Source organism: Salmo salar, chromosome 14, assembly GCF_965601325.2.
Source record: "Salmo salar chromosome 14, fSalSal1, whole genome shotgun sequence".
In the NCBI taxonomy this organism is placed as follows: domain Eukaryota; kingdom Metazoa; phylum Chordata; class Actinopteri; order Salmoniformes; family Salmonidae; genus Salmo; species Salmo salar.
The window spans coordinates 85946280-86090458 of NC_138304.1; the positions used below are offsets into that span (position 1 = coordinate 85946280).

A 144179-nucleotide genomic window follows, 5' to 3' on the forward strand; every position below is an offset into this window, starting at 1 on the left:
TAGAAGCATGTCAAACGCTGTTTAAAATCAATTTTTATGGTATTTTTAACGTAAAATTGTGATAATATTCCAACCGGACAATAGTGTATTCATTCAAGGAGGAAAATAAAAAACAGCGTGCTCGCGGGAACACGCATATCCAATCTCTTTGTCCTCAGGCAGACCACTCAGTAACTGAGCTCCTATACTCTGCCCAGAGACAGGAGAAGGCTCAATCCACTTTCTGAAGACTTTAGACAGCCAACGGAAGCCTTAGAAAGTGCAACGTAACAGCACAGATACTGTAGTTTTGAAAGGGACTAGAAAGAAGAACTACATTTCTCAGATCCTACACTTCCTGGTTGAAATTTTCTCTGGTTTTTGCCTGCCATATGAGTTCTGTTATACTCACAGACACCATTCAAACAGTTTTAGAAACTTCTGAGTGTTTTCTATCCAGATCTACTAATAATATGCATATTCTCGTTTCTGGGCAAGAGTAGTAACCACTTTAAGTCGGGTACGTTTTTTCATCCGGCCGTGAAAATACTGCCCCCTATCCATATCAGGTTAAGATGAATGCACTAACTCTAAGTCGCTCTGGATAAGAGTGTCTACTGCAGTGCATTGGGAAGTATTCAGACCGCATGACTTTTTCCACATTTTGTTACGTTACAGCCTTATTCAAAAATGTATTATAGGTACCTGCGGAGACTCAATTAGCAGGAATTGGATCGTCTCACTGTGGTTTCATGACACACGTAGGTTGGTTGGTGACCCGGCCTAAAGTGCGCCCGTCCAGCGCTCTAACATTCATGGAAATGGAGTGGGGTTGAGTAGGGATGCCCAGCTCGGATGCCAGTGTAGCGTCCATAAGACTCATATCGGCTCCCGAGTCGATGAGTATCTGGAGACTTGGACTAGTCGCCCCACCGCAGGGGGGCATGGAGAGGGGGGCGAGTAGGGGGAGAAGCAAAATTATCCTTAGGACCCAGCAGAATACTCATTCCTACCAATGATCTAGGTCGCTTGAAGGGACAGGTAGACACCTAATAACCGGCAGTACCCCAATACAGACAACTCTGGGTGTTAAGTCTGCGTAAGTGTTCGGCTGGAGACAGCCTAGCCCTGCCGAGCTGCATCGGCTCTGGAAGAGGCAAATTGGCAATCTTCGGAGGCTCATGGAGGACTGGAAGGTTCTGGAAGGTTCTCCCATCTCCATAGAGGAACTCTAGAGCTCTGTCACAGTGGCCACCGGGTTCTTGGTCACCTTCCTGACCCAGGCACTTCCCTCCCGATTGCTCAGTTTGGCTGGGCGGCCAGCTCTAGGAAGAGTCTTGGTGGTTCAAAACTTATTCCATTTAAGAATGATGGAGGCAACTGTGTTCTTGGGGACCTTCATCAATGCTGCAGAAATGTTTTGGTACCCTTCACCAGATCTGTGCCTCGACACAATCCTGTCTCAAGGCTCTATGGACAATTCCTTCAACCTCAGGGCTTGGTTTTTGCTCTGACATGCACTTTCAACTGTGGGACCTTATATAGACAGATGTGTGAATTTCCAAATCATGTCTAACCAATTAAATTGACCACAGGTGGACTCCAATTAAGTTGTAGAAACATCTCAAGGATGATCAATGGAAACAGGATGCACCTGAGCTCAATTTCGAGTCTCATAGCAAAGGGTCTGAATACTTATGTAAATATGGTATTTCTGTTTTCACTTTGTTATTATGGGGTATTGTGTATAGATTGCTTCAGGTTTCTTTTTATTTAGTCCATTTTAGAATAAGGCTGTAACGTAAAAAAATGTGGGAAAAGTAAAGAGGTCTGAATACTTTCCGAATGCACTGTACAATGCTGTAATATATGTAATTTAGCAGACGTATCCAAAGAAACTTACAGTTATGCATGGATACATTTTTTATGTATGGATGGTCCCGGGAATCAAACCCACTATCTTGGCGTTGCAAGCACCATGCTCTACCAACTGAGCTACAGGGCCCAAATTGTTTGTTTGTTTGTAAAAAAATTATCAAATTAATACCATCAGCTTCCAAGCAAATTCACATTGAAAATTCAAAAATGCCATTTTCATAATGCATATTGTATCATTCTGGCTATGGAATTTAAAAAACAAGTGTTGATATTGAAATGTATTTGTAAAGAGCTGGCACAGGCTGGCAGGTTTGTGTCTAGCAGTGCATTCATGTGGTCAGAGATTCGGATGTAGAATATCTCAAACAAATATGAGCTGATGTAAGAAAGGATGTTGTGTAGACATGGCCAACATACTCTCTCCACACATGCATCTACATACACTGAGTATACAACACCTTCCTAACATTGAGTTGCACCCCCTTTTGCCCTCGGAACAGCCTCAATTCATCGGGGAATGGACTCTATAAGGTGTTGAAAGTGTTCCACAGGGATGCTGGCCCATTTTTCTCCAATTCTTCCCACACTTGTGTCAAGTTGGCTGCATGTCCTTTGGGTGGTGGACCATTGTTGATACACGGGAAACTGTTGAGAGTGAAAAATCCAGTAGCGTTGCAGCACTTGACACTCAAAACGTTCAAAGGCTCTTAAGTATTTTGTCTTGCCCATTCACCCTCTGAATGGCACACATACACAATCCATGTCTCAAGGCTTAGAAATCCTTCTTTAACCTGTCTCCTCCCTTTCATCTACACTGATTGAAGTGGATTTAACAGGTGACATGAATAAGGGATCATAGCTTTCACCTGGATTCACCTGGTTAGTCTATGTCATGAATAGAGCAGGTGTTCCTAATGTTTTGTACACTCAGTGTATGCAATCCAGAATTTGACGTTAATACAATGTATTTGATATTTTGATGAACTCCAGTGATATATTACTATATATTTGCAGCTTGAATCTGCACTAACAACCAATAGCACCTTTGACTCAAATATTGACAGTGAGAGATCACATTACATCACATACACATTGGCATCAGGGTTTGTATTCATGAAGAGTCTCAGATAGGAGTGCTGATCCAGGATCAGTTTCCCCTTGCCCATTCATTGCAGTCTAAAAGGCAAAACCACTCCTAGATCAGCAGCCCTACTCTGTGACACTTTATCAATATTGGCACTGGTTTAAGTACAGTTAGGGGCTGATCATCAAGAGATAAATATTTAGACATTCTCTTAGCTCTTTTCTGAGGAGTGGTTTTATTGAACCCATAGGAAGAGTTCCATTCAAAGGGCATTGGGTCAGATTCTAACCCATGTCGACTTTGGCACTAATTGCAGGACCACATATGCCACCTCTTGGATCTTTGAAAGACCTGTCCAATCCACAGTTTGTACATGCACCTGTCAAAACCAGGAAATGTCATCCTCAGTCAACCAAGAGTAGCTGGTAAAGTAAATGGTGGCTGTAGATATGGCTGAAGAGGTCACTGGAAAACCTTGACCTGACCTCAACCTCTAGCTTAAAGTTCCTTGTCTACAGACAGATAGAGAATGCCCTTACAATAATATTTTATGAGACACTATAGAACTATAAAACCTAAGTTTATCCAGTGTATACGGCAGAAGCAATTGTCTAAGATCTCCTTATCACGTCTCAAACATGATACTTGGCATACCACGTTACCACTGGTCATAAACAATAATTGTTAGAAAATAAAGAAAAATCCATTCTGATTCCAGTCTGGTTCATTGTGAGATAATCTCAGTTAACCCATAACTAAAATCTCCCGTAATTTAGTCAAATGCTCATTTACGTAGTCTTTCCACAAGAGATTAGTTGTGAGATCACCTTTGAAAATTAAAGGTAGAGTTTCTCTTATCCTGATTGAACCGTGTCCTAGCTTGCCACCCAGGTTTCTAAGCCTAAAATAGTGTCCGAAATGACACCCTATTTCCTATACAGTGCACTATTTTTGACCAGGGCCACGAGGGCTCTGGTCAAATGTAGTGCACAAATGTAGTGCACTAGGAAATAGGGTGTCATTTGGGACACAAGCATAGCCTCTGTAGGACCGGGAAGAGATGACCTGCTGGGTATGAAAGGTGTGTGGGGGGGGGGGGGGTCAGGATGACACCCTGCCAGTACTGTGGAAAGACAATGGACATTATAACTGGAGAGGACCCAAAACCGGACTCTGCAAGAAGCCTACAACACATAAAAACAGGTAACTTCCTTATTCCTTCCAGCTCCTAGTAGAGCAGAGGGCCTCAACAGTGCATCTCCAGCAGACTCTGTTCTAGGCGAGGTACAGTAAAGACACATACAAATTCTGAGGAGATGGGAGAGATTCAGCAACTTTACTTCTCTAGTAATTCACAGTAGTTCTGACTGTGTTCCTGTGTGGGAAAAGGTTAAGTCACAATCATCAAGCTTGCTGTTGCTAGCTAATTTGTCCTTGGATATAAACATTGGATTGTTATTTTACCTGAAATGCACAAGGTCCTCTACTCCAACAATCAATCCACAGATAAAACGGTAAACCGAATTCGTTTCTCATCATCTCTCCTTCTTCCTTCAGGCTTCTTTTTCTTCTTTGGACTTTATATGGCGGTTGGCAACCAACTTTACAGCATTTCTACAACCGACTGGAGTGTGGACCTCAGTTCATCTTTCAATCACCCACGTGGGTATATGCTCCTAAAAACCAATGAGGAGATGGGAGAGGCAGGACTTGCAGTGCTATGAACGTCACAAATAGAACCAAGTTCTATTTTAGCACCCAGCTACGCAGACGCTCGCTGGCGTGCGTGAGCATTGCAAGTGCAATGATTGAATAACATGTATGTGTACATTTATTTTGAAACGCGACGCGAGCGACGTGGGTGGTGTGTTCAGCATGTAAGGTGCTGGAGAATAACAAATACTCCATACAAAAGGATTGAAATACATGTTTTGATTCAGTATGTTATGTCATGCTCCTACTGTTAGTGTGCATACAGTACATATTTTGTTTATTTACATGTTTCATAAAAACCCAAATGTTAGGGTCAGCATGTCTCAAGTCAATTCCATGCTATACTAACATATTAAGGACTTGATGATTAACTGACAAGTTGAATCAAGTGTGCTAGCTCTGGGACAGATCAAACACATGGAACGGCTGGGGGTCCCCGAGGAGAGGTTTGAGAACCCCTGGGTTAGGTTACTGGGTCTGGGCTTCCTATATCAAGGACTCTAGTGACATCGTAAATCGAGTAAATGACAAATCAGTGATTTGTTCTGATCCGAAACACCTGGAAAACAGTGGCAATTGTTACTGCATTGACTATCCTGGCTAAACACACATTCAACAGGTACAAATGGGGCGTCACAGAATGAGCCTAAACATTTGACCATACAGACTCAATCTGGTTCATGTTTTAGTTGAACAAATAAAACAATGTCCTTTTCATCCTTTACCACGTCAAAATGTAGGTCTCTAAATGCGTTCAATTGTTTTACAGGGCCGAAGGTTGCTGCCATCGTGTGTGGCGGCCATATTTCTCTGGGTGAAATATGAAGGCTGGGCCATATGGACACAAAACAAGGGGGAGAAGGAAAAAAATGACCTCATCGGCCACCGTCCCTCCCCTCTGTCTCCCTCTGAGGAATGCGTCCCAAATGGCAACCTATTCCCTATATAGTGCACTGCATTTGACCAGGACCCCCTATGAAGTGCACCATATAAGCAATAGGGTGTCATTTTGGATGCAGCCAAGGACCCCCCCCCCCAGAAGGAAGGTCACTATGGCATGAATGGCATCCTAAATAGCCCCCCTCATAAAAGGCTTGTTCAGGGCCCCTGAATGGAGCAGGTTAGGTACATGGCCTGCACTTGAAAGCAGCAATGAGAGGGGTGAGGGAGAGAGACCTTTGTGTGTATGTGCTCTGGAGGCATTCTTCCTTTCTATCAGTCAGACCCCCGGAACAAAGAAAACAGGTGGCCATACTGTCGTTTTCCGCTTAATTTCACAGCCAAACACTAACAGGAGGGTGGAGAGAGGGAAGAAAAGCCTCCAGTTCCTTCTCTCTCTCTCTCTCTCTCTATATATATATATATATATATATATATATATATATATATATATATATATATATATATATATATATTATATATACCCTGGTGATCTATGCTCTGGTCCTCTCTGCTCTTTATCTCCAAACCTTCAAAGTGTTAGAAAGGCTCAAATGAAGTAATATGCTCTCACTTATGTACTCACCTATACATTCAGACATACACATAGAGATTTTGTATAATGCAACACCACAAGTTAACTTAATTTGCAAGTTCTTTAGGGTTATGGTGTTCCTGTTAGTTGTTTGGGTTAGTTGTGTGACTGAGACAGAGAGACTTATTCATCATTTGACCCATATGCTGTTGACAAAGTGCGCTCTTTATTTTAGGACTTTAATTCAACGTACACAACTACATAGTGCAAGTGCAGACAATATTGTTTAAATTCTGCAGCCAGATAGTTTCTCTGAAACCAGTGTGGGGAGATTCAAATGTACCTGTAACAATACATGCAGACACAGTGGGATTCTCTTACTAGACTTTTATTGTACATGGAGGAATTACAGTTATGTATTGCATAAAATGGTTTGAGCCTTATTACTGCATTAATCATACAATTGACGACAAATGTAAAAATAAACGAAATGACACAAGGATTTGAAACTGGAGGTATTCATGTTAGAGGACAGCGAAATAGTGAATCCCAGAAGAACCAAATGAAACATGTCGTCTTTTTTTGTTTTCTGTGTGTCTGTGAGCATGGTATGCAGTGTCAAGTGGGGGACCGGGGGCCTTAGGTTGAGACTGGCAGCTAGGTTTGAAAAAGCTGCACCGCCCTGAAAAAAAAACACAGCCAGGAATGTGTAACCTGTCATTTGGAAAATACCATTACTCCTTCTCAGGTATCACCCAGAGAGAGACAGAGACAGAGGGAGCGGGAGAAAGTGTGTGTGTGTATGTCAGAGAGAGGAGAGAGAGAGACTGTACCAAAGCCACCCCAGCAAAGCTAATAAGTAGACACTATGTCCTCTAATGTCATCATAATAGTTTCCTAATATGAAACCAGGTGTGGAGACATACACAGGGGTTTCCTACCAGGTTTGAAGTGTAGTTTCCCTTTGTTTTGGATGGCTCACCCCCCATTAGTATTGTTAGTGCCTGACATACCTGGGTTCAAATAGTATTTGAGTACAAGTTATTGTTTGTCCTCTATATTGAACTCTTTTGACAATTGTATTGCAGTGTGATATGCTGCTTGTTGTGTGAATGTACATGTATTTTGTTACCTTAATCATCTGAAACCTGTAAGTAATGTGTGACCTAGAAGCATTAAATAAAACAATTAAAATAAACACAATCTAAAAAAATCCAATACCACACAGTAGCTGTGCCTGATTGGCCTCTTGAAATGGAACCAATAGAAACGTTCCAAAAGTGTAAGCCCCCACCGACATGGGTTGAGGAACTTCTGTTAAAGTTAGCCTTGTCTGAAGGTTAATGGGTCAGTTCTAGTGCATTAAGGATCATTGCTGCACCCTATGTAGCCCAAGGGTGTGTTGTATGCAGCACCGGATCCCACTGACAAACCAAGGGTAGAGAAACCAGAAGTTAGATGAAAGGTGAGCCACAGGTGAAGCTATTTAAAGCCTCTTTCTTTAATCGGCTCTGATGGAAATGATGAATAATAGGCATGGATTCAAAATGTGATGTCAAAACCAAGTGTTAATGCTCATTGAGTTTTCCAATCGATTTGCTGAGGGATAGAGGGTGACTCGTCGGAGATGAATAAGGATTAGGATTAGGGCATTCCTCCTGGGATAGGTAGGTCTGCTCCACAACAACATCAAGAGGTTCATCCAAAAGTGTGCGGCACCAATTCTGATCACTTACGCAGCACACCAACTGGCATCACTCCAGTGTTTATTAGTAGTAGGGGTGTGTGTGTGTGTGTGTGTGTGTGTGCGTGTGTGTGTGTGCACATGTGTATCACCTGTCATTGAGACACAGGGTCACCGGAGTGCCCAGGGGCCTTCTCTTTGCGTGACAGGTTTAGAACTATCATTCTGTGCCAGAACTCTAGTTTTCCACACAAGGACGCTTGAAGCGGAGAGGCAATAGTACATCAATAGACCTAAATAGAACATCACCATGGAAAAAAATCTAATGTTAAGCATGTTTTTCATGGCTGTCGTCAACGTATTGTTCATCTTTAGGCAACTAAACACCAGTTTCCCATACAAAGATCCTTGAGCTGCAGAGGCAGTAAGTAGCATATCATCTACAGAACATCACCAAGGATACAATCTTCATAAGCTGTCGTCAACAAAATATTCATCCATAGAAAACTAGCTAAACCCTTTCTAGGCTTTGCACTTCTTTGTACAGACCTGTAGTAAAAGGCCTGCAGAGCTTACATCTTTGACCTAGGCCTGCACAAATCAGATCAAAGCAGTTTGATGTTTACATCCCGGGTGCATCTTCTTTGTAGCAGTGCATACATGTCAACACACCCATCATTCCTGGAAGGATCCAGTATTTATAGATCCCATTTCCAACCCAGCACCCGTATTGTTGTTACTCCCATATTTCCTTTCCCTGGCTCCCTCTGGATCTGAGTGTCACAAACTTGTGACCTTCCTCTGAACCCAATCTCATTGAGTGTTACAGGACCAAGCTTATTATTAGGCCTACCCTATTAATTTTCAATCTATCTAATGAATTACCTCATTGACATTCTCTTGCTACGTCTCTGTACCTTTCTGCTCCAAATTTAACAGCTATCTCTGCTCCAATATCTGAATTAATCAGAGGAACTGACACATTTCTCAGTGGGTCTATTCAGAGTCAGTGACAAATTCCTATTTAATACAGTATTCCACTGATACAGGCCTAAATGCATCACCAGACAAAGTCATTTGATTGGCTGAGATTAAATGTCAAATACGGCAGCAGGTAGCCCTTAAGCAGGGCACTAACCCCTAGCTGCTCTGGATAAGTGTTGACTAAAATGTTAAGATTGTTTGATTTATGGTAAAATAATGTTCCAGTTTCATCATGTTCCTTTTTCACAATGTTGGCACAAAAGATGAGTCACAAAATGAACATGATAATCCAAAAATACTGCCTGAATGCTGCCTTAAACTACTGACTGTATACGTAGAAATTCTAGTGAGGCACCGACAGCAATATTACTAAATCATGAATAATGTCAGATCAAACCACAACTTGTTTGTGGGACAATGGAAGGGCAACACCACCTGGCCAGGGCTGTGAACTCAAACCCTACCATTAACAATCACTTTATTTGTGTTCCAAATGGCACCATATTCCCTATATAGTGCACTACATTGACCAGGGCCCATAGGGCACTATATAGGGAATACGGTGGAATTTGGGACACAGTCCTTGGCATAAACCAAAACAATGAAAGGCCACTAACACAAAAGAACACAGAGGAGAGAAAGAACGAACCCTGAGCAGCAGAGTACACAATGAGTCTAACCCACTAGTTTATCACTTGGCAGTAGTCCTGTCATAACAACTACCCATGGTTCTTAGTGTTGTTGTCCCAGGCCGCCCGCCATTGGCAGCGTGATAGAGGAGACTCTGAGCTTGTGCCCCGTCCATGCCCTGATTAAAAGCCTATGGCTGTGTTCCAAAGGCACCCCATTCTGTATATAGGTCATTACTTGGAAACGGAGCCCAGCACCCTATTCCCAGGGCTCAATAGGGCTTTGGTCAAAAGTAGTGCACTATATAGGGAATAGGGTGCCGTTTGGGACGCATCTTAGGTATGTGTTGGGTCAATATTGCATCCTCTCCGGCCTGGTACTTTGGCGCAGATGGCACAATTGCTGTTGCTGCCTTGTTTAACTACTGCTGTTTTGTGGACATTTATCGATTGGTAGCTGTGAGAAATCAATGAGGAGAAGCATGAAGAAGTCCTGATTGTCACCAGATCTTTAGGTGAGACTGTACTTCGTGAGGTCATAACAGAGCATGTTGATCCCCCCCCCCCCCCCCCCCCATTTGGTATTATAACAGGTGCTCAACTTTGCCCTAATTAATAGGCTACTGACTTTCATAACAGGTGGTGACATAGCAGATTTATCATGCACTGTGATTCATCTGTGTAATTAACCTGATATTGATATCATTCCTGCATGCATCATCTACCTACTAATCTGGTCCAACGAGCCAACTACTGTCTCTCTTTCTCTCAGTCGCAATTGAGCCAGAGGACGAGGTTATCCACCTATACTTGTAGTATGAATAATGCAGCACACAGGAGTCGAAAGTAAACTAATTAATTACACGTCACAGCTACTAGTTGCTCGTCAATGTAGGGTGTGTATCTAGTATTTCAAGTAATTCTTTATAACGAGCAGCTCTACGGTAAACAGTAATTGTCCTGGCTCTCAGTATAAAGATTGAACCCTTGCCGTAACTACAGCATTTTGAATACATTTGCTGTGGAGCTACTGAGAGAGAGAGAGAGAGAGCTTAACCGGCACCTCTATAGTGATGTACACAAAGGATGGCAAAGCCAACAGCAACACTGTAGGTTTCACCACCAAGTTTTACCATCATTTGGGACGCATCACATCACAAGTGTTACAATGCGTGCTAAATTATTCTTGGAAACGTAATCCCGAAATTATATCTATTTGCTTGCAAGGGTGATTTACTGTAAAAATGCACACTTCATTCCAATACGCTTATCAGACTCAATGTTGCGAGAGAAAAGCAGGATTACAGCTCCACCCGGGAGAAGCATCCGGGTGCGGATGATGCGTGCTGACGCCACCTGGTCGGTATGTGCGCACGCAACCTGAACTCGCGATGTGTTCCAAGGCCTCGGAGTGCTACGCACTTACCAGCCGGCGCACTAGCTCTGATCCAGAGTGTTATATTAGTACGTTAGTATAGTAGTGGTCGAAGTTGGGAGAGCAGTTCTTTACATATGAAGTGGGAGAGCTAGCTAGCTATGTGTTCAGGATGAATTTAGTTTTATAATTTTTTCATATAATGTTAATACCAAAAATCACAACAACCAAGCAACCACTGTTGCTTGTACGTTAACTGTCTATCACCTTAAAAAAATTGCTAGACTGGCTAGCTAGCTAGTAGCTTAGCTAACTAGCTAGCAAAGATACTGGTAACTATCCCCTGTCGTCTGTGCTACTAGCTAGCTAGTAGTGTCTAATTCTAAAAGTAATTTCACCACACCTGCTGTTGGTAGCAGTAATGCACCATCCTCTCTGGCACCATTCCACATCCTGTCTCATCTCGCATGTCTGACAGCATCTGTGGTGTGAGAAGGTACAGTATCTGCTGGAGCCAGACCCAATTGCCACTGGGAGCAATTTATGATCCTGAAAATAATCTAACATTAAACTGCACAGGGAACTACACTTCACCTGTGGTTTTGGCAAAGGTATTCCTGCTCTACACGGTATTAACATTCTATAGCGTGACGCTCCTGATCCAAAAATACGACTACCTGCAGCTAATTCCTCTGGTTGGGGCTGTTGTTGTGAGAAGACAGGCAGGTAGGGCAGGCAGGCGTTGCTCTCTCTGGATAACAGGCCTTGAGGCATTCTCTTGTCTGACGTTGATTAACTTTACAGATGATAAATAATTAAATCTGTAACCTTTCATGAGTAATGCCTGTCGTTATGTATGACCTATGTAAAACTTGTAAAGTAAAAATGCGAAGAGATATTGTACATTTAGTGACGGTTTCCCAGACACAGTTTAAGCAAGCTCAATGAAGAATCTCCATCGAAAATATTTTTTTGGTCCAGGACTAGGCTTTATCTGTGGCCGGGCCACCGCCGCTCAAAGTACAGAGTACTGTACATGAAGTCGCCTATTTCAAACATTTCCAAAGATTGCATGTTAAAACATAGAATGCTTGAACAAGATAACATTGCCCTATTGTTGATCTCACAGAACCACCATTAGAGTACTGTGGCTGTTTATGAACTATTCTGAAAATGTTTTAGGGATATTCCATAGAACTGCTCCTCAGTTGTGCTCCTAGCTGAAATGACTGGAAACAGCTAGAGAGTGACTGGGCTTGGCAGAGCTGAGAGAGAGAGAGAGAGAGAGAGAGAGCAGGATTACTGCAGCATTCAGACAGACTGACTGACTGACAGAGTGCTGAATGATAGCTGCAAATTCCCATAATCACGTCTGAGAAGTGTGCACCAGGGCACATAGAGGATCAGTAAGGTTAGTCCCTGTGGTCGAGCAGGGTTTTGTGAGATCCGTTGGCACTGGCGGGGCTGGGAGTTGGATAACAGGGTGTGTGGAGGTAGCGAGCAGCTGGGGCAGGGCGGCTGAGACTAAGGTCTGGCCACTCCTCCCTGACATATCTAGCACACAATCCCATTGTTTGCCTCATAGACTCGCAAATTCCTGTCGAGTCGAGGAGATTCTTTGCGGTGTAATGGGCTATTATGTTAGAAGCTGGAACTATTCAAAAGCCTAATGAGTTACACCAAAGCTAATGTCTCTGGGGAGTCCCATGCAGAGAGGCTGCATAGCTCAGAAGGTGAGGACCATTGTTGCAAGGGCTGCTAGGGGCTCGGGGCCTGTCCACGAGTTGTTAACCTTTTTTAAGCATCCAGGTACACTGATGAACTAACTGCTATCCACCACAACACAGCAACACTTTAGAGAAAGGATTAGGGGGTTAACATAACCTCTGCATACTGACGTCATGAAAGGTCATCTTCTCTGTCTTGGGTGAACAGATCCACAGTTTTGAACCTGAATGGAAAAGTACAAAGACCCAGTGAGTCTTTTGAAATTAGTTATCAGGGTTTAGGGGCTGGAGGGCTTTTGGAAAGTTTAAATGGTGATAATGCAATTATAAAGGGCACCACCACCATCATTACTGTTGTCATTATCATCACTACTGACCACTGATGCAATAAACGTAACAGTTATCAAACATCTGATCAGTTCATCTATATCAAGTTAATTTGTGTTCCCCAAGAGAGTGTAAATATCAGCAGATTGATCTCTGATAAATCTTTCCCCTGTAGTCAACAGGAAATCCTGTAAAAACACCATCAAAGTAGAGACAGTTCTTCGGAACAGGCCAGAGGCACAATGTTTGCTGTTGATTTGTTATTTGGCTAAATAAGGTGGTAAGGAAATGTAGACTTTTCTTCTTCTATTTGCGTGGAGTGTCTCTAGCACCTGTTGTAGCCGGCATCTGATTGACAGCTACAAACTGGAGAGGAGGGATCGAATAGTTTGGAAGTAAAGGACTTTAAGAAATGCTGAAGATTTTGTTAAAACATAAAACAGGGTTATACATAAAACGTCTATTTTTTGTAACTCAGCACAAACACATGTTGTGTAACATGCATCGAGTGCAAGGCTGAGATTTAAGAGGGGCAAATCGGACAGTTTGAAGCAAAGCAATTTCAGCACAGTAATCTCGGCTTTGCAAACGATGCAGAAAGTGCCCGAGGTGCTGAAAATGCCATCAAAGAGCTGTCCAGTTTTACTCTCCAGGCTCTAGGCTATTATAGGCTGGCATGTGGCATAACCTCTTCAGTTCCTAATGGCCTGAAAACCACAGTAAGTGATCTCTGCAATGCAGTGAGGAGTCATGTAGTGATAATTTCACAGTGTAACGAGCATAGTATTACCCGATTAGCTAAGATGTTTTGACATGTCAATAGACTTCTACAGGGTCTGTTGAAGTTGAACCCTGAGATAAGCCAACAGAGTATACCACTCAATACAGAACATACACTGAGTGTACAAAACATTTGCACTCAGAACAGCCTCAATTTGTCGGGGCATGGACTCTACAAGGTATCGAAAGCGTTCCACAGGAATGCTGGCCCATGTTCTCCAATGCTTCCCACAGTTGTGTCAAGTTAGCTGGATGTCCTTTGGGTGGTGGACCATTCTTGATACACACGGGAAACTGAATGGCACACATAAACAATCCATGTCTCAATTGTTTCAAGGTTTAAAACTCCTTCATTAACCTGTCTCCTCCCCTTCATCTACACTGATTGAAATGCATTTAACAAGTTGCATCAATAAGAAATCAAAGCCTTCATCTGGATTCACCTGGTCAGTCCATATCACGCAGAGAACAGGTGTTCATAATGTTTTGTACACTTAGTGTAGGCCACTGGTAAAATGTCACATATTATGTTCTAGTGTTGTAACTTACATATAACCCACACACATGTATGTTACAAAACTAAAGAACAGTCATTACATTCAGTGAGCTAACTCTATCCTTCTCATCTGTAAGTGCATCTTTACAGAGCTGCCCCTGATTGTCAATCAGCCAGTAAAAAACACCACAGAGTATAGAGGACAGTTTGAATTTAGTCCCGGGTCACACTCACACACTGGCCCCAATCACTGCTCTTATTGAGTTCTATGGGCCGGTAGTGAATCTGCGTCACAAATGGCACCCAATTCCCCACATAATGCCGATAGGGCTCTGGTCAAAAGTATTACACTATATAGGGAATAAGGTGCCATTTAGGATAGGGCAGTCAGTGGAGGGGATAATAGCAGGGCTGATTAGAATGAAAAGAAAAGGAATGCAAGGGGTATCTGCTGTGGTGTCAGGAGTTTGGGGTGTATTGTGAAGGAGGAACAAGGACACTAAGGCCCTTCAGGCTTGGTAAAGGCTGATTAAGAGATGCCAGCTGTAAATAATGGCTTTTATGTCTCAACAGCGAGACTGGAGGAAGGTGGGTCTCTAAGGCCAGGGCTGGTGTTAGAGAATGGCTTCAGAGTGACTAAGGCTTTATTAAGCTGTTTATGTGTACATTTTGCTGAGTCACGAGTCACTTGTCTCATAAAATGGGTGTCAGATAGCCTAAAGATTAAGAGCGTTTGGCCAGTAACTAAAAGGTTGCTGGTTTGAATCCCGAGGCTGGCTAGGTGAAAGGATCTGTAGATATGCACTTGAGCAAGTCACTTAACCCTAATTTTTCTCCTGTAAATCAATCTGGATAGGAGTATCTGTAAAATGAAAGCAATGCTTGAATATTCATAAGAAGGACTTCAATGTACAGTTAATTGTCCTAAAATTGACATATTTCTTGATTGAAATGGAGATGAAAAGCACCTCTGACTAGCTAAAATGATGCAGAAAGCTAAGTAATGCATGTAACTTTTGTCCTGGTATTCACACAAGAGATTCTCCCTTGCAGCTGTTTGACAAATTGTAAAGTTTGCATCGGTTTAGCACACTGATAAAAGGTTGAGGTTAGCCTTATTTTTCATATCACGCTTTGGTAAGCTTCCATATAATCGCTTTTTATTTAACACTTTCTCTCTCATTATCCCAGGTCTCCCAACAGTCTCAGAGTGCGTCACAAATGGCACAGTATTCCCTTAAGAGTGCACTACTTGGTGCTGGTCAACAGTAGTGAACTATTTAGGGAGTAGGGTACCATTTGGGATGCACATTGGGGTTCAAAGGACTTCTGTTTATTCCTGTTATTTATGGATCTCATTATTCACTGTTGACTCAATGCTAATATGCATCCCAAATGGCACCCTGTTTCCTATATAGTGCACTGCTTTTGACCAGAGCCCCATCAAAAGTAGTGCACTACATAGAGAACAGGAAACCATTTGGGATGCAAGTCCTAGTCTTCAGAGGCTGCCTGTGGTTGGTATTACCTGGCTGTGTGTGGCAGTGAAGGGGAGTGCATGTTAAAACAGCTTTGTGAGTACAGATCCCAGGTTTCTCTGCTGCTCCGTAATTCAGATGATTAACAAAGAGGCAAGAGCTCAGACTCGGTGAAAGGTCACTGATCTGAAATCAATCGTTCTAAGGATTATTCATAAATCTGAGATTATCACCTTTTTTTTATCACTAACCACTTTGATGCATCTTTATAACTACTTGAATTGAACCATCTCATTTGGTGTTTTTGAGAATCCAAACATGTTGTGAGTGTAACAGAAGGAATACCAGGAGAGATTTTGTGATTTTAAATAAGTGTGACAATTTATTTCCCTAGGTTTTGCCAAATGTATCTTGGCGACAAAAGCATTTCTCAGAAATGACATACAATTATCACATGGATGGGTCCAATATGGCTATAAATAAATGTAATAAATAAAACATATGGACAGAACAATGTGCATTAATTATTAATTATTATATTATTAGTATAGAGAAATCTCAGACAGCAATAAATAGAACCAAATATCATCAGAAAATGCTAAAGTTCTAATGGATAACCATAAGATCATTTGGAAAGGTCTGTTGTCAAAAGTAGTGAAACTTAGTCAGACTGTGATAACGCCTAAAATCAATCAGTTGTGTTTCTTATGCCAGGTCATAGAGTCAATTCAATAAGACTATGAGATGGTGATCTTCTATGAATCCAATGTTTTCTTGAGAGAGCAGACACAAGAACTTTGGACAGGATACACTGTAGCAGCAACAGTGCTTCTGATGCTGTTGTGTAGCTGTCCCTCAAATCCAGTGATAATCAGAGGCATGCATAGAGTAAAGTTTCAGCCATGCAAGTTATTAGCTATGATCTGAAGTTCTGTTTGAGGGTTGCTGCTGAAGTCCAAAGGAGTGTCAACAGTACACAGGAGGACCATCAAGTGTCCGTTTTTGTCTTAGGATGTGGTGTCAATAAAGTTGACTCAAGTTCATTGCATTTCTCCTGCAAGTGTCTCCAACCATCTGCATCTCTCTGATGAAGAGGGACAAGTCCAGTGGAGACGTTATGACACTGCACCCACCATCACTGCCATTCACCCCCTTTAATGACCCACACCATGACTGAGCCAACATGGGGTCCAGTAGCAGGCTTCCTGTGGAGTATCCAATGCATCTCGAGGGACCAAAGCATATGACTCCCCAATGACAGGTGGATAGAGAGAGATAGATGAATCTCTGCCCTCTCTGTGTATGAGACAGAGTATGTGGACATCTCCCTTCTCATCTCTCTTCTCTTGCCCTGTGTTGTTGTCCCACCATCCATTTCTCCAGCAGCAAGCGAGCTTTGACTGTGGCCCAAAGAGCTGAGGGGCCCACTGCTTTTTGGTCTCTGTATTTCACCCTAGAGAGAAATAGGAGAGACCCATTAGACACCAATGATTAGACTTAACTCAATTCAATACAACTGTATTTATCCCCTGAAGGGCCATAAAGACTGTTGAATTCAGGTGATGTTTATTTGCACACTAAAACCACAAGGTTGGCCTGGCCTGTAGGATCTTAATTTGGTCACCCCGTTGCAGGAGAACTTTCTTGCAATGCAATAAATGTAAACGTGCAGTGTATTTGAGGTTTAAAAAGGCTTCTGAAGTTTGTAATTTCCACTTTGAAAAATGTATCAACCCCTTACAAAAATGTATATTTATTATAATCCACATAGAGTAATTCACATTTCATGTTGTTGCAGGATTATTTTCCTGCTGTAACAAACTGGCTCAAATTAAGATCCTACATCTGTATCGCCTGCAGGTTTCTTTTGACACATCAAACCTAAATGCTCAGCAATTTGCCATATATGTTTCCATTTTATGAATGTGTCAAACAGAGCAGACACTGGCGCCTGACTGGGGGGGGGGGGGGGGGGGGGGGGTAGTTTTCCAACCCTGATGCCACATGAGAAGAGCTGTGCCAGGTGAAGGCTCCATTACAGGGATCACTATGACATTTATGCAAGGGAAAGTGATACATGCCCTCCTAGTCTGAGTGGGGAAATTCCATAAATAAATTAGAGAAAGAAAACTGTTTCTTTGTTGTTTCTAAACTTTCGTATTCTTACATTTCATATTTCAGTGAGACTCTCTCCCATAATATAATATACTATGCTTGAGGGCCAGCACTCTCTCAAATAACGTCTTTATATCCCCTTTGACTATACAATGCGTGCCGCCTGAGCTTGACAGCCGCACTGATCCTTTTACAGTTTTACCCACGGAGAAAGTATGCACTCTGCTAGATTGCGTCTATCTTTCGTGAGGTTATAATTACAATGTCCATTTATTTTGCAAATAGACCTGTGGTATTCTCTTCTTACCTTTTAATCCTACTCGTCTTGGCTGCCAACTTGTGTTTGCACTGATGCCTCTCAGCACAGTCAGCGCCCACGGCGGGGTGGATCGCCGTGTCTGGCGTTACTGCTGCTGCTGCAGCGTATCTGAAGAAGAGCGAAAGTACACAATACATGAACATAGAGTCAGTCGGGTTTCCATTAATCATATCGTTTCGAAAGATTTAGGGGGGGGGGGGGATAACAAGACGACGTGTAAACTTGTTCACACAGGTTACGGTGATTTGCATTGTTGGCAGGTCAAATGAGAATCGAATTGAATAGATTGCCAAGATAAATAGAGAAGGCGTTTTGAAATACCAAGCACAGGTGATTTATTTATCATACGGTGTATAAGCTACAATGTTGCAACATCCAGATAGCAGTAGCAGAATGGAACGCGCGTAATTACCCCAAATATTAGGCTAATAACATTATGTAAGAAGTTTTTGATAAGTTTTAACTAAAGTTATTGGGCTAATATTATATAACATGTTGTACCTCAGGTAAATTTCAAGCTGACAGAAGTTTGTACATGTGCTGTCATCTTCATGGACGCACTTGCAGCGAGGGTCCTGCTTGGAGATGGCGGGATCCTTGATGGCGCGCTTCTTTCTAGAAGCGTTGCCCAGACCGTAGGAAACCACGCGCCTAAAGAAATGAACGAAATTATTAGCCCACTGTAACCAAGCCAGTTACATTACATATAACAATAGAATATAATAAATATAATCAATTGTCTGTCGGAAAAGTGACTTACTCAGGCGTGTTGACCCATATGATGTCCAGGTGACAGAAGTAAACGCACTCCTTGTCCAGGAACGTTGCGCAGGAGCATCGCTTGTTCCTGATGTGGCGCACTGGCACCGGGGTGGCTGTGGTGGAAGCCGCTGTATCCTCTTCCATAAGAGCGGATGAGACTGTGAGGGAGAAAGTATGTTAATTACCTACATTTAATACTATTATATTGAAAAACCTATGACAGAAATTCTAACATAAGATGCTATTGCATAGGATATTGTTATTTATCGACTACGATTGCGCAGTTATTGTGTTGGATTCATTATGCTGCTTCAGGATTAAAGAGTGTAAAATATATGTATTGTTACCTAGCCTATTGTGGCCATTCATGTTAAAAAAGTGAATCAAATAATACTGAAAACACAAGATATTCAATAGTTGCTAAAACATGTGGCTCGTTTTGGAAGATCTTACCTGCATGTAAAATTCCAGAGTACATCATTGACAACATGGAGCAAAGTATTCTAAAATCCATTTTTTTATATTTCTTTAGTACAGTTAGAATAATCTTGTTCACAAAATGGAATATTCCCTTTTTAATGAAAAGGCTTCAAAAAGCCAGCAAAAAGCGACACGGTGCCAACTGCGTACGTTCGCCTACAAGGTACGTTCACAAAGGAGTGCAAAAGCATTCCACTTGCACTGTTCTGTCAGTGGCTCCACATGTGCACCTTCTGCCCTTTATATACTAAACTTACCACCTCCCCCCTCGCCCCCTGCAGTCGCGTGTAAACAGTTTTGTCCTTTGACTTATTCGTAGACAATGCTGTTTGTTAATAATCACCGACAAGCAACGTGCAGCCCAAGATAAGAACTGTGGATGGAGACGCCGGGAGGCGGGCGGCGACGCGAGCCAAGTTTTGAATAGGGAGATTCTGAAGACGTAAATGCACACATTTTACAGTAGATGGCGACCAAGTATCAATGTATTAGATTTACAATCGCATCAGCCCTCTAAAACGTTTTAATTTCCATAGAATGTATAGTCAGGTCCATAATTTTTGGCACCCTTGATAAAGATGGGCGCCCCTGTTTTTAATACTCTAGCACTCTCCCCTTACTCTCTCCTTAACTACACAGGCTTGATTGGAGAACTGGACTGACCTCTTCAAATCAAACCACAGGTTTTGAATTGGGGTTCAAGTCCGGTGACTGAGATGGACATTGCAAAATGTTGATTTTGTTGTAAAATAACATTTGTGTGTGAGTGTGGATTTTGATTAGTGCTTCGGGTTATCGTCTTGCTGGAAGATCCACTTGTGGAAAGGCATAGGCAACCAGGTTTTTGGCTAAAATGGTCAAGTAGGACCTTTTACGGCTAGGGGTTCCGCTAGCGTGAAATTGCAGAGCGCGAAATTCTATTTTTTTTATTAGAAATATTTAACTTTCATACAATCACAAGTGCAATACACCAAAATACAGCTTAACAAGGGCCCAGGACCAATGGAAGTAAAATACCCCCATAACATCAAACATCCACCACCATATTTTACCTTAGGTATGAGGTAGGCCTACTTTTCTGAATATGCTTCTGTTTTTCAACGCCAAACCCACCACTGCTGTGGGTGACCAAAGAGCTCTATTTTCATGTCATCTGACGATAGCACCGGTTCCAATCCAAGTGCCAATGCCGTTTATCAAACTCCAGGCGGTGCAATGGGCAGATTACATGAAAATAGATATCTTCAGCCATGAACACATGTGGTGAGTTTGACTTTGAAAATAAGACTTCCAGTGAGACAATAACCCAGGCACAAGGCCTAATCAAAATCCACAAAGAAATGGTTAATTGACCACAAAGTACTTTTTTTGCAATGGCCATTTCAGTCTCCGGACTTGAACCATGTTGAAACCCTGTGGTTTGAATTGAAAAGGGCAGTCCATAAGAGCAGATGAAGGATATCAAGGATCTGAAAAGATTGTGTATGGAAGTATTGTGTAACACTTTCCCTGGCTGCCACTGATCTTGCTCAACAAAAATGTCCTGTGTGTCATCACAACTTTTGGAGATATTTTAACAAAACCATTTTGTGGTAAATTGATAATTTAATTTTTATTTTTTATTTTTTAAGTTGTAGGTATATTCCAATTAAGTTAGATTTATAATTGTTTTTTTTAAATATACATGTAGGAAGGCCTTAAGATATATAATCCACTTGTTTTTTTTTTAAATATACACGTAGGAAGGCCTTAAAATATATAATCCACTTGTTTAGAGAGAAAAATGTAGCACATTTTTGAGTAAAGTAGTAATATGTTGGATGAGTGTGTTGGATGCAAGTAGTTACCCCTTTATGGTTATGAATATACACTGCTCCAAAAAATAAAGGGAACACTAAAATAACACATCCTAGATCTGAATGAATGAAATAATCTTATTAATTACTTTTTTCTTTACATATTTGAATGTGCTGACAACAAAATCACACAATAATAATCAATGGAAATCCAATTTATCAACCCATGGAGGTCTGGATTTGGAGTCACACTCAAAATTAAAGTGGAAAACCACACTACAGGCTGATCCAACTTTGATGTAATGTCCTTAAAATAAGTCAAAATGAGGCTCAGTAGTGTGTGTGGCCTCCACGTGCCTGTATGACCTCCCTACAACGCCTGGGCATGCTCCTGATGAGGTGGCGGATGGTCTCCTGAGGGACCTCCTCCCAGACCTGGACCAAAGCATCTGCCAACTCCTGGACAGTCTGTGGTGCAAAGTGCCGTTGGTGGATGGAGCGAGACATGATGTCCCAGATGTGCTCAATTGGATTCAGGTCTGGGGAACGGGCGGGCCAGTCCATAGCATCAATGCCTTCCTCTTGCAGGAACTGCTGACACACTCCAGCCACATGAGGTCTAGCATTGTCTTGCATTAGGAGGAACCCAGGGCCAACCGCACCAGCATATGGTCTCACAAGGGGTCTGAGGATCTCATCTCGGTACCTAATGGCAGTCAGGCTACCTCTGGCGAGCACATGGAGGGCTGTGCGGCCCCCCAAAGAAATGCCACCCCACACCATGACTGACCCACCGCCAAACCGGTCATGCTGGAGGATGTTGCAGGCAGCAGAACGTTCTCCACGGCGTCTGGGCGCCAGTGGCGAATTTGCCAATCTTGGTGTTCTCTGGCAAATGCCAAACGTCCTGCACGGTGTTGGGCTGTAAGCACAACCCCCACCTGTGGACGTCGGGCCCTCATACCACCCTCATGGAGTCTGTTTCTATCCGTTTGAGCAGACACATGCACATTTGTGGCCTGCTGGAGGTCATTTTGCAGGGCTCTGGCAGTGCTCCTCCTGCTCCTCCTTGCACAAAGGCGGAGGTAGCGGTCGTGCTACTGGGTTGTTGCCCTCCTACGGCCTCCTCCACGTCTCCTGATGTACTGGCCTGTCTCCTGGTAGCGCCTCCATGCTCTGGACACTATGCTGACAGACACAGCAAATCTTCTTGCCACAGCTCGCATTGATGTGCCATCCTGGATGAGCTGCACTACCTGAGCCACTTGTGTGGGTTGTAGACTCCGTCTCATGCTACCACTAGAGTGAAAGCACCGCCAGCATTCAAAAGTGACCACAACATCAGCCAGGAAGCATAGGAACTGAGAAGTGGTCTGTGGTCACCACCTGCAGAACCACTCCTTTATTGGGGGTGGCTTGCTAATTGCCTATAATTTCCACCTGTTGTCTATTCCATTTGCACAACAGCATGTGACATTTATTGTCAATCAGTGTTGCTTCCTAAGTGGACAGTTTGATTTCACAGAAGTGTGATTGACTTGGAGTTACATTGTGTTGTTTAAGTGTTCCCTTTATTTTTTGGAGCAGTATATTTCTACCTGTCATTTAGACAATGACTAGCCCAGTTAGCGCTAGTTTATGCTAACATAGTAGCAACCTTACCACCAGATCATCTGAGGTAAAATACATTTAAAAGATAATGTAACTTAATTGCAGTTGTGAATGTTTCCAATAGTGACTGATAGCTTTACAGTTAATGTTACTTTATAGCCTTTTAGCTATTTTACACAGCATTTTGTGTAAATTGTAACCGTTTATAGTTTATTCGCCTAAGCATGACCTTCATTCACATCCACATTTTTTTCCAATATAGATTTTTATGTGTCAGAAATTAGACATTGTTCTTATGGGGGCTAGTTACCCCATAGTACCCTATATGTAGCCCAAAACACTCGGCTATGTATACAGACAAAAAACTATTTTGTCTGACTGGAGAACTGTAATGAGCCTAGACTCATTCCTCAACATGTTAACACAAAATAGACAAAAGTTGATGTAAATGTGCGTCAATGAAAAAACATTGACGGATGGAGGAGTAAATTGGGTCTAGGCCCCAGTCCATCAGGGATTTCTGTATAGACCTATTTAATCTATACATATATTTCGAACCAAAGTAGCTTGCCTTCTGCATAAAGACCCCAAACTGCAAAGAGAATGTAATATAAATAATGAGCCAACTTGACGCTATGTATTTGAAATACAGTATTACGCATGCATTACACACAACATGTCACAAAAAGTTACCTCTGATACATGGTTTGGCCCAAATGGCGCCAAGTGCATTTTCCCTCTGCCAAACTAAAGATGGTGTGAAAAGGTAGAGAGAGGCCCCACCACTGCTGGGGAGTGCTCTGCCATCACTTTATTCTGGCTATACTGCCATAGTGGAAAACAGTGTTCATGGAAAGTGCTCTTGACACCCCTGTACACTTTATCATGCTTTCATTCATCCTTGTCCGGTCTGATTGTAGGCCTACTTTGCATACATTTATAAAGGTTAGCAATAGGATATTTGTAGTATGCCAACCTGTTTCTCCATGCTCATTTGAGTGTGGAAATTAAGGCAGTTAAAATGGCAATCTATTAGCAACAGTTAGGCCAAATAAAAATAGATACATTAAAGGAATGATCAAAGAATGCAATTAATCTCAAGTGCTCTTTTGTAACCTTAGGCAAAGGCTGGTCCTAAAGTTGATGTTTAATGATGACATCATCACTGATTATCTATGCCATTTAGTTGACGCATTTATGCAAAGCAACTTAGTCATGCATGCATACATTTTTTACGTATGAGTGGTCGTGGGAATTGAACCCACTATCCACGCATTGCAAGATCCATGCTCTACCAACTGAGCTCCGTTTAATCCCAATTTGAACAGCCCTATGGAAGACTTTGGTGGCAAATTTGACTGTTGTAACCTATTTGATGGGGGATCAAGCTACACATTTACTAATGATGGAAAGTGACGGGGGTACAAAGTGGTGCAATGTGGAAAAACTTCAAGTTAAACATCCTGAGTCAAACAGTTCTGACAGGCCTAATCAAGGGCCTGGTGTTAGACAGTTTCCATTGGCCAAGGAACAGCTTGTGCTAATGGCTGCAGGACAGGACAGGACAGCCTGTCTGGCTCCTTTCCAGTCAAGACATCAGCCTATGATGCAGGGAGCAGAGCCTCAGTTTCCTATTCATAAGAGCCCTATAAAGCAGCTTCTTTCAGCCTTATTATATGCGCCATCTCAAAGAACTTTGGAGTGGACCTGGCATAACAGAGCATGAAGCTGCTTTGGTGTTGCACAAACAAGGCAGGCTCTGAAAGGAAAAAGGCTACGGATAAACCTCACTCTCTCCGTGTCTCTGATTTGGTGGATATTCTAACTTGGCAACATTCTCCCCACCCGCTTCACTACACTACACCCACGGCTCTAACAGGGAGGGCTATTGCCCTCTAGGCGTCTCTGTTGCCTCATCCCAGGATCCAGGATCCTCCTCAGGCCCCAACAACTACTAACTAACTGAATAACAGAGGCAGACTCTCTCTCAAACCCTGATAGGCAGATAAGTCACCATCTACATCCCAAACGACACCCTATTCTCTACATCGGGCCCATTGGGCTCTGGTCAAAAGTAGTGCACTATGTAGGGAATAGGGTGCCATTTGGGACGCATACACAGTTTAACTAGAGTAATGAGGAGTCTTACTGTAAAACCTCGAGATGAGCAATACGTTCTCTTCCTCACTGACGTTCCCTCTCTCTCTGGTCTGGTGTGTGATAGAGGTCTGATTGCATTTGTTTGGTCAGTGCCCTCCGAGAGCATTCCTGATGAAAATGGCTCTTTCCCACAGAATATGAAACCACTATAAGGCTGATTGTGAAATTATGTAGAGCATTGGGGAACCGTGGCGTTGAAAAAGCTAATGTTGAACTGTTACCATATGATTGAGTGTTGAATTACACATTGATGCTAACATCTGGATGGATGTAGACATTTTGTTTTTAATCCGTGAACTTTTGCTGCATGTGAGATAAAATGTTGTACATAAGATCAAGAAAAAGGCTTTTGTCATATGTGGTCCAGAACTCTTGTCCATCTTCTAAACAGTATGACATTTTATTAAATGTTAAAACTTAGGTGCGTCTGAGACAAAAAACATGAATACCATTTGTACATTTGTAAACAAAGTTTTACTGATACAGTTGATAATAATATTGATACCGCAATGTAAAGCTACCATATTACACATACCTATGGATTTATGAATCATCATGGGCACTAAATGGAATATAATAAATAGTTGAACACATCATCTGTACACAGAAACATTGCCCCAAATCCATAGAAATGTACATATACCAGTACAACACATGTATTTTTCCATAAATTTACGATTGACATAAAACCTTCCAAAATAAGATGGTTATCCTCCATTTTCACTTCCATGTCATCGAAATAAACACAAGCAACTGCTGAATTTTTAAGGTATTATTTACAGGTTCCTAAAAGAAGTAACTCCAAAAAGGCACAATTGTCTATACAACATGTACAAAAAAAAAAATTGTCTGGAGCTGACAAAAAAAGTAAAAAGAAAAACAATTGGTCATCATTATCATCATCATCATAATAATAATCATTTATGATTGCACATACAATATGAATGTCAGAAACTGTGCTTTGAAAGGTGATTTGCAGAGAAACAAACCCACCCTGAAGTGTTTTCAGTCTTAGAAAGTGACAAGCATTACAAAAAGAGAACAAAGAAAGAGCTTTTCAATAGGTAGCCTGGTAACCCAGATTGAACGCTGCAATCACCATTGTAAGCTCAGCATTCGGTTTGATTTGACCAGGCTATTCGACTGGGGGTTTCAGGTGGCGATGACCAGTCTGTCCTCATCGTCGCTGGATGCTGAGTCATCGATAAAGTCTTCCGTCACCTGCTGCCGTGACAGCATCGACTGCCTCTGAGGCGTGACAGGCTCACTGGATCCCCCTGCCCGCTCAACACCCCCCCCAGGAGCTGGAGCCGTGGAGGGCTGTGGTAGAGATGTTGTAACCCTCCCTTCCTTCCCTGGAGTCTGCGTGTGATCAGAGCCTCCGGAGCTCCTGTGCCCAGAGCTGCTGGGTCTGCTGCCTGATGATGTCACTTCCTGGGTGGGACTTCCTCTCAGGGTGGCAGTGGGAGAGGATGATGCAGCAGACGGACAGCTGACCAAGGGTCCTAGTTCAGTCTGAGAGGAGAGTCGGGTGGCCCCTTGTGCCTCAGGGCTGCCCTGCCTCTCAGAGGGTCCAGGGAGGGGACTGAGGGCGGAGAGAGGGCTGAGCGAGGGGATGAGGGCGGGCAGGGCAATGTTGAGGATCTGCAGGCCGGGGATGGGTGTGTGGTGGGTGTGGTGATGGTGAGGGCCCGTGCTGCTCTGGGAGCTGGGGCTGGCAGTCAGGGCCTGCAGGCACAGGGTGGTGTTGAGTGTCAGGCCTCCTGAGCTGGTCAGTCCCATGATGTTGAGGGTCTCCAGACCCATGGACTGCAGCGTCTGCTGGGAGGTACCAAGGGCCTGCAAGCCGGTGACCTGCCCCAGGGGGAAGCAGGGCATGATACTGCTGATGGGCTCCTGAACCACCAGGGGCTGGTTGGTGGGGGTCAAGGGAGAGCCCTCAGGCTGGGGGGAGTTATGGAGTGGGAGTGGACTGGTATTCCGGTGGATGACACTCACTGCGGGGATGGTGAGCTGGACAGTGCCGGCCTGGATAGGCACAAAGGTGGAGTAGGCTGGCAGGCCAGCAGGCACCAGCTGGATGCCCCCCACGGGGACCATGCTGTAGGAGGAGCAAGAGGGCTGCTGGGAGTGCAGAGGCAGGTGGCTGAAGAGGTGGGTGTGTGTCCCCTGTGTGGCCCCTGATCCTTGGGTCGAGCCCTGGGAGGGAAAGTGCAAGGGGCTGTAGGAGGAGGTCTGGGGGGTGAAAGAGGTGGTCTGAGTGCTGACGTCTGTCCCGATAGGGACACCTGGCTCACTCGTTGGCAGGGTGGGAGGAGCCAAAGAGCCATCCTGGGATTGAGTAAACATTTATAAAAATGAGTAATTTTGACCTTTACATACTCTACATGTCTTATCACTGGAAACATGACAAACACTGAACAATTTCCCCTATACTTTTTCACAGGAAAAACCCAGTGAAGACATGAGATGATAATCTGTTACTAAAAAACAAGCCTTCTAACAAGCTGCCCATCAGAAATGCATTCACCTTTTCAAGCATTCAGAGCAACTTTGCTAAAGTGTCTCACATGCGGGATTCAAGGCAAAGAGTTTGGGTATGAAAGTGCGGAGAGACAGGGACAGAGGGATGGAGAGAGAGAGGATGGGATGAGGAGAACATGGTGGGTCTCACCTGGCCAAGTTTGGAGCAGCCCTTGCCTGGTGCTGGAGGACTAGGGGGCACTTCAAAGTCGGGGTAGTCGATGGACATCTGCCTGCACGGCGAGACAGGGCTCATCATGTGCACCGACTCAGTGTCGGAGGTGTGGGGGGGTGGGGAGTAGGGCGGGGGGCCAGGGCTTGAACACCCTCCGGAGATTGACATCTGCTTGACCAGGGAGACGGGGCTCAGCATGGGCACAGACTCTGTGTCTGAGGCGTCGTGGGTGTGGGAGTCGGAGCCGGGGAGTTGGGGGAGGGACAGGGGAGCTTGGCGGTGGTGGTGGATGGACATCTGAGCAAGGAGGGAGCTGGGAGGGAGCTCAGCCTGGAGGGAGGAGGGTATGTGCTGGGGGCTGGCCGAGACCGAGGGGTTGGTGGACAGGCCCGACTCAGCCTGGCTGTCCTCTTCCTCTTCTTCGTTGTCATCATCGTTGTCATCGTCAGCGCCCTCCGAGTCCTCTCCGTCTGAATCTGGGCGGTCTGCAGTGCCCACCTGGCTATGGTCTCCTAGGGTAGAGAGATAGAGGGCACTTAGTATACGAGACAGCCGTGTCAATATGTACAACTATTAACCAACATTGACACAGTCATATGGGGGCTTTGGAAATCCTATATCTGGCACTGTTTCTATATCCCACTCCTAAAGTAAGAAAACTTGGCAATGAATAGCATTAAGATTGAGTACACAATGAGTACATCTGAAAGGGTATAGGTCCCTGGTCAAAAGTAGAGCACTATATAGGGAGCCATTTGGGATGCAACCTAGCATTGAAGGAGGCAGAAGACGAAAAACAAATATCCTATTGGCCTGGGACCATAGAAAGTGCGCATCTCTCTCTCTCTCTCTCTCTCTCTCTCTCTCTCTGCATGCTGGGAGTTTTTTGGAGTTTGAGTGTTTGGTGCGGAGGACTCTGTCCTAACTAACTTTCTAGACTCTTTTCTTGATCTTTTTCTTACATTTTTTTTTTTTCTATGGTGGAGGGTTAATGCAATATTTGTTTTAGCGGTATCCACCGTTTTTTTTCAGAGTTAGGGTGGAAGAAGACAGAGTAAGGTTTCTGGGGTTTGCAAGGTGTGGTATGCGCGATGGCTTCTCAGCCTAGCGCGGAGGAGACGCTGTCGATACGGCATGGATTCAGGTGTGTTCCTGAGAATGGAGTTAAGGTGGAGGAGGTTCTGCTCGCGGTCAGCGAACAGGTAGGAGCTGAATTTATACATTCTGCTTCTAGAATGAACAAAGCGGTGGTGGTGTTCATGAAAAGAGAAAATTTGGTTGGTAGGCTAATTGCTAGCGGAATATTTGTAAGGGATGTGTTGGTGCCAGTTTTACCTCTTTCTACCCCTTCGACAAGAGTAGTTGTTGCAAATTTACCTCCGTTTATTACGGACGATCAAATCAGGAAAGAGCTGAGTCGTTTTGGTAAGTTTGCTAGCGGGTTTCGTGTACTGTCGGCAGGTTTTCAGGCAGCTGCTGTTAAGCACGTTGTTTCGTTCCGGAGGCAAGTGTTTATGTTCCTGAACAACAATGAGCAACAGCTAAATGTGCATTTTAAAGTGAGGCATGGGGAGGGGCTCTATGCAGGGTTTGCCAGCACAGACAGTCTACGGTGTTTTGAGTGTGGGGATTTGGGGCATAAGAGCTTTGCGTGCCCACATAAAGGCCGTAGACAAAGTGAGGGTACAAGCGCCGGTGGGGGAAATCGAGGTCAAAGTGCAGGGGGAAATGAGATGCAGACAGCAGAGGCTGGGCCTAGTCATACCAGGGATGGTGGGGTAGCTGAGGCTGGGTCTAGTCAGACTAGAGATGGTGGGGTAGAGGAGGCTGGGTCTAGTCAGACTAGAGATGGTGGTGTAGTGGAGGCTGGGTCTAGTCAGGCTAGAGATGGTGGTGTAGCGGAGGCTGGGTCTAGTCAGGCTAGAGATGGTGGGGTAGTGGAGGCTAAGCCTAGTCAGGCTAGAGATGGTGGGGTAGCTGAGGCTGGGCTTAGCTATGATATGGAGGATGGTGTAAATGATGCTGGGCCTAGTCATGCTATGGAGGGTGGTGTAGAGGATGCTAGGTCTAGTCAGGTTATGCTAGTGGATGAGGAGAGTATAGTGGGGAAGTGTAAGAGACTAGGGGGGGAGGAGGAGGGTGCCAAGCGGAAAAGGAAAAAGGGTGTGGTTAAAGGCACAATGGAAATTTTGCCTGTTGCTGTGGGAGATGCCATGACCAGAGAGGAAGAGCAGGTGGTCAGGGTGGGAGATAGAGATGAGGAGGAAAGTGAGTCTGAGGAAGAGGATGAGGAGATATTTTTTTCAGACTCCTCTTCAATAGGCCCGGAGCTGACAGCCAGTCAAGCAGAGGGGTCTAAGTACACATTGAGAGAACTGACAAGGTTCCTGAATGAGACCAAGGGAAAAAAAAGTTAATCTTGAGGCTTTCTTCCCTGATTCAAGAAAGTTTGTACGATCAGTACAACATGCTGTGAAAAATGAGGGGCATGGTGTCCTCTCACCCAGGAAACGGTTTAGGTTGAGGAAGTGGGTCACAACAGTGCGTAAGGGTTTACCTTCGGACACTGTTTAGATGTATACTTTCTTTCTGACACTGGGACTTTTGAGCTTTGCTATTGGTCTTTTTTCTCTGCTGGCTTTTCTCCCACTTCTTATGGAGACTCTACGGGTAGGCTCGCTCAATATAAATGGCGCCAGAGATGCGGGAAAGATGAGTGTGTTGGGTGAATATGTAAAACAAAAAAAAGTACAGGTGTTGTTTCTGCAGGAGACACATAGTGATGTGTTGAATGAAGTCGATTGGGGGCTCTGGTGGAAAGGGGCAAGTGTGTTGAGCCATGGGACAAATCTTAGTGCAGGAGTGGCAGTCCTTTTTGCACCGGGTCTGTCTGTAAAAATGTGCTCCTCAAAGGAGGTGTGTAGGGGTAGGCTCCTTGTTGTTAAAGCAGAAATTAACAACATGGGTTTTGTCTTTATAAATGTGTATGCGCCTAACACAGGGAGAGAAAGAAGGGTTCTATTTGGGAGTCTTAGACAGGAACTCTCACAGGTAGCGCCTGAGGAGACACTGGTGGTCGGAGGGGACTGGAACTGCACAATGGATTTTACAAAAGACAGAAATGGGGAAGAGCCTCATTCAGTGTCAGTGGGAGTGTTAAGGGACATTATTAATCAGTTCGACTTAGTGGATGTTTGGAGAACTAAACATCCGAACACAAGACAGTACACATGGGTGAAGGTTTTTGGGGCTAGGGTGAGTGCAGCCCGACTTGATCGGTTTTATATGTCTAGGAATCGGAGCAATAGGCTGTTGGGCGCTACCATTCTCCCGGTGGGGTTTTCCGATCATCACATAACCATGGCTCGGCTGTCTATTTCACCAGGGCCCCGGCAGGCATCCTATTGGAAATTCAATGTAAAGCTCTTACAAGATGCCACTTTTTGCGCAGGTTTCCAGACCTTCTGGGAAAGGTGGAGGCAGCAAATAGAGGAGTATGAGTCTCTGAGCCAATGGTGGGATGTGGGGAAAATCCAAATTCGGCTTTTCTGTCAACAATACACAGCTCTCTCATCCTCAGAGGCTAGGAGAGTATTGGGGGAACTAGAGCGGTGTATTAGTGAGATGGAGGTAGAGATGGTGGGGCAAGGCAATGTAGGCCTCCAGGCTAATTTAGCTGAATTACGCAGGGACCTGGGCAGTTTTTTCCAGGTTAAAGCAAAGGGAGCACTTGTAAGAGCTAGATTCTCCATGCTCAAGGAGATGGATGCTCCCAGCTCCTTCTTCTTTGGTTTGGAAAGACAGAGCAGTGAAGCCAAGGGTATGCATTGTCTACGGCTGTCTGATGGGCGGGTGACCTCTGTGGTGGGTGAGATGCGGGAGCGGACTGTGGAGTTTTATACTGAATTGTATAGGGCAGAAGAGTGTGATCCTTTGTGTGCTCAGGTCTTGTTCACAGAACTCCCTAAACTCTCTCTGGCACAGAGGGACGATTTGGACGTTCCTCTGTTGTCCCATGAACTGGCAGAGGCCGTAACCCAGATGTCCCCCGGTCGTGCACCGGGGGTCGATGGACTCCCAGTGGAGTTTTATAAAAAATTCTGGGGAATAATTGGACAGGACTTCTTTTGCGTGTTGCGTGAATGCATCGGGGTAGGAGAGTTGCCGATGAGCTGCCGTCGGGCGGCTCTGACTCTCCTGCCCAAAAAAGGGGACTTGTGTGAACTTAAGAACTGGAGGCCTGTGGCATTGCTCTGTGCGGACTACAAGATATTTGCCAAGGTCCTCTCTAACAGACTGAAGTCCCACTTGGACTCGATAGTACATAAGGACCAAACATATTGTGTACCGGGACGCTCAATCACGGACAACCTGTTCTTAATTAGGGACATGTTGGACTTGTCGAGAGGTTCTAATGTGAACTTTGGACTGGTCTCTTTAGATCAAGAGAAGGCTTTTGACAGAGTGGACCATGAATATCTGTTTAATGTGATGTCTGTGTTTGGGTTTGGGAGGAGTTTTTTGACCTGTGTGAAGCTGTTGTATGCTGGGGCATCATGTATGGTTAAGGTGGGAGGGGGGGCTCAGTAGGCCAGTCTGGGTGAGACGGGGCATTAGACAAGGATGCCCTCTATCTGGGCAGTTATACACATTAGCCATTGAGCCTTTTTTAGGCCTGCTACGCAGGAGACTGCAGGGAGTGTGCTGGACAGGTATGGGTGTGGTGACAGGCATAGCAGTGTCAGCATATGCAGATGATGTCTCTGTGATGGTCAGGGATGGTCAAGATATGCAGGCACTGGAGACCAGTCTGAAGGTGTACGAGGGAGCTTCATCAGCTAAGGTAAACTGGGGCAAGAGCAAAGCTCTGTTATGTGGGGCATGGGGGGATAGGGCTCCTCCTCTGCTTCCAGGGGGTTTGCAGTGGGGTTGTGAAGGGCTTAAAGTGTTGGGGGTGTACCTGGGCTCGGAGAGGTGGGTCAGGAAGAACTGGGAGGGGCTGTCACAGGCAGTGGTGTCAAGACTGGCCAGGTGGAGGTGGCTCCTGTCCCAAGTGTCATATAGAGGGAGGGTGCTGATAATTAACAACCTGGTGGCATCCTCCCTGTGGCATAAACTGGCTGTCCTCTACCCCCCCGCCGGTCTGCTCGCAGACCTGCAACGCAAGCTGGTGGACTTCTTCTGGTCGGGCCATCACTGGCTGAGGGCGGCGGTGTTGTATATGACCGTCCACGAAGGAGGACAGGGCCTGGTGGAACTGGAGAGCAGGATGGCTGCTTTCCGGCTAAAGGCGGCACAGAGACTGCTGTACCATACTGATGTTGGCTGGAGGGAACCAGCATGCGCGCTGCTGAGGAGAGCTGGAGATTTAGGGTTGGACCGGCAGCTGTTCCTCATGAAGCTGGAGAGGCTGAGTACAGCAGGTCTCTCCGATTTTTACTCTGCGGTGCTGAGGGCCTGGCAGCTGCTAAGGCACACACGAGAAGGGGGTGTGGAGCCTGGGCTGTGGGTGGAGCCTATCTTCCACAACCCAGCCATCCCTTTGAGATCGGTCCAGTCGGCCACCCTGCAGAGGCAACTGATGGCAGGGGGTGTAAAAAGGCTGGGTGACTTGAGACTCCTGGGAGAGGAGGGGTGGAAAAGCCCGGAAGTCTTGGCACAGCAAACAGGAATAACGTCTCTTAGGCTGCTGGAGAGATTCCTGGAGGAGGTCCAGGAGGCACTGTCTGAGCCGGTAAGGGGGATGTTTGAGCAGCCAAAGGGAGAGGGGCCACCAATGTTTCCGCCACTGCAGGTGACGGCAGAGACTGGAGACTGGCAAGGGGGTCTGGAGGACTTGTTAGATTTTAACACTCCGAGCCTGGGGGAGTTTGAAGGGGTGGGAGGTAAAGCCCTCTACAACCTCTGTGTTAAGGTGAGGAACATTAGGAGCCTAACAGGAGTGAAGGCACATCAGTGGCAGGGGGTATGTGGGGTGGAGAGTATGGTGGGTTTTAGATGGAGGGGGCTCTACAAACCCACAGTACCAAAGAGGTCAGGGGACCTCCAGTGGAGGGTTCTACATGGAGCCCTGGCCACTAACAGCTGGTTGGCACGGGTTGAACCGGGAGTCGGGCAGGAGTGTCATTTCTGTAAAATGAAAGAAACTGTGATTCATGTGTTTTCTGTGTGCACCAGATTAATGCCATTAATGTCTCTGTTGGAATGTCTGTGTGAGAGGTTGGGGGTGGTCTTTACTGTTGGGGTGTTCATAATGGGATACAGGTATTCAAGTAAGGAGAAGGAAAAATGTGTTTTGTTGAATTTTCTGTTTGCTCAGGCAAAGTTAGCTATTTGGCTAACAAGGAGGAACAGGGTCAAAGGTGGGGGGATAACAGAGCCTTTATTATTGTTTAATGGGATGGTCTCTGCGCGCCTTAGGGTTGAGTTTGAGTTCTATAAAATGATAAAAAGTGTGGAGATGTTTCAGGAGATATGGTGTGTTGGGGGGGCTGTCTGTATAGCTGGGGAAGATGTCTTGGATATACGGTTGTAGGAGTGGGTATTGTATTGAGATGTTGGCTTGTATCATGTGGTTGCTGGAAAGGCGAGTATGGTACATGTATGCATTACAGGATGTATTTTTAAGGGGGAGGTTGGGTGGTGAGTTTTAAATGAAATGAGAATGTTTCAGTAAAAAAAAGTCTCTCTCTCTCTCTCTCTCTCTCTCTCTCTCTCTCTCTCTCTCTCTCTCTCTCTCTCTCTCTCTCTCTCTCTCTCTCTCTCTCTCTCTCTCTCTCTCTCTCTCTCTCTCTCTCTCTCTCTCTCTCTCTCTCTCTCTCTCTCTCTCTCTCTCTCTCTCTCTCTCTCTCTCTCTCTCTCTCTCTCTCTCTCTCTCTCTCTCTCTCTCTCTCTCTCTCTCTCTCTCTCCCTCTCTCCCTCTCTCTCCCTTCTAAACGCTGCCTGTGCATGCCGCCCACGTGTACTCCCAGTTAACTGATAAAGAAGCGGCATTTAGAATGTCTAATTAGAAACCTAGCAGTGGCATCATGGCTATTGATTGGCATGGCTACACAACGCAGACAGGGAATCGGCATTTCATAGCTGTGTGAAATCATTTTCGGGAACTAAAGGAAAGGGTGATTCTGTTGTTAGAATCCATATGAGATTGGTGTAAACCTTCCTAATCAAATTCACATTTTGTTATAAACACAGGCTTAAATCTGAATGTTAGTGCATCCCAGTTTAGCTAGGGGATCTGTGTGGATTAAGAGTTCTGATACTGAAAGTGAAAAAAACACAAATATTACTACAAATCTGTAATATCCCTTTGAACTAAGAGGAAGTTAATTCCTGTTGGTTTATGATCTCTTTCAAACCTGTGATGAACTGACTTTATAACAGCCATCCTATCACATACGTCAGTACGCCTGTGTGCAGATATGGGCAGAATTTCTGAAATATGTATTTAAATTACTTCAGAGTATTTTGTCATTTATATTACAATGGGCTGAACTACACTCCAATTTATTTTGTAACAAGATAATTTTGGGGGCTGTCATTTGTATTTTCTAAATACAAAATACTTTTCTATAGTATTTTTTATAGCGGTTCACCATATTGTGACCCCCTTTCACCCTGCATTGTTATCAGAAGTCTGATGACACTATGGTGTGATAAGAGTGTCTGCTAAATGAACTAAATATAAATGTATATGTAAAAATGAACAATTGCAAAGCATTCTGAGTATTATTCTAATGGCCTCTGCCCCAAAACAAGGCCAATAATAATACCCAGTGTGCTTTGCATTTAATTTTGGTATGTTAATTTTCACATGTACATTTGCATTTTGGTCATTTAGCAGACACTCTTATCCAGAGTGACTTATAGTCAGTACATTCAACTAAGGTAGATGAACAACAACATATCACAGTCATAGCAAGTAAAACATTTCTGTAACCGTTACAGTGAATGTTGTTGCTGTTCGGGCCGCCTAATTGCAAATGTATTTCTGTATTTTAAAATGCAAAATACATGTATTTTAATTAAAGTACGATGTAGTTTATTTTGATACATTGATATTTATGGTATTTTGTAAATGTATTTTGACATTTTTGCCCATCATTGCCTGTGTGTATTACAGATCTGTGGTGAATTCACTTTTTAAATAGCCAGCACATAGAGGCCCTATGACAGTGGGTTGATGCTGAAATGTGAAGTACCTGAGTCCTCTGTATCATGGTCCTCGAGGCCTGCAGACACCCCCATCTCCATGCACTTCTTACTGTGGGCCTTGGACTTCATATGCTTGGTCAGATTCCCTGTAAGAAGAGATTTAAGTTTTAAATGGAAACATCATTGCATAGCAGCAATATAAAAATGAGATGCTCTTTACAAGTGGAGGACCATTCTGAAATAAAAACCAAACACCACATTTCTTTTTTTGAGGAATAAGGCCACAAGGTGGGACAAGCTTACACGCCACAGGAGGAGCTTACGTAAGTCTGAGAGCACTGTCTGTGCCCCAAATGACAGCCTATTCCCTACATAGTGCACTACTTTTAACTAGGGCCGATAGGGTCTGGTCAAAACTGGTGCACTACATAAGGAATAGGGTGCCATTTGAGATTGCGCCACTATCTCTAGGCAGGCTGCATGTAATGGGTGAGTAATTCATAAATAAATGTTTTTAAAGGAACGTGGGATGATGCTCTGACACCGAGTACTGTTCTGCAGTGTCGAGTGGGTAGACAGGTTCGAGAATGGTGAATCATCCTGCCTCTTTTAGAAGACAGAGAGAGAGACAAAGTCTTCAAAACCATCAAGGCTTCTAACAGTAAAAAGATTAGAGCGAAACTCAGTTGTGTGCTATTGAAAGTAAAAAGGGCCTTAAAAAGTAGAAACAAAGGAATTAAGTGCAATATCTGGCAGGCAATTAATGTCTGCCCACACATGTAACTTAAGATTTATTATACTGTCATTTGATTGAACATTGCATTATTGGCCTCACAATTCTTGTTTTCTTGCCCAAAGAAATATGACAATATGACTGTTTTCTGTGCATATCCCTTATGACACCAAAGCCTGCCACAGCCAGCAGCTACTGTTAGGCATTATTTGTAACTCAAGATAGCTATTTGCTTATCTACAGGGCTGGAGTTAATTCAGATTGAAGGCAGTCAATTCAGGAAGTACACTACGGGTCCAAAGTTTTAGAAGTACTACTCATTCAACGTTTTTTCTTTAATTTGTACTATTTTCTACATTGTAGAATAATTGTGAAGACATCAAAACCATAAAATAAACAAATATGGAATCATGTAGTAACCAAAAAAGTGTTAAACAAATCAAAATATATTTGATTTGTTAAATAGCCACCTTGATGACAGAATGCTCTCTTGGCATTCTCTCAACCAGCTTCACCTGGAATGCTTTTCCAACAGTCTTGGAGTTCCCACATACGCTGAGCACTTGTTGGCTGCTTTTTCCTCACTCTGCGGTCCGACTCATCCCAAACCATCTCAATTTGGTTGAGGTCGGGTGATTGTGGAGGCGAGGTCGGGTGATGTAGCACTCCACCACTCTCCTTCTTGGTAAAATAGCCCTTACACAGCCTGGAGTTGTGTTGGGTCATTGTCCTGTTGAAAAACAAATGATAGTCCCACTAACCCCAAACCAGATGGGATGGCGTATCGCTGCAGAATGCTGTGGTAACCATGCTGGTTAACTGTGCCTTGAAATTTAAATAAATCACAGACAGTGTCACCAGCAAAGCACCCCCACACCATAACACCTCATCCTCCAGGCTTTATGGTGGGAAATACACACATCTGTTCACCCAAGACACGGCGGTTGGAACCAAAAATCGCCAATTTGGACTCCAGACCAAAGGACAGATTTCCACCGGTCCAATGTCCATTGCTCGTGTTTCTTGGCCCAAGCAATTCTCTTCTTCTTTTTGGTGTCCTTTAGTAGCGGTTTCCTTGCAGCAATTCGACCATGAAGGCCTGATTCACACAGTCTCCTCTGAACAGTTGATGTTGAGATCCGTCTGTTACTTGAACTCTGTGAAGCATTTATTTGGGCTGCAACCTGAGGTGCAGTTAACTCTAAAGAACTTTCCTCTGAACTTTCCTCTGGGTCTTCCATTCCTGTGGCGGTCCTCATGAGAGCCAGTTTCATCACAGCGCTTGATGGTTTTTGAGACTACACTTGAAGAAACGTTCAAAGTTCTTGAAATGTTCCTGGATTGACTGACCTTCATGTCTTAAAGTAATGATGGACTGTCATTTCTCTTTGCTTATTTGAGCTGTTCTTGCCATAATATGGACTTGGTCTATCTTCTGTATACCCCCTACCTTGTCAGAACACAACTGATTGGCTCAAACGCATTAAAAAGGAAATAAATTCCACAAATTAACAAGGCACACCTGTTAATTGAAATTAATTCCAGGTGATTACCTCATGAAGCTGGTTGAGAGAATGCCAAGAGTGAGCAAAGCTGTCATCAAGGCAAAGGGTGGTGATTTGAAGAATCTCAAATATAAAATATATTTTGATTTGTTTTACACTTTTTAGTTACTACATGATTCCATATGTGTTATTTCATAGTTTTGATGTCTTCACTATTATTCTACAATGTAGAAAATAGTAAAAATAAATAAAAACCCTTGAATGAGTAGGTGTTTGAAAATGTTTGACCGGTAGTCAATGAGCATCAATGACTTCCCAATAAACTGAGGAGTAGAATATATTTATTGAAAAAGTTTTTCAATTTTTGAATATTAAATTAAACTGCCTTCAATTTGTAGATAAGCAAATAGCTATCTTGACTTACAAATAATGTTAACACTTTAAGATATATATTATACCTTATAATCATTCGTTTTAAGATTACAGATTTATAAATCTGTAATAAACAGCTGTAACCCATTGGTTAATTTATTGTAAACCAAAGGTATATAAGGTGTACCTTATATATTAAGATACACCTGCTATACATAAAAAAGGGGTTTTATGTGGGTTCAGAATTTTTTTTGATGATCAAATAAAAATTAGACATCTTGGTAATAATGGTAACACTTTACATTATGTTACACATTATAAATGGTTTATAAATAACACAAATTGTAAAAAAAAAAAAAATATGAGTTTACAGTTATTATTAATTGTTAGGATTATAATTTATTAAATACTTATAGATAATTAATAAACAGCAATAACACGTTGGTTAATTTATTATAAACCAAACCATGCTACTGCTGCTGGTATAATTAAGCAATAAGGCCTGAGGGGGTGTGGTATATGGCCAATATACCACGGCTAAGGGCTGTTCTTAAGCACGACCCAACTCGGAGTGCCTGGACACAGCCCTTAGCCGTGGTACATTGGCCATATATCACAAAGCCCCGAGGAGCCTTATTGCGATTAAACTCAGCAAAAAAAGAATCGTCCCTTTTTCAGGACCCTGTCTTTAAAAGATAATTCATAAAAATCCAAATAACTTCACAGATCTTCATTGTAAAGGGTTTAAACACTGTTTCCCATGCTTGTTCAATGAACCATAAACAATTAATGAACATGCACCTGTGGAACGGTCATAAAGACACTAACAGCTTACAGACGGTAGGCAATTAAGGTCACAGTTATGAAAACGTAGGACACTAAAGAGGCCTTTCTACGGACTCTGAAAAACACCAAAAGAAAGATGCCCAGTGTCCCTGCTCATCTGTGTGAACATGCCTTAGGCATGCGGCAAGGAGGCATGAGAACGGCAGATGTAGCCAGGGCAATAAATTGCAATGTCCGTACTGTGAGACGCCTAAGACAGCGCTACAGGGAGACAGGACGGACAGCTGATCGTCCTCGCAGTGGCAGACCACGTGTAACAACACCTGCACAGGATCGGTACATCCGAACATCACACCTGCAGGACAGGTACAAGATGGCAACAATAACTGCCCGAGTTACACCAGGAACGCACAATCCCTCCATCAGTGCTCAGACTGTCCGCAATAGGCTGAGAGCGGCTGGACTAAGGGCTTGTAGGCCTGTTGTAAGGCAGGTCCTCACCAGACATCACCGGCAGCAACGTCGCCTATGGGCACAAACCCACCGTCGCTGGACCAGACAGGACTGGCAAAAAGTGCTCTTCACTGACGAGTCACGGTTTTGTCTCACCAGGGGTGATGGTCGGATTTGTGTTTATCGTCGAAGGAATGAGCGTTACACCGAGGCCTGTACTCTGGAGCCGGATCGATTTGGAGGGTCCGTCATGGTCTGGGATGGTGTGTCACAGCATCATCGGACTGAGCTTGTTGTCATTGCAGGCAATCTCAATGCTGTGCGTTACAGGGAAGACATCCTCCTCCCTCATGTGGTACCCTTCCTGCAGGCTCATCCTGACATGACCCTCCAGCATGACAATGCCACCAGCCATACTGCTCGTTCTATGCATGATTTCCTGCAAGACAGGAATATCAGTGTTCTGCCAGCGAAGACCCCGGATCTCAATCCCATTGATCATGTCTGGGATCTGTTGGATCGGAGGTTGAGGGCTAGGGCCATTCCCCCCAGAAATGTCCGGGAACTTGCAGGTGCCTTGGTGGAAGAGTGGTGTAACATCTCACAGCAAGAACTGGCAAGAACTGGCAGTCCATGAAGAGGAGATGCACTGCAGTACTTAATGCAGCTGGTGGCCACACCAGATACTGACTGTTACTTTTGATTTTGACCCCCCCTTTATTCAATGACACATTATTCAATTTCTGTTAGTCACATGTCTGTGGAACTTGTTCAGTTTATGTCTCAGTTGTTGAATGTTGTTATATTCATACAAATATTTACACATGTTAAGTTTACTGAAAATAAACGCAGTTGACAGTGAGAGGACGTTTCTTTTTTTGCTCAGTTTATAAACTGGTTACCAAAGTAATTAGAGCAGTAAAAATACATGTTGTCATACCCATGGTATACGGTCTGATATACCATGGCTTTCAGCCAATCAGAATTCCGGGCTCAAACCTCCCAGTTTATAATGTAATATATACATTACGTTATAATATAACTTGTATTTCTAAAGGGGTTATAAGCAGTTTACAGATGTAACAGCTATTGATTCATTTATTAGAAACCAAACCATGCTATTGCTGCCGTAAGCTCTGACCTTTAGTCTTGAAGGAGAAGTTGCAGTGGGTGCAGTGGTAGGGCCGTACGTCAGAGTGGGTGCGGATGTGTTTACGCAGCATGCTGGGCTTCTTGCAGCGGATCCCACACTCCTCACAGATGTATTTACCACGACCACGCCCACGCACATACACATAGTCCTCGTTAGATTTGAATCTGCAGGGTTCACAAGAAGGTGAAAAACAATAAGTGCATACACCCAACATGACTGAATCCTTACAATAACTAATCAAATTGAGGAGACAATTAAAATATTTATATTACGGTTAAGACACATACCCTCCATCAAATATTTTGACCCTCCGTGGCTCTATTTTGGATGAGGAAGAATCCTTGTCTGACTCGCTGCTCACCTGACTCTCAGGTTGCACTTTGCTGTTATTCTCAGTTGTTACAGATTTCTGAGGCTTTAGGACCTAGGGAGTAAGTTGATTTGAGAAATTAACTAAGTACAAGACAGAAAACATAATGTGATAACATGCCCTTCACAAATTTCTGATCATGAAATTATGGATATATTTAAATGGATTAAGAGATTAAATTATGGAAAATTAAACACAGATAATTCTACAAATAAATGTGAAAAATGAAATTAACGTTTGACAAATTATGTTTGGTTCTTACCTTAGGCATGACGTCTTTTAGCTTGCTTGAATAGGCCAAGATGTCGGATTTCATACTTGTCGTTATGGCTTCTGTGTAGTGTATTTTCTTGGAGTTCTGCTTGGAGTCAAAGAGAGACATCACCACTTTGGTGGGCAGGCCCAGTGGGTTGGGGTTGCTGGGGCTCACCGCCCAGGTGGAGTAGGCCGAAACCTTCTGGTCCGTCTGGGGAACATGCAGAGGCCTCCTCTTCATCAGGTAACACCAAGTAAAGGTGGTGGCAGTTTTCAGGCTGGGGAAAGACAGGCGATGGCTGTCTCGTGTGTTGACGACAGATACAGATGAGGCCAATTTCACCTGTCCATGGAAAGTCGAGGGCCTAATGGGAGACTTGGCAGGAGACCATCTCTCTTCCTCGCTCTTGTCTTGAGGCTTCAGGGAGGCGTTAGCTGGCACAGAGGAGGAGACATGACTCCCTGGAGCGGTGTTTAATGCAGAGCGTGGTTGTTCCTGGGGAACTACAGAAGATGGTTCATCCTTTCCGGTGCTTTCAGGTGTCATAGTCTTGCAGTTCTTAGGAGTCTGGGCGTCCTTTTCACCTACTGGCGGGGCCTCAGTTTCAATGGGACTATCCACTGGTTCAGTGGTACACACCTGCCGGACTAGCATAAGCTTCCGTTGCCTAGTTACCTCCGCCATCTTGGAGTTCAGGTAGTTGACTGACCTGCCATCAGTGAGGCATGCGGCACCATGTTCATCCTTTGCTCGCTTCTGATGTTTTTCCATGGCGATATCCAAGCTGTTGGCAGGGGAGAGCATTCTCTTGCTTGAGGCAATGGGCTCTTGTTGTGGGCAAAGGGTCACAGCTGCCATTTTCTGGGTGCAGTGTAAGGACCCCAGGGAGGGAGCTCTTTGAATTTCACCAATATGGTTCTGGGTATTGGAAACTAAACCGTGTTTTACTTGAAGGCCAGTAGATGCTGGAGGCCTGTCCTTGTTCATTTCTGGTACAGTCTTTGTGTCAGTATCTACAACATACAGGTTACTGGACACAGAGAGGGAAGGGTGCATCTGCTCATGAGTTATCAGTATCTGTGGCAATTGGAGAGCACCTGGTAGGTTTTGAGAAGGTGGGTCATTTTGTAGGCTTACAGGCAAGACTATTGATTGTGTCTTATTGCCTACAATCTGAAAACACGGTTGTGCCACAGAGACATTGTGGAGAACATCTGAAGACTTCGAAATACTTTGCATCTGATTGGCAATAGGTATTGCTAAGACTGGCAAAGTTGTCTGAGTACCCTGTGTTGTAGAGAGAGAGTATGTTTGGCTTGGTCTCAGAGCAGGACACTGCAGTTGGTATTTGGGCACAAAGCTTTTCTTGTCTTGAGAGTCAGCAGATTTGTTCTGGGCATCTTCTTGGCCGACCACGACATGAACCACAGATTGCTGTATATTTTGGCATGTCTGAACCCTCGACGTTAGGTGCCAAGGGTGTGGAAGGCCATGAACTTGAGGCAGTTGACCTTGGCTGCCCAAGTTAATGCTTTGCACCATTCTTTCATTCTTCTGAGGGAGAGTTTCTCCAGAATGCACAATAAAGGGTTGGGCAAGGGGAGGCTTGTTGGCAGTCTGTTGAGGCCTCTGCTGAGATGTAGAGAATACAGTGGGGAGCCTCTGGAGAGGTATGGCATGCCTCCCAACATGTTGCTGACTCTCTGGCCCAATCTTTAAAGACATCTGGCGTACCAAGGGCCCCCTTCGCCTTTCAATGAGAGGTACCTGTACAGACGGGAAGGCTTGAGCACTCGTTGGCAGTTCCATTGGTGACATTGACCTGTTGGGTGGCAGAGACCTGCTGGGAGACACACTGCCAAAGTCAAAGGACTTGCTGCGATAGTCGCACAAGATCTCCACTGAGGGTTGAGTGCAACTGATCTGTTCTGAGGCAGCACGTCTTATCATACCAGGGACCCCCAGGGTGTTGAAGGCTATTGGTAGCCCTTGAGGCTCAGATATTTTGTTGACAAATTCTCCTCTGGAGGGGCTCTCTGACCTGGATGGCTCTTCCCGGTCGAAGGAGGCTGAGATACTGGAGCATCTTGAGAGGCTACTGTCCCTGCTGAGGCTACGAGACAGTGAAGACTCGAAGCTCGATTCTCCAGAGGAGTGCTCCATCTGAGCCAGACGAATTCTCTTTTTCTTGGGTGGAAGCTTTTCTGTCGGTAGTTTGGACAGGCTCTCGCTCCTCTGGGGCCAGTTGAATGTATCTGCAACCTTTTCACCTTGCTCAGTGCTCTGACTGTCATGCTCCCGATCGGGTTCCTCTGTGACCAGGATTTCAGGAATGTTATTTTGGCGAACCAGACGAGACTGTTGGACAGCAGCACAGCTCTCAGCCACTGCTGCTAATGTGCTGTCGACACGGTTTTCCATCCCTTGTTTCCCCTGGTCGGCACATTTAGGAATGGACATCTTTTCATGGTAGCTCTCTAATGAAAGATTGGCAGTAGCGTCGGCCTTAGTTTTTCCTGTGCTATGGCCATCTTTGTACATTAAATCAACAGGAGAGGCCCTGTCAATAGATTCAGAGGTCTCAAAGGAATTGGGCTTGCTTAAAGAGTTGGTGTGTCTGATAACTGATGTACCACTGCCTTGCCTCTGTAGGTCGCCTCTCTCTTTACCAGTGGTGTTAACCTGGGTTTCTCTGATTGGTGACAGTCTTGATTCTGATGCATCTGTACCTCTTGCTACTAGCTGATTTTGACTTATTTGCGGTGGGTTGCTTTTAGGCTGTAGATCAACCATGATAGAGTGCTGAGAAAATGGCCGACCTGAACTGGCTGTTGATAGTTGGCAAGAATCAAAACTGACAGAGCATGGGGGATTGGTGTCAGTTGGTGATTGGTCATCATCGTCACCAACACTCTTCATTTTCCTTCTTTTTCTAATTGATTGCTGTTGGTCCATTATACCTGAAATAACGGTTCTGGGGACTAACGGCTGCTGCATGACATGTTGAAAAACATCCTGCTCAGTCTCTCTGACAGATACCGGCTTGTTTTTCGGACCATGGAGCTCTGAACAATAGAATTTCTTGTGATTTTCAAAGTTTTCTAGTTTTCGGTACCGATTGCGACAGGTCTCACATTCATACATTGTGCCTTTGCTCTGCAGAGGCTTTCGGTTTCGGTCTTGTGCATGCTCAAAAGACCTGCTTCTTTGCATTAACTCAGTGGAGATGCTAGACCCATGGTAACCTTCGTCCATGGAACGGACTGAGGTAAGGCCCTCACTTGTGGAGAAATCCTCCACTGCTACTTGCCGTACAAGAGTACGAGAATGTATTGCTGAATTTGGGGTAGAGGGGGCAGATGAAAACACATCATCGTTTAAGGAACTCATTTTGTCATCAAAAGACTGACAGATCCGTAGTGGGTGGGGTTGCTGGACAATGTTTGGTGGGAGACCCGAGTGCCCTGGAGTTGTGGGCATAGAATTACTTCTTGTTATTGGTAAACAGTCCATTGGTGTATACTGATTGGGTACAGATAGAAGAAATACTGGCTTAGATTTTTCTGTGGGGGTGAAGGGGGACTTGGGTATGTCTGAGCTGGAACTTGACCTTCTCGCCATTGGTTTAAGGTCAAACTGAAAAGAGTCTTTAAATATATACGATTTGGGGGAGTCTATGCTACCTCTCCTAGAAAGAGAAGTCCTTCTTGGTTTGACACTGTCCAACTGTTTGTCGTCAACCACTGCCTCATTGTCCGATATTAACTTTGAGATTCGTTCCTCGAGAGAGAGTGCTTTTGTTTCTAACGGAGGACGCATTTGTCCTTGCACAACACGGGGCTTCTCCACAGAAGCCACATGCATGGCAGTGGCAACCACTGCAGGGAGATTATGAAGTGCATTTTTGGTGACATCCATGTCTGTTGGTGGGGTTATTTTGACAAAGGGACTCGGGGGACTCATGGCCTGGTCTGCACTTTCAGAACGTGAGAAGTAACCAGAGTCTGTGCTGCCTAAACTGCGGGGACTAAGCAGACACTTGCCCTGCTGCTGCTGAGAAAAGTCTGTGGCTTGCTGCCTCTGAAGCTGACCATGTCCGCCTCCTGGTGGAGTCCTGCACTGCTGATCCTCGTCCTCACTTCCTGCATCCTGTAGGGGGCTTGTGCAATCCACCTCTTTCAAGGATGACAGGACGGTGATGCTGGATCTCAGATGTGCCGTTTGGAAGTCCTTTTGCCGCTGGGCAGTAGCCTGCTCAGGGTTGGAGTCTGTGACTCTTGGACTGTCCGCCCGCTGAGGGGAGACATTGACAGGATAGACGACCACTTTTGGGAGGCCAGCTGTCCCTTTGGACTCATAGCCCCTCTGACTCAGGGGGAAAACAGCTGATGGGTCCCCTGCATCCCCATGATTGCCTTGTGTTGTGCCTGCACTCTGCAAACTGCTCTCAGAGAACGCTGCAACACTGCTTTGTGACGAGTCAGGGTCCAGGTCTGCTGTGCTACTTTCCTCATCGCTGTCCCCACTTTCCTCCACATCTGAATGTGTTCCAAGTGCTTTGTCAGACTCCACGGAGAGGGACCCACTTCCAGAGTCGGAACGCGCCACAAGCCCCAGTTTTATTGCGTGAGCATGGGATTTCTTATGCTTGTACAAATTGCTCTTAGTTTTGAATGAGAAGCCACAAGTAACACACGGGTAGGGCCGCTCTCCTGTGTGAGACCTGATGTGCTTGAGTAACACACTGGGCTTTGCACATGCCCGACTGCAGTATTCACACACATACTTCCCCTGCTTCTTAGGCTTCTGGTCCTTTGCTGAGATGCTACACATCTGTTCAAGCCCAAAGTTCACAACCGTGGCCATCTGGACTGGGTTGTAACCAGGTGTAACAGGGACTTGAATGGTGCTAGGGACACTAGCCGATAGGGACTGGCATGTGTGCACCACCGGTGGCTGGCTCTGAGGCAAGAAATTGGAGCCTGAGGGAACAGGTGAATGAGTTAGGGTATCGGAGGAGCCAGTACTGAAGCTCATCTGCAAGCCAGACTTTTCCCCACAGTTGCTGAAATGCTGTTTAGCATGCTGCAAAGTCTGCAAGGGAACAGCCTGGGTAGAGGACTGCATTGTGTAGGTCTCTTGTTTATTTACAAAGTCATTCTGCATATGCGCAGGCTGAGTTTGGAGTCCAAAATGTATAGCTGGCATAGCATTTACTCCACTATTAGACTGAGCAGAAAGAGTTCGGCTAGGTTTTTCAACGGCTGTGGCTGGAAAGGATTTTTTTTTTTCTGACAAGGAGCTGAAGTCTGGTTCCATAGCCTTAAGCAAGACTTCAAGGGGAGCGCTAGCATGGTAAGGAGAGGCACCTTCACAGCTTGTTTCGCCACTCTTACTGTCCTTGAGCTGCTGAGACTCCCCAACACCAGAGACAGATTCCTCTTTACCACTGATGGGATCGAGAGACTGTGGATTTGAGAAGGACGTCTCCCTCTGCTTTAGCCTATCATTGTCAATGGAGGATGTCACTCCCTCAGAGGATTCAGAATTAGGCTGGACATACTCCGTATCTCGGTTCTGGCTTGGTGAGCTGGCAGGGTTTTGAGAAGGGCTGTTGGGGTAGGAGCAAGAGGGTGCGGCTTCCTTGGACGAGGTAGCTTGGAGTGTTGCCACGGAGGTCTTGGACTGCAAGGACTTCTTCACAGGAGATTTGGGTATTTTCTTTAGCTGGTTTTCTGACACAACCTTTTTCCTCTTCAATGCCTTTATGTTATCTGCACTTCTTCGACCACCCTCATTGATCCCTGTAAAGCAAACAAAAGAGAAATTAGCATGTATAATGAAATAATATTATATAATATACAATAACAACAACAACATGCTATTTAGCAGACATTTTTATCCAAAGCAACTTTGAGTCATGCGTGCACTCATTTTACGTATGGGTGGTCCCAGCCGGAATCAAACGCATGACCCTTTGCGTTGCAAGCGCCATGCTCTACCGACTGAGCTGCAGTTGATAGTTTCTGCAAAATGCTAAATGAAAATGATCCGATATGCTATGAGGATCTTCACTGATAAGAATAGATATGATTCACCAAGAATTCACCAACCAGATAAAAATATGGTTTGGCCTGTGTTAGAAGAAACCACCCTGCAAACTGTGCTACCAAGCATCTGTTTTGTTGATTAATTGGAAGTGAAGTTTGTTATGCAACACTCCTCAATGTCCTCTCAAATGTTTCTGTCAATTTCATCCAAACAATTCTGTACGCAGGCATATTCCTAGTTTATTTTTTATCTTGCACAAAATATTCAGAGCATGATAATCAATTAGGGTATTTTACAAAATAAAATGCATCACCAGTTGCATTAACCATCGGTCTTTCTACCAAAGATAAAAGGCTGTACTCTACCTGTGCATCAAGAATTTTAACGGTAGCAGCAAATCACTTGTCTATGTCTGTCATTTGGTCTGTAAAACCTCCATCCTCCAACACCAACACCAGCCAACCTTTACCACTCACTGCCTTTTGTCTCCGACAGCTCATTCTCATGGATGAGGCTTCTTGTTTTAGGCTCTGGAAGTTCTCCTCAGCAGCGCTAGCTGTGCGTCTGAAGCCACTGAGGCCCACACATCATTACAGTATGAATAAAACCCACCCTCTCCCTCGCGCTCTTCCTCATTCCCACTCCTTTTCAAACCATCCCTTAACATTTTCCCTTTCATAATGAAGTTGAGGATAGATTAATAAAAAGCAAACTGTTCCCTATAAATGTGTACCTTAATGCAATGTTATTGTATATACATTGCATATGCATACATTAAATAGGTAGTGCATGTGTATTAGAGTATATGCAAACATGTCGAGTAACGAAGTCAATCCCTGATTGCACTTAATCCTGGAGAGAACCAGTGCTAATTATTATTGTGCCAGATAATTACATAACACCAAATACAGTAACGGGAAACAACAGGTGTATTTCATTACTACATTACCACACAATTCAGTGAAATTGCAGCTTTTATCCTGTGGGTGTGCAGTCAGTTACCCAACCAAATACAGCTTCTACTGTTTAAACCAGATAGACCCATAGAGGGCTGTCCCATAACTCCTAAACCAGGCCTTGAAAGAGATGTTTATTAAAATGTCACTATTTTTCAACTTCATATTCATCATCCCCAGCACCACCCTAACATCAACATATGGGAAAATGGCACGTCTATGTTTTGTGGGAAAAAAGACAAGTGTTTCCGATGACATCATCAGTGTGCATTGTGTGATTTTAACCAACTATGAGTAGGCATTGCCTAATACTTACTAATTGGTTGATGATGTCATTGGAATCACTTATTGTCTATCTTTTTTTACTATAAAACATACTGTAGAAACGTTCCATTTTCACATAAATTGATGTTGGGATGGTGCTGGAGATAATGAATATGAAGTTGAAAAATACAGTTGAAGTCGGAAGTTTACATACACCTTAGCCAAACACATTTAAACTCAATTTTTCACAATTGATTACATTTAATCCTAGTAAAAAGTCCATGTCTTAGGTCAGTTAGGATCACCACTTTATTTTAAGAATGTGAAATGTCAGAATAATAGTAGAGTGATTTATTTCAGCTTTTATTTCTTTCATCACATTCCCAGTGGGTCACAAGTTTACATACACTCACTTAGTATTTGGTAGCATTGCTTTTAAGTTGTTTAACTTGGGTCAAACTTTTCGGGTAGCCTTCCACAAGCTTCCCACAATAAGGTGGGTGAATTTTGGCCCATTCCTCCTGACAGAGCTGGTGTAACAGAGTCAGGTTTGTAGGCCTCCTTGCTCACACACGCTTTTTCAGTTCTGCCAACAAATTTTCTATGGGATTGAGGTCAGGGCTTTGTGATGGCCACTCCAATACCTTGACTTTGTTGTCCTTAAGCCATTTTGCCACAACTTTGGAAGTATGTTTGGGGTCATTGTCCATTTGGAAGACCCATTTCTGACCAAGCTTTAACTTCCTGATTGATGTCTTGAGATGTTGCTTTAATATATCCACATACTTTTCCTTCCTCATGATGCCATTTATTTTGTGAAGTGCACCAGTCCCTCCTGCAGCAAAGCACCCCCACAACATAATGCTGCCACCCCCCCTTCACGGTTGGGATGATGTTCTTCGGCTTGTAAGCCTCCCCCTTTGTCCTGCAAACATAACGATGGTCATTATGGCCAAACAGTTATATTTTTGTTTCATCAGACCAGAGGACATTTCTCCAAAAAGTAGTCTCTTTTTTATGGGGGTTTTGGAGCAGTGTCAATATAGGACTCGTTTAACTGTGGATATAGATACTTTTGTACCTGTTTCCTCTAGCATGTTCACAAGGTCCTTTGCTGTTGTTCTGGGATTGATTTGCACTTCTCGCACCAAAGTACGTTCATCTCTAGGAGACAGAACGCGTCTCCTTCCTGAGCGGTATGACGGCTGCGTGGTCCCATGGTGTTTATACTTGTGTGCTATTGTTTGTACAGATGAACGTGGTACCTTCAAGCGTTTGGAAATTGCTCCCAAGGATGAACCAGACTTGTGGAGGTCTACAATTTATTTTCTGAAGTCTTAGTTGATTTCTTTTGATTTTCCCATGATGTCAAGCAAAGAGGCACTGCGTTTGAAGGTAGGCCTTGAAATACATCCACAGGTACACCTCCAATTGACTCAAATTATGTCAATTAGCCTATCAGAAGTTTCTAAAGCATGACATAATTTTCTGGAATTTTCCAAGCTGTTAAAAGGCCCAGTCAACTAAGTGTATGTAAACTTCTGACCCAGTGAATTATAAATCTGTCTGTAAACAATTGTTGGAAAAATTACTTGTGTCCTGCACAAAGTAGATGTCCTAACCGACTTGCCAAAACTATAGTTTGTTAACGAGAAATTTGTGGAGTGGTTGAAAAACAAGTTTTAATGACTTCAACCTAAGTATGTAAACTTCCGACTTCAACTGTATTTGCAATGGTACGCTGCAGGGACCACTCAACAATGATCACAAATATGTGATCGTACGCATGAAAGGGTAAAGAGTGTGGTTTTAGTGACCCATTACATAAGGTTAGCTTTACCCTGTGTGCATTCCAAATTGCACCCTATTTCCTATATGTTACTTTTGACCATGGCCTATATGCCTGTCATGATTTCCTGGCTTTTACATTTTTTCCCCCCCATTACCCATAAAATGTCAGGATTCCTATTAGTCCCTAATGTAGATAGATATTGGTCCTACAGTGCCTTCAGAAAGTATTCCACATTTTGTTGTGTTCCTGCCTGAATTCAAAATTGATTAAATATATTTTCTTCTCACACATTTACACACAACACCCCAGAAGGAAAAGTGATTTTTTTTTATTGAAATTTAAATACTGAAATCTCATTTAAATAAGTATTCACACCCCTGAGTTAATACTTTGTATAATCACCTTTGGCAGTGAGTCTTTCTGGTTCAGTTTCTAAGAGCTTTCCACACCTGGATTGAGCAACATTTGCCCATTATTCTTTTCAAAATTCTTCAAGCTCTGTCAAATTGGTTGTTGATCATTGCTAGACAACCATTTTCAGGTCTTGCAATAGATTTTCAAGTAAATTTAAGTCAGAACTGTAACTCTGCTACTCAGGAACAGTCACTGTGTTCTTGGTAAGCAACTCCAGTGTAGATTTGGCCTTGTTTTAGGTTATTGTCCTGCTGAAAGGTGGATACTTCGCCCATTGTCTGATGGAAGTAGACTGAACAAGGTTTCCCTCTAGGATTTTGCCTAACACCATTCCATTTTTTTTATTTTTATCCTGAACCTCCCCATTCCTTAACGATAAAAGCATACCCATAACATGATGCAGCCACCACTATGCTGGAAAATATGGGGAGTGGTACTCAGTAATGTGCTGTATTGAATTTGACCCAAACATAACACTGTACTCAGGACAAAAAGTTAATTGCTTTGCCAATTGTTTTGCAGTACTACTTTAGTGCCTTGTTGCAAACACGATGCCTGTTTTGGAAAATGTTTATTCTATACAGGCTTCCTTCTTTTCACTCTGTCAATTAGGTTAGTATTGTGGCGTAATTAAAATATTGATCCATCCTCAGTTGTCTCCAATCACAGCCATTAAACTCTAACTGTTTTAAAGTCACCATTGGCCTCATGGTAAAATCCATGAGTGGTTTCCTTCCTCTCCGGCAATTGAGTTAGGAAGGACACCTGTATCTCTGTATTAACTGGGTGTATTGATACACCATCCAAAGTGTAATTAATAACTTCACAATGCTAACTTCACTGGGCTCCTGAGTGGTGCAGCGGTCTAAGGCACTGCATCTCAGTGCAAGAGACATCACTATAGGTCCTGGTTCGTATCCAGGCTGTATCACATCCGGCCGTGATTGGGAGCCCCATAGGGCGGCGCACAATTGGCCCAGCATCGTCCGGGTTTGGCCGGAGTAGGCCGTCATTGTAAGTAAGAGTTTGTTCTTAACTGACTTGCCTAGTTAAATAAAGGTAAAATAAAAAGGAAAATCTGTCGTTCTGCCCGTGAGCAAGGCAGTTACCCACTGTTCCCCGGGCGCCGAAGACGTGAATGTCGATTAAGGCAGCCCCCCGCACCCCTCTGATTCAGAGGTTAAATGCGGAAGACACATTTCAGTTGAATGCATTCAGTTGTTCAACTGACTAGGCATCCCCCTTTTCCTTTCCTAGGTGTCCTACTGTGCGAGGCATTGGAAAATCTCCCTGGTCATGGTTAAATCGGTGTTTGAAATTCACTGCTCGACTGAGGGACCTTACAGATAATTGTATGTGTGGGGTACAGAGATGACAGTCATTCAAAAATCATATTAAACACTTATTGCACACAGAGTGAGTACATGCAACTTATTATGTGACTTGTTAAGCAAATGTTTACTCCTGAATTTATTCAGCCTTGCCATAACAAAAGACATTTCAGCTTTTCATTTTTATTACGTTTACGTGACAGGCTTGAAGACATAAACAGCGCAATGCATTGCGAAGAGCTGCTGGCAAAATGCACGAAAGTGCTGTTTGAATGAATGCTTACGAGCCTGCTGCTGCCTACCACCGCTCAGTCAGACTGCTCTGTCAAATCATAGACTTAATTATAATATAATAAACACTCAGAAATACGAGCCTTAGGTCATTAATATGGTCGAATCCGGAAACTATCATCTCGAAAACAAAACATTTTTTCTTTCAGTGAAATACGGAACCGGTCCGTATTTTATCTAACGGGTGGCATCCCTAAGTCTAAATATTCCTGTTACATTGCACAACCTTCAATGGTATGTCATAATTACGTAAAATTCTGGCAAATTAGTTCGCAACGAGCCAGGCAATGAACGCAAGAGCAGTGACACAATTTCATGTTAGCAGGCAATATTAACTAAATATGCAGGTTTAAAAATATATACTTGTGTATTGATTTTAAAGAAAGGCATTGATGTTTATGGTTAGGTACATTGGTGCAACGACAGTGTTTTTTTTCTCAAATGCGCTTGTTAAATCATCACCCGTTTAGAGAAGTAGGCTGTGATTCGATGAGAAATTAACAGGCACCGCATTGATTATATGCAACGCAGGACACGTTAGATAAACTAGTAATATCATCAACCATGTGTAGTTAACTAGTGATTATGTTAAGATTGATAGTTTTTTATAAAGATAAGTTTAATGCTAGTTAGCAACTTACCTTGGCTTCTTGCTGCCCTCGCGTAACAGGTAGTCAGCCTGCCATGCAGGCTCCTCGTGGAGTGCAATGTAAGGCAGGTGGTTAGAGCGTTGGACTAGTAACCAGAAGGTTGCAAAAACGAATCCCCCCTGAACAAGGCAGTTACCCCCCGTTCCTAGGCCGTCATTGAAAATAAAAATGTGTTCTTAATCTGACTTGACCAGTTACATTATTTTTTTTTTATTACAAAAATCGGCAGCCAAAAATACCGATTACAGATTATGAAAACTTGAAATCGGCCCTAATTAAATCGGCCATTCCGATTAATCGGTCGACCTCTACTTTGCACAACTGTATTTGGGAAGTTTCTCCCATTCTCTACAGATCCTCTCAAGCATTATCAGGTTGGATGGAGAGTGTCGCTGCACAGCTATTTTTCAGGTCTCTCCAGAGATGTTTGATCGGGTTCAAGTCCGGGCTCTGGCTGGGCCACTCAAGGACATTCAGAGACTTGCCCCGAAGCCACTACTGCGTTTCTTGGCTGTGAGTTTAGGGTTGTTGTCCTGTTGGAAGGTGAACCTTCGCCACAGCGTGAGGTTCGCAGCACTGGAGTAGGTTTTCATCAAGGACCTCTTTACTTTGCTCCTTTCATCTTTTCCTTGATCCTGACTAGTCTCCCAGTCCCTGCCACTGAAAAACATTGCCACAGCATGATGCTGCCACCACCATGCTTCACAGTAGGGATGGTGCTAGGTTCCCTCCAGACGTGACGCTTGGCATTCAGGCCAAAGAGTTCAACTTTGGTTTTATCAGACCAGAGAATCTTGTTTCTAATTGTCTGAGAGTCTTTTAGGTGCCAAGCGGGCTGTCATGTGCCTTTTACTGAGGAGTGGCTTCCGTCTGGCCTGATTGGTGGAGTGCTGCAGAGATGGTTGTCCTTCTGGAAGGTTCCACCATTTTCACAGAGGAACTCTGGACCTCTGTCAGAGTGACCGTTGGGTTCTTGGTCACCTCCCTGACCAAGGCCCTTCTCCTCCGATTGCACAGTTTGGCCAGCGGCCAGCTGTAGGAAGAGTCTTGGTGGTTCCAAACTTCTTCCATTTAAGAATGATAGAGGCCACTGTGTCCTTGGGGACCTTCAATCCCCACATCTGTGCCGACACAATCCTGTCTCGGAGCTCTACGGACAATTCTTTTGACCTCATGGCTTGGTTTTTGATCTGACATGCACTGTCAACTATGGGACCTTATATAGACAGGTGTGCGTGCCTTTCCAAATCATGTCCAATCATTTTAAATTTACCACAGGTGGACTCCAATCAAGTTGCAGAAACATCTCAAGGATGCTCAATGGAAACAGGAAGCACCTGAGCTCAATTTCGAGTCTCATAGCAAAGGGTCTGAATGCTTATGTAATAAGGTATTTCTGTTTATTCGTCATACATTTCTAAAAACCTGGTTTTGCTTTGTTATTATGGGGTATTGTGTGTAGCTTGAGGGGGGGGACGACAATTTAATCAATTTTAGGCTGTAACGTAACAAAATGTGGTAAAAGTCAAGGGGTCTGAATACTTTCTGAATCCACTGAGCTGGAATGTCAAGCTAACTGAATCTGGTTAGCGTTAGAAAACACTGAGTAGATCTAGCTTGCGTTGTAGGATACCCCTCTGTACAGCTCTTTTTTTACAGTTAGCATAACCCCTTTTTATAAACAAAGCCTTCGCCTTATTCCACCTCATGAGCTTCTGTGATTGACCAATTAAAATGTTCCTTGCATGTATCATACAAAAAACAAGAACGTTTTGAGTTGACTGATGTACGGTACATTGAATGATGTGCTGTTTACATCAGTATTATCATAGGGTTGACATAGGCTACCTCAAGTTATCATTAACATCAGAGGACAAAATGTATTGTGTAGCGACCAGGCATACTTGTGTAGCATCAAGGCAAAGCTTTTTCATTACACTGACTGTCAGAAATTGCATCATACTCACCAATGTAGTGCGCTACATTAGACCAGGGCCCATAGGGTTCTGGTCAAAAGTAGTGTACTATATAGAGAATAGGGTGCCATTTCTGACGCAACCAATGACTGCCTGAGGAAACGCAGACGGAAAATATCCAGGCAGTTTTTCCTGCTTTAAAAATGTAAACTACATAATGTAATGACTGGACTCCACTGACACAGCGCACAAAGGACCAATACTTTTTCCTATGATGAGCTCAAAAAAGACACTCCCAGCATTTGCCACAGAACACCAGCAGTTGCATCAGTACGTAAAATGGCACAGTATGTTCTTTACAAATCACTGGGTTACTGTAAGTATGGACAGGAAAATAAATTCCCTCACAACATACACTTAGCTAACTAGCATATGTTGAAAGTGAAAGCATTCCATTAATTCCCTTTGATCGTTACTCATCGATTAGAAATCATACCTTTCTGTGCGCCAGCTTTGGTATCTTTCAGTTCATTCTGTGCTTCTTCGATTTTATCTGCAACACAAGATAGGAAGGATACCTGTTGGTTTTCAGCACAGAGAAACAAACCAGAAGTAAGAGGCTGATTATTATCCACACTATAGGCAATGTAGAAAAGAACTAATGATCCTGGGGATGCTTCCTACACTGTTGTGGTATGGAGAGGTTTTTTATTATAATAAGAACCAGACATTCTTACATAGTAAAGGGAGAACACCAGAGTATTACAAAAACCATCATTATGAGAACAGCTCTTAGGGCTAGTACACACATAGGTAATGTCCCAAATAGCACCCTATTCCCAATTTAGTGCACTACTTTTGACAAGAGCCCTATGGGCCCTTTTCCAAATTAGTGCACTATAGGGAGTAAGGTACGAATTGGGACACAGTGTTGAGAGCTCATAAAATGCCTCAATTCCACAGAATATGCATGATACATGTTAGCGGAAAATGAACTAAACAAATTAACGCAGAGTGATAATGTAATTCTTATTACCTTTAAGAAACTGAAGGGATTCCATGAGGATCAATGTATCGATAAGATCAAGCACAACCTAGGCTACATCACAACACAACTCACATGCCTGTGTATCCATCCATCTATTTCGATTAGACCTTTTATAGTGTGTGTCTTTGTACAAATGTATTCACACCCTTGACCTTTTCCGCATTGTGTTGTGTTACAGCCCAAATTGTAAATGGATTAAATTGACTGGCCTACACACAATGCTTCATAATGACAAAGCAGAATTGTTTACAATTTATTTTTACAAATGTATAAAAAATAAATCTAAAATATCTTGTGTCAATAAATATTCAACCGCTTATTAATGGCAAGCCTAAATAAGTTCAGGAGTAAACATTTGCATAACAAGTCACATAATAAGTTGCATGGACTCTGTGTGCAATAATAGCGTTTAACATGATTTCTGAATGACTACCTCATCTCTGTACCCCACACATACAATTATCTGTTAAGGTCCTTCAGTCAAGCAGTGAATTTCAAACACAGATTTAACAACAAAGACCAGGGAGATTTTCAAATGCCTCGCAAAGAAGGGCACTTAATGGTAGATGGGTTAAAAAAAAGCAGACACTGAATATCCCTTTGAGCATGGTGAAGTTATTAATTACACTTTGGATGGTGTATCAATTCAATCAGTCACTAGAATGATACAGGCGTCCTTCCTAACTAAGTTTCCGGAGAGGAAGGAAACCGCTCAGGGATTCCACCATGACGCCAATCCTAGAAGAAAACGTGGTTCAGTTTGCTTTCCACCAGACATTGGGAGATTAATTCACCTTTCAGCAGGACAATAACCTAAAACGCAAGGCCACATCCACACTGGAGTTGCTTACCAAGAAGACAGTGGCCGAGTTACAGTTCTTACTTAAATATGCTTGAAAATCTATGGCAAGACCTGAAAATGTTTCTCTAGCTAAATTATTTTAAAGAATGATGGGCAAATATTGTACAATCCAGCTCTTAGAGACTTACACAGCTGTAGTCGCTGACAAAGGTGTTTCTAACATGTATTGACTCAGGGGTGTGAATACTTAGGTAAATTAGATATTTCTGTATTTCATTGTCAATACATTTTCAAAAAGAAACAAAAACATACCTGTTTTCACTTTGTCATTATCTGGTATTGAGTGGAGATGGGTGATAACAAAAACATATTTAACACATTTTGAATTCAGGCTGGAACACAACACGTGGAATAAGGGGTATGGATACTTCCTGAAGGCACTATAAAGGGAATATGGTGCCATTTGGGACGCATACTTTGTCATCGTCCACAGTCCCGCAGGTCTAATATGCAACATACAGACTATGTAGGAGGGCTTTATACATACAGTTCATTCGGAAAGTATTCAGACCCCTTCCCTTTTTCCACATTTTGTTACGTTACAGCCTTATTCTAAAATTGATGATATTATTATTTCTCATCAATGCACACATGATACCCCATAATGAACAAGCGAAAACATGTTTTTAGAAATACCTTATTTGGAAAGGCGCACACACACACACCTGTCTATATAAGTTCCCACAGTTGACAGTGCATGTAAGAGCAAAAACCAAGCCATGAGGTCGAAGGAACTGTCCGAAGAGCTCCGAGACAGGATTGTGTTGAGGCACAGATCTGGGAAAGGGTACCAAACCTCTGCAGCATTGAAGGTCCCCAAGAACACAGTGGCCTCCATCAATCTTAAATGGAAGAAGTTTGGAACCACCAAGACTCTTCCTAGAGCTGGTCGCCCAGCCAAACTGAGCAATCAGGGGAGAAGAGCTTGGTCAAGGAGGTGACCAAGAACCTGATGGTCACTGACAGAGCTCTTGAGTTTCTCTGTGGAGATGGGAGAATCTTCCAAAAGGACAAACATCTTTGCAGCACTCCACCAATCAGGCATTTATGGTAGTGTGGCCAGACAGAAGCCACTCCTCAGTAAAAGGCACATGACAGCCCGCTTGGAGTTTGCCAAAAGGCACTTAAAGGACAATCAGACCATAAGAAACAAGAATCTCTGGTCTGATGAAACCAAGATGGAACTCTTTGGCCTGAATGCCAAGCGTCACATCTGGAGGAAATCTGGCACCATCTCTACGGGGAAGCATGGTGGTGGCAGCATCATGCTCTGGTGATGTTTTTCAGCGGCAGGGACTAGAGATCCTTTATGACAACCTCCTCCAGAGCACTCAGGACCTCAGACTGGGGCGAAGGTTCACCTTCCAACAGGACAACAACCCTAAGCACACAGCCAAGACAATGCAGAAGTGGCTTTGGGACAAGTCTCTGAATGTCCTTGAGTGGTCCAGCCAAAGCCCGGACTTGAATCTTATCTAACATTGTTTGCTTTGTCATTATGGGGTATTGTGTGTAGATTGAGGTAAAAAACAATTGTATCCATTTTAGAATAAGGCTGTAACTACCTCATCCCCATATTATTTATTTGTTTGCTCCTTTGCACCCCAGTATCTCTACTTGCACATCTATCACTCCAGTCTTTAATTGCTAAATTGTAATTTTCCTACTATGGCATATTCATTGCCTTACCTCCCTAATCTTACTACATTTGCACACACTGTATATAGACTTTTCTATTATTATGTGTAACTCTGTGTCGCACTGCTTTGCTCTATCTTGGCCAGGTCACAGTTGGAAATGTGAACTTGTTCTCAACTGGCCTACCTGGTTCAATAAAATGGAAATAAAATAAAAAATTAGTAGCCTACCAAACTTACTAACTGCCTGGTACTCAGCACTCTTGTCCCTCTAATCACTCTGACATCAATGCAAATGTATTCAAAAAAAATCTAATCAAACACTTCATGAGAGCCAATGAGCTCATGTTGCACAACACTCCAATAGGCTATGTAATTGCTTGAGAAAACAAAGTGATGGCCTCCACTAAAAATAGGAGAATCAGCTTTCTATAGGCTAGGCCTACTATATTTATTTATTTCTCAACTTTCCTAATATTAAGCACAGTGCTTATATACTGCTCAAAAAAATAAAGGGAACACTTAAACAACACATCCTAGATCTGAATGAAAGAAATCATCTTATTAAATACTTTTTTCTTTACATAGTTGAATGTGCTGACAACAAAATCACACAAAAATAATCAATGGAAATCCAATTTATCAACCCATGGAGGTCTGGATTTGGAGTCACACTCATAATTAAAGTGGAAAACCACACTACAGGCTGATCCAACTTTGATGTAATGTCCTTAAAACATGTCAAAATGAGGCTCAGTAGTGTGTGTGGCCTCCATGTGCTTGTATGACCTCCCTACAACGCCTGGGCATGCTCCTGATGAGGTGGTGGATGGTCTCCTGAGGGATCTCCTCCCAGACCTGGACTAAAGCATCCGCCAACTCCTGGACAGTCTGTGGTGCAACGTGGCATGGTGGATGGAGTGAGACATGATGTCCCAGATGTGCTCAATTGGATTCAGGTCTGGGGAACAGGCGGGCCAGTCCATAGCATCAATGCCTTCCTCTTGCAGGAATTGCTGACACACTCCAGCCACATGAGGTCTAGCATTGTCTTGCATTAGGAGGAACCCAGGGCCAACCGCACCAGCATATGGTCTCACAAGGGGTCTGAGGATCTCATCTCGGTACCTAATGGCAGTCAGGCTACCTCTGGCGAGCACATGGAGGGCTGTGCGGCCCCCCAAAGAAATGCCACCCCACACCATGACTGACCCACCGCCAAACCGGTCATGCTGGAGGATGTTGCAGGCAACAGAACGTTCTCCACGGCGTCTCCAGACTCTGTCACGTCTGTCACATGTGATCAGTGTGAACCTGCTTTCATCTGTGAAGAGCACAGGGCGCCAGTGGCGAATTTGCCAATCTTGGTGTTCTCTGGCAAATGCCAAACGTCCTGCACGGTGTTGGGCTGTAAGCACAACCCCCACCTGTGGACGTCGGGCCCTCATACCACCCTCATGGAGTCTGTTTCTGACAGTTTGAGCAGACACATGCACATTTGTGGCCTGCTGGAGGTCATTTTGCAGGGCTCTGGCAGTGCTTCTCCTGCTCCTCCTTGCACAAAGGTGGAGGTAGCGGTCCTGCAGCTGGGTTGTTGCCCTCCTACGGCCTCCTCCACGTTTCCTGATGTACTGGCCTGTCTCCTGGTAGCGCCTCCATGCTCTGGACACTACGCTGACAGACACAGCAAACCTTCTTGCCACAGCTCGCATTGATGTGCCATCCTGGATGAGCTGCACTACCTGAGCCACTTGTGTGGGTTGTAGACTCCGTCTCATGCTACCACTAGAGTGAAAGCACCGCCAGCATTCAAAAGTGACCAAAACATCAGCCAGGAAGCATAGGAATTGAGAAGTGGTCTGTGGTCCCCACCTGCAGAACCACTCCTTTATTGAGGGTGTCTTGCTAATTGCCTATAATTTCCACCTGTTGTCTATTCCATTTGCACAACAGCATGCGAAATGTATTGTCAATCAGTGTTGCTTCCTAAGTGGACAGTTTGATTTCACAGAAGTGTGATTGACTTGGAGTTACATTGTGTTGTTTAAGTGTTCCCTTTATTTTTTTGAGCAGTGTATTTACAACAGGAGTATAGCCTATCTGGCTGGCATGAAAATAAACCACGGAGAAAAGCGCCCTCCATTCGCTATTTAAGTGCATAGATTACATGTTTTTTTCCTGCTGCACCTGTTTCAATACAGGTGCATGATAATGGTCCATTCTAAATCAAAACAAATTTCACACATTATTTAGTATATGTAAAGACAAGATTAAATCAAGAATAGTCTGATGGGTGACAATATTAGCCTAACACTTGTGAATTATACATCACTCGTGAATGATGCCAAGCATAAAGAAACTGTTTTTCAAATCATAGTTGCACACCTCATGTAGCCTAGCCCATAGGCCTATATGTTTTAATAAGGTTTGTATCACAACTAAAGTGGCCAAATAACTTCTTAAAATGAAGCGCATTAATCTGATTTACAAGGGGTGTAGAGCCTAACTGGCAAAAAAAGCAGTGCGTGAGTTTCAAGTTTAGGGAAGATAATTTTCCCCATAAAAATGCACCTTTATAATAAAAGCATTACATGCACAATTGCACTTTTGATAATGGTGTTTTTCGCTAATGGAACATTCACGCTTATAGCCTACTACCATGTGAGCATTGCTGCGCTTATAATGTGAAGAAATAGCCTAATAGTTTATCAACATTTTAAGCTAAACATTCTGATCTGTTGCATCAGCCACAGTGGGTAAAAAATTTTTAAATTCTAGTGGTTGTATTAATTTGGAATCTATCGCATCCCAACTGTCCCAGACCATGTTAGGAATATTTATTTCTCGCACAGAATAGGTCGACTTTGTACAATGAGAGATATTAGATTGACATTGGCTTGTAATTTGCTGTTCGTTAGGCCTACTCATCTTGTTGGCTGCCGAAAAGTAAATGTAGTTCTTACAATATCTTCAATATGCACCTTGGAATTGAATTAGGACGCGAGCAGTTGCGTCCCGGATGTCTGTCTTCACTTGTAGCCTGTGAGATAGAACCGATCACGTGATGGAGCGCACAGCACTCCGCACTGGCCGCAAAAGGCATGCATTTTTTTTAAATCCATTACGGCCACACAAAGGGGATGCTGCAGGGAAATTGGAGGCGTTATCAAGTGCTTGTCAAATTGAAGTCTGCTCAAAAAAACAAAGCAGAGCTCAACCCTTTCAAGCAACTTTTTTCAAATCATCATTAGAGTCACATGCAGCCTTACAAAACATATTAGCCCAACGTTTGTAGAACAACTAAAGTTACATTAATAACTCTAAATTAAGCATATAGGAATACCTATTTCTTTGTTATCCACACAACACAGAATGTGCTCACTCCCTCAAATCGTTTGGAGAAAATATCCTTTCTATTTTATTCAGCTTTATTCATTTGTATTCTTCATACTATAAAATAATGCCACGGAATTCTAAGCAAATCTTGTCTGCTAAATGAACTAGTGTAGCCCACAGCCATTTGAAATAGACTAATGGATTTATTGTGAAGGTGTAGGCTATATTACATGGATTTATTAGACTTTTGAAATTGTAGATGTTCCAAAGGTCTGCATCAGTGGCTTGTAGGCTGTGTGTGGAAGCCAGGAGATTATGTGTTTGGTAATTAACGGTCAATTACCGTGAGACCCACAGTTCTTTGCTTGACAATCATCGTCTGACGAAATTGTGACCCACCACTCCTAACAATCGTAAACAGCCACAGTTTGCGCACGTGTGTGTATTTTACTTATTTGGGAGCATGTTGTGGCACGTGTGTATGAATGAGTGCGTGAACTGAGATAACCCTCTGACTAGGGATACAGACTGATAGCGTGTTCTTGGCACTGAGGCCTGGTTGGTATGCCTCCAGTGACAGGATCAGTAACCACAGAGTAACAGAGTCCCTCCGACACACACACACACACTTCCCTCAGCTTCAGTTCATAGAACCACACTGCCTACCAGGCATTCACTATAACTACCCCCCCAAAGCTCCCTAAAGCATACCACAAATTATATTATTGCAACCTAATTTAAAATAATAATAAATACTCATTTTCATTGGTCAGGGGATTTGAGGGTAGACTTTTACTATTATGCTTTATTGTTTGTACATGTATTGCATTAGACCACACTGGCAATCTAATCTTCACTGATTACTACTACAACAGAACAATCTGAGGGGTAATATGGGGTATGAGACCAGGGACCGCATTCACCATAGATCAGATCACACACACACACACACACACACACACACACACACACACACACACACACACACACACACACACACACACACACACACACACACACACACACACACACACACACACACACACACACACACACACACACACACACACACACACACACACACACACACACACACACACACACACACACACACACACACACACACACACACACACACAAAACGATTGACAGACACCTATTAAGTAAAAGACACTTTGCCCAGTACTGAGACACACACACACACACACACACACACACAAAACGATTGACAGACACCTATTAAGTAAAAGACACTTTGCCCAGTACTGAGTGAACAACACCGCCTCTTGAGCCGTGGTGAACAACACCGCCTCTTGAGCCGTGGTGAACAACACCGCCTCTTGAGCCGTGGTGAACAACACCGCCTCTTGAGCCGTGGTGAACAACACCGCCTCTTGAGCCGTGGTGAACAACACCGCCTCTTGAGCCGTGGTGAACAACACAGTTACAGTATGAAGCAGTGAGGGAGGGAGAAAGGGAGGCACTGGCTGCATACCAAATGGCACCCTGTTTCCTTCATAGTGCACTACTTTTGAACAAGGCCCATGACCAGGGTCCAAATGTCAGGGACCCCAAAAGTAGTGCACTATAAAGGAAATAGGGTGTGATTTGGGACGAAGGGTACACACTTAATCAGAATGCTAGGAGTTATTAAGACCGTGGGGAATGATTATAGTGTTGTTCCTATTCCCCTCATTAAGATTCCTAGCTACTGTTATTACTGTGTTATTACAGTACCCCTGTTATTAAAGGCAAGCTTTCAGAAGAGCCTTTTATGATGTGATGTTTGACATGGTTGGGATGACAGCCAGACAGCTCATGTTTCATGAGAGGGAGAAAATGGAGAGATGTTAATCATGCAATTTTTACATGATTAATAAAATATAACTTAAAAAATAAACACTACATTTATGTTGCCGGTGACGATGAACAGAGCACAATCATCTGTAAAACGGGCTATGTCCCAAATGGCACCCTATTCCCTATATAGTGCACTGCTTTTGAACAGAGCCCTCTAAAACTAGTGCACTATATAGGGAATAGAGTGCCATTTGGGACACATGCCTGACTGTAATTTAAACGGAGGGAGGGTCAACATTGTTTTAGGGTATTGAACTCATGAAGCTGTGTTATGTTTGCCAGTGACTGGACTGCTGTCGAGTGTAGGCTTAAGGAAAACAGAAAAATCTGAAGTTCATAAGATGGTTTCATACAAGAAAGCAGAGACTATAAATCAGTTCAATGCAGCTAATTTCCATTTGACACAAGGCACTGCACCAACCTAGGCAGAGTCTGTAGTAGTACAAGTAGGTTATACCACCCTTTGGTTACACTTTCATAGATTAATTCCTTTATTTTAATTAGTTAATTATTACAACTTAGACAGCTGATTTCACCATGTATTCAAGCAGCAAAACTGGAACATAACACCCAGTATAATATGTCATGGTTGTGATAAATTCAGAATTGATTCCCATTCAACTCACGAGTTGAAATTCAAATGAAATTGTCCACACCCCACAGGATGTAGAATTAGAATTTCAGTTTGTGACAGAAAATAGCATTTCATTCAATTCAAATAAATTCCACTCCGTCATAGAACATGAATGTTTCATTGAATCTGCCAGGTCAGATACATTAACTTTTATCTGGAAACAATGTTCATATACTCTTAACCTTAGTGCTAGAATAGCCAATTATGTTTCCACCAACCATTTCATTTGTTTGTGATTTTTTTTAAAGCTTTATGCTCAATTTGAGGGTTAAACTAATGCATTCAGGAATTATTTTCCCATATTGAACAACATTTTTGTGATTTTGTTTTCCTTGATCATTCATTTTAAGAGTTGGTCCTGGCAATTGCATGTATATATCGACATGTTTTATGTACACTCAATGACCAGTTTATTAGGTACACCCATCTAGTACAGGGTCGGACCCCCTTTGCCTCCAGAACAGCTTAAATTCTTTGGGGTATGGCACTGGGGCGGCAGGTAGCCTAGTGGTTAGAGCGTTGGGCCAGTAACCGAAAGGTTGCTAGATCGAATCCCCAAGCTGACAAGGTAAAAATCTATCGTTCTGCCCCTGAACAAGGCAGTTAACCCACTGTTCCCCAGTAGGCCGTCATTGTGAATAAGAATTTGTTCTTAACTGACTTGCCTAGTTAAATTTAAAAAAATGCAATTGGTATCAAGAGACCTTCCGTGTGCCAGAAACATTCCCCACACCAGTACACCACTGCCACCAGGCAGGATAGATCCATGGACTCATGCCGTTTACCCCAAATCCTGACTGCCATCAGCATGACGCAACAGGAACCAGGATTCGTCGGACCAGGCGATGTTTGTCCAGTGTTGGTGATCTCGTGCCCACTGGAGCCGCTTCTTCTTGTTTTTAGTTGATAGGAGTGGAACCCGGTGTGGTCGTCTGCTGCAGTAGCCCATCAGTGACAAAGGTTGGCGAGTTGTGCGTTTACCTAAAACTGTCCACTAAGTGTATATTTGTATAGACTACACCTAATATAGAGTAGAAGATGCATTTGAATTTCAGAACATATTACTGAATTCAATTCTGTTTCCATTCATTCAAATTTCTGAATCCTGTTTCCCACTTCAATTCAAATTAAAGAATTAAATTCTGAATTAAGCACAACCTGTGTGTGTGGGCAGAGCTGCTACAGGGCAGATGGATCAGCTGCAGAGGTGTGACGGATGGCTTCTGATCCTCAAGTGGCTTCCCTCTCCTTCCTACGCTTTCCCTTGCTTTTCTCTCTTTCACCTCTTTCTTTCGCCCTACCGCCCTCTTTTTACCTCCTATTTCTTTACCGCTCCCTCTCTCCATCTCCCTTTAACCCCTCTCTCTCCCTCTTTTACTCTCTTTACAGTATCTCTCTCTGTTTTACCTCTCCCTCACTCTCAAATCTCTGATATGATGAGGATGAGCCCAGTCAGCAGCCCATTAATAGAGGCAGCATCCAAAATGGCACCCTATTCCTTATTTGGTGCACTACTTTTTGGTACCATTTGGGATGCAGACAGAGTCTCCAGGTAGAGACCCTCATGTCAAACCTTGATCCAGGCAACGTGATTATATCAGATTGGTGGTGGAAGGGGCTTGTGTGGGCAGGATGCATGTCAATTAAGCTGCAGAGCCGTGGGCCTAGAACGAGTCATCGTTGGCGCTACCATGACAACCAGGAATCCTATCCTCATTGCAGCCCCCCCCCCCCCCCACCACACACACACACACACACACACACACACACTGCTCCGTCTTTGCTCACTTCAGTGTGAGGTGGAATGTGCTTAAACTGGTCCCCATGGACCAAAAATTATGTCACAACCGCCACATGTGAAACATAATTGACTTGGCTACAACGCCCACATGTTAGTGAATTCCCGAAACACCAAGCCACAGCAAGGAGGAGCATAGCTTGCTCTAACTCTTCAATGAAACAGGGCTCCTGTCAGCATTAGGCCCAAATTAATACAATTGGAGGAGTGTGGCCATGAGGCGCAGAGCACATCTGCAGCAGACACCTGGCTCGGACTGAGGCTCTCCTCGTGACAGGCAGCACCTGCTACCCGTCTCAGCCTGCTACTAGAAAACCACCAGGCTCTTCGTCCCCTGCCTACCCACGTCCCTCTGCTGCCTGCCAGGCAGTAACACATTTAGCTCAGCTCAACAGCCTGCTCTGCCCTTCTGGTGCCTGGGCCTAGCCATGCCCACCATGCCAAACAACTAAGTCCATCTGTGATTGGCATATGTGTGTTCAGTTCAACAATGGAGCACAATGCCTGGTGGGCTGCAGAGCAAACAGTATGGTGGATGGCTTTATTATTGGCTGCATTCCAAATGGCACCCCATCCCCTATATAATGCACTGCTTTTGACTAGGGCCAATAGGGCTCTATGTATCTGGCACTAAACAGAGAGTACACAGTGGCAGAATACCTGACCACTATAACTGACCCTAAATTAAGACAATCTTTGACTATGTCCAGACTCAGTGAGCATAGCCTTGCTATTGAGAGAGGCCGTCGTAGGCAGACCTGGCCCTCGAAAAGATGGGCTATGTACACATTGTCCACAAAATGAGGTGGAAACTAATTTCTAATATTTTTATGTTGATGCCGTTGTGTCTTCTCACTTTTGTTTGTTTATTTCACTTGCTTAGGCAATATAAAATGTTTCCAATGCCAATAAAGCCCCATTGAATTGAGAGAGAGAGAAAAAGTGAGACTGATGCTGCTGCAGATGAGAGAGGAACAGACAGCCATCCCCCACTTCTCTGTCACAGCAAGGGAGGGAGATGAAGATTGTGTAACTCAAAGAGCTACCTCCTCCTCAGGCACTCTTCCTGTCGTCTGAAAATGAGATATTGCTTTTTCTGCAGCTCTCAGCAGAGACCTCCTGAAGCAGACAGCTACTGTACAGTACGGTCTGTCTGACACATGTTTAGGTCGCACCCTTACAAGAAACCATTGGAGACGCCCATGGGTCTGGAGAAAACAACCAATCACAGACAAGAAAAGATACCAAAAAAATAACCTACACCCAGTATTCTAGGAAGTACAGTAAGCTCCTGGTTACGGTCAGTGGGTGACACACACACTGTGGTAGATGAGATGAGGAAGCCCAGTGACTAGTGTCCAATTACCCAACAGTCTATCATCATCAGCAGACTTACAGGCTAGTGCACACTGCTTTGACCTTCCCCACTCCCATAGACATTCACTGGAGCGACTGGCTCCATCAGCCTTAATAGACCAGGAGGTGTGGAGAGAGTGTGGGGATGAGAAAGAAATAACCACCCAGACTACCCTGTGCTAGACTGCAGTGCTGTGCTGAGTGCTCTGACTCTCTCCGTCAATCCTAATGGACAGAGAGAGAGAGACAGAGAGAGAGACAGAGAGACAGAGAGAGAGACAGAGAGAGAGACAGAGAGAGAGACAGAGAGAGAGACAGAGAGAGAGACAGAGAGAGAGACAGAGAGAGAGACAGAGAGAGAGACAGAGAGAGAGACAGAGAGAGAGACAGAGAGAGAGACAGAGAGAGAGACAGAGAGAGAGACAGAGAGAGAGACAGAGAGAGAGACAGAGAGAGAGACAGAGAGAGAGACAGAGAGACAGAGAGACAGAGAGACAGAGAGACAGAGAGACAGAGAGACAGAGAGAGAGAACGAGGGAAAAGAAAAGGGAACCATGCAGACTTCAGTGCTGACTGCACGTCTGAGAGTTTCACTTCCCAAAAGCCGTGCAGCATGACATAAACAAATCATTCAGGCAAATCTCTCTCCAGTTACGGGATCAGCTTCCGACTACTAAGCACTCTGCGAGGACAGGAGGGGAGGCAGCGTGGGAGGATGGGATGGTGCAGCATACCCTGTTGGGGCTGGGCGCGTCTCGCTCCATTGGGATAGACTGGGAGGGAGATGGTTGTGGTGTGTATAGGCAAGGTAGTGAATGGACACAACATGCATTATGCACAAACTGAGACAAACACCCAGTCCCAACATACACGTTTGGTTTCGAACATGTACACACACACACCACACACAGGTTTTGGTGTGGGTTATTTACAGTGCGGCTGGCCCCACAGGAAACAGTGGGAAGTAGGTAGGCAGGCAGGCAGGCAGTACACCGGCAGGCAGCAAACAGGCTTGATTGGTGGGAATCTTCCTTGAACAGTACCAGTCAAAAGTTTGGACACCGACTTATTCAAGGGTTTTCCATTATTTTTACTATTTTCTACATTGTAGAATAAGCAGCCAACAAGTGCTCAGCATGTGGGAACTCCTTCAAGACTGTTGGAAAAGCATTCCAGGTGAAGCTGGTTGAGAGATTGCCAAGAGTGTGCAAAGCTGTCATCAAGGCAAAGGGTGGATACTTTGAAGAATCTCAAATATATTTAGATTTGTTTAGCACTTTTCTGGTTACTACATGATTCCATGTGTAATTTCATAATTTTGATGTCTTCTATTTATTCTACAATGTAGATAAATAGTCAAAAGTAAGAGAACATATAATGAGTAGGTGTGTCAACATTTGACTGGTACTGTATATAAAACTACAGTAGTCAGATTGAGATGTGTTGGTTGGGGGGTTTGTGTGGGTGTGTGTGTGCGCAATGGCGCGGGTGGTGGCAAATGTGAATTCTGAAACTTCCATCGCTATTAGACAATCTGGCCTGTGTAAATAAAGAGACAGACTGCCAAACCAAAACACATGGCCAAGCAGAGCTAAATTATGATTTGTTTCTTTCTCAGTTGCCGATCATGGAAGGCGTGATTATGGTACTGAAATAGACCCAATGATTCAGACTGGCTCTAGAAAACAGAGAACTAAATTGCATTGCTGGTTGATATTTACATTTAACAAACAATCAGGAACACATCAAACAGGCATGTGATTCAATGCGTCTTACAAATCACTCATGGAATGTAAAATGTCATAAAATATGTTGTAACAGTGGAATGGGTAAAGATTTGATCTAATTGAAATCGATAAATAGATCAAATAGAACAAAACACAAATTAAACAAAACACAAATTAAGTAAAGAAATTAGGGAAAAGAAAATAGAGAAATCAGTCCATGTGATTGATATCACTTCCTGATTGATTAAGACAGGGGAGAGAAATTATAATTGAAATGCTACAGCCAGCCCAAATACACACTCGTTCCTTTCTCTGCATAAAACCCCAAAACGGGAAACAAAACAAGCCACACGTCAAAGTTGATCGGGTCAAAATCTCAAGTTCCCCATTGGCTGGTTCTTCTAGGGGCCGTGAACCAGAGCTAATGTGTGTGTGTGTGACAGAACGAACATCCAGACTGCAGTATATAGTGCCCTACCTTTGACCAGAGCCCTATGGGTGGGATATAGGGTGTCATTTCGGACACGGCCTCAGTCACACAACTCCAGAAGTAGGTGTGGAGAAATTCAGCACGGGTGTGTGGTACACTGATATTAGGCTACCCTGAAAAAAAACTACGCCTAAGAAACGCTATTAGCGTGCACCCCGCTAACTAGCTAGCCATTTCACACCGCTTACACTAACAAGCTGTTCTATCTAAAACAAACCCACACCTTGCATGTTCATTTAACATTTGCTTCAGATTGGTCTCCTGTGGATGAACTTTAAAACAGACAGCCGTAGTTTTCTGAGGCAAAACTGAAGGCTACATGAACTCTATTTCATTCCTAACATGTTCGCTCCCTCAGCCCTGTTCCCTTACCATATGACTGTCCATATTAAATTGGTTGCCGTTGTTGTTACAGTTGCTCTATGAGTGACAGCGGCCGAGCTGCTCCCTGTCACCTCTGCTCTCATCAAACACGTTGCTGTGGACGGTTGCAGTTAGCGGCACTCAACCCTGAACGCTCCCTCAACCCCTGGGGAGCAGTCCACCCATTCAGCGCACACACACGCTGTGTACAAGTCATCGGGGGTATACAGTATCTCACAAAAGTGAGTACACCCCTCACATTTTTGTAAATATTTGAGTATATCTTTTCATGTGACAACACTGAAGAAATGACACTTTGCTACAATGTAAAGTAGTGAGTGTACAGCTTGTATAACAGTGTAAATTTGCTGTCCCCTCAAAATAACTCAACACACAGCCATTGTCTAAACCGCTGGCAACAAAAGTGAGTACACCCCTAAGTGAAAATGTCCAAATTGGGCCCAATTAGCCTTTTTCCCTCCCCGGTGTCATGTGACTCGTTAGTGTTACAAGGTCTCAGGTGTGAATGGGGAGCAGGTGTGTTAAATTTGGTGTCATCGCTCTCACACTCCCTCATACTGACTGGTCACTGGAAGTTCAACATGGCACCTCATGGCAAAGAACTCTCTGAGGATCTGAAAAAAAGAATTGTTGCTCTACATAAAGATGGCCTGGGCTATAAGAAAATTGCCAAGACCCTAAAACTGAGCTGCAGCCCGGTGGCCAAGACCATACAGCGGTTTAATAGGACAGGTTTCACTCAGAACAGGCCTCGCCATGGTCAACCAAAGAAATTGAGTGCACGTGCTCAGAGTCATATCCAGAGGTTGTCTTTGGGAAAAAGACGTACGAGTGCTGCCAGCATTGCTGCAGAGGTTGAAGGGGTGGGGGGGGGGGGGTCAGCCTGTCAGTGCTCAGACCATACGCCGCACACTGCATCAAATTGGTCTGCATGGCTGTCGTCCCGGAAGGCAGCCTCTTCTAAAGATGATGCACAAGAAAGCCCGCAAACAGTTTGCTGAAGACAAGCAGACTAAGGACATGGATTACTGGAACCATGTCCTGTGGTCTGATGAGACCAAGATAAACTTATTTGGTTCAGATGGTGTCAAGCGTGTGTGGTGGCAACCATGTGAGGAGTACAAAGACAAGTGTGTCTTGCCTACAGTCAAGCATGGTGGTGGGAGTGTCATGGTCTGGGGCTGCATGAGTGCTGCCGGCACTGGGGACCTACAGTTCATTGAGGGAACCATGAACGCCAACATGTACTGTGACATACTGAAGCAGAGCATGATCCCCTCCCTTCGGAGACTGGGCCGCAGGGCAGTATTCCAACATGATAACGACCTCAAACACCCCTCCAAGACGACCACTGCCTTGCTAAAGAAGCTGAGGGTAAAGGTGATGGACTGGCCAAGCATGTCTCCAGACCTAAACCCTATTGAGCATCTGTGGGGCATCCTCAAACGGAAGGTGGAGGAGTGCAAGGTCTCTAACATCCACCAGCTCCGTGATGTCATCATGGAAGAGGACTCCAGTGGCAACCTGTGAAGCTCTGGTGAACTCCATGCCCAAGAGGGTTAAGGCAGTGCTGGAAAATGATGGTGGCCACACAAAATATTGACACTTTGGGCCCAATTTGGATATTTTCACTTAGGGGTGTACTCACTTTTGTTGCCAGCGGTTTAGACAATGGCTATGTGTTGTGTTATTTTGAGGGGACAGCAAATTTACACTGTTATACAAGCTGTACACTCTCTACTTTACATTGTAGCAAAGTGTCATTTCTTCAGTGTTGTCACATGAAAAGATATACTCAAATATTTACAAAAATGTGAGGGGTGTACTCACTTTTGTGAGATACTGTATATAATAGCATTAGTGGGTGCTTATATTTGTCCTATTTCAAAAATGTACAAGTGTGTGTATTATACACGCGTGTGAAATGGAGGTATATTTTTTTAATTCTCACTCCCTCCGAGACACCCTTAGAAAGTGGAGGGGAGCTGGGCCAGCAGGGTCTGCCATTATCAACAGTGATCCTGGAGCAATTAGAGTTAAGTGCCTTGCTCAAAGGCACATCGACAGATTATTCACCTTGTCGGCTCGGGTATTCGAACCAGCAACCTTTCGGTTACTGGCCCAATGCTCTAACTGCTAGCCTACCTACTGACTACTGTAAAGCATGCATCTCTCCATCCAGATACTATATAGAAGCTAGCTAGTCTGATCTCACATTAAACAAACACTTGACGACTGGCCTTTGTCCTGAAACGCAAACAACAAGTCTTTTGTATAGCTGACATACTCATCCATCAGTCAACACACAGTCATAAGTCATCATTTTTGGCCAAACAGCTGTGGAGCTGCTGCGGTAGCCACAGTAACTTGGCGACGAGGAGGGGAATTCCTGTCAGGGCAGAAGAGAAGGAAGGAGGAAATGGGAGGGACGAGGAAGGAGGGGAGCTGGGCCAGCCAAAACACAGTGGTGGAGTATGGTGACGTCACTAGAAAACGCTCTGGTACCCTCCAGGGGTTCCGGCTCTCAGCTCTCTTGTTCTTTTTTTTCTCTCTCGCTCAGCTCTCTTTTTCTTGCTCTCTCTTTTTGGAGCAAGAGCGTTCCTCTGAAGTGCCAGAGGCAATGGTGGAAGGAGAGGGAAGGGAGGAGCGGAGGGGGGAGGACGGGAGTTGGGGTGGTAGACTCTGCCAAATGCCTTCTGCCCAACTTCTAACTCAACAAGGAGGAGATACAGGTGTTGAGTGAGCCAGTTACATTTTCCCCCCTCTCTCAGACCTGGTAAACGACTCTGTTCTTTGTCTTAGCAGCTGTGGTGTTAAATTACTATATGCGCAAAAACAATTAGGAAGGAAATTTAACAGATCGTAGACCTATAGCAAAACTGGGGATAAACAATTAATGTGGCATCTTCTTAAAGGCATCTTTCAAAATGAATCACTCAATTCGTTGTTCAACTAAAACTTAATCTACACTTAAACAACTTAAAGGCCTAGTATAGCCAAAAATCTGCTTTTCCTGTGTTTTATATGTCTGGAACTCTATTGGAGGGATGCGACACCATTCTCCCACGAGAAATTCCATTTATAGTTTTGTTGACTGTGGTGGAAAACTCTCCAGAATCTCACAAGTGTTCAATTGAGTCGAGATCTGGTGACTGAGACGGCCATTGCATATGTTTTACATCGTTTTCATGCTCATCAAACCATTCAGTGACAACTCATGCCCTGGCATTGTCATTCTATGAGGGTGTAGCCATGGTAGCCAAAATATTGGCCTGCCCAGCATTTTTAAACATGACCCTAAGCATGATGGGATGTTAATTTATTAATTAAATCAGGAACCACACCTGTGTGGGACCACCTGCGTTCAATATACACTGTATGCCTCATTTCTCAAGTGTTTCCAATATACCTGTATATTTCCACACTGAGTTTGGAATAATACTATGAAATTGTGAAAATTATTATAATGCCCTTTTAGTGTTAGAGCAGTTAGAAAAGACCACATGAATGGCGTTTTGGCCTGGCTATATAAAGAGGGAACTTCCCTGGGTTTCAGTTTTGGATATGGCTATTAGGGGAAGTCCTGAAGGCTAAAATAACCAGCCAACCTAAACAAGTGGCTTCACTCAATCAGATAAATATTTACCAAGGCCAGGGACAAACACAGGCTGTTTCCCAAATAGCACCCTATTCCCTATACAGTGCACTACTTTTGACCAGAGTCATATGGGCCCTGATCAAAAGAAGTGCACATCTCTACATAGGAATAAGGTGCCATTTGGGACACTGCCCTAGTGAGTGACCACACAGTTTCTTGCAATGTCACTGTGAAGTGGTGGTAAATAAATAGGCATTTATGTGTTCCGGTAAATCGTTGCAAAACAAAACCCAAACAGTGAAAACAAACCCAACACTAATTAGGGAAACACTGGGATAATTTGGCAGTAGTATACTGTGGTAATTTTAGACAGGAATAAGGGTCTCTGCCTGTAAACAACAAAGAACTACAATACGAGTCAAAAGTTTGGACACACCTACTCATTTAAGGGTTTTTCTTTTTTGTAAATATATTTGACATTGTAGAATAATAGTGAATACATCAAAACTATGAAATAACACATGGAATCATGTAATAACCAAAAAAAAGTGTTAAAGAAAATATATTTGAGATTCTTCAAACTAGCCAACCTCTGCCTTGACAGCTTTGCACAATCTTGGCATTCTCTCAACCAGATTCACCTGGAATGCTTTTCCAACAATCTTGAAGGAGTACCCACATATTCTGAGCACTTGTTGGCTGCTTTTCCTTCACTCTGCGGTCCAACTCATCCCATACCATCTGAATTGGGTTGAGGTCAGGTGATTGTGGAGGCCAGGTCATCTGATGCAGCACTCCATCACTCTCCTTCTAGGTCAAATAGCCCTTACACAGCCTGGAGGTGTGTTGGGTCATTGTCCAGTTGAAAAACAAATGATAGTCCCACTAAGCTCAAACCAGATGGGATGGTGTAACACTGCAGAATGCTGTGGTAGCCATGCTGGTTAAGTGTGCCTTGAATTCTAAATAAATCACTGACAGTGCCACCAGCAAAGCCCCATCACACCTCCTCCATGCTTCACGGTGGGAACCACACATGCAGAGATCTGTTCTCCTACTCTGCGTCTCACAAAGACACAGCAGTTGGAACCAAAATCTCAAATTTGGACTCATCAGACCAAAGCACAGATTTACGGATCTAATGTCCATTGCTCGTGTTTTGTAGCCCTAGCAAGTCTCTTCTTATTATTGGTATCCTTTAGTAGTGGTTTCTTTGCAGCAATTCGACCATGAAGGCCTGATTTCACGCAGTCTCCTCTGAACAGTTGATGTTGAGATGTCTGTTACTTGAAGTCTGTGAAGCATTTATTTTTGCTGCAATCTGAGGTGCAGTTAACTTGAATGAACTTATCCTCGGCAGCAGAACCTCAAAGTTATACAGCTGCACCATCGAGAGCATCCTTACTGGTTGCATCACTGCCTGGTATGATAACTGCTCAGCTTCCGACCACAAGGCACTACAGAGGGTAGTGCGTACGGCCCAGTACATCACTGGGGCCAAGGTTCCTGCCATCCAGGACCTCTATACTGGTGTCAGAGGAAGGCCCTAACAATTGTCAGACTCCAGCCACCCTAGTCATAGACTGTTCTCTCTGCTACCGCACGGCAAGTGGTACTGAAGCACCAAGTCTAGGTCCAAAAGACTTAACAGCTTCTAACCCCAAAACACCAGTCTCAACGTCAACAGTGAAGAGGCGACTCCGGGATGCTGGCCTTCTAGGCAGAGTTGCAAAGAAAAAGCCATATTTCAGACTGGCCAATAAAAAAAAAGATTAAGATGGGCAAAAGAACACAGACACTGGACAGAGGAACTCTGCTTAGAAGGCCAGCATCCCGGAGTCGCCTCTTCACTGTTGACGTTGAGACTGGTGTTTTGCGGGTACTATTTTACAAAGCTGCCAGTTGAGGACTTGTGAGGCGTCTGTTTCTCAAACTAGACACTTTAATGTACTTGTCCTCTTGCTTAGTGGTGCACCGGGGCCTCCCACTCCTCTTTCTATTCTGGTTAGAGCCAGTTCGCACTGTTCTGTGAAGGGAGTAGCACAGTGTTGTACCAGATCTTCAGTTTCTTGGCAGTTTCTTGCATGGACTAGCCTTCATTTCTCAGAACAAGAATAGACTGACGAGTTTCAGAAGAAAGTGCTTTGTTTCTGGCCATTTTGAGCCTGTAATCGAACCCACAAATGCTGATGCTCCAGATACTCAACTAGCCTAAAGAAGGCCAGTTTTGTTGCTCTTTAAATCACAACAACAGTTTTCAGCTGTGCTAACATATTTGCAAAAGGGTTTTCTAATGATTAATTAGTCTTTTTAAAATTATAAACTTGGATTAGCTAACACAATGTGCCATTGGAACACAGGACTGATGGTTGCTTTTAAATGTAGATATTCCATAAAAAAAATCTGCCATTTTCAGCTACAATAGTTATTTACAACATTAACAATGTCTACACTATATTTCTGATCAATTTGATATTTTAAAAATTGACAAATTTTGCTTTTCTTTCAAAAACAAGGAAATTTCTTAGTGACCCCAAACTTTAGAACGGTAGTGTACATTTTACCTCAATAACCTCGACTAACCGGTGCCCCCTCACATTGTACCGGTACCCCTATTGTTATTTTACTGCTGCTCTTTAATTATTTGTTACTGTTATTACTTTTATTTATTTTTTTACTTACCTATTTTTTACTTAACACTTCATTTTACTTAACTGCATTGTTGGTTAAGTAAGTAAGCATTTCACTGTAAGGCCCACATCTGTTGTATTCGGCGCATGTGACAAATAAAATTTGATTTGAACTCTGGGTCTTCCTTTCCTGTGGCAGTCCTCATGAGAGCCAGTTTCATCATAGCGCTTGATGGTTTTTGCGACAACACTTGAAGAAACTTTCAAAGTTCTTTACATTTTCCGGATTGACTTACCTTCATGTCGTAAAGTAATGGACTGTCGTTTCCCTTTGCTTATTTGAGCTGTTCTTGCCATAATATGGACTTGGTATTTTACCATATAGGGCTATCTTCTGTATACCACCCTACCAACACAACTGATTGGCTCAAACACATTAAGAAGGAAAGCAATTCCACAAATGATCTTAATCTGTTTAGGATAGGGGGCAGTATTTTCACGGCCGGATAAAAAACGTACCTGATTTAATCTGGTTATTACTCCTGCCCAGAAACTAGAATATGCATATAATTAGTAGATGTGGATAGAAAACACCCTAAAGTTTCTAAAACTGTTTGAATGGTGTCTGTGTGTATAACAGAACTCATATGGCAGGCCAAAACCTGAGAAGATTCCATACAGGAAGTGCCCTCTCTGACCATTTCTTGTCCTTCTATAGCCTCTTTATGGAAAATAGAGGATCTCTGCTGTAACGTGACATTTTCTAAGACTCCCATAGGCTCTCAGAAGGCGCCAGAACGGGGAATGATGACTCTGCAGTCCCTGGGCGAAAAACAGTAGGGGTTTTGGAAAGTGGTCGAGCTGAGAACAATGACACGGGTGCGCGTGTGCATGTGAAGACTCCATTTTCTATTTTCAGTCTTTGAACGAAAACAAGGTCTCCCGGTCTGAATATTATCGCTATTTTACGAGAAAAATCACATAAAATGTGATTTTAAACAGCGTTTGACATGGTTCGAAGTACGGTAATGGAATATTTTGAAATGTTTTGTCACGATACGCGCCGCGCGTCACCCTTCGGATAGTGTCTTGAACGCAAGAACAAAACGCCGCTATTTGGATATAACTATGGATTATTTGGAACCAAAACAACATTGGGTGTTGAAGTAGAAGTCCTGGGAGTGCATTCTGACGAAGAACAGCAAAGGTAATCCAATTTTTCTTATAGTAAATCTGAGTTTGGTGAGTGCCAAACTTGGTGGGTGTCAAAATAGCTAGCCATGATGGCCGGGCTATCTACTCAGAATATTGCAAAATGTGCTTTCACCGAAAAGCTATTTTAAAATCGGACACCGCGATTGCATAAAGGAGTTCTGTATCTATAATTCTTAAAATAATTATGTTTTTTGTGAACGTTTATCGTGAGTAATTTAGTAAATTCACCGGAAGTTTTCGGTGGGTATGCTAGTTCTGAACGTCACATGCTAATGTAAAAACCTGGTTTTTGATATAAATATGAACTTGATTGAACAAAACATGCATGTATTGTATAACATAATGTCCTAGGAGTGTCATCTGATGAAGATCAAAGGTTAGTGCTGCATTTAGCTGTGGTTTTGGTTTTTGTGACATTATATGCTAGCTTGAAAAATGGGTGTCTGATTATTTCTGGCTGGGTACTCTCCTGACATAATCTAATGTTTTGCTTTCGTTGTAAAGCCTTTTTGAAATCGGACAATGTGGTTAGATAAAGGAGAGTCTTGTCTTTAAAATAGTGTAAAATAGTCATATGTTTGAAAAATTGACGTTTTGGGATTTTTGAGGAGTTTGTAATTCGCGCCACACTCTATCATTGGATATTGGCGAGGCGTTCCGCTAGCGGAACATCTAGATGTAAGAGGTTTAACAAGGCACACCTGTTAATTGAAATGCATTCCTGTTGGCTTTCCTGTGGCTCAGTTGGTAGAGCATGGTGTGTGCAACGCCAGGGTTGTGGGTTCAATTCCCACGGGGGGCCAGTACAAAAATAAAAAGCATGAAATGAAATGTATGCACTCACTACTGTAAGTCGCTCTGGATAAGAGCGTCTGCTAAATGACTAAAATGTAATGTAAAATGCATTCCAGGTGACTACCTTATGAAGCTGGTTGAGAGAATGCCAAGAGTGTGCAAAGCTGTCATCAAGGCAAAGGGTGGCTACTTTGAAGAATCTCATATACAATATATTTTGATTTAACACTTCTTTTTTGGTTACTACATGATTCCACATTGTTATTTCATAGTTGTGATGTCTTCACTAATATCCTACAATATAGAAAATAGTTTAAATAAAGAAACCTTGGAATGAGTAGGGGTGTCCAAACTTCTCCCTGGTACTGTGTGTGTGCATCCATGAGTGTGGTGATGGACGATTAAGAGAGTGTGTGTGTATTAATGGAAGGTTCATGGCAGGACACGAACATCTGAGTTAGTGTGTGTGTGTGTGTGTAATATTCATAGGGTTACATTTTACAATTCACACACAAACATGAAATTACAAGAATTCCTCTGATTTTAAAGCAATTGCTTTGATCAACCCCCGTCTCCCATCCAGAGTGACAAAAGGACAGATGAACAATTACTGTATAGAAGAAGCCTGCCTCTTCTTTAATAACATTCCCTATGAGAGGCATTTCTATCAGTCTTTTCTCTAGACCGCAGCATAGTGTTTGTGTCAAATATTTTTGCGATCAGAACTGCAGGAATGGGATAGAAAGGCCACGTTCAAATGCTCCTTTATGCATCTGAAATTAACTGCTCGGCCAAGACCTTTATCAAACATAATGTCAGCCTGTATTTTGAATAACTGAGTGCACAAAAAATAAAATGTTCTTCTTCACTTATTATAGCTAAATATGAAAGATAAGACACGAGGAGTGTCAAAAATGTGCACTATTAAGCTTGTGTTACTGTTGCAAAATGGCATAAAAATCAGTGGAATCTGACACCAGTCCACAGAAAGAAAGGAGGGTCTCAGTAGGCTGAGAAGAGAGAGGCACTGCTTGCTAGCTACCTTGATGTTGTTGTTGCTGCCGCCATGCCTCTGCCTCACGTTGTTACTAGGTGCCAATCACCGACAGGCAGGCAGGAGGTAACGTTACATAATCCCACCCAGTGGAACACCGCTAACAGAGAGCCTTCTCTCTACCCTCCCCATCTCTCCCACTCCTCTCTCCTTTTTGCCCCTCCATCTCTTTCGCACCCGTATAACAGCATAACAAAACAAAGACATCCACTGAACATCAGGTTAATGTCGTGTATCAGACCACTGTTACAGAGTATTACCACCTAGATGGTAAAGAGATCGTAACAATCCTGTAAGCTTGTTTTCCCCACCATTTAATTTCATCATGGTGAATGGTGGGCCCTGGTCAAAAGTAGTGCACTATAAAGGGAATAGGACGCCATTTGAGATGAAGATGTCCTTGTACCTCTAGCAGAGGTAGTAGGATGATTATGTCATTACAATACCTTGATGAAATAAAGCAGGGAGAACATGGCTATGTGGAACAAAACACTGAGGGAGGGAGATCTCTCTCTCTCTCTTTCTTTCTCTCTCACACAGAAATAAATGTGCAACCTTACACACACAAACATGACTGTGCGCATGCACCACACACAGACACACATGCACAAGCACACATTACCTTATTGCTGTGATAGGGACTAGCTAATATTAAAGCATGCATAGCAGGGATTGTGTCTGAATGAGCTAAGTGAGCTGATGAGCTCATGGTGGGTGGAACAGTCAGTCAAGACCACCTCCTCTCACACATATGCGCGAGCACAGACACACGCAGCTCTCATCTGTGGGACTTGGTTGTCTGTTATGTAACCACCCCCTCACCTCGTCCTCCCTGGTCCTACGTCACTCTGCCCATGAAGAAACACACCACAAACATGTGCAGGAAGTAAGCCCTGCTTAAGGACTCACTCACTGATTGGAGTTAGTGGGAGTGGAGTTAGCATTTAGCCTTGTTAGCCCCTGACCAACATCAACCATCCTGCCAATGTCAAGGCCAACAGACAGAGAGTAGCCTGCATTTACATTTTTGAAATTTAAATGTAACCTTTATTTAACTAGGCAAGTCAGTTGAGAACAAATTCTTATTTACAAAGAAGGCCTACCGGGGAACAGTGGGTTAACTGCCTTGTTCAGAGGCAGAACGACAGAATTTTACCTTGTCAGCTCTGGGATTCGATCCAGCAACCTTCGGTAACTGGCCAAACCCTCTAACTACTAGGCTACCTGCATCATCTGGTTGGGCACATATAATGAAGAAAAAAACATATCCCCATTAGGCTATTTTTCTTATTATACACTCTTAAAGACACAGGCACTCTAAGATGTTACACATCATCCATAACATACCACCCACCAACCTTGATAGGTATTATTTTACAGTAAAGGTAAAACAAATTCAAAAAGGATCAGAGAAAAGGGAGGCCTCAATCCCAACTCCACCTGGACAGGATATGACATAAACAGATCACAGTGCCACACAAAAACACCACAAGGTAGCAGCAGCACTCTTAATGGTCTAAGAAGTTAGATGAAAGGAGAGAGAAAGAGATAACAAAAGGAGGTGAAGAGAGAAGGAGTCAATCAGAACCATGGCTACAGTAGAGGAGGTAAAGAAAGAGGGGATCAATGAGGATAGTGAAGGACCGATAATCGGCCGAGCCGATATAGCGGGCCGATATTGTCCTTTTCTATTCTATCAGCCCTTCTCTGTTGGCTTTGCCGATAGTCCCTTTACATAGCAAAACTGTTGGTACTGTATGCCAGTCGACACTCACCGCCTGAGCCACGAGCACTACAGAATGCGGAGGAATGTCTAGCTAGGAAAATCAGCAAGCTAGCTGTGACTGGAAATACTACTTTAGTTAATTCACTAATAATAAAGCTTGTGTCGACGTGCCTGGACATGCGTGCAATAAACAAGCTAGCTAGCTAGCTAAGCAGATAGCTATGTGCCCTGTTAGTAAAGATTATGATTACTAACCCTTTCATCTGTGGTGTTAGCTAGCTAGCAATATTAGCTACTATGCTAGCTACTGTAGTTGGCTAGATAAACACCCCTGCTAAGATATCAGGAGATAATAGCCAACGTAGCTAGCCAACATTAGCTGCTTATCCTTTTGAACATGCACCATTTTTGGCAACGAGCCATCTGACTTGGGGTGTAAGGTTAGCTATTTACTGGTGTGCTGATCTGACCAGCCGCAATCGTATCCATAAATTGAGAGTTGATAGTCAGATTAGATGATTGTTGTAATAGGGAAAGGAGGAAGTGTTTTAAACTGCCTAAATAAAGGTTGGAAATAGGTTTAGCAACCTAAGAATCTTCCTGCAGGTTTAGGGGCCAAGAAAGCTGTAGATCAGCGCGAGCGAGTGTGCATTCTCACTTCACAAACTATGGGCAGACTTGAGTCACAGACAGAACGTGCATAGTTTTTTAAGCTTTTTTCCTACCCTCAGTCTCCTTGTTAAATATTATTCACATGTATGGATTGGTTGCAAATGGCATTGCCATTGAGCTAGTTCTCATAGTAGCAGTAACAGCAGCAAGTGATATGAGCGATGGGGAGAGATGTAACAGTAGGATCAAGTTACAATATGCCCATTTCTTGACAGATAGCTGAACTAGCCATTTGAGTCACTTGTTAAATCCACTTAGAATCAGTGACGATGAAGGGGAGGAGACAGGTTAAAGAAGGATTTTTAAGCAAACTCAATATTAGGAAGGTGTTCATAATGTTTTGTACACTCTGTGTAAGTCCCAAATGGAAGGAAAACAAGCTCAATAACTCAATGCATGCACACACTCTTACTGACTACACGTTCACCTGTTTTGTGAGTAGGCCTATGCCATCTTAATTCATCCAGTTTATCAAGAGATTTACCATTCAAATAAAAGTATTACAATTATGTTGCTTTGTAGTTAAATTAGTAAAAAATTATATATATATTGTTTGAGAAAAAAATGTATGCATTAATCTCTGGGAACATTTGTCATAAAAGTCCGCCATCGGCCTCCTTGACCCTCAAATCGGTATCGGCCCTAGAAAATCCATATCTCCAAATGAAAACCATTGATACAGTAGGAGGTAAAGAAAGAGAGGATCAATGAAAAACATGGATACAGTAGAGAAAACTGAAACTCAACAAGCTCTATATGAGTATATAATGCTGTTGCAATAACACGCAGCCATAAATCAACGCACGCACGCACAAACACATCACAATACCTGTGCAAGAGGCAGAGAACGCTGTTCTGTTGTGTAGTCTGAAGTCTCTGTCTTCTCGTCTTTCCTTCGAGTCAGACAACATGTAGCTTACAGGGGAACACCTGACCTAACATTCCCCACACAGTCGGTCAGTCAGACATGCTCCTCCCGAACAATAACCGGCTGACATTCCTTCTTGCCCTCTCCTCAACTCCTGAAATGCCACAGCGGAGCAGAGCGAAAGGCAGAGAGCCTCCGTCTGGTCACCGTCTGTCTGTCTGAGAACTCACTCAAAACTCCACTGAGTGAGACAAGAGTCTGAGCTTTCTCTTTACACTTCTGCCTGCCTCCCCTTTTGCTGGAGCGGCAGCTAGCATGCAGCCAAGCTTCCCTTCCTTCTCTCTCTTTCTGCCTTGCCTTTCCTTTTTTTCGTCCTTCTCTCGTCCAGTTTTTTTAATCCCTGCTCTAAATCAGGGAAAGCCCTGGCTGCCACTGTGCCGACTTCCCCTACCAAAGCGTCAGCTCTCTCGCTCGCTCGCTCACTCAAATCAAATCTTATCCGTCACACGCTTCGTAAAACAACAGGTGTAGACTAAATGCTGACTTACGGGCCCTTCCCAACAACGCAGAGAGAGAAAAATAGAATAATTGAAAATAAAACACGTAATAATAAAATAAGTAATAAATACACGATAACTTGGCTATATCTCTCTCAAAAAACTCTAACCAAAGCAGGATGCAGGGGCAAAAAAAAAGATCTGGTGCCTAATTCCGCTTCACACAAACAGACACCCAGAGGCGTAATGCACCCATTATTTTAGAGGGGGCATGAAGTATGTGAGATTGGAGGGGGGGGGGGGAATTTACCATTTTTCAAACAACCTAAACAGCTTTTTTCCTGCAATCTTGAGCCATAGTCATTATGTTCAATTGTAATTTTAATGAGGGTGTTAGACTGACTGTTGTTAATCACACATACGGACTGTTGTTAATCACACAACAGACTGCACTAACATGCCTAGGATATTACATCTACATTACAACACAGTACATGGGATCATAATCCCCAAAGACTGGAAAGCTGCCGTGGTCATCCCCCTCTTCAAAGGGGCAGACACTCTAGACCCAAACTGTTAGACCTATATCTGTCCTACCTTGCCTTTCTGAGGTCTTCGAAAGCCAAGTTAACAAACAGATCACCGACCATTTCGTATGCCAGCGTACCTTCTCCGCTATGCAGTCTGGTTTCCGAGCTGGTCATGGGTGCACCTCAGCCACGCTCAAGGTCCTAAACGATATCACAACCGCCATCGATAAAATACATTACTGTGCAGCCGTAGTCATCGACCTGGCCAAGTCTTTCGACTCTGTCAATCACTGCATTCTCAAATGACTGCCTTGCCTGGTTCACCAACTACTTCTCAGACAGAGTTCACTGTGTCAAATCGAAGGGCCTGTTGTTCTCGGGCCGACTCTTTTCTCTGTATACATCAATGATATCGCTCTTGCTGCTGGTGATTCTCTGATCCACCTCTATGCAGACGACACCATTCTGTATACTTCTGGCCCTTCTTTGGACACTGTGTTAACTAACCTCCAGACGAGCTTCAATGCCATACAACTCTCCTTCCGTGGCCTCCAACTGCTCTTAAATGCAAGTAAAACTAAATGCATGCTCTTCAACCGATCGCTGCCTGCACCTGCCCGCCCGTCTAGCATCACTACACTGGACGGTTCTGACTTCGAATATGTGGACAACTACAAATACCTAGGTGTCTGATTAGACTGTAAACTCTCCTTCCAGACTCACATTAAGCATCTCCAATCCAAAATTAAATCTAGAATCGGCTTCCTATTTCGCAACAAAGCACCCTTCACTCATGCTGCCAAACATAACCTCGTAAAACTGACAATCCTACCGATCCTTGACTTCGGCGATGTCATTTACAAAATAGCTTCCAACACTCTACTCAGCAAATTGGATGCAGTCTATCACAGTGCCATGCGTTTTGTCACCAAAGCCCCATATTCTACCCACCATTGCAACCTGCATGCTCTCGTTGGCTGGCCCTCGCTTCATATTCGTCGCCAAACCCACTGGCTACAGGTCATCTATAAGTCTTTGCTAGGTAAAGCCCCGCCTTATCTCAGCTCACTGGTCACCATAGCAGCACCCACCCGTAGCACGCGCTCCAGCAGGTACTCCACTGACCACCCCCAAAGCCAATTCCTCTTTGGCCGCCTTTCCTTCCAGTTCTCTGCTGCCAATGACTGGAACGAATTGCAAAAACCTTATTATCATAAAATGCCAGATTACATTTAAACCAAGTATGTTGTGTATATCTAAGCATACCTCTTGACCTGTCTGTATCCTCGACTGGTGGTTCTTTTTTTTAAGGAAACTAAATATCCTTCTCTGCATCTCTAGTAAAATCTGGGAAAAAGATGTGAGTCTTATTCAGTACATTTAGTAATTGCTTGCTTTTCTAAAGTCTAGCAACCTTGCCAGCAGGCATGCAAGCTAAGATAGTTAGACAAGCTACTCGAACTCCATTGATAGCCTGAATTGGCTTGGCAGCTAGTTATGAGGTTGGGAGACTGGGAACTTATCAAGCTGGCTAGCTAAAGCCAACTTCATAAAATGGCTGTTGCTAGTGTTACAGAGAAACAACAAAACATGTTCATTATATTAATCAAGAGGGAATCAATAGGCTACATATCTTGAGCAAATGAATTTACAAACATACCTCCTGCGAGTCCTGCCCATCACCGGCAGCTAATGTCAAATCAAACAACGTGTGTCTTTTCTCCGTGGTGCACCTTGAAAGGAACCCCTTACCAAGGAGAATAAGAGGGAGGGGGGGCTCCAGTCACTGTGCCCCCTCCTCAAAACACAGCTGACAGATATGATTATGAATAACCATGATAGAATGTGGGCTTAAAAATGAAGTGTAGTAATTAAAATAACGTCTTAAAAATAAAATAAAAACTTGACAAATCTGAGGGGTGTACCCTTGTGCCCCCTATGGGCATGACGCCTCTGCACACACACAAACTGCTCAACAGCAGAGCAGATTAGCCGCTAACCCACTTGTGGTGCACAACAACATCCCATGGCCCCACAGCAACATTGAATACACATCGATCTGTCCTGTGCATTGATCCTATCTGCTGCTGGACCACGAGTTCTCGCTTCGCTCCTGCCGAGGAGAACATCCGTAGCTAATACACAAACAGGGACTAATGAGTGTAGCTAACACACACATACACACATAGCAGGACGGAAATAGACACAGAGAAACAGACACACACAAACACACACTCACATAGAAACAGACACACACACATAAAAAGAGAAACATGCACACACACGCTCTCTCACACATGCACAGTATACACACACTCTCTCACACACACACACACACACACACACACACACACACACACACACACACACACACACACACACACACACACACACACACACACACACACACACACACACACACACACACCACACACACACGAGAGAGAAAGAGAAAGACATAGAGAAACAGACACACACAAACACACATTCCTACATAGAAACAGACACACACAAACACACTCACACATAAAATGAGAAACGGGGAAAAGTGCACACACACGCTCTCTCCCTCTTGCTCTCTCACACACACAGTATACACACACACACATACTCTCCCTATTTCTCTCCCACTCTCTCACACACACAGTACACACACACACTCTTCCTCTCTCTCACTCACACACAGACTCTCACTCTCTCTCACAGAAACACACACCAGGAAGTCTCAGCAGAGGGAGTGCTGCACATTGTGTGCTGTGTACTTGCTGCTTGGTCTCAGCTGTGTTCTTCTCTCTGCAAGCTGGTGCTACAGCAGCCCTCTCTCAATGTCTGTCTGTCAGTCACCTGGTTACAGAGTGACTCCACCAACACACTCCTGAGACCCACCCCAGTTAGTCATTGGCGCACCCACACATGTGCAAACGCACTCACACACACGGAAAAACTGGGAGAGACACAGTTAATTTTTTATAGCTCTTTTTTTGTATATATATATATATATATATAATATATATATAATATATATATATATATATATATATATATATATATAGATTTTATAAGGAACACCTGAGGGAGCATTGAGTCACAGCCCAGCAGTTTCATTGCGGAATTTGTAGTCATAAACACACACACACACCATGTGAGAGCACACACACTCTCACGCTCTATAAAATAAACTAAGTATAGTCTAGTTCATGATAATATCCAGGCAAATGATAGGGCCTCTGAAACAGAATTTATGCTTTGTTTAGAAACACAATCCAGGTTCAGTGGGATCTACAGTATCTCGAAAAAACAATCATACAATTTAAGCACCTTCTCTCAGCCTCCACACAGACAGACAGACAGACAGACAGACAGACAGCACAAGTCGGTTGGGGACAGTCGCAGGGAGCTTAGAAATCCCCAGACAGTCAGTCTCTCTCTCCTGAGTATGCGAGTGAGGCGTAGTGAGCTCAGAAATCACCTCCCCTCACCATTTTTCCCCATGGCAACAGCTGCTAAAGGAAGACGGACCACATGTTACACAACCAGCAGGCAGTCAACCCCCTCCTCCATCCCCTTTACTCATACAGCTATTTCCATTGCCTCCTTAAGAACTCAACAAAGGCTATGCAAGCAGAGCAGACACAGCCGCACAAATGTACGTAGAACTATGTAGAGCAACGCAAACGTACCTCAGTCAGCTCTGTTGGCATAGACCCCTTCAACTCTTTTCACAGAAGACCCCCTCTGCTCTCACTTTCTTTCTCCAACACCTCATCTCCTACTCGCTCTCTTTCACACCCTCAATATCCAGGGCCTTGGTCAACATTTTTCAAATTTTCCCGGGAGTCCCAAATGGCATCTTATTCCCTATATAGTGCACTGTTTACTAGGTATAGGATGCCATTTGGGAGGCAGCTTGGAAAGAAACACTGGTGTCATGGCTGACTGGCTTTTCCATTAAAAAAGGCTGTTTCCACAGTGAGTCTGGTCAACAAACTGAAGTGCTGTGTCTCAAATGGCACCCCATTCTCTATTTAGTGCACTACTTTTGACCAGGACTATGGTCAAAAGTAGTGCACTAAATAGGGAATGGGGTGCCATTTGGGAAGTACTCGATAGCCGATGGAGGCTTGATGCCAGCGCTTGACCTGTAAGGAGGAGTGGAGCGTGAGTTTCCCATCGTAAACCAGATCCTCCAGAGTCCAGACAATACATCAACCCCTTACACCTGACTGCCACCTGTCAGTACAGACTCTGCTGCCTGTACACTGTCTGAGAGGTGAAAGGTCAGGAACCGTCTGAACCCGATCCCTCAGGAGTAAGTTAGTGAGTGTGTGTGTATAATATTGACCTGACTGACCCTGCTGACCCCACATTCATGTTCCTGATGACTCACACACCCACAGTGGGGGTCTTTCAATATATCAACATCGACCCACCCGCCAGAATCCATCAGGTCCACACAACCAAGGACAGGGCCATGCTGACACCAGCACACACTTTAGACCATAGGCCTATACACTCAATTCCTCCTCCACCTCCTCTCCCTTCCTACAAATCCATACACACCCACATACACCCACACACGACCATCATTGCCGGTACTGGGGGGGGTTCAATTATTAAAACAACTAATTGAGGAATGTACACAACACAACGACGAGAGGGACAGAGACAGTTTGAAAGTATGTCTTATCTACTTTGAAGAACTAGTAAAATAATTTAGTCAGACAGCTCTGCAGCCTACTTAGGCAGGCTAGTTATATAGCACAGTATTGGGAGCACATAGATAAGATGGTCTGGCTGGCTGACTGCAACTGTCTGAGTAACGATGAGATGATGACTAAGGAATAAAAAATAATAGTAATCAAATAAAAACTAAAGTAATATACACAACTGAAATATTTTATTATTTCATAGTAATTTCTTATTTCTCTATTGATGTCTACCCAATGTGGACCTGACAGGGACAATGGAATATTTTCAATGTTTTGGCAATGGAATGTTCACTATTTTGGGCTTTGGAATTTCAATTGAAAATAAAAATAATTGTCATGTCATTATTTCATTATGCATTAAATGTTTACAAAAATAATATTGAAACCGAAACCGTGATATTTTTTTAAATAATCGAACCGAAACAACCTCAAAAAGCACTAAATCGCTCAGCACTAATCCTTACAAAACCAGGCAGGAATATCTGTAGGGTTACAACAGCAAACACACAAAGCACCAGTTAACATTACATAAGCATCGTGGAGCAATTCTCTACAGAGAATGGCATTAGATTGCTTGTTGTGCTGTTCATTTCAGACCATCCTTCAACTGGACCTTGAACAGTACATTACAACGACAAAAATACACAGCAGCAGTTAACAAAACAAAACCTATGTAGAACAAATCTTCCCAATAATGTCAGATAGATGGCCTGTTGTGTTGCTTATTACAGAGAACCTTCAGCATCATTCTACTGGACCTTGAAGACAATTGACCTCAGAATGTCCTCCCCCTCAACACACCACGGAAGCTGTGTCACAAATCGCACCTTATTCACTAAATGTTCACTACTTTTGACCAGGGCTCTGGTCAAGGGCTCTAGTCAAAAGTAATGGACTTTGGTCAAAAGTAGTGGACTAAATAGGGAATAGGAGTAGTGCACTACTGTACATAGGGAATAGGGTATAATTTCAGAGCAACCTGAGAGCCACACACACAGGTGTGCTGAGGATAGGAGAGCTTACAGTCCACAGTGTTGTGGTGACAGACAGCCCATGCAAAACCAATCCCTTAACACACAAATGTCACATGCTTCATAAACAACAGTGAAATGCTTACTTCCCAACAATGCAGAGATATATATATTTTTTATAATAGAAAAATAATTACACGAGGAATAAATACACAATGAGTAACGATAACTTGGCTATATACGCGGGGTACCAGTACCGAGGCGATGTGCAGGGGTACGAGGTAACTGAGGTAGATATGTAAATATAGGTAGTGATAAAGTGACTAGGCAACAGGATAGATAATAAACAGTAGCAGCAATGTATGTCACGAGTCAAAAAAGGGTCAATGCAGATCGTAAAATAGGTAAACAATAGCTACCTGGACTAACTATTTATCAGTCTTATGGCTTGGGGGTAGAAGCTGTTCAGGATCCTGTTGGTTCCAGACTTGCTGCATCGGTACAGCCGTGTCACTAGAGATACAACTCTAATCCTTTAGATTAACCCAACTACCACACAAATTCCACCTAACTTCCCTTCTGTCCGCCCACCTGCCCCTCTCAACCCATGTGTCAGCACCAACATCTGGTAGGTCGAGACCACCTACTGTCAAACACACATCACCGGCCAAAGCCTGTTTGTCACCTGTAGTCAAAGACAACATCGTATAGCAAGGCTGGAAAAAGGGTATGTAAATGCGTGCGTGAAAAAGAGAGACAGGAGTCATTTGTGCTCATATCATATAGCCCTGCATATGCTAACGTGTGTGTGTGTGTGTGTGTGTGTGTGTGTGTGTGTGTGTGTGTCAACCTAAGTATGTATGTAACGGCTTTTTAATGTGTGTGCGTCAGATGGTGTACTGTCTAATGTGTGTTCACTGTATGAATGCAGAATATAAATGTTGACATTGAATTAATGATCTGCTTAGCTATTAAGTTCAGTCAACTAACTGTGTGTCATTAATAGTAATGACCACCGCTGCCAATAGGTTGTTGACATGGATTGAATCTCAAATGACACCCTATTCCCTACGTAGTGCACTACTTTTGACCAGAGCCCTATAACCAAAAAGCCACATGGTAAACTTACAGGCCAAGGAATAAATGTTATTTGATGATTTGAGGGGTTCCATTATTGGACTAGAGATGGTGAATGGAAAAGGGAGGAAAAGAGGGAAACATTATGAGAACTGTGGTGATTCAAACCCCAGCCCAGGGACTCAGAGAGCATATCATTGTTGCCAGCGAGGAGGCTGGCTGTTATTATTTTCCTTCAGTATGTCACAGGGGAGCAGAAAGCGAAAAGAGACTTTGGGGGGGGGGGGGGGGGGGGTAACACTGCATGGCTGTCCTCTCTGGCCGGTAGATCTAAGCTGACGTGCGTCCACACACTCTGTCTTGTCACTGTGCCAACCCTCCCAATAGCCATACCTCCCCCCCATTCTCCACACTGCTATTCTTCTGCCAGTCACTCTGGCTTGCTGAATTTATTGCATTGTTGCTCCTACTCTGTTAACTACTCTTCTCTCCCATTCTCTACTTCTCATTCTCTCCCTCAGTCTTCCCTGCTCTTTGCAGGAGTATGACTTTTGTTACGGGCCCCTATCGAGCGCCAGCTGAGGTCCAGGACTGTCCTTTTGTGTGAAATTCTTCTTCTTACCCCCTTCCCCTTTTTCTCCCACTGTTATTTTTCCACCTTTATTTCATCCCCTGTTAGTGTTGTAACTAGGCTTTCTTAAAATCACTCTCTCCCTCGTTTATGTACTTCACTACTTCTATCAAACCCATTTTCTCAGTCTTACCTGAGCTGCCCGGTGCTCCCTCTCCTCCCTCCCTTCCTCCCTCTCTCTCATCATAGGAGGCTCCAGGAGTAGGACACAAGGAACAGCACCTGCACACTAAGACTCATGCTGATCCGTTGCCCAGGCAACCGCTACATCAGGCTTCGCTTGTGCAAACCATTAGGCATTGCCAGCACACTGCGCTCACACACAAAGACACACAAATACACCCCCACGCAACCACCCTATTAAGGGTTTCCGGCTGGCATACGTCAGTTCTACTGCCTCTCTTTTTCACCCAAAGCTGTTTTTCCAAATCCTTTTTTATTTTAACTGAAGTGAATTAACTCACATTTTCCCCAATCATAAAAGGAGCCTCAGGGAAAACAGAATGCAGTGTGTGAACTTCACACAGTGGTGTAGTGTTTTGTTCAAGAGGCATTTCTCTGGGAATGACACATTCTCTAAAGCAGATCAGATAGAGGGAGGATCTACTTTACCTCCCCAGCTGTGTCGTGATTCCTGAACGGGTGTCAAAACCACACTAGGTCCAATCATTGGACCGTTTCATGACCGCAGGGGACTTCTCCCACTGTTCCAGATTTATAGTGCTGACGCGGACGGATGCAATTGAAAGGGGGCTCGACCGCTCCCATGCGGTTTTTCCCCTCAGTCCGGGTCGGTCAAAATGCAAACATGTCCCTTTCTAAGCATGCCAACATCAATGCCGCTATACCAGGGTTCCAGGAAGTGGTGTTGGAATGGAGCCCCGGGCTGCTGAGCTCACCTGTGGAACGTGTGTGTGTGTGTGTGTGTATGTCTACGTACGTGTGTGCGAACGGGGGGTGTGGTGGGGAGGCCTCTGTTCGCCAGCTCTTCACTTGAACTTCAGTTTAAAACGAGTCAACAATTGCACAATCAATGATTCAGTTCAACGGATTGAGAAATAGTCACCATTACTAAACCACACAGAAAGAGAAGGCACAGAAACACACACACACACACACACACACACACACACACACACACTATAGGGAGGGCCAGTCAGGAGGTCAGACCTACTGGCATCAGGGAGTAGTGTTCTAAATAGTGGTTGGCTGAGTTGAGGTGAGAGACGCATACAGTGTCTTCAGAAAGTATTCCTACAGTGTCTTCAGAAAGTATTCCTGCAGTGCCTTCAGAAAGTATTCCTACAGTGCCTTCAGAAAGTATTCCTACAGTGCCTTCAGAAAGTATTCCTACAGTGTCTTCAGAAAGTATTCCTACAGTGCCTTCAGAAAGTATTCATACAGTGCCTTCAGAAAGTATTCATACAGTGCCTTCAGAAAGTATTCATACCCCTTCACTTATTCATACAGTACCTTCAGAAAGTATTCATACCCATTCACTTATTCATACGGTGCCTTCAGAAAGTATTCATACCCCTTCACTTATTCCACATTTTGTTGTGTTACAGCCTCAATTCAAAATGGATGAAAATGTTGTTGTTTTTTTACACACAATACCCCATAATGGCAAAGTGAAAAAAAATATTTAAAGAATTGCCAATTTATTGAAAATGAAATACAGAAATATATAATTTACCAAAGTATTCACACCCCTGAGTCAATACATTAGAATCACATTTGGCAGCGACTACAGCTGTGAGTCTTTCTGGGTAACAGGGTTCATACAGACAGTGGCAAGTCAAATTCAAGGACTTATAAGTACTTTTTGAAGCACTAATATTTATTTTGGAGGACCATCAATTGGTAATAGTTCCTATTATGCAATTGTTTGTAGTCGCCACCAGGTGGCAGTATATTGCCACAACCTTATGAAGAAAAAAAAAATATGTACTATTCATCACTGCCTTACAAGTTCTACTCAATAATTGTACTACATACACGAATGGTAAGTCAGTATTGATAATGTAATTTCAGTAGTGATGAGAAAAGTTTTGGGACATGCCTACTGGCGAACACACATTTCCTATTCGCATTACTACACAATTCCAGCTTAATGACTATATTGTATTTTTATTGGGCATTTGGGGATCTACTACTTAATATCTACGAAAACGCGTCTTGCATATTCACATATGTTATAGGTTAGACCCTATTGTACATAATCTGAGGTTATGGTGTTGTGCCCACCATTGGTTGAGACACAACATGCTCTTGAAAAATGGGTGGGTGTAATTTCAATCATAGAAATAGAACTCATAGAATGGGCATATCCCTTCAGACAACTGAAATTTATCTGGTGCAACATTGAATTTGAAATTTAACTGAAATTGTCATTTCTAATTAAATACCACAAAGATGGTATTTAATTAATTCACCAAAAATATAAATGCAACATGCAACAATAACAAAGATATACGGGAATCAGTCAATTGAAATGAATTCATTAGGATATGGATTTCACATGACTGGGAATGTTGGTCACAGATACCATAAAAAAAAGGTAGGTGCATGGATCAGAAAACCAGGCAGTATCTGGTGACCACTATTTGCCTCATACAGCGCGACACATCTCCTTTGCATAGAGTCGATCATGCTGTTGATTGTGGGCTGTGGAATGTTGTCTCACTCCTCTTCAATGGCTGTGCGAAGTTGCTGTATATTGGCGGGAACTGAACACACTGTGTACGCGTCGACCCAGAGCATCCCAAACATTTTCAGCTTCCAGGAATTGTGTACAGATCCTTGTGACAGGTGGCCGTGCATTATCATGCTGAAACATGAGGTGATGGCGCCGGATGAATGGCACGACAATGGGACTTCGGGATCTCGTATCTCTGTGCATTCAAATTGCCATTGATAAAATGTAATTCTGTTCATTGTGCGTAGCCTGCCCATACCATAACCCCAACACCACCATGGGGAACTCTGTTCACAACATTGACATCAGCAAACCACTCAGCCACATGACACCATACACGTGGTGTGCGGTTGTGAGGTCAGTTGGACATACTGCCAAATTCTCCAAAACGATGTTGGAGGCGGCTTATGGTAGAGAAATGAACAATACATTCTCTGGCAATAGCTCTGGTGTCTATTCTATTATCTATATTTCTATGATTTCAACAGGTTTCCTATGGAGGACTGACAGTATTGACGTTAATGGTTAAAAAATGTCATTTTTAGCCAGCCAGCAACTTAACCCTGTTGCCCAAAGCTAACGTTATAAGCAGCCAGCTAGCTTTATCTGGCTAGTGAGGCTCGAACAGGACCGGGTTATGTGTTGTGAAGCTTGCCACAATAAGGATTAGGCACAATAGTGGAATTTGCGGTTTGCATTCAAAATAAAAGTATGTCATTGACAGTGATGCAAATGAATACAAATAGTAGAATTATGCCATACTTTTATTTTGAAGGCTAACCGCAAAGTCCACTATTGTGGCTAATCCTTATTGTGGCTAGCATCACATAGATGGGTCCGACCACCATTTAATCAAATAAAAACTGTCTTATAAATTAGGGTTATTTTAGATGATGACACCTAGCTATATAGTTAGCTAGCTAACTACAGCTACTGAAACAGATTGTCGTTTTGCTATGTTTTTGGGGAAGAACACTGTTTCCATCCATGAGCTAGCTAGCTTTATTTTGTGACCAGCACTGTAGGTGCGCGAGTCAACTTTACCAGCATCATAGCATACGTGGCGATGAATCGTTGTGACATATGAAATACGAGTGAGTATAATCAATGTGTAATAACTACGTTAAAAAATGTATGAACGCGTTAAATAATGTGATGTGCAGTCATATTCATTCCTTGATTGGTCACCAAGCTTATTTGACACGTCAAAATAGTGTTATTTGCGTGTATCTTTTTTGACACGCAAAGACCCAAACGACGTTCCATAAAAATCCTGGTTGAGAATGAAACGACTGAACAAATGAACAACGAAACAGCACAGCAAGTAAGTGAAAGAAATAGGTTTTGATTATGGGGACATACGTAAATGCCAACAAAATACATTTTTGGTCAGTGTGGTGTGTGTGTGTGTGTAACCTTTATTTAACTAGGCAAGTCAGTTAAGAACACATTCCTATTTACGATGACGGCCCGGACGACGCTGGGCCAATTGTGCGCCGCCCTATGGGACTCCCAATCACGGCCAGATGTGATACAGCCTGGATACGAACCAGGGACTATAGTGACGCCTCTTGCAATGAGATGCAGTGCCTTAGACCGCTGCATTCATGTGTGTGTGTTAACTATTTAACTGTACTAGAATGCTTCAAAGGCCGCAAAATAATGTAATATCGGTTATCGGTATCGTTTTTTTGGCAAGGAAAATATCAGGTATCGGCCAAAAATGACATACTAGTATGGCATCACTAGTATGTATGGAAGGTTCGTTCAAATCCAAAAGGGTGATGTCAAAAGGTGATTGAGTTCAAATGGATTTAACCTCAAAACAGGATGTCTCAACTCTGACAAGTAAATTATACAGTTGACAATCAATTAATAAACTGTCTTGAGTTCCATTTTAAAGGGTAAGGCACATTCTGAGAAGTACTGAACAGAAATAAAATGTTTCACTGCCTTCACAGTAGGATGCAGGCAACACACATACTAGACACACACACACACACAGGGCCTTCTCTGTGCAGACATGTGGGTGGTGTGAGCACTGGTATTAGTCACCATACAGTGTCTGATAAACAGGCAGTGTTTTTGACAGACATTCAAACCGAAACTGTCTGAAAAGAGCGCATGGTTTGAGAGGAGGTGGGAGGAATAAAAGAAAGTAGGCCTCAAACAGAGAGAGAGAGACAGAGAGAGAATAAAAAACTGAGAACAAGAAAACAACACAAGCGTTCCAATCCCACAGCTTAAAAAATGAACTAGTACGAAGTTAACTCAACTGCAGCTTGAGGGCCTGAGAGTCAAGTCGTGGGTTGGGTTCCTATCCAAGTAACTATCAACGAGTTCTGGCCTATTTCATTGGAAATTCACATCCAAAAATATCTAATTACCTGAATGGACTGCTGCCATCTGAGATTGTTGGAAATTGTCCATCGGTTAAGTGCTTCCTCAAGAACATATGTTCGCCGGTAATGGAGAGGTCATCAGAGCAGACCAAGACCTGCTCTGCCCTCTCCTCTAGGCTAGGTGATTTGTCAGTGAACTCCCACCTCTTTAGAGAAAAAACACCCCCATTGTGATAAAATAATGGAGAGACTGGAGAGACACCCCTGATGGTTTGAATCCCGAACAAATGGTGGGGGGAAAAGGTATTCTAATGTTGTCAAGAGTTACAGCTAAAATACATATTGGAAATCATACGTCTACTTTTCCGTTGTTGAATATAAATCTATCACATTAGCTACCATCTCTTTGGTGGCTTCCAGTGAAAGTGAAAACACAGTGAGCAGTAAAACACACTGCCTTTTCCCTCTTGTAAAGGAGATTGCTTCGAATTTAACCCACATTACAGATGACAGAGTGAACAGCTGGTGTGTGTTTATTCAACGTATTCAATTTCATTCACACAAAATATGACCATAAACATTTGATTTTGTCTCCCTTGTCCCCTCCCTGTCTTTCTCACCTCCCTCCCTTCCTCTTTCCTCTCAAAGTGAAAGGCTTCTCAGGTTCTCAGAGGTCAACACTAAGTTAAACAGACCTCCATAAATCCGTCCCAGCCTGTCTGTTGTACTAGTTACTGTTGCTAAAACCCTGGGTTCTTCCTGCCTCTGGGGCAGAAGTTCCCTTTGTGTGAATCTTGCTGGTTTCTAACACATTCATTTGAAGGAGGAGGTACAGTACAGAGGGACTGGTTTGGCTTCCTAAGCATGACACAACGTGTAGAAATCCATGCACAGGAGTCAGGGTGTTAGCTCTTTCTCTGCACCATTGACTGTAGCTGAGCTAAACTCAAAGTACAGTAGACAGACAGACACTATGCTATACAACATATCGTTTGATTGATTTAACCTTTATTTATCCAGGATGTCTCATTGAGGTCATGAGACCTATTTTACAAGAGAGACCTGGCCAGTAATATATAGGGCATGCTTGTTTGGCTATTTACTTAGGATATTAAGAATCTGGTGTCAAGCATATAGGGTCCAATCCAGGCTCCAATCCAGCCCTGGGTAAAGTGCTTACTAAGCTGACCTAACTGCTTACAGGATGGGGGCTCTTCTCCTGGGAGGAGGACCTAAGTATGGAGGGAAAGGGAATCTCCCAGACTGCGTCACAAATGGCACCCTATTCACTTTATAGTGCACTACTTCTGACCTGGGCCCAAAGTGACTTTTCAGACCCTGACCCTCTGGTGGCCCTGAGCTGGGAATTCAGTGGGGTTCACCGGGCATCAGGACAGAGCAGGGGAGCAGTCAGCAGAGGCCTGGTAGGGCATAGCGCTAACAGAGGAGAGGAGCCAGACCAGCAGCACAGAGCACTCTTAAAGAGCCACTGAACACACCGATTGGCACATATGTTTTCTGTTGCTCATTAGAAAAACTAGACTTCAGTCTTGGAGGTGTTTCCTGACCGATTCCGCGTTTGGTTAATGATGTTTGTCCCTCATGAGAACCTGTAGACACAGAAGCCTATTTCAGTTTCTGAAAAATCATCAGAATTAGTCTAAGATAACTCAAGACATCTGTAATTAATTTTGACGCATTATGTCAAGGATGTTTTAGTTGTGCAATTTTGCAATTAAGGTGTGTGGTGCAGCATTTCTCAAGTAAAAAAATGTGTGACGTGTTATTTTATGTAAACAGACTGCTATTGGATAGAGAGCAATCACCGCAGCTGTCCACCACATGTTAGTGGGTAAATGAACAGTCAAATCAAAACCCGTTGTGACACATGGATGTGACATTTACCCGTTGTGACACATGGATGTTCCAAACCCCGTTTTCGACAAGACTGACTTTATGACCAAAATTATCGTATTTACACTTTGTACTAAATTTTGACACTAGAATAGCTGTTTCTGTCTCACATCAAGACCACATAGGACGTTTTCAAAGGGATTCGTTGCTTTTTAAAGGCAGTCGCTCTTTAACCTCTTGACCAAATAGAGGAGACAAGATATCATGTTACCCTTCTCCCTTCTGAGTGTGTTGGTTTTGGTTAACGAAATATAAAGTCCTGTAAATAAATAAGCTTAACTACAGCAAATGCATTACAGAAAGAAAAAAAACATTACTGTGACCTTGAAACCATAAAAAGACAAGTGAATAGCCTAAATAAATACAGTAAATACACGCACCAAGCAGGAAGAAAAAACACATAATTGTAGTCTTGAAACCATAAACAAGTAAGAATGAGTGTGTGTCTCCCATATCTCTAGTTTACTGTGTGAGTTAGACCAGGGACTCTGACCCCAAAATACCTAACCAGTAACCACTGGCAGCAATGAAGTCATTGATTGCAGATCCATGGGTTGATTATTAACAGACAACATCCCAAATGGCATCCTATTCTCTATACTATGTAGTGCACTACTTTCAACCAGGGCCCATAGGGTAAAGTAATATATAGGGAATAGGGTGCATATTGGGACACAGACAGAGTGATGTTGCTATGGTCAGAAACTACCGTATTGGTGAAATATTCAACTGGCTAACAGCCGTTATACACACACAGAGCACACACTATATCAACCTAAGCTATTACCCAGTTAATGCAATAGCCTATACAGTTTGCAGAGATTTAATGTATTTTTCCCTCTAAAAGGGTAAAATGTAAAACCTTGTTAAATGTGTGGACCCCTGCATAGCAATTGTTCACCATTTTGCAGACAGTGTTTTGTTTGCTAAAGCAGGGGTCCAGACATACTGAGCCTTGGTGAGATTAAACCTTTTATAAGACAGGAGGAATGCAAGCTCGGTGCTATAATAAAAACTGGTGTGGTTAACAAGACTGGGCATTTTCAGGGGCACAATAAAAAGGAATATGAGGTGAGGGTAGCTAGGGGGTGAGCTGAGGTGCTATGCTACTGCAAGTCAACACCGACCAAACAACACAAACTGAACAGTACCAGTCTACACATCATAAAGTTTACAAGACCACTGACATAAATAATCCAACACAAGAAATAATCCAAGATCATGGGCACTTGGTAAGGAGAATAATTACATTTTCAGCAAATATTTTGCATTTTTAATCATGAAAAAAAAGCAGATCCCGAGGAGCTGTGTCTCAATGGTGAATGTATGTATGATGGTCATAGAGTGTGAATCTGTCAGTCAGTGACGGGGGAAGTGGCAGGCTAGACCCAGGGGAACTACTGTTATGACCTGGCGCCTGCCAAGCCAAAGCTGTTGGAAACCAGCTGTTTGAAGTAAACAGCAGACCTGAACGGGGGTCCGGAGTTCCTGACTTCCTGCTTTACTACCCACAAACTGCGTCACAGCATTCCTGTCATGTTGACATCACACACACACACACACGCACACACACACACACACACACGCACACGCACACGCACACGCACACGCACACACACACACACACACACACACACAGACACACACACAGACACACACACACACACACACACACACACACACACACACACACACACACACACACACACACACACACACCGGAGCTTCACCCTGTTTTAACTTCACCTGTTTGCACCCTGCCCATACAGCTGGGTTGAGAGTCAATAAAACAAAGAATCTTGTGTATCTCTTGACAGGACCCAATGTGAGAACCTAAAGAGAATACATGGTGACACACAGACAAATACACACAAGGGTGGTTCCCTCACTGACATGATTGTTGGTACTCATGGTACCAGTAGTCAGTACAGAGCTTCAAGCCAAAAAGAAAATGGAGGGAACTTTGGCCTTCAACACAGATTTAGATTATTTTCTAAAATATTTACAGTTGAAGTCAGAAGTTTACATACACCTTTACCTGAGTTTAAATGTATTTGGCTTTCACAATTCCTGACATTTAATCCTAGAAGAAATTCCCTGTCTTAGGTCAGTTAGGATCAGCACTATATTTTAAGAATGTGAAATCGCAGAATAATAGTAGAGAATTATTTATTTCAGCTTTTATTTCTTTCATCACATTCCCAGTGGGTCACAAGTTTACATACACTCAATTAGTATTTCGTAGCATTTCCTTTAAATTGTTTCACTTGGGTCAAATGTTTTGGGTAGCCTTCCACAAGCATCCCACAATAAGTTGGGTACATTTTGGCCCAGTCCTCCTGAGAGAGCTGGGGTAATTGAGTCAGGTTTATAGGCACATTTTCTATAGGATTGAGGTCAAGGCTTTGTGATGGCCACTCTAATACCTTGCCTTTGTTGTCCTTAAGACGTTTTGCCACAACTTTGGAAGTATGCTTGGGGTCATTGTCCATTTGGAAGACCCAAGCATTAACTTCCTGACTGATGTCTTGATGTTGCTTCAATATATCCACATCATTTTCCATCCTCATGATGCCATCTATTTTGTGAAGTGCACCAGTCCCTCCTGCAGCAAAGCACCCCCACAACATGATGCTGCCACCCCCGTGCTTCACGGTTGGGATGGTGTTCTTCGGCTTGCAAGCCTCCCCCTTTTCCCTCCAAACATAACGATGGCCAAACAGTTCTGTTTTTGTTTCATCAGACCAGAGGACAATTCTCCAAAAAGTACGATCTTTGTCCCCATGTGCAGTTGCAAACCGTAGTCTGGATTTTTCATGGCGGTTTTGGAGCAGTGGCTTCTTCTTTGCTGAGCGGCCTTTCAGGTTATGTCGATATAGGACTCGTTTTACTGTGGATATAGATACTTTTGTACCTGTTTCCTCCAGCATCTTCACAAGATCCTTTGCTGTTGTTCTGGGATTGATTTGCACTTCTCGCACCAAAGTACGTTCATCTCTAGGAGACAGAACGCGTCTCCTTCCTGAGTGGTATGACGGCTGCGTGGTCCCATGGTGTTTATACTTCCGTACTATTGCTTGTACAGATGAACGTGGTACCTTCAGGCATTTGGAAATTGCTCCCAAGGATGAACCAGACTTGTGGAGGTCTACAATTTTTTTTCTGAGATCTTGGCTGATTTCTTTAGATTTTCCCATGATGTCAAGCAGAGAGGCACTGAGTTTGAAGGTAGGCCTTGAAATACATCCACAGGTACACCTCCAATTGACTCAAATTATGTCAATTAGCCTATCAGAAGCATCTAAAGCCATGACATCATTTTCTGGAATTTTCCAAGCAGTTTAAAAGGCACAGTCAACTTACTGTACCTAAACTTCTGACCAACTGGAATTGTGATACAGTGAATTATAAGTGAAATAATCTGTCTGTAAACAATTGTTGGAAAAATTATTGTGTCATGCACAAAGTAGATGTCGTAACCGACTTGCCAAAACTATAGTTTGAGAAATTTGTGGAGTGGTTGAAAAATTAGTTTTAAATGACTCCATCCTGTGTATGTAAACTTCCGACTTTAACTGTAACTATTTAAATGGGCAAAGCCACTGTTTTTTTTCCTGGAGTTCGATATTTTTTTATAATATTTATTTAACACACTGTATTAGACTAAAAATAACTTTACTAGCCATCTTATCAATGCAATTTGATTTGCTGGTTTTAAGCATTAAACATTCAAATAGCACTTAGTTGACTGTTGCTGGATGTTATCGTCCTCCATCAGCTCCGGCCTGTACCCTACCTGCCCGAGGCTCTCTCCTGGCCCCTTACACTATGTCTGAATTTCTCCTGCTAGGTGACCTAAACTTGGACATGCTTAAATCACCTGACCAAGTCCTAAAGCAATGGGACTCCCTAAATCTTTCTCAGATTATTACCAATCCCACAAGCTATGACTCCAAACGCCCAGAAAAGACTACTCTCCTCGATGTTATCCTCACAAATAATCCTGATAGGTATCAGTCTGGTGTTTTCTGTAATGACCTTAGTGATGACTGTTTTACAGCCTGTGTTCGTATTGGCTGCTCAAGGAAACGATCTGTCCTGATTTGTCATAGACGCTTGCTAAAAAACTTTAATGAGCAAGCCTTCCTTCATGGCCTGGCCTTTGTAAATTGGTATAGAATCAGTTTGATCCCCTCTGTCGAAGATGCTTGGACCTTCTTTTTTGATATTTCAAGTGATATTGTTAACAAACATGCCCCCATAAAGAAAATTACAATTAAAAACAGGTTCAGCCTCTGGTTCGACTGTGATCTTGCAGAGTTACTACACCTAAAGAATTGCATTTGGCGAACGGCTCGGTACACGCATACTCAGGCTGACTGGCTCTCGTTTAGGCAAGTGAGAAATAAGTCCACTCTGGCTATCCGGAAGGCCAAAGTTAGTTACTTTAAGGAGCAGTTCTCTCTCTGTTGGTCTAACCCTAAGAAGTTCTGGAAAACGGTTCAAGACCTGGAAAATAAACCCTCCTCCTCACAGCTGCCCATGTCCCTTAAAGTTGACTATGTGGTTGTTACTGATGGCTGAGCGCTTTAACCTGTATGGGCTAGGGGGCAGTATTTTCACGGCCGGATGAAAAACATTCCCAATTTAAACAGGTTACTACTCTGGCCAAGAAACTAGAATATGCATATTATTAGTAGATTTGGATAGAAAACACCCTACAGTTTCTAAAACTGTTTGAATGGTGTCTGTGAGTATAACAGAACTCATATGGCAGCAAAAACCTGAGAAGATTCTGTACAGGAAGTACCCTCTCTGACCATTCCTTGGGCTTCTTGGCTTTGTTTATTGAAAATTTAGGATCTTTGCTGTAACGTGACACTTCCTACGGCTCCCATAGGCTCTCAGAACCCGGGAAAAAGCTGAATGATGTAATTCCAGCCCCAGGCTGAAAAATTTTAGCGCCTTTGGTTAAGTGGTATATCAGAGGACCATCAGACTGAGGCTCGTGCACGAGGGGATCCCATGTTTTTATTTTCTCTCTCTTTGAACGTAAACACGCTTTCCCGGTCGGAATATTATCGCTTTTTTACGAGAAAAATGGCATAAAAATTGATTTTAAACAGCGGTTGACATGCTTCGAAGTACGGTAATGGAATATTTAGAAAACTTTTGTCACGAAATGCGTCGTGCGCGTCACCCTTCTTTACACTTCGGATAGTGTCTTGAACGCACGAACAAAACAGAGGATATTTGAACATAACTATGGATTATTTTGAACCAAACCAACATTTGTTATTGAAGTAGAAGTCCTGGGAGTGCATTCTGACGAAGAACAGCAAAGGTAATAACATTTTTCTTATAGTAAATCTGACTTTGGTGAGGGCTAAACTTGCTGGGTGTCTAAATAGCTAGCCCTGTGATGCCGGGCTATCTACTTAGAATATTGCAAAATGTGCTTTCACCGAAGCTATTTTAAAATCGGACATAGCGAGTGCATAGAGGAGTTCTGTATCTATAATTCTTAAAATAATTGTTATGTTTTTTGTGAACGTTTATCGTGAGTAATTTAGTAAATTCACCAGAAGTTTGCTAGTTCTGAACGTCACATGCTAATGTAAAAAGCTGTTTTTTGATATAAATATGAACTTGATTGAACAAAACATGCATGTATTGTATAACATAATGTCCTGAGATTGTCATCTGATGAAGATCATCAAAGGTTAGTGCTGCATTTAGCTGTGGTTTGGGTTTATGTGACATTATATGCTAGCTTGAAAAATTGGTGTCTGATTATTTCTGGCTGGGTACTCTGCTGACATAATCTAATGTTTTGCTTTCGTTGTAAAGCCTTTTTGAAATCGGACAGTGTGGTTAGATTAACGAGAGTCTTGTCTTTAAAATGGTGTAAAATAGTCACATGTTTGAGAAATTGAAGTAATAGCATTTCTAAGGTATCTGAATAACGCGCCACGGGATTCCACTGGCTGTTACGTAGGTGGGACGAAATCGTCCCACTGGCCCTAGAGAAGTTAACCTTGTTCTGAAACACCTCCAAAGCAAAGGTAATGTGGTTTGATAAGAAGAATGCCCCTCTCCCCACAGGTGTGATTACTACCTCTGAGGGTTTAGAGCTTGAGGTAGTCACCACATACAAGTACTTGGGAGTATGGCTAGACGGTACACTGTCCTTCTCTCAGCACATATAACTTTAGCTGCAAGCTAAAGTTAGAGGAAACCAAGTCTAGATTTATCGTAAATCGCTCCTCTTTCACCCCAGCTGCCAAACTAACCCTGATTCAGATGACCATCCTATCCATGCTAGATTACGGAGACATAATTTATAGATCAGCAGTTAAGGGTGCTCGTCACTGCAATCTATGCTCTTCTGTAAACTGGTCCTCTGTATACCCGTCGCAAGACCCACTGGTTGACTCTTATTTATAAAACCCTCTTAGGCCTCACTCCCCCTATCTGAGATATCTACTGCAGCCCTCATCCTCCACATTTAACACCCGTTCTGCCAGTCACATTCTGTTAAAGGTCCCCAAAGCACACACATCCCTGGGTCGCTTGTCTTTTCAGTTCGCTGCAGCTAGCGACTGGAACAAGCTGCAACAAACACTCAAACTGGACAGTTTTATCTGAACTTCTTCATTCAAAGACTCAATCATGGGACACTCTTACTGACAGTTGTGGGTGCTTTGCGTGATGTATTGTTGTCTCTATCTTCTAGCCCTATGTGCTGTTGTCTATGACCAATAATGTTTGTACCCTGTTTTGTGCTGCTACCATGTTGTGTTGCTACCATGTTGTTGTCATGTTGTGTTGCTACCATGCTGTGTTTTCATGTGTTGCTGCCATGCTATGTTGTTGTCTTAGGTCTCTCTTTATGTAGTGTTGTGTTGTCTCTCTATCGTGACGTGTGTTTTGTCCTATATTTTTATTTTATTTATTTTTAATCTCAGCCCCCTTCCCCGCAGGAGGCCTTTTGCCTTTTGGTAGTCCGTCATTGTAAATAAGAATTTGTTCTTAACTGACTTGCCTAGTTAAATGAAGGTTAAATAAAAATAAAAAATACATTCTGTCAGGCTACATACAGTAATGTTGCCTTGAGGTCTGAGCATTATCATGTGATGGCACGAGTCAGTTTGGGGAGTATTTTAGTACTTTATTAGGATCCCCATTAGCTACTGCTAAAGAAGCAGCTACTCTTCCTGGGGTCCACACAAAACATTACATATTACATAACATTAATAGGCAAGTACAGTACATCCCTAGGATAGAACTACTTACTTCCCTCAATTCCGGCTTATCTGCCCTGGGCTCTTTCTGTAATTCCGACCGAATTTTCGGGCTACCCAGAAGAAAATGCCAACGTAACAGAGGCAAGAGAAGGGGGATCCTGGCAAGATTAAGGTGAAGGGAAACCCAGCCACCTCTTCCCTCCATTCTACTGGCCAATGTACAGTCACTTGATAATAAGATGGATGACCTCCGATCGCGGATTTGCTACCAACGGGAGTCTCGCAACTGCAATATTCTCTGCTGTTCTGAAACATGGCTCTTGGACAAGATACCCCCATGGCTATCCAACTTGATTGATTCTCCATTCACCGTGCCGACAGGACAGTGGATTCTGGGAAATCAAGGGGGGAGGGGGTTGCCACTTCATCAACAACAACTGGTGTGTTGTCTTGAGCATAGTGGATGTGTCGACCCATTGTTCACCCATCTTGGAATACCCGATGGTCAAATGCCGACCCTTTTACCTCCCGAGAGAGTTTTTAGCTGTTATCGTGACTATTGTATATCACCTCAGGACAAGAAAAATAACAAGCTGGGACTTAACGAAATGTACGAGGCTATAACCAAGCAGGAAAACGTGCATCCTTCTTGCCGGCGATTTTAATTCTGAGTTATTAAGACACGTGATGTCCAACTTCCATCAACACATCTCCCTCGCCACTTGGGGCGATAAAGTCCTAGACCACTGTTTTACCCACAAGCAAGAATACAAGGCCCTTCCTCGTTTGCCATTCGTAAAATCAGATCATGACTCCATATTCCTGCTTCCTGTTTACAAGCAGAAGCTGAAACACGAATTACCCGTGACTGGCTCCATTGAGAATTAGTCTCCAGAATCAGAGATTATGCTACAGGACTGCTTTGCTAGTGCTGATTGGAATATGTTTCGAGATAACATTGACAAGCTAACCACCTCCGTCACCGGCTTCATTAGGAAATGCTTCGCCGACGTTGTCCCCACAGTTACTTTTTGCTGCTTTCCCAATCAAAAGCCCTGGATTAACACTGAGGTTAGATAGGGCTACCCCACACAGGGCTATCGCAGACAACCGAGGCTACGGCTGAGAATAAGAACAAGAAGTCCTGAAATGACCATCGCAGAGTCATCAAACGAGCAAAAGGACAATATAGGAATAAGGTGGAATGATATTACACAGGCTTCGACACCTGGCGCGTGTGGCAGGGGCTACAGTCCATTACGGAATACAAAGGAAGACCCAGCCTCGATCTGCTCAAAAATGCCTCTACCAGATGTACTCAAAGCATTTTATGCATGCTTTGACAATAACAACATCGTGCAAGGTGTGAGGATTGCCACCAACCCAGAAGATTGGGTGATCTCACCCCCGAGGCCGATGTGAGTAAAGTCTTTAATCAGGTCAATATCCGCAAGGTCGCGGGCCCATTGATTTGCATACCGCCCCAACAGATCCATAGACGACCCAATCTCAATTGAACTCCACACTGCCCTCACCCAACTAGATAAGAGGAATACTTATGTGAGAATGCTGTTCACTGACTACAGCTCAGCGTCCAACACCATTCTCCCCTCCAAGCTCATCACCAAGCTTAGGACCCTTGGACTGAACACCTCCCTCTGCAACTGGATCTTGGACTTTCTGGCAGGCCAACCCCAGGTGGTAAGGGTAGGCAATATCACCTCCGCCACGCTGACCCTCAACACAGGGCCCCCTCAGAGGTGTGTCCTTAGTCCCCTGTTGTACTCGCTGTTCACCTACGACTGCATGGCCACCCACGACTCTAACACCATCATCAAGTTTGCTGACGACAACGGTGGTAGGCCTGATCACCGGCAACGATGAAACAGCCTATATGGATGAGATCAGTGACCTGACAGTGTGGGGCCGGAACAACAACCTCTCCCTCAACAGTGGAGCGGGTCGAGAGCTTCAAGCTCCTCTATGTCCAAATCACTAAATGGTCCACACACACCGCACCATTGTGAAGAAGGCACAACAGCACCTCTTCCCCCTCAGGAGGTTGAAAAGGTTTGGCATGGGCCCTCAAATCCTCAAAATGTTTTACAGCTGTACCATTGAGAGCATCTTGACTGGCTGCATCACTGCTTGGTATGTCAATAGCACTGCCCCCAATCGCATGGCGCTACAGAAGGTGGTGTGGACAGCCCAGTATATCACTGGGGCCGAGCTCCCTGAACATCCAGGACCTTTATATCAGGCAGTGTGAAAGGAAGGCCTGGAAAATCATTAGTCTCAAACCACCCAAGCCATAGACTGTTCTCTCTGCTTTCGCACGGCAAGCAGTACTAGTTCAAGTCTGACACCAACAGGCTCCTGAACAGCTTCTATCCCCATGGCATAAGACTGTTTAAATAGCTAAGAAAATGGCTACACGGACTGAGTTTAACTTAGTGCAAAAAGAACAATAAAATACAGTCTCTATGCACACTCACAGGGCCCTACACACTATGCACTCATATCTCCCTCACTAGCTTTAAGCACCAGCTGTCAGAGCAGCTCACAGATCACTGCACCTGTAGATAGCCCATCTGTAAACAGCCCGTCTATCTACCTACCTCATCCCCATACTGTATTTAGTTATCTTGCTCCTTTGCACCCCGGTATCTCTACTTGCACATTCATCTTCTGCACATCTACCATTCCAGTTTTTAATTGCTATATTGTAATTACTTCGCCACCATGGCCTATTTATTGCCTTAACTTACCTCATTTGCACTCACTGTCTATAGACTTTTTGTTTTCTTTTGTTCTACTGTATTATTGACTGTATGTTTTGTTTATTCCATGTGTAACTCTGTGTTGTTGTATGTGTCGAATTGCTATGCTTTATTTTGGCCAGGTCGCAGTTGCAAATGAGAACTTGTTCTCAACTAGCCTGCCTGGTTAAATAAAGGTGAAATAAATAAATAAAATAAATGCACACTGATACTCCAACACACATACAAAAACTCACTCCATCATTTGCTCACACACACATAATATGCACATAAATTTATACTGACTCTACACACACCCACTCACATACAATCATCATATACGCTGCTGCTACTTTGTTTATCATATATTCTGACGCCTAGTCACCTTACCCTTAACATATCGACGTCTATCGATCCAGTATGCCTGCACATTGTAAATATGGTACTGGAACTGACCCTGTATATAGTACGCTTACTTATTTTATGGTGTTCTTCTTATTTTTATATATTTTGTGTTTTTGTTCTACCGTGTTATTTTCAGTATTACATTGTTATTGATTACTGCATCGTTGGGGTTAGAGCATGCAAGAAAGGCATTTCACAGTACTTGTGCATGTGACATTAAAACTTGAAACGTATGCCTACATAATCACACACAATAAAAAAAAAATGGAATGGGAGGAGGGTGTGTGGGGTTCCCAAGAAGAACGTTACAAGGATCTGAGTGGTATGACTCTCACTTCAGCAGAATGTGAGTTTGCCTGTGATAGCATGCCACGCCACACACTAAGCAGCATAGCATTTCCTGTCTGACTAATCAACTCCTTAGCACAGAGGGGGAGAGGTGATGAAACAGGTCAAAGGTCAAAAGCCACAATACAGAAGCTGTAAACGACCCTGTGTCTATTCAATATAAAGTACCAGAAGCTGTAAGATACTCTTATACTATTTGTAATGGTGGATTTACATCTACAGGCACCAAGTAATAACTATTATTTTTAATATATCTGATCCTCTCATTTCCTTGAGCTCCTATTGAAACTTCACTGAGAAACTTCAGATGGAAAAAGAGAGGGAGACTACAGATGTTGGATCTTAATTTGAGCCAGTTTTGTACAGCAGGAAAATAATCCTGCAGCATCAGGAAATGTGGATTATTATATGGATTAAAATTCATGGGTATTTTTGTAGGGGTTGAAACATTTTTGTAAGGGAAAATCAAGTCGGAAATTTCAAAGTGGAAATTTCTCCTGCAACGGGGTGATCAAATTCAGGTCCTACTTCTGTATGAGAGGAGACTATGGGGTAAGAGGAACAGAGGAATGCATCAGAGAGAACGGGACAGGACATCCTTGTTCACTGCAGTATTTGCATGTGTAACAAAACAAAATCCATACTTTTCCAGAGGAAACAATTGAGGAAATATCAATCTTCCTTCCATTCCTTCATTAATTAGGTCCTGCCTTTAGGTGACAGACATTTCTTCTTTTTAATTTGCTCATTCACATTGATTGATCCTAACAGCTCCTCAAAATGATGTTGCCCCAAACCCACCCTTTAGACCACATATGTACAGCTGGCATGGATATACCCACATTACATGACATTTACATTACCTCTGCCTAGCCCTGCTACTAATAAAACTGGGTGTTTCCACTCGCTCTAAAATAGTAACTGGTCTAACGTGGCTGGGGAAATGTACTATCTCACAGTCCTCCATTGGGCAATCTGCTATTATAAAACTAAATTATTTACGTTGTTTGGCCAAGTAAGCTCAAAGCAATAAACTTGTGGGTGGGGGTGGGGGGTGTTATAATAAATAAACAGTAAAATCTGGGTCGCTGCTTGCCGACATTGGCAAAGTACGTTCTTTTCTAATTTTATTCTTATGGACTTTGCATGCAACACACATAGAAACACACACAAACATCTAAATAAATCCATTACTAGTGTACATGCCTTAGGTTTCGACAGATACTTCGCCTCTGCGATAACGCATAATTGTCCGATAATTAGCCTATCAAAGGCAAATGATAAAGTTGAAGAAAAGCTCTGTTCTTGATTAACAGTCATGCATTTGTAAACATAAGCCGTTATAGCCTACACACTAACATATGGACTCCAACAACACAAAGGGAGGTTCCACCATAGAACGACACAATTGATTCTAGTTGTTTACTTACTATAGGTTCCACAGCACACACTGATTGGAAAACTAAGCACTAATAGTTAAGACAATTGTGTAACAAAAGACAAAACTAAAAAAAAATCACAAAAGGAAAGTGGACAACCACGGCTCAGCAGATTCTATAGACATTTGGTCAGCAAGTGTGGACAGAGAAGTGGTTAGGGGGCAAGTGTGGACAGAGAAGTGGGTAGGGGGCAAGTGTGGACAGAAGTCTGTAAGGGAGTAGGGGACTGTGGGAGGACAGATGGCTCAGTGATCCCTTCTATCTATTTCTCCCTCCATCTCTCGCTTTTGAATATTAAATTATAGTCTGAACTAAGATGACCTTCCTTTTTTTAAAGACCTTTCATTTGTTTACCGAGGATAGTACACTTAGTAACAATTTACAGGGAGTCCTGAGTTTGATAAAATCAATAAAAACATACACATTACATGCCCCCCAAAAAATGTAACAACACAGCACACATGACATGACATAGGCCTACACACACGGGCATTTAAAACACAGCAATTCAGGTTGGCAACTCACCTTTAAGGTTCTTCGGGTTGTTCTGCTTGGTTCGGGGCATCTTTTCTTGTTGGTTGTTTCACTGACACATCTTCTGAAAGGTTGTCAATTCTCTAATGCAGGTGGACCTCGAGAACACCCTCTGGGTTCATCTACAAAGCACACATACACACACCAGAGAGGGTCAGTGTCAACTCAACACACCATAGATCAATAAACACTAAGCAGCCCTTATCTTCTTACTAAATGTGCGTGTGTGTCTGTGGCTGTCTGTGTGCAGTCTCCCGTCCTCTCACTTGGCAAGAATCAGAAAGGACATTGCTGTTGTTGCGTCTGTCAGTTTAACAGTTGTCCCTGTCTAAATTCTAATTCCAGTCCAAACCTGCACGGTCTACATTTTTATTCTAGTCCAAACGTACACGGTCTAAATTCTTATTCCAGTCCAAACGTACACAGTATAAATTCTAATTCCAGTTCAAACATACAAGGCTTACATTCTTGTTCCAGTCCAAACGTACACAAAACAAAGCCCAGTGAGCACAATACGTTGAAAAGACGTTTATCAACGTCTTGTCAACATCTTTTGCCCATAGGGAGGCTCCTGCTAAGTTTGATGGCATGACATAATATCCAATACAGCACCACTGACAGTGTGCTCCTCTACCGATATCAGGTGAGTTCTGGACCGACTCTGAGACGCGAATGCATCTCTCTCCATATAAATATAAACCTTGGAGTGGCTATCTATAGTCTGATCTAAACCAAGAGGAGATGGCTGTTTTTTTGGTAAACAGCTGATTGACAAGTCCATGTCAGATACACTGCCCTGCCCTTCGCTTTGACGACACACACATTTCAGATGACGAAAGACGCAAACAATAAGGCCTTGTGTCTGGCGGGTAGTCAGCGCTCCAGGGTGCTTAGGCGGTTAGCGGGCTACAATCAGACGGATCTTCTTGTAAAAGTGAACACTCCATAGATCATTGCATCACCATCAGACATAAGCAAACACTGAAAGGGCATCTTGATCTCATAGCTGTATGGTATCTGTTTAATCTTATTGTATTGCTGCTAATGATACAATTTTTACAGTGGATGAAAAGTTACTAATTTTAGACTTCATGCAAATCTGAGCTCTGTAAAAGAAACATCAGCAGACACCATCAGCAGTATGCTGAAGCTAAATGTTACCAAATCTTGACCTTTCAAAAACCCAAAGCAAAGCAAAGAGCAAGCAGAATGAATGATCAGCAGAGCTCCCATCAGTCCCTCCCGATACATTTCTATAGACCTATAGCCTACATAAATGATCTATAGCCTACATAGAATTCACATGCATTGCTCTAGTCTATACATTATCTATACATAAAAATAAATGTATTGAAAATGACTAAACCTTTTACATATTATATTCTGTATTATGTTTATAGATAACTCCCTACATGATCTTCCTGAAAGAACCTCGTCTGGTCATAACAGTCAACCTAGATCAATCCCTTCCACTGTACATTATGTTCCACCATCCAGTCTGTTCCGTTTGCCAATGTTACATAACAGTCCGTTACTACAGCTGTAGGATGTTTTACCATATACTGGTACACGTGCGCTGCTACAGCAATGACATCATTGAGCTCGCAAAATATATCGGCAGTAATGTACACAGCGCATGCACCAGGTCACAGAGCCCAGCAAGAACGACAATGAAAGTCATACAATCAAACATGTTCATAAGCTCCCACCTGCCCCCCAGAGAGAACGAAGGACAGGTCGAATACCTCCAGTTCAGACGATGCTGGTGATTTGGAGGAGAGCGAGACGTGCGTGTGCGGCACGCGTGTCAGCTGAGAAATATTTGAGGAAACACCCCGAAACTGACAGCTTGATGAGGATGCCACAATAAGCGGCTAAGTAAATGTTGCAGTAGGCCTAGTCCTATAGCTGTCCGAGAGGAATGTTCTCCCTGAGTCCCTGACGACAGACTTCCGCCTCATTCAACACATACCTAGGAGGATTCCTTCCAGTCACCTTGCAGCATTCTACAGCAACATTGTAACCGCATGTAAAAACAATGGACATGATGTCCTTCATTATGAAATATGAATACTGAATAGCCAAACCCCTGTGACATAATCAAATGCTTCTATCTATCCAACCAATAACGGTGGCTTCAAATGACACATCTAAAACAGGTAAACAACCCTGTTTGCTTGTAGGCATGCATCAATGTCTTTATACAATACATGTTACATCACAACATTCCCATCTTATTGTGAAGGAATGCAGTCTAAATAAAAAACAATGACTGGGTTATAGCGTATTTTATGCCTGTAGCACAAGCAACACATGAACGCGCTTTAACTGAGGGAGGAGTCAGGGAAAACCCCTCGCTCTCTGCAACACTACGGCGGCACTTCCCTAATTCAACAAATATGCGACATTATTTTTCAACACTTTCTCATGTGTTGTGTAATATCTATGTATCATATAAATGGCTAATGTATCAGATAAATGGCAACAGATCAGTCTTACCTATTGGCGCACAAGACAGGCACATTCAGTAGCAAGCAAGACAGCAACATTACACACACCACATTAGATTGCTGCAGACGTATAACGTTACACCAAAACAACGATTCTGTGGTAAGCAACGACGGTTCTGAAAGCTTAACTTGTTTGATCCCAAAATTTGACATTCCTTCTTTGCAAACGTGAAAGCACAGGCGTGAGCTAAAAGAAACACAACGGTGAATACATTGAATACAAATAACTAGCCGAACCAGCAAGAACGTCCCCGACAGGCGTTGTAGCCTACACGATCGCCCAGTGAGAGTACTACCCCAGAACACTTCCACATGCATGCAGCCCAAAGTTTCAACCACATTTAAGACAAATAAATATCCACAAACTATATATATATATATATATATATATATATATATATATATATATATATATATATATATATATATATATATATATATACTTACAAGTGAGGTCTTAATAGTTGTCAAGGATTTCTGGTGTAACACACCTTAAGGGTAAAGGTCTGTTTTTGTCGCTTCTCCCTCTCTCACTTTCTATTGCAGGAAACAGACAGGCCAACTGACGTCAACGGGGGTCCCGTCTCCGCCTCCCAACCACAGGATGTCATCTCCGGGAGGTATGCGACGATCAAACTACGACCAAATAAATTACTAAAAACAATATCACCAGGGCCTTATTTTTTACCATATTCATTAAAATATATTTCAAACGTATATTAAGTAAGTTTAGAACATATTTACGACTGAAACCGTGTCTAAAATAGTGTTTATTTTAAGCGTCGTTTGTCGTGCACCCCCTAAAGATCTTCCCTTTGCACATAGTTTGGGACTGACAGTTTTCCCGGAGGTTCCTTGTTGTCAGGTCACGTTGCGCCCATCCACTGCCGACTGGGCTTTCCCATGCAGATCTCCCATTGCAATTACTAAACCATTTATTTTCAAGCCTAACAGACTTTGAACTTGTCTGAGGTACTGAAGCAGGATGAGTTTGAAAATCGAAGATTATATAGCATAGGTCATAGCTACAGTAGGGTGCCATACAGTGATTGCAGTCGGGTTTTGTATAGCCTGCATTATAGTTTTTTCCCCATCCATAGAGTATTAATCCAATTTAATTGAACTTGTTTTCATTTTAATGAAATTAAACATGAAATTACATACTAGTCTTCTATAATAAATTGTATAAGATGCACCTGGCAGAATACTCCATATTTGACTGTTACTGAATTGCATTTATGCAACTAAGAAAGGCCTATTCCCAATGGAATTGTATCTTGCACATCTTATCCCTTTGGTTAGAGTATGCCTACTACTTCCTTATTATTTTGTATAACATGACTTTCCAGGTTCTTACTTTTCTGAATAGTACATTTTTCTCATTCAATAAAATATGTTGGCTATTTGAGGTCCACATCAGGTTAAGTAAGATAAGCTACTATGGGAATTGTATCTATGGGAGTTTTATCTAATAGAGATATACTTCAACATACTGTACAGTAGTTGGAATTCTTGCTACTGCAATAAATTGAGTCACAGCACCCCATTGTCTGCTAAGAGAAGATACATGTGAATTCAGATGATGCTGCGTGTGGGCTATTTTTAACCCATGCCTGTGTGCCTCAAATCATGATTGCTACCACTGTGTTCAGCTATGACACATCACCTAATGAAAAAGGTCAAGGTATATTTTGGTCGTTGCGAACAGAAATACTTCACTAATGAACATGGTGGTAGAAGTGGCAGTTTTTCTATGTGGAACAGATTCCCCACACAATGGTCAACAACCTGGTCAAAAGTAATGCACTATGTAGGGAATGGGGTGCCATTTGGGGCACAACCTACGGTTGAAGTCGAGAGTTTACATACACTTTAGCCAAATACATTTAAACTCAGTTTTTCACAATTCCTGACATTTAATCCTAGCAAAAAAATTCCCTGTCTTAGGTCAGTTAGGATCACCACTTTATTTTAAGAATGTGAAATGTCAGAATAATAGTAGAGAGAATGATTTATTTCAGCTTTTATTTCTTTCATCACATTCCCAGTGGGTCACAAGTTTACATACACTCAATTAGTATTTGATAGCATTGCCTTTAAATAGTTTAACTTGGGTCAAATGTTTTGGGTAGCCTTCCACAAGCTTCCCACAATAAGTTGGGTGAATTTTGGCTGTTGTAACTGAGTCAGTTTGTAGGCCTCCTTGCTCGTGCACGCTTTTTCAGTTCTGCCCACAAATGTGCTATAGGATTGAGGTCAGGGCTTTGTGATGACCACTCTAATAATTTGACTTTGTTGTCCTTAAGCCATTTTGCCACATCTTTGGAAGTATGCTTGGGGTCATTGTCCATTTGGAAGACCCATTTGCGACCAAGCTTTAACTTCCTGACTGATGTCTTGAGATGTTGCTCCAATATATCCACATAATTTTCCTTCCTCGTGTTGCCATCTATTTTGTGAAGTGCACCAGTCCCTCCTGCATTAAAGAACCCCAACAACATGATGCTGCCACCCCCGTGCTTCACGGTTGGGATGGTGTTCTTCATCTTGCAAGCCTCCCCTTTTTCCTCCAAACATAATGATGGTCATTATGGCCAAACAGTTCTGTTTTTGTTTCATCAGACCAGAGGACAATTCTCCAAAAAGTACGATCTTTGTCCCCATGTGCAGCTGCAAACATTAGTCTGGCTTTTTTATGGCGGTTTTGGAGCAGTGGCTTCTTCCTTGCTGAGCAGCCTTTCAGGTTATGTCGATAAAGGACTCATTTTACTGTGAAAATAGATACTTTTGTACCTGTTTCCTCCAGCATCTTCACAAGGTCCTTTGCTGTTGTACTGGGATGGATTTGCACTTCTCGCACCAAAGTACATTCATCTCTAGGAGACAGAACGCGTCTCCTTCCTGAGCGGTATGACAGCTGCGTGGTCCCATGGTGTTTATACTTGCGTATTATTGTTTGTACAGATGAACGTGGTATCTTCAGGCATTTGGAAATTGCTCCCAAGAATGAACCAAACTTGTGGAGGTCTACCATTTTCTTCTGAGGTCTTGGCTGATTTCTTTTGATTTTCCCATGACGTCAAGCAGAGGCACTGAGTTTGAAGGTAGGCCTTGAAACACATCCACAGGTACACCTCCAATTGACTCAAATTATGTCAATTAGCCTATCAGAAGCTTCTAAAGGCATGAGATCATTTTCTGGAATTTTCCAAGCTGTTTAAAGGCACAGTCAACTTAGTGTATGTAAGCTTCTGACCCACTGGAATTGTGATACAGTGAATTATAAGTGAAATAATCTGTCTGTAAACAATTGTTGGAAAAATGACTTGTGTCATGCAGAAAGTAGATGCCCTAACCGACGTGCCAAAACTATACATTTACATTACATTTAAGTCATTTAGCAGACGCTCTTATCCAGAGCGACTTACAAAATGGTGCATTCACCTTATGATATCCAGTGGAACAACCACTTTACAATAGTGCATCTAAATCTTTTAGGGGGGGGGGGGGGGTTAGAAGGATTACTTTATCCTATCCTAGGTATTCCTTAAAGAGGTGGGGTTTCAGGTGTCTCCGGAAGGTGGTGATTGACTCCGCTGTCCTGGCGTCGTGAGGGAGCTTGTTCCACCATTGGGGTGCCAGAGCAGCGAACAGTTTTGACTGGGCTGAGCGGGAACTGTGCTTCCTCAGAGGTAGGGGGGCCAGCAGGCCAGTGGTGGATGAACGCAGTGGCCTTGTTTGGGTGTAGGGCCTGATCAGAGCCTGAAGGTATGGAGGTGCCGTTCCCTTCACAGCTCCGTAGGCAATCACCATGGTCTTGTAGCGGATGCGAGCTTCAACTGGAAGCCAGTGGAGAGAGCGGAGGAGCGGGGTGACGTGAGAGAACTTGGGAAGGTTGAACACCAGACGGGCTGCGGCGTTCTGGATGAGTTGTAGGGGTTTAATGGCACAGGCAGGGAGCCCAGCCAACAGCGAGTTGCAGTAATCCAGACGGGAGATGACAAGTGCCTGGATTAGGACCTGCGCCGCTTCCTGTGTGAGGCAGGGTCGTACTCTGCGAATGTTGTAGAGCATGAACCTACAGGATCGGGTCACCGCCTTGATGTTAGTGGAGAACGACAGGGTGTTGTCCAGGATCACGCCAAGGTTCTTAGCACTCTGGGAGGAGGACACAAGGGAGTTGTCAACCGTGATGGCGAGATCATGGAACGGGCAGTCCTTCCCCGGGAGGAAGAGCAGCTCCGTCTTGCCGAGGTTCAGCTTGAGCTGGTGATCCGTCATCCACACTGATATGTCTGACAGACATGCAGAGATGCGATTCGCCGCCTGGTTATCAGAAGGGGGAAAGGAGAAGATTAATTGTGTGTCGTCTGCATAGCAATGATAGGAGAGACCATGTGAGGATATGACAGAGCCAAGTGACTTGGTGTATAGCGAGAATAGGAGAGGGCCTAGAACAGAGCCCTGGGGGACACCAGTGGTGAGAGCGCATGGTGCGGAGACAGATTCTCGCCACGCCACCTGGTAGGAGCGACCTGTCAGGTAGGACGCAATCCAAGCGTGGGCCGCGCCGGAGATGCCCAACTCGGAGAGGGTGGAGAGGAGGATCTGATGGTTCACAGTATCAAAGGCAGCAGATAGGTCTAGAAGTATGAGAGCAGAGGAGAGAGAGTTAGCTTTAGCAGTGCGGAGAGCCTCCGTGACACAGAGAAGAGCAGTCTCAGTTGAATGCCCAGTCTTGAAACCTGACTGATTAGGATCAAGAAGGTCATTCTGAGAGAGATAGCAGGAGAGCTGGCCAAGGACGGCACGTTCAAGAGTTTTGGAGAGAAAAGAAAGAAGGGATACTGGTCTGTAGTTGTTGACATCGGAGGGATCGAGTGTAGGTTTTTTCAGAAGGGGTGCAACTCTCGCTCTCTTGAGGACGGAAGGGACGTAGCCAGCGGTCAAGGATGAGTTGATGAGCGAGGTGAGGAAGGGGAGAAGGTCTCCGGAAATGGTCTGGAGAAGAGAGGAGGGGATAGGGTCAAGTGGGCAGGTTGTTGGGCGGCCGGCCATCACAAGACGCGAGATTTCATCTGGAGAGAGAGGGGAGAAAGAGGTCAAAGCACAGGGTAGGTCAGTGTGAGCAGGACCAGCGGTGTCGTTTGACTTAGCAAACGAGGATCAGATATCGTCAACCTTCTTTTCAAAATGGTTGACGAAGTCATCCGCAGAGAGGGAGGAGGGGGGGGGAGGGGGAGGAGGATTCAGGAGGGAGGAGAAGGTAGCAAAGAGCTTCCTAGGGTTAGAGGCAGATGCTTGGAATTTAGAGTGGTAGAAAGTGGCTTTAGCAGCAGAGACAGAAGAGGAGAATGTAGAGAGGAGTGAGTGAAAGGATGCCAGGTCCGCAGGGAGGCGAGTTTTCCTCCATTTCCGCTCGGCTGCCCGGAGCCTTGTTCTGTGAGCTCGTAGTGAGTCGTCGAGCCATGGAGCAGGAGGGGAGGACCGAGCCGGCCTGGAGGATAGGGGACAGAGAAAATCAAAGGATGCAGAAAGGGAGGAGAGGAGGGTTGAGGAGGCAGAATCAGGAGATAGGTTGGAGAAGGTTTGAGCAGAGGGAAGAGATGATAGGATGGAAGAGGAGAGAGTAGCGGGAGAGAGAGAGCGAAGGTTGGCACGGCGCAATACCATCCGAGTAGGGGCAGAGTGAGAAGTGTTGGATGAGAGCAAGAGGGAAAAGGATACAAGGTAGTGGTCGGAGATTTGGAAGGGAGTTGCAATGAGATTAGTGGAAGAACAGCATCTAGTAAAGATGAGGTCAAGCGTATTGCCTGCCTTGTGAGTAGGGGGGGAAGGTGAGAGGGTGAGGTCAAAAGAGGAGAGGAGTGGAAAGAAGGAGGCAGAGAGGAATGAGTCAAAGGTAGACGTGGGGAGGTTAAAGTCACCCAGAACTGTGAGAGGTGAGCCATCCTCAGGAAAGGAACTTATCAAGGCGTCAAGCTCATTGATGAACTCTCCAAGGGAACCTGGAGGGCGATAAATGATAAGGATGTTAAGCTTGAAAGGGCTGGTAACTGTGACAGCATGGAATTCAAATGAGGAGATAGACAGATGGGTCAGGGGAGAAAGAGAGAATGTCCACTTGGGAGAGATGAGGATTCCAGTGCCACCACCCCGCTGGCTCGATGCTCTAGGGGTATGCGAGAACACGTGGGCAGACGAAGAGAGAGCAGTAGGAGTAGCAGTGTTATCTGTGGTAATCCATGTTTCCGTCAGCGCCAGGAAGTCTAGGGACTGGAGGGTAGCATAGGCTGAGATGAACTCAGCCTTGTTGGCTGCAGACCGGCAGTTCCAGAGGCTGCCGGAGACCTGGAACTCCACGTGGGTCGTGCGCGCTGGGACCACCAGGTTAGAGTGGCAGCGGCCACGCGGTGTGAAGCGTTTGTATGGCCTGTGCAGAGAGGAGAGAACAGGGATAGACAGACACATAGTTGACAAGCTACAGAAGTGTTGTTTCTTGTATTATTGTCTCCTGTGTCTTTAGAGAACTGTTTCACTTTGATATTCTTTTTCTTCTGTCCTGATTTTCTCTTTCTTTTCTTCTGTTAACTAGATATTCTTTGTTGTTCTTCGTTAGCTAGCTAGCTTCTTCCAAAAGAGTCCCTGGCAACTGCTTAGCAACTGGTAAACAATTCAGCTTGCTAAGATAACTACAATTTTATGAAAAATAGTTATTTTTCAAAACGCCTATCTTCTTTGTTTGTTGCTTGTTTTTTCTCCTATTCAGTCTTGCAGTTTTCTTTTGCTTTTTTCCGATGTACTTCACTCTAAAAACCATGTAAATTTAAATATTTGTAGGAGCTCATTTTTCAGCTGCTACAAACTATAGTTTGTTAACAAGAAATTTGTGGAGTGGTTGAAAAACCATGACTCCAATCTAAGTGTATGTAAACTTCCGACTTCAACTGTATGTGCACTAACATGCATATTTGAGGGAGGGAGATAACGAATGGTTACAAAATAGCATCACGTGAATGTACTATTTTTAGGGGTGTATTGCCAGGCCAAGCTATTTGTGTTGGAGGAAATAGCCCACTGTGATAAATGTTTTCTGGACTAGACCGAATTCCATCTTCAGTCATTGCGAAATGTATTCATTTATATAATATGTTAACTGTGTGAATAGCTGCTGGGTTGTTCCACGAAATGAGGGACTTTTGCGTCCCTTTAATATTTTAAGTGGAAATTGCGCACCAAAAGCCTGTTAAATTCAATGAAGTGCCCTTTAATATAGACCACATGGAGAATTCAATGAATACGGTTTTATTATGAATAAAGACTTGGTAAAGTGCCAAAATGCAGCATTTTGACATGTCCCTCCATGTACCTCCTTTGACTTCCAGGAAGATTGTAATTCACTTAACCCCAACATTTTTCACCATCATTGTAAAGCCCAAGTTATTTAGTTTTTTTGACAAAGTCATTTCTGCAGATTATTATTTATTTCATGTGATTTGTGATTCATTTTAACGTAAAAAGAAATAATTAAAGTCAACTCTGTTAGGTGAACTGAACTCGTGAAATTATTCCTTTTTAATATTATTTTCAAAAGAAACATTGAACATCTAATAGTCAAATCATAGTGTAAAAGCAGGTGAGCTGGTTCTACTCTTTTTGGAAAATGTCTGGTGTTTTGTGGTGGAAAACTGAGTGGGTCGAGCATAACACGTCAACCCTGTCACCCATAGATAGACAGGCTAGAAATGTTTTAACAATTACAAAAACAATTGTGAAGCTTATATTCAATTGCCCCTTCCTGTTGCACATAACAAGCTTCCATTTCCCCTGCCACAAAGAGATGTATAATTATTAGGTGGGTGCTTACATTTGTCTTATTTGTGTTTATTATACATGTGTGGATTGGAAATTCGTTTTTTGCATATCCCACTCCCCCTGAGACACCCTCTGAGACTGGGGTCATAATCAGGGATCAGACATTATTGACGGCAACCCTGTAGCAATTAGGGTTAAGTACCTTGCTCAAGGGCACATCGGCAGATCTATCACCTATTCGGCTTGGGGATTCAAACCAGCGACTATTAGTCTACTGGCCCAAAGCTCTTAACCGCTAGGCTACCTGCTGCCGATTTATGGCTGATTTCAGATTAAATCTCAAAGCTGTTATGGTCATCCCTGTTACTTTATTTGGCACTTAATAAGCACTTTCTATAGCTTTTTTCTCTCTTTTTTTATGAATTAGAACATGCACATTTTTTCACCAAGTTACACATCTGAAAAGAGCTGTGACCACACTGCTCTGGATAAGAGGGTGTTAGTTAATGTCGCTCAGAAATTGTGTGACGGGTTTGATTGGTTCTCTCAAATGTTGAGACCTCTCGTTGTTCTGATTTGAAAATCCAACCGTTGTAATAGAAGGGGGCGGCACTCAGGGGCTGTGTGTGGCTGTGGTTGTTTGAGGACACAGACTGCCAACCAGTAAAACCACAGTCCCCTTCATTATCAACGCATTGTGCCGACAACATCAAAGAGCCATTCCAGACTCTGAAGTCAGAAGGACTGGTCTTAGAAAACTCAACAAGGCAGTTACGATTTATGAATTAATCCCATTTAATTATTATTTTTTTAAATCATTTCTATAATGGTGGCCAATTTGTGTTTTCTGTCAAAGGGTACAGAAAGAAGTAAGAAAGCACATGCTCCTTCTACAGTCAATGCACTGGTACACTTTCTGACACTACACCAGTGTTATTAGTCCCAGACTGTGGTCAATCTTCCATTGAAAGGTCCATTGAAATGTGGTCCTGTGAAAGCTGCCCACCATCACATCTCAGACTACCTGTAGAGTGGAACTACTAGCCCATTCACCCATTGTGACTAACCTTTTTCCACTGCATCCTACAGTACCACACAGAACATAGCCTATGGAATACAGTATGTGATATTAGTACATTTTGACAAAGACAAGTTTTGCTAAATATATCAAGTTTATGTGGTGTAGGTCAGTTTATTTGAGTGAATATATTCACATATTTACATTTTTTCAGTATGTATGTTGTGTTTCCTTGACCTTGAGCAAATGCATAATATTTTTAATAATTAGGGAAAAAATAAGGGACTGATCTCTCTCTCTAATATTAAAAAGTGTATGCTTTTTAGAAGTTCAGTTATATAACAAAGCCTACAAAAGACGATAATGCAGCACAGATATGATCTAAAGGGCACTCTCCCACACATCCGTCTCATTTTCTCGAAAAGACATAACCTCATTTGCATTCACCACTGTCTTCCCACCCACAGAGCTAGATGTTTTATTATTGCAGAGAAAGAGAGCGCATGAGGGTGTGATATGAAATATTTTATGTAACTGCTTTTCTTCCATGCAGACAGAAAATGGATGGCCTTCCCTTCAGAAAAATTTATTTGATCTAAACTCTCCCTGAACGCTTGAAAAAAAAAAAAAAAAAGTGACCCTTCCCTATAACCAAAATAATAATTAAAACAAAGTGGATAGCAGAGAACATGTTTTCCTTTTACCCTCACTTCTTGGACAGACCACAGCCTTAAAGCCAATTTATGCTTGATCCGAAAATGTGGTCGGAGGCTTCGTCTGGAGGATGTGAAGCAATTGCGGAGCCTCCGGAGGCATGCAGAGGCCAAATCAAGCTCCTTACTGCATCGCCGTCCACCTCTAAAATGTAGGTGGGGGCAGTACGTCCTGTATAAACACAAACTCACTTCCTTGACAACTTCCTTAACAATTGCTCTGCTCCGCTAAGCACAAGAAGTATGAAAGTCCCGAGGCTGCAACAAAGTAAATGTTGTATGGCCACTTCAGATGGTCGGATTGACCATGCATTTATGGTGATATGACCTCTGCAGATGTCAGGGCATTCATACTTCTTGAGCTTCGCGGATCAGCAAAGAGCTGTTGTGAAGGAAGTTGTCAAGGAATTCAGTTTGTGTTTATACAGGAACTCCCGCCCTCACCTACTGTACACCAATCATGTCAATGCGGAGCTATACAGAGCCCTGTTAAAAATGTTGAAAGGCACACGGTAATGCGGTACAGAGCTCAGCATGCCTCCAGAGGCTCTGCAATTGCGTCATACTATCCATACGGCACCCCCAACCACATTTTCGTATCAAGCATAAATTTGCACACAGGGCTGCGGGCCAGAAGGTTGTGGGTTTGCAAAGCACTGTGGACAAGTGTATGGATGGAAAGATCTCCCAGGTAAACACTCTCATGTACTGTATGGGCGACGAAGCATGTTAGGTTTTGAGGGGTCTAAACCGAAACAAACTCGAGCAAAAACAGTATGGACAAATAAGAGACGGATTTCATGCAGTCTTTATTGTGAAAAAGAGCGTGATCTATGAGAGAGCCCGCTTTAACATGCGGAGACAGTGAAAATAAAACAGTGGATTATTTTGTCACAGCCTTATATGCCCTAGCAGAGTATTGCAACTATGAACTTTTGTATGATGAACTAATTAGAGACAGGCTAGTCTTTGGGTTAGCAGACATGCGTCTGTCAGAAACTATCAAGCTAGATAAAGATCTCATGCTAGAGAGAGCCATTGAGATGGCAAGGCAAACTGAAAAAGCAGCAAAGTTGACTGCGAGGTGACACAGTAACAACAAAGAGGCATGCTCAATGGATAGGGTTAGGCAGAAAGGCAGCCAGTAGAAACAGAAATTCCAGCGTGAGAAAGCTAGCCATGAAAATGCTAATGACAAAAAGCAGTCAAAGTGTTAAAACTGTGGCAAAATCCCTACACATCCAAGAGCACAGTGTGCAGCTAATGAAGTAGTGTGTCACTCCTGTTGGAAAAAGGGACATTATCAACATGTGTGTATGTCATCAAGACCTATAAACGAGGTTCAAGAAGAGGATGATAGCATTATCCTAGGAACAATAACAGCAGGAGGTGACCCATCGATGATTGACATTCAAGTGATGGACAGAAATGTGAAATTCAAAGTAGACACGGGTGCCAATGTGACTGTTAATCCCAGGCAATGTGTTCAATCACATTTTTGCAGGAACCAGCAAGCCAGAGATCAGAGATCTACACACAGCTTACAACAACCACATACCATCAAGCTGAAACCTGGCACAGAGCCCTACTCACTCCATACTCCATGACAGATTCCTCTGACATTGCTGCCAAAGTAAAAAAAGAAGTAGAGCGCATGTAAGGGTTCAAGGTTGTCACCAGAGTGGAGAAGCCCACGGACTTGTGCGCCGGCATTGTGGTTGTCCCAAAGAAGAATGGGGATGTTTGGATATGTGTCGATTTCACCAGTCTCAATGAGACAGTGTGTAGAGAAAAATACATCCTTCCCGCTGTGGAACAGACCCTTGGCTCACTAGCCGGGGCGAAGATCTTCAGCAAGCTCGACGCAAACATGGGCTTCTGGCATATCCCGCTAGCCGAGGAGCCAGTTAAACTAACAACCTTCATCACACCTTTTGGACATTACTACTTTAACCGTCTGACTTTTGGCATCACTTCAGCACATGAACACTTCCAGAACAGAATGGTCACTGAAGGCCTGGAAGGTGTGGTCTGTCACATGGATGATGTGTTGGTCTGGGGCCAAACACAGCATGAGCATGATGCAAGACTTCATGCTACATTGCAGAAGATGGAAAAAGCCAGCTTAACTATGTACATTGACAAATATGACCTGTTTTCTATATATTTATTTTTTATTTCACCTTTATTTAACCAGGTAGGCCAGTTGAGAACAAGTTCTCATTTACAACTGCAACCTGGCCATAAAGCAAAGCAGTGCGACACAAACAACACAGAGTTACTCATGGGATAAACAAAATGTACAGTCAATAACACAATAGAAAAATCTATATACAGTGAGTGCAAATGTAGTAAGATTAGGGAGGTAAGGCAATAAATAGGCCATAGTGACGAAATAATTACAATTTAGGATTAACACTGGAGTGATAGATGTGCAGAAGATGATGTGCAAGTAGAGATACTGGAGTGCAAAGGAGCAAAAAAATAAATAACAATATGGGGATGGGGTAGTTGGGTGGGCTATGTACAGATGGCCTGTGTACAGGTGCAATGATCGGTAAGCTGCTCTGACAGCTGATGCTTTTAGTTATGAGAGAGATATAAGTCTCCAGCTTCAGTGATTCTTTTCAATTCGTTCCAGTCATTGGCAGCAGAAAACTGCAAGGAAAGGCGGTCAAAGGAAGTGTTGGCTTTGGGGATGACCCGTGAAATATACCTGCTGGAGCGCGTGCTACGGGTGGGTGTTGCTCTGGTGACCAGTGAGCTGAGATAATGCAGGGCTTTACCCAGCAAAGACTTATAGATGACCTGGAGCCAGTGGGTTTGGTGATGAATAAGAAGCGAGGGCCAGCAAATGATAGCATGCAGGTCCCAGTGGTGGATAGTATATGGGGCTTTGGTGACAAAACAGATGGCACTGTGATAGACTACGTCCAATTTGCTGAGTATAGTGTTGGAGGCTATTTTGTAAATGACATCGCCGAAGTCAAGGATCGGTAGGATTGTCAGTTTTACGAGGGTATGTTTGGCAGCATAACTGAAGGATGCTTTGTTGCGAAGTTGGAAGCCGATTCTAGATTTAATTTTGGATTGGAGATGCTTAATGTGAGTCTGGAAGGAGAGTTTACAGTCTAACCAGACACCTAGGTATTTGTAGTTGTCCACATATTCTAAGTCAGAACCGTCCAGTGTAGAGGTCGACCGATTATGATTTTTCAACGCCGATACCGATTATTGGAGGACCAAAAAAAGGCGATACTGATTAATCGGCCAATTTATATATATTTGTAATAATGACAATTACAAAAATACTGAATGAACAATGAACACTTTTATTTGAACATAAACAAAATCTATTTCGTCTCAAATAAATAATGAAACATGCTCAATTTGGTTTAAATAATGCAAAAACAGTGTTGGAGAAGAAAGTAAAAGTGCAATATGTGCCATGTAAAAAAGCTAACGTTTAAATTCCTTGCTCAGAACATGAGAACATATGAAAGCTGGTGGTTCAATATTCCCAGTTCTTCAATATTCCCAGTTAAGACATTTTAGGTTGTAGTTATTATAGGAATTATGACACGTCGACTATTTCTCTCTCTACCATTTGTATTCCGTATACCTTTGACTATTGGATGTTCTAATAGGCACTTTAGTATTGCCAGCTTAATCTCAGGAGTTGATAGGCTTGAAGTCATAAACAGCGCTGTGAAACAAGCATTGCTAATAGCTGCTGGCAAATGCAGTAAAGTTTGAATGAATGCTTACGAGCCTGCTTCCACCTACCACCGCTCAGTCAGACTGCTCTATCAAATCATATACCTAATTATAATATAATAAACAGAGAAATACGAGCCGCTGGTCATTAATATGGTCAAATCCGGAAACGATTATTTCGAAAACAAAACGTTTATTCTTTGTGTGAAATACGGAACCGTTCCGTATTTGCAACCCTAAGTCAAAATATTGCTGTTTCATTGCACAACCTTCAAAATTATGCAAAATTCTGGCAAATTAGTTCGCAACGAGCCAGGTGGCCCAAACTGTTGCATATACCCTGACTCTGCATGCAATGAACGCAAGAGAAGTGACACAATTTCCCTAGTTAATATTGCCTGCTAACATGAATTTCCTTTAACTAAATATGCAGATTTAAAAAATATACTTCTGTGTATTGATTTTAAGAAAGGCATTGATGTTTATGGTTAGGTACATTCGTGCAACGATTGTGCTTTTTTCGCGAATGCACTTAAATCATCCCCCGTTTGGTGAAGCAGACTGTGATTGCACCGCATTGATTATATGCAACGCAGGACAAGCTAGTTAACCTAGTAATATCATCAACCATGTGTAGTTAACTAGTGATTATGTGAAGATTGATTGATTGTTTTTTATAAGATAAGTTTAATGCTAGCTAACAACCTTGGCTCCTTGCTGCAATCACATAACAGGTGGTCAGCCTGCCACGCAGTTTCCTCGTGGAATGCAATGTAATCGGCCATAATCGGCGTCCAAAAATGACGATTACCGATTGTTATGAAAACTTGAAATCGGCCCTAATTAATCGGCCTCTAGTCCAGAGTAGTGATGCTTGACGGGTTGGTGGTTGCGGGCAGCGATCGGAAGGAGTGTTGTATGAATTAAAGCTAGTCTGGAGGATTGTTTACACAGTGTCCAAAGAAGGGCCAGAAGTATACAGAAGGGTGTCATCTGCGCAGAGGTGGATCAGAGAATCAGCAGCAACAAGAGTGACATCATTGATATATACAGAGAAAAGAGTCGGCCCGAGAATTGAACCTTGTGGCACCCCCATAGAGACTGCCAGAGGTCCGGACAACAGGCCTTCCGATTTGACACACTAAACTATATCTGAGAAGTAGTTGGTGAAGCAGGCGAGGCAGTCATTTGAGAAACCAAGGCTGTTAAGTCTGCCAATAAGAATGCGGTGATTGACAGAGTCGTAAGCCTTGGCCAGGTCGATGAATACGGCTGCACAGTACTGTCTTTTATCGATGACGGTTATGATATCGTTTAGGACCTTGAGCATGGCTGAGGTGCACCCATGACCAGCTCGGAAACCAGATTGCATAGAGGAGAAGGTACGGTGGGATTCTTTGTTCTCTGAAAAGGAGAGATGTGGTGTAATTTGCGTATTGCATAGCCTGAAGGCTATGGATCATTTGATTGAGTCCACACTAAATAGCCTATTGGCACACTTGATATTGTGCGCCCAGCGGAGAATCAGAGATGAGGGGCGGCATCGGGCACACATCGATATATAACCTAATAATTCTAAAACACAGAGAAATAAAGACATTTCTTCAATTACAAATTACATGACCCTCCCCTGGACTAGATATTTTCCTCCAGATAATCATTCTTAAAATTTTGGTCCATCCATAATGAGTTGGTTTGAGGAGCTACTGCAATATGCCAGAAGTTGAAGACTTCCCACTGGGCAAAAACTGGTTGAATCAACGTTATTTCCACGTCATTCAATCCAACAAAATAATGTGAGGATGTGGATTCAATGTGGAAAACTGGTTGGATTTGCACAAAGTCATCAACAAAAGGGCATTTCGTCTTTTTTTCACTCAACTTTTAACAAAAATTCATGACATGGTAACATTTTTTGTGGATTTCACATTGAATTCACATTAGCTGACACTTCAACCAAATGTAAATCAAAACTAGATGTTGTACTGATGTCTCTGCACCGTGGGCCTGTAAAAGGAATACAAATCTGAAGAACTACCGCATTACGCCAGAAGTTAATACCTGTAAAAGCTCCGGCTCTTGTCAGCCAAAGGACAAGATCATGTTTGGACTTGAGAGTAGCCAATGTTTTCAACAGAAGCATTGGCATGTCATAACTGCTTCTCAGCAGAAATTGTAGGTCCTTTTGGGAACAGTCTTGGTTTAGCATGCCATTAGTTTAGCATGCTATTGGTTTAGCATACTATTGGTTTAGCCAAGCCACAGAGAAGCAATCTGCATGCCCCGATAAACCCCTACCTCTTCTATACTGAACAAAAATATAAACGCATCATGTAAAGTGTTGGTCCAATGTTTCATGAGCTGAAATAAAAGATCCCAGAAATGTTCCATACGCAAATGTTTTCTCTCAAATGTTGTGCACAAATTTGTTTACATCCCTGTTAGTGAGCATTTCTCCTTTGCCAAGATAATCCATCCACCTGACATGTGTGGCATATCAAGAAGATGATTGAACAGCATCATCATTACACAGGTGCACCTTATGCTGGGGGCAATAAAAGGTCACTCTAAAATGTGCAGTTTTGTCACACAACACAATGCCACAGATGTCTTAAGTTTTGAGGGAGATCGTGCAATTGGCATGTTGACTGCAGGAATGTCCACCAGAGTATTTGCCAGAGAATTGAATGTTCATTTCTCTACCATAGGCCGCCTCCAACGTCATTTTAGAGAATTTGGCAGTACGTCCAACCAGCCTCACAACCGCAGACCACGTGTAACCACGCCAGCCCAGGACCTCCACATCCGGCTTCGTCACCTGTGGGATGGTCTGAGACCAGCCACCAGACAGCTGATGAAAATGAGAAGTTTTGCTGTCTGTAATAAAGCCCTTTTGTGTGGAAAAACTAATTCTGATTGGCTGGGTCTAGCTCCCCAATGGGTGGGCCTATGCCCTCCCAGGCCCACCCATGGCTGTGCCCCTGTGAAATCCATAGATTAGGGGCTAATGAATTTATTTCAATTGACTGATTTCTTGAATTGAACTGTAACTCAGTAAAATTGTTGAAATTGTTACATGTTGCGTTTATGTTTTTGTTCAGTAGATCAAAATAAATCAAACTTTATTTGTCACATGTGCCGAATACAGTAAGTGTAGACTTTACCGTGAAATGATTACTAACAAGCCCTTAACCAACAGTGCAGTTCAAGAAGAGTTAAGAAAATATTTACCAAGTAGACTGTAATAATAAAAAGTAACACAAGAAGAATAACAATAACAAGACTATATATAGGGGGCACCGGTACCGAGTCAGTGTGCGGTGGTACAGGCTAGTTGAGGTAATCTGTACATGTAGGTGGGGGCGTAGTGACAATGTATAGATAACAAACAAACAGCGAGTAGCAGCAGTGTACAAAAGGGAGGGGGGTGGGGGGTCAATGTAAATTGTCTGGAGGCAATTTTATGAATTCTTCAGCAGTCTTATGGCTTGGGGGTAGAAGCTGTTGAGGAGCCTTTTGGTCCTAGACTTGGCGCTCGTCCTGACTTGCCGCTTGTACTGCAGTAGCAGAGAAAACAGTATATAACTTGGGTGACTGGAGTCTCTGACAATTCTATGGGCTTTCCTCTGACACCGCCTATTATATAGGTCCTGGGTGGCAGGAAGCTTGGCCCCAGTGATGTACTGGGCCGTTCGCACTACCCTCTGTAACGCCTTATGGTCAGATGCCGAGCAGTTGCCATTCCAGGCGGTGATGCAACCGGTCAGGATGCTGTCGATGGTGGAGCTGTAGAACCTTTTGAGGATCGGAGGACCCATGCCAAATCTTTTCAGTCTACTGAGGGGAAAAAGGTTTTGTCATGCCCTCTTCACGACTGTCTTGGTATGTTTGGTTGTTGCCCTGGAACCACACTGCCAGTTCTCTGACCTCCTCCCTATAGGCCATTTCATCGTTGTCGGTGATCACTGTTGTGTCATCAGCAAACGTAATGATGGTGTTGGAGTCGTGTTTGGCCACGCAGTCGTCGGTGAACAGGGAATACAGGAGGGGACTAAGTACACACCCCTGAGGGGCCCCAGTATTAAGGATCAGCATGACAGACGTGTTGTTGCCTACTATTACCACCTGGGGGTGGCCCGTCAGGAAGTCCAGGATCCAGTTGCAGAGGGAGGTGTTTAGTCCCAGAGTCTTTAGTTTAGTGATGCACTTCGTGGGCACTATGGTGTTGAACTCTGAGCTGTAGTCAAAGAACAGGTGTTCATTTTGTCCAGCTGAGAAAGGGCAGTGTGGAGTGCGACTTAGATTGCGTCATCTGTGGATCTTTTGGGGCGGTATGCGAATTGGAGTGGGTCTAGGGAGTCTGGGAGGATGCTGTTGATGTGAGCCATGACCAGCCTTTCGAAGCGCTTCATGGCTACCGACGTGAGTGCCACGGGGCAGTAATCTTTTAGGCAGGTTACCTTGGCTTCCTTGGGCACAGGGACTATGGTGGTCTGCTTGAAACATGTAGGTATTACAGACTCGGTCAGGGAGAGGTTGAAAATGTCAGTGAAGACACTTGACAGTTAGTCTGCGCATGCTTTGAGTGCACGTCCTGGTAATCTATCTGACCCAGCTGCTTTGTGAATGTTGACCTGTTTAAAGATGTTGTTCACATCGGCTACTGCAAGCGTTATCACACAGTCATCCAGAACAGCTGGTGCTCTCGTGCATTTAGCTCGTCTAGTAGGCTCGCGTCACTGGGCAGCTCGCATCTGGGTTTCCCTTTGTTGTCCGTAATAGTTTTCAAGCCCTGCCATATCTGATGAGCGTCAGAGCCGGTGTAGTAGGATTCAATCTTAATCCCGTATTCACACTTTGCTTGTTTGATGGTTCGTCTGAGGGCATAGCGGGATTTCTTATAAGCATCTGGATTAGTCTCCCACTCATTGAAAGCAGCAGCTCTAGCCTTTAGCTCGATGCGGATGTTGCCTGTAATCCATGGCTTCTGGTTGGAATATGTACGTACAGTCACTGTGGGGACGACGTCATCGATGCACTTATTCTTTTTTTTTACCCCTTTTTTCTCCCCAATTTCGTGGTATCCAATTGGTAGTAGTTACAGTCTTGTCTCATCGCGGCAACTCCCGCACGGACTCGGGAGAGGTGAAGGTCGAGAGCCATGCATCCTCCAAAACACAACCCAACCAAGCCGCACTGCTTCTTGACACAACGCACATCCAACCCGGAAGCCAGCTGCACCAATGTGTCGGAGGAAACACCGTACACCTGGTGGCCTGGTCAGCGTGCACTGCGCCCGGCCCGCCACAGGAGTCGCTAGTGCGCGATGAGACAAGGATATCCCTGCCGGCCAAACCCTCGCTAACCCGGACGACGCTGGGCCAGTTGTTGGATGCACTTATTGATGAAGCCGATGACTGAGGTGGTATACTCCTCAATGCCATTAAATGAATCCCAGAACATATTCCAGTCTGTGCTAGCAAAACAGTCCTGTAATGTAGCATCCGTGTCACCTGACCACTTACGTATTGAGCGTTGACCACTTACGTATTGAGCGTAACTGGTACTTCCTGCTTTAGGTTTTGCTTGTAAGCAGGAATCAGAAGGATAGAATTATGGTCAGATTTACGAAACGGAGGGCGTGGGAGAGCTTTGTATGCATCTCTGTGTGTGGAGTAAAGGTGGTCTTGGATTTTTTTCCCTGGTTGCACATGTGATATGCTGGTAAAAATGTGTTAAAACTGATTTAAGATTGCCTGCATTAAAGTCCCCGGCCACTAGGAGCGCCGCTTCTGGGTGAGCAATTTCTTCTTTCCCTATGGCCTTATAGAGTTGGTTGAGAGCAGTCTTAGTGCCAGCTTCGTTCTGTGGTGGTAAATAGACGACTGCGAATAATATAGATGAGAACTCTCCTGGTAGATGGTGTGGTCTACAGCTTATCATAAGGTACTCTACCTCAGGCGAGCAATACCTCGAGACTTCTTTAATATTAGACATCACGCACCAGCTGTTATTGACAAATAGACACACACCCCCACCCTTCATCTTACGAGAGGTAGCGTCTCTGTTCTGCTGGTGCATGGAAAATCCCGCTAGCTACAGTTTTTAATGTCCCGTTGCTAGGATAATCTTAATCGTAGGTTATCCATTTTATTTTCCATAGATTGCAGGTTAGCAAGAAGAATGGATGGCAGTGGGAGTTTACTCACTCACTTCCAGATTCTCAGAAGGCTGCCCGATCTGCGGCCCCTTTTCCGGTGTCTTTCTACATGCAAAAGGCATGGACCTGTTCCAGTGAAAGCAGGATATCCTTCTCGTCGGACTTGTTAAAGGAAAAAGATTCTTCCAGTCCGCGGTGAGTAATCGCTTTTCTGATGTCCAGAATTTATTTTCGGTTATAAGAGACGGTAGTAGAAACATTATGTACACAATAAGTAAAAAAATTAGTTACGCCAAAAAATTACAAAATAGCGTAATTGGTTGGGAGAATGTAAAACGTCAGCCATGTTCTTCGGCGCCATCTTTAAATAGACCTGAGTGTCAATTTACAGGGAATAAGGTGCCATTTTGGACACAACCACAGTCTGATTTGAAGAATGGAGAGTCATCCCTCCTCCACTTAGTTGAATCGCATTAGCGTAAACCAATACTGTTCACAGGCCTGGTTGTTGTGTTAACCAATATTATTCTCAGGCTTAGTTGTAGCTAGATATTTTTGAGTCATGTCGGGGACGATTTTTGCGTTTTAGCTAACCTTAACCCTTTCCTCACCTAATTCTCCTAACCTGCTACGAAAAGCCACTTCTGCTTATCAAAACTGTCACACCTGCACTGAGAGCTGTGTGAGTATCGACTAATGCGATACAGCCTCCACTTATGGGCTCCTATCTGGTCCACAAAGATAATCCTAACCTTCCTCAAACCGAGAAACCCCAGATTTCCAACACTTGGCCAATGCCACCTAAACCTGTGACAATGTCCCAATAAAAGCACATTTTGGTCACATTACAAGAGAGGAACTGCCTCCACAGCAGTCATAGCCAATGGCTCCACCAGAAAATGGCTATTAATAATCTGGGTGGTTTCAGTAAATAAGCACAGCTGCCCTCCAGAACTGTCCTGCTGAACAATGGCCTCTTATGTGACTGGGTTGAGAGGAAGGAGGTCGCTTCTGGTTGGGGCCTATTATGCCCTACCATAGCTCTGTCCCAAATGGCACCCTATTCCCTACATAGTGCACAACTTTTGACTATGCACTATCAAATCAAATCAAATTGTATTTGTCACATACGCCGAATACAACAGGTGTAGACCTTACTGTGAAATGCTTACTTACCATCCTTTAACCAACAATGCAGTTCAAGAAATAGAGTTAATAAAATATTTTTGAAATAAACTAAAGTGATTTAAAAAAATATATATATACATATATATATATATCAAAAAGTAACACAAGAAAATTACATAACAATAAGGGGGCTATATCCAGGGGGTACCGGTACCGAGTCAATGTGCATGGGTACAGGTTAGACGAGGTAATTTGTAACTATGCATAGATAATAAACAGCGAGTAGCAGAAGTGTAAAAACTCAGTTTTTCACAATTCCTGACATTTAATCCTAGGAAAAAATCCCTGTCTTAGGTCAGTTAGGATCACCACTTTATTTTAAGAATGTGAAATGTCAGAATAATAGTAGAGTGAATGATTTATTTCAGCTTTTATTTCTTTCATCACATTCCCAGTGTGTCACAAGTTTATATAAACTCAATTAGTATTTGGTAGCATTGCCTTTAAATTGTTTAACTTGGGTCAAACGTTTTGGGTAGCCTTCCACAAGCCTTCCACAATAAGTTGGGTGAATTTTTGTCCATTTCTCCTGACAGAGCTGGTGTAACGGAGTCAGGTTTGTAGGCCAAACACTTTTAAACTCAGTTTTTCACAATTCCTGACATTTAATCCTAGTAAAAATTCCCTGTCTTAGGTCAGTTAGGATCACCACTTTATTTTAAGAATGTGAAATGTCAGAATAATAGTAGAGAGAATTATTTATTTCAGGTTTTATTTCTTTCATCACATTCCCAGTGTGTCACAAGTTTATAGAAACTCAATTAGTATTTGGTAGCATTGCCTTTAAATTGTTTAACGTGGGTCAAACGTTTTGGGTAGCCTTCCACAAGCCTTCCACAATAAGTTGGGTGAATTTTGGTCCATTTTTCCTGACAGAGCTGGTGTAACGGAGTCAGGTTTGTAGGCCTCCTTGCTCGCACACGCTTTTTCAGTTCTGCCCCATATTTTCTATAGGATTGAGGTCATTGAGGTCATGGTTTGTGATGGCCACTCTAATACCTTGACTTTGTTGTCCTTAAGCCATTTTGCCTCAACTTTGGAAGTATGCTTGCGTCATGTATTGTCCATTTGGAAGACCCATTTGCGACCAAGCTATAACTTCCTGACTGATGTCTTCAGATGTTGCTTCAATATATCCACATCATTTTCCTACCTCATGATGCCATCTATTTTGTAAAGTGTACCGGTCCCTCCTGCAGCAAAGCACCCTCACAACATGATGCTGCCACCCCCGTGCTTCACGGTTGGGATGGTGTTCTTCGGCTTGCAAGGCTCCCCCTTTTTCCTCCAAACATAACGATGGTCATTATAGCCAAACAGTTATATTTTTGTTTCATCAGACCAGAGGACATTTCTCCAAAAAGTTGCTATATAGCTGTTTTGGAGCAGTGGCTTCTTGCTTGCTGAGTGGCCTTTCAGGTTATGTCGATATAAGACTCGTTTTACTGTGGATATAGATACTTTTGTACCTGTTTCCTCCAGCATCTTCACAATGTCCTTTGCTGTTGTTCTGGGATTGATTTGCACTTTTCGCACCAAAGTACGTCCATCTCTAGGAGACAGAATGCGTCTCCTTCCTGAGCGGTATGACGGCTGTGTAGTCCCATGGTGTTTATACTTGCGTCTATTGTTTGTACAGATGAACGTGGTACCGTCAGGCGTTTGGAAATTGCTCCCAAGGATGAACCAGACTTGTGGTCAACAATTTTTCTTCTGAGATCTTGGCTGATTTCTTTCGATTTTCCCATGATGTCAAGCAAAGAGGCACTGAGGTTGAATGTAGGCCTTGAAATACATCCACAGGTACACCTCCAATTGACTCAAATGATGTCAGAACTTCTAAAGCCATGACATAATTTTCTGGAATTTTCCAAGCTTTTTAAAGGCCCAGTCAACTTGGTGTATGTAAACTTCTGACCCACTGGAGTTGTGATACAGTGATTTATAAGTGAAGTAATCTGTCTGTAAACAATTGTTGGAGAAATGACTTGTGTCATGCACAAAGTAGATGTCCTAACCGACTTGCGAAAACTATAGTTTGTTAACAAGAAATTTGTGGAGTGGTTGAAAAACAAGTTTTAATGCCTCCAACTTAAGTGTATGTATACTTCCGACTTCAACTGTAGGTCCTGGATGTCAGGAAGCTTTTCCCCAGTGATATATTAGGCCGTACACATTAACCTCTGTAGAGCCTTTCGGTCAGATGCCGAGCAATTGCCATACCAGACGGTGATGCAACTGGTTAAGATGCTCTCGATGGTGCAGCTTCAGAACTTTTTGAGGATCTGGGGACCCATGACAAATCTTTTCAGTCTCCTGAGGGGGAAAAGGTGTTGTCATGCCCTCTTCACAACTGTCTTGGTGTGTTTGGACCATGATAGTGCGTTGGTGATGTGAACACCAAGGAACTTGAAACTCTCGAACCTCTCCACTTCAGCCCCATCGATGTCAACCTGTTGGGGCTAGGGGGCAGTATTTGCACGGCCGGATAAAAAACGTACCCGATTTAAACTGGTTACTACTCTTGGCCAGAAACAAGAATATGCATATAATTAGTAGATTTGGATAGAAAACACTCTAAAGTTTCTAAAACTGTTTGAATGGTGTCTGTGAGTATAACAGAACTCATATGGCAGGCCAAAACCTGAGAAGATTCTATACAGGAAGTGCCCTGTCTGACAATTTGTTGTCCTTCTGTTGCGTCTCTATCGAAAATACAGCATCTGTGCAGTAACGTGACACTTTCTAAGGCTTGAGATTGAAGAATGTAGGGAATAGGGTGCCATTTGGGACACACTATGTTTAAGTGGGTTTTTTATTGCGTTCTGCTATGTTTTTCTTGGCGGGATGGATAAATATACATTGAATACAGAAACAAGCCCACAAATTAAGCAAGCTTTTCTCAGGGGCATGCTTGCATATTGGCTGCACATATTCCTCTTAGCACATTTGTTCTTCATAGAGTATAGATGTATGTCCTTATTGAAGTATATAGGTTGAAGTGCTTTCATTTATTTCCACCTACCATTTTACAGTGCTATAGATATTAGAGGGATTTGCCTCACTTGAACACTGTAACATTTCCTTCACTACAAGGAGCTGTCTTCCAGTTTTAAGCGCTACTATATACACATATCACACAAGACAGTTTTTCTAATTAAATGCCATTATATATCTGAAGCCACAGAGCAAACAGCTGGTAAGTCCCCTTGCAAACTATATTTCAGTATTTTCTGTTAGGGCTACCACGCATTGCTGTTAAAATGCTCCTATTATTGTAAACAAGCGTTAAAGGGAGGGAAAGAGGGAACACTGCTGGGGAGCTTTGTTTACACCTTGCCATATGATGCTACATAACTGAGGCTGTTGCCCCGGCAACGCTGACTCTGACTCCACTCCAAGGCCCCCCTGCTCATGAGAGAGAGAGGACATTCTGTGGCCACATGAGTGACTGATTTAATGCTGCTCATGTAAAAGACTTCACGCTGCTTGCTTCGTGAGTACCATTTCCTCCCGATTTGGCCCATACCTAGCGTGAACTCAGGACCTCTGCCTCACAAACACACCTGACTTCTTACCCAAGCGTCTTAGCCGATCGCACCACCTCATAAGCTAGCTAATGAAGCAACACAAGCGGGACACTTTAGGCTGAGGAGTAAGTTTCACACATCCCCATGTGCTACACTCACTGATAGATTTACACCCCGCAATGAGATGGCTAGCTGTCTCTCTTTCTCTCTGGTGCCCTGAAATGTTATTTCTAAGAGGGCCTTAATAGATACCTTGGGGCTGAGATGCACACAAATTAAATAGCCACATTAATGAAGAGTCTAGTGACGCACCTATGCGTCAATCTAAGTAACATAATAAACAAATCCCCATCAAAATCTGTCAGTTTAAGCTAGAGATATGTTTTTGTTGTTGGCCTTATGGAGGTGGCCAAGCTACAACGATGTTTGTCAGACCATGACATATCCTGAAAATCACTATTCTCACTAAAATGTCTATAGCGTCCAAACTGTTAAATATGGAAAGATGAGACTCTCACAAACAAGTTAGTATTTTCCGTTTTTCTCTACGACCCCCACAAGCTCCACGGGACTCGTCTGAATGTAACCCATACAAATGAATGGAAGTATGGAGGTAGTTTTGTGCCAACAACAATAAGGGGTTAAATATGTTTCAAATACAAATACAAATATATCCTAGATATAGGACAGACATTTCAAAACCTTATTCCTTATGATTACATTTTTGACTGTCTTTTTTTTATTCAATGGGCTTTAATAGTAAAGGCCAAATTCAATATTTTATCAAATAATGTTTAATAATGTTCAAATAGCTAAATGATCCATGGTATGACCATCTTAAAACAATTCCATATGTTAACTTTTTTTTACCCCTTTTTTCATGATATCCAATTAGTAGTTACAGTCTTGTCCCATCACTGGAACTCCCCTACGGACTCGGGAGAGGCAAAGGTCGAGAGCTATACGTCCTCCGAATCCCAACCTTGCCAAGCAGCACTGCTTCTTGACACACTGCTCGCTTAACCCGGAACCAGCCGCACCAATGTGTTGGAGGAAACACCGTCCAGCTGGCGACAGTAGTCAGCTTGCAGGTGCCTGGCCCGCCACTTGGATTTCGCTAGAGCGCCATGGGACAAGGAAATCCCGGCCGGCCAAACCCTCCCCTAACCAGGACGACGCTGGGCCAGTGTATTAGACCACTGCGCCACTCGGGAAGCCCTCCATATGTTAACTTAGTAGAACCCCCCACACCCTAATGGCTTAGACTTTTAGAGGTTTTTAAAGGGGATCTGAGGGAGGGGATTGATGATGAAGGATTTATGAATGCATTTATCATCATGAGGGGATGTCATGTTGCATCTGTGTGGTAGGAATAGTACAATATATTAAAATGTTTTTTATGGCATTTTATCGTATTCATCTGAAGCAGCCTTGGTCCCTCACAATTTAATTTACCCCAAAGTATCAAATGTCAAACATATTGTTGCACAAAAAAGCAAACCCCTAGGTAGCCTTACCTTTGAGAGAAATGTAAGGAGGCTACTTCCTGTTTCAAGTCACATACAAACACACAATATCACTGGTAACAATGCAAGTCAATTCTCATTACTTTGTGGGTGTAATCCCCTCTAGAAAATGGACTCAAGGTCACAGGCACTTTGGTCCTCCTGAGTCGTACAATAACAGCACCCGGCTTCCCCACAGAAGAAGCTGTCTCTTTGTATTCCAGGGAACATCACTGAGTGCTCTCTCAGCTCTCAACACTGCCGCTCCCTTCTCCATTCATATAGCCTACCATGTGACTTTAGTCCTTACCATCAGCCTCCCTGGGATAAGTAGAAGCTTCCCTGTTTCCAATCGGCAAGTCTGTGCATTCTTTGCTTGCTTTGCCTTTCTAGCAATCAATGAAAAACTCAATGAAGTGCCATTTTTCTCTTCACATTTTTGCTGATCTGTGCTTCTCAACTATTCACTTAGAGAGTATTGATGTCTGTGCACTCCACAATATCCTTGATAGATTTGAGCTTGAAACATTGCAGCTCTTCACACATCCATAAAAGCAATTTGTGAGGATGAAAATTGAAAACCCTATAACGTTAAGAGGTCTGTATTAGAGATAAACCCAGTGATCTTTTATATGGTCATTGGACCACTAGGGCTTCTGCTTGAGCATGAATGTCAGTTTTAGCCACATATAGAGAACTGTTACGATGTGTTCTTGCCCTGGATTGGCCATACTGGATGGTATGAGTTCCATGTCACATTTTGGTGTGCATGCGTGCGTCCATGCATGCGTCCATATGGTTTTACGAACCCACCAAAAAGGCCATTGCGAGAGCACTTTGCGCAGAGGAAGCCAATGACTATGATTCACAAGGTATTTGAGGGGCTTCCGGACAAGCACAAATCATAGTAACTACTCCACCCACAGGCACCGAGCCACACAGATGCAGAGATTATTATCAAGAGAATGGAGGGGAGAATTAAGTGTGCACATGAAGACTTGACATGAGGCTGGTGGAACAGCTAGATGGAATATACAGTATGCCCATGTGATCCATCATGGAGCTGTAGGTTCCACTGCATGTGCAGTGATTACATAATGATACATATGAGAGGACATTGGCCTGCATAAAACAACTAAAGTGTTTCCTTTAAGGGTTTACCTTAAGGAAACCCCTCAAACATTTCCTTAGGTAAGTGTCACGTCTGCTCCCACTCCCCCACTCTGGCGCTAGAGGCTGCCAGGCTGCTCATCATTACGCACACCTATCACCATCGTTACGCGCACCAGCGCTTCATCGGGCTCACCTGGACTTCATCACGTCATTGATTCCCTCCCCTATATCTAGCACGTCCTCAGTTTCATTCCCTTGTCTGCGTTGACGTTGTTTTGTTTTTCTTGTCCAGATGCTGGTCTTGTTTAGTTTCATGTCTATTTATTATTTAATTCTCATCCTGTACTTGCTTCCCGTCTCCCAGCGTCTGTGGTTACGGAACAGTTACAGGTAAGGGCATAATGAAGCACTTTCCTGCAGTCTAATGACCTAGTGGCCTTATGGGTGTAATGTTATTCATATTTTTCATAATTAATAAACTATTTAAAAAACCCGCTGAAAATCCGGTGTTTCTATGTCAAACGGTTTTGTTATATTTCAGTCTTTTGTGTGTGTGTGTGTGTGTGTGTGTGTGTGTGTGTGTGTGTGTGTGTGTGTGTGTGTGTGTGTGTGTGTGTGTGTATGAAATGAAGTGTGAAATTGAATACAATTTACCTGTACCATGTCATATATAGAGTTCTTTTTTTTAAGCCCGTAGCCATGTGTGTGAGGTATGTAGATTTGTTTAACACTACCAAGAAACACTCTGTGTGACCCTGATTTAGCCCACTGCAGTAAAAGGTTTAAGGTTTTACAGTAGTTTGAAGGCATGTATGACAGAAAGAGTATCTGTTTACCATGGAGACAACCTGATTCACCGAATGTCTTATCAACGATATCTAATTTATTTTGGGAGATTGCAAAATGGAACTTCTACATTCAAGAGACTCAAATTGAGTCAGATAATAAAACGCTTACTTTAGCTACTTTTTCTCAACTTGTTTCTATTAGTTTTTAGCACGTCAAGTTAACTTTGACCTTGTAGCCATGGCTTGTGCACCTTCCATTGTTTAGTTAAGTAGCTAGCTGGTGGATGTTTTCTTTTTGAAACCAGGGCAGAGGAAAGCAACATTCACCTCCACAAACTGTTTACATTATCCATACTGAATGAAGCATTTAAGGGACCTCAAGAGCAACCTTAACTTTTTCACTTGATTTAAGGGGGAAATTCACCTTAATGTTTTGTGCAACTGAATTAAAAACCTCAAAGGGGGGGGAACCGCTTTCAATAAAACAAAGACAGAAATTGCTACAGTCAGTTGGCACATCAGCGCTACCGACTTCAAATTAGTCCGGTGACATTTGTGGGGGTTGTGGCGAAAAATGGAGAACAGCATCGTGTTCATGAGATTCTCCCTTTTCCATAGTGGGGTCATATTAGTTTGTAGCTCAAACTGGATGCTACAAACAAGTTGGCACATCAGCGTTACTGACTTAAAACCAGTCCCGTGATCCTTGTGGGGGTTAAAGAGCAAAATGGAGAACCCCATCGTGTCTGTGAATCTCCCTGTTCTATAGTTTGTAGGATGCTACAGACATTTTTCTGAAGACAATTTTCTGGACTTGTCATGGTCTGACAAACATCGCTGTAGTGCGGCTATCTTCCACTGCAGATGCGGAACGCTGACATAGGCGGATGTGGTGGATTGAGACGCAGCCCATATCTATCTTAAAACAATTTTTTTTTTTATTATGCTACACGGGTGAGTCAATTATAGACCCTTGAGGATCAAAGTTAAGGAAACTAAGGGGAAAATTCACTTAAAATGTTTTCTTCATCCAAGCCCATTTTCCTTTGCAAAAGAATGTATTCAAAATTCTTATGAATAAAGCAATATCACCATGACCTTACCTTACACAGGATGCATAGCATATGCCTTCTCAAATGGGACATTTTCTCTGGGTTTGTAGACATGAAAGTAGATAGCAACCATTGATTTGAAAAAGGCAGTGTTTGAATTTGGCATTTAATGCAAACTACCCTCAGTGTTGCCACTGTAATGGAATATAACGTTATGACTTCCGCTGAGAGAGAAGTCTAAAAATATTCTTACACCCTAATACTAATCCCTGTTGAGAAAATCACTCTGCCCTGTATCAGTTTTAAGCAGAGCGTTTCTCGGAAAAGCTAACATTGCTGCCTGCCTGCGGTAAACCCTAATTCTGTGCTCCCTTCGACCTACGGCTGCCTGGCTGGATCCAACTCTCTGCTTTCTCTCTCCACAAAACGAGGCTTGAGGAAAAATAAATCCCATATTTAATTGTCCCCATGTGACCTGGCCAGCGGAGGAAGAATTCAAGAGAAAGATGCATTTTTAAGGGCACTTCTTTCAAGTGGGGACAGATTTATTAGGAAGTGCCCTACTTCTTTGTCGGATTTTTGTTGGGCCTATTTAAACTAAGAGTCACTGACCCGGTCATGGTGCGAGTGGATTACTACAGTCCATTTTCCTGCAGTGGTTCAACTGAAGACCAGCCAGGCCAGCAGGGCACAACTGAGCCGATGTTATGGCAACGTTGTGGCAACAATTCAGCAATGATCCACAGTGGGATGAGAGAGGGAAGAGAGGGAACCTCACCCAGGGGGGAGAGAAGAGAGACTGGAAACCTGGATGCTTGGTGTGTTTTGGGACTTGGGAGAAGCCTGATATTTTCTCAACATTTCCAATGACATTATATGAGGGAAAAAGCAGCTTGGGTTGTTGGTAAGGCAAGTCCCTGAGGAGAGGTCTATATTAAGAAGGCTAGAAGACATGCCCAAGTAGACAGCATGAGACAAGTAATTTTAATAGAGCAGTCAGGAGGAGAGCTGAGGAAAGCAAAAGCATATTGTTATTCCAATCACTTTTATTCCATTGCTTTTATATAAAGTCTCAGATAACAATGCTACTGCATACACGTACGCATGGTTATGAGAAAACACTACTGAAGCTGTTTTACCCTCTTCTATGAACAAATTGAAAATAGACTGCAAAGCACATACAGTCTGAAATGGCTGCAGTGGAAAAAAACATCTCTGGAAAAAACACAAGGAAAATCCAAGTCATCGAAAAGCTCTGACTGTGCGGCCACTCCTTTTTTGAGCCATCACTGGAAAGAAAAGCCCTACCTACCCCGAGCGCTACCTTACCACCCTTCTTTCAGACACCTCTCTTTGTCTACACACTTGAAAAGCATTTGAAAAGCTCAATTTGTGGGGAGCTGAGGGGTGAGGTGGTGGTGGTGCCAGATGCAGGGCCCCTGGTAGATCATACATCAGATGATTTATGAGCTCCCCAGACCACTTAGTTATCCTCCTCATGCAGGCTGCAGTGCCACTAGCTGGTCCTCTGTGTTGCTGGGCCCGGGGCCCTGGGGAACAGTGGCGCAGCACATGACTGGCCTGCGTCCCAAATGGAATCCTATTCCCTATTTAGTGGATTATTTTGACCAGAGCGCTATGCGATTTCCATATGGAACCTGGTCAAAATTTGTGCACTAAATAAGGAATAGGGTACCATTTGGGGGGCAAACTGGTCTGCCTGCAGAGAGGAAGAGACCTGCGTTTCAATGTCTTTCTGACGCCTTCACTGGTTTAGCTACCGCTCACTACACTATTGATCACTGATTAAGCGTGCTCTCTCTCTTTCTCTCCCTCTCTCTCTCTCAATTCAAAGGGCAATATTGGCATGGGAAACATATGTTTACATTTTACATTGGATAAGCAAGTGAAATAGATAATAAACAATGTAAAACGAACAGTTAACATTACACTGACAAAAGTTCCAAAGGAATAGAGACATTTCAAATGCCGTATTATGGCTATATACAGTGTTGTAACGATGTGCAAATAGTTAAAGTACAAAACGGAAAATAAATAGACAGAAATATGGGTTGTATTTACAATGGTGCTTTTTGTTCACTGGTTGCCAAATCTCGCTGCTGTGATGGCACACTGTGGTATTTCACAGAATAGGTATGGGAGTTTATCATAATTGGATTGTTTTCAAATTCTTTGTGGGTCTGTGTATTCTGAGGGACACTGCACACTGCCCACAAAATGTGGTGGAAGCTGAGCTGCACTTCCTAACCTCCTGCCAAATGT

General features: G+C 43.3%; 2 protein-coding genes across 3 annotated transcripts; both read right to left on the reverse strand.

Annotated features, from left to right (window-relative positions):
• Positions 1 to 15962: 15962 nt before the first annotated feature.
• On the reverse strand, positions 15963 to 19537 carry edn1 (endothelin 1). The gene is made up of 5 exons (XM_014142655.3): positions 19258 to 19537; positions 18803 to 18962; positions 18544 to 18693; positions 18031 to 18150; positions 15963 to 17061 (listed from the first exon to the last, which is right to left on the reverse strand). The coding sequence occupies exons 1-5, from the start codon at positions 19316 to 19318 to the stop codon at positions 16941 to 16943; spliced, it is 612 nt and encodes a 203-aa protein (XP_013998130.1). The 5' UTR covers positions 19319 to 19537; the 3' UTR covers positions 15963 to 16940.
• Positions 19538 to 25116: 5579 nt separating this feature from the next.
• Positions 25117 to 113884, reverse strand: hivep1 (HIVEP zinc finger 1). 2 transcript variants are annotated; one of them, XM_014142585.3, is made up of 9 exons: positions 113745 to 113884; positions 110779 to 110909; positions 55493 to 55549; positions 41338 to 47135; positions 40993 to 41129; positions 40694 to 40869; positions 35751 to 35849; positions 27526 to 28061; positions 25117 to 27182 (listed from the first exon to the last, which is right to left on the reverse strand). In XM_014142585.3, the coding sequence occupies exons 2-9, from the start codon at positions 110816 to 110818 to the stop codon at positions 26004 to 26006; spliced, it is 8022 nt and encodes a 2673-aa protein (XP_013998060.2). In that variant the 5' UTR covers positions 110819 to 110909; positions 113745 to 113884; the 3' UTR covers positions 25117 to 26003. The 2 variants fall into 2 exon arrangements, with proteins under 2 accessions (XP_013998060.2, XP_013998059.2); XM_014142584.3 differs by lacking the exons at positions 110779 to 110909; positions 113745 to 113884 and adding an exon at positions 82648 to 83431.
• Positions 113885 to 144179: the final 30295 nt, after the last annotated feature.

Coding starts and splice junctions, on each gene's coding strand:
- edn1 (XM_014142655.3), bottom strand. CDS start 19,318: ATGGATTTTAGAATACTTTGCTCCATGTTGTCAATGATGTACTCTGGA. Junction 18,151..18,543: donor CAGCTTGAAATTTACCTGAG/GTACAACATGTT, acceptor GCTCTTCTTCAG/ATACGCTGCAGCAGCAGCAG. Junction 17,062..18,030: donor AAGACGAGTAGGATTAAAAG/GTAAGAAGAGAA, acceptor ATTTCTCTCTAG/GGTGAAATACAGAGACCAAA.
- hivep1 (XM_014142584.3), bottom strand. CDS start 82,729: ATGTTGTCTGACTCGAAGGAAAGACGAGAAGACAGAGACTTCAGACTA. Junction 47,136..55,492: donor CAAAGCTGGCGCACAGAAAG/GTATGATTTCTA, acceptor TTTGCTTTACAG/GGATCAATGAGGGTGGTCGA. Junction 27,183..27,525: donor GCTGCTCCAAACTTGGCCAG/GTGAGACCCACC, acceptor ACTCAATCCCAG/GATGGCTCTTTGGCTCCTCC.